Source organism: Phodopus roborovskii, unplaced genomic scaffold (assembly GCF_943737965.1).
Source record: "Phodopus roborovskii unplaced genomic scaffold, PHOROB, whole genome shotgun sequence".
In the NCBI taxonomy this organism is placed as follows: Eukaryota; Metazoa; Chordata; class Mammalia; order Rodentia; family Cricetidae; genus Phodopus; species Phodopus roborovskii.
The window spans coordinates 5,451,577-5,573,472 of NW_026126611.1; the positions used below are offsets into that span (position 1 = coordinate 5,451,577).

Sequence of the window (121,896 nt, forward strand, 5' to 3'; positions counted from 1 at the left end):
AGGTCACGTCCCAAGAGCGTGTGCACCCCCATAGCATCAACTGTTAGAAAACCCATCCTCTCCTGCATGCCCCGGGGCTTCCCAGCCAGAAGAGCAGGGAAAACACCCGGTGGTGTTGGTGTCTTGTCCTGTGAGGAAAAGCAGCAGGCCTAACCAAGCCCATGTCATAGGTTTTCGTTCGCGTCACCCAGCACTATTTTGTCTGCAGCATTGACCCTCCTACCGCCCCCTTCCACACCTGTGTGTTGTGCTGGGTTCACACGTCTGCCCTGTGCCAGACTCCCGGGAGCTCGGTGGTGGCTGTCCAAGCATGCTCCTCCTTTCTCTCTTTCTGGTGATGGCCTGTGCTCCCTTCAGAGTAGAGCAGCGACTCTTGAGTTAGCTTAAAGGGAAAACACCCACAGGGTGTGAACATGAGCCGTAGCCTGTGTGTTGTGTGAGTGTGAGCAGTGTGATAAAACGCGCATGTCAAAGACTGGCAGCCAAACCTTTGCAGAGCATGCTGTGAACATAAGTGTACCCATGGCGGTACCCAGATGCCCGTGGTGGTACCCAGACTGTCAATAAAAGAATCAAAAGAGCATTGGAACTTGTCCCTGGGGACGTATTTCTTTGTGGCCTCTCATACTGCTTGGAAGCATCACGTACTGGGAAAAGGTGGCCCCTTTTCTCTCCACGATTAACCCTGAGGGTTTTGCTCTCTTAATCCTCGAAATTTCAGAACGAGACCTCATTCTGAAACATGATGGTCACTTTCTTGCCTTTCTCACAGACTCGCCCAAGTTAAGTGTTTACAAGAGAAACCAGGGCTGCAGAGCCTGGAGAGATGGCTCAGAGGTCAAGAGCGCTTACTGCTTTTGCAGAGTTCAGCTCCCAGCACCCACGCGGTGGCTTGCAACTGTCTCTACTCCCATCGAATCCGACACCCTCTCCTGATCTCCACTGCCTCCTTCAGGCATGTGCTGCACACACATGCATTCAGGCAGGTGCACGCACACATGGGCACACGCACGGGTGCTTGCACACGCACAAATAAATACACCAACAAATAAGTAAATGTCTTGAAGAGAGACGAAGAAGCATGGGTCCGGGAAGGTGGACCGGTGAGTAAAGTAGCAACTATCAGAGCATGAGGACCGGAGTTCAATCCTCCAAAAACTCACGTAGAAAAGGCAGGTACAGCAACACACACCTGTAATGCTCAAACTGAGAGGCAGAGACAGGGGGATCCCTGGGTCTCAATGGCCAATCTCCCAGGATTAGGGAGCTACAGACCTTATCTCAATGTATATATTTAACAGAGCATTGAAGCCGGGCATTGGTGGTGCATGCCTTTAATCCCAGCACTCGGGAGGCAGCCACAAAGAAAAGAACAGGAAACTGAGCATTGACCTCTGGCCTCCCCATGCTCCCCAGAACGAAAATGCCGAGAAGGTGGTGGTGGTGGTGGTGGTGGTGGGTTTCATGTTACTGTCTGGGTGTCTAAGACGACAGACTTGGCAAAAACAACGTAAAGAAGGAAGTGTTTATTTTGACTCACAGTTTAAGGAATGTGATGGCCAGTGTTGACTGTGGGCTACATGGGGACTTAGAATCGCGTAGGCTCGGACCTTTAGAGGGGAAGGGTTGGCTTGGGTTACTTAAAGTGAGAAGACACACCTAACTCTGGATGGAATGTTCTGAGGCTGGAAAAAGTGAGGGGAAACATGAGCGTCATCTCTCTGACCCCTGACTGAAAACACAATGGGACCGGCTGCCTCTGCCTCAGCCCCCCCCCCCCATGCCCACGCCTTTTCCACTACGGTGGATGCATACCCAAACTGTGAGCCTGGACAAGTGTCCCCTTCTTTCCTTTAAGTCGCTTTTGTAGGATATTTCGTCATAACAGTAAGAAAGTAACCAACACTCAGCTAGGTCCCTCGAGTCTAAGCAGTTCAGGGTACACAGCAGGGGGTGTTGGTGTTCAACTGGCTTCCTCCTTTACGTCTAGTCTGAAACTCCAGTTCATGGGATGGCGTTCCCACATCCAGGGTGGGTCCTTTCCCTTAGGTACACATCTCTGGAAGCATCCTCACAGACATGCCCCAAGGTGTGCCTCCTGTGTGAGCCCATCACGTTGACAGTGAAGACGGTATCAGCGCTAAGAAGATGGTGGATGCTTCGTCTTCTTGGTAACATTACAGTGCCTGGCTTGTCTCAGTGTGTCTTTTGGCAGCAACCTGAAGAGACCATCTCTGGACAATCTCGTATCTCTTCCAGGCCAGCAGCATGCTGAGGATCCCATTGGGAGCCAGAAGCCTGAGAGATGCTGGGAGCAAACAAAAAGGTAAGACCCATTGCCCACCCAGGGAAAAAATGCAGAAGTGAGACCCATACACACACACACACACACACACACACACACACACACACACACACGGGTGAGCTCTGTAGACAAAAGCAACGTCTCCCCCTTTAGACTGCTGTCATCGTTCACTGAACCAATCCCCATCAAGCCATCCACAGCTGACCACTAGTATTAATACAAGAACAATTCAATAGAGGCCACAGAATAAGCCAAACCACAGAGTGGACAACTACCAGGTGTGTGCACACGTTACCGTCATAGATTCATGACTTCATGCGAGTGGCAGGCGGGGCATGTGTTGGACTTGAATGTGTTGGACTGCCTTCTTCATACTTCTAGAAGTTTCTCTGTAAGAGTAAGTTGCTAGTTGTTCTTCCTAGCTGTGTGTGTTGTGTGTGTGTGCGTGCGTGCGTGTGTGTGCGTGTGTGTGTGTGTGTGTGTGTGTGCAGGTGGTATCCAAGGTGTGGGCTGAGGAATTCAGATTAAGAATGGAACTAATTGAGTACAAGTAGTATACACATATGCAAAATATGGGGGAACCATCCGCCCTTTCCCAACCCCTGTACTCTGTGTCATTTCAGACAGCATGGGGATATGAATGGTTTGTGTTCTGAAGGTGCTCTTAACTCAGCATGTGTTAGTCAGGGTTCTCTAGAGGAGCAGAACATACAGCACACACACACGTGTAAAAGGGAATTTTTAGAATGGCTTACAAGCCGTGATCCAGCTAGTCCAACAAACGGAAGCATCCAGTAGTTGGTCAGTCTGGACGACAGCATGGCTCAGCTGGTCTTCGGCGCACACTGGAATGCCAGGGAAGGGATGGACTTGCTACCCAGGGCGAGAACAGGCAGGCAGAGAGAGCAAGCTTCATCCTTCCTTGTCCTTTATAGAGAGGCTGCCAGCAGGAGGTGAGGCCCAGATGGAAGGTGGATCTTCCCACCTCACAGACAGAGATTAGAAGAGGGTCTTCCCACTTGAAATAATTTAAAAAAAAAAAATCTCTCTCAGGTGTGCCCAGCCATTTGAGATTGTTAATTCCAGATGTTGTCAAGCTGACAAGACTACCAGGAACAGCCATCACACAGTGAACCTTCTTTGCGTGAACACTATGGACAAACTGTCCATCCACAGCATTGGGAAAGTGTTGCTGGGCTTGAATAACCATGCAGAGTTGACAGGGAGTGCTGTATGGATAGGAAGACTGCTAGGTAACAGGAACCCAGACGACCGACTCACATAAATCCAACTCATAAGAGAGTTAGCTGAGATGTCCATATCAGCAGCTTACCTCCTGGTCTCCATGCATGCTTTTCCCACCGCCCAGAAGCCATCTTTCCAAGAGCTCCAGGTCCCGCCTTGGCTGTCTGACCTTGAGTTCTCCCTCCGTAGGTCCCTCACACGAGTGTCGGCTAACACTCCGAGCCTGCATCGGCTTCCTATTCATGGCAGTGACTGACAAAGCTCTGTGTGTAATGTCAGGCTCTTAAGGGCAGGTAAGGAGAGCAGAGCTATGTGCACACCCTCGGACACCCAGCTCTATAGCTGTCAGATCCCACCTGCTGTAATTATGGATTTTCATCTTGGAAATCTGAACAACTCTATATCAAAATATCACGATACTGCAAAGGTAGCTTTGTGGAGGCTGCCTGATGCTATTGACTGTTGGCATCTGGCCAGAAGCATCCCACTGCAAAGGCAAGGCTGGTTCAGACTGGAAAGCTTGCTTCAGGTTTAGGCGAGTTTATTCTAGAGGGTTCCCAAGACATTTGGACAGTGATTTCTCCCCTCCACCCCACGCAGGCCAAAGGAACCATGTCACCTCCGCTTCACAGAGCAGGCACACACCGCTCTGCTATTTCTCCCAGCAGATGGTGTGTCCCCATAACTCCTGGTTCTGAATTTCAAACTCAAGAATGACTCAGACAGCATTTTTGGAGAGATGCTTTTTAGCATCGGATGACTTAGTATATTTCCATGAATGTTTTTACCCATGTTCGGGTTTTTTTTTTTTTTTTTTTTTTTTTTTTGTTATAAGAATGATTATTGTATTATTTGTTCTCATTATACAAACAAAAAGAAAATTATGGTTATTTTTCATCTTATTTTTACTTAGTGTCAGGCCAGTGAGATGGCCCAGTAAATAAAGGCTCTGGCCACCAACCCTGACGACCCAGATCCAGTCCCCAGAACCCACAGGGTAGAAGGAGACAACTGTTTCCAAAAAGTTGTCCTCTGACCCCCACACATGCACCATGGGACACATGCACAAAATTAATTTTAAAAACACATACATAGTGTCAATTTATGCAGCGACAATGTCCTCAGGCTTCATCATAGCCTGTGTCACATGTGCCAGTTTTAGAGCTAATGTAACCATCCAAACATAAGACAATTATTTGTAAGATTGGGTATAGAAAGTGTGTGTTACAAAGAAACTGGCTTACAATAGTGCTGGAGGTGTGGCTCAGTGTTAGAACACTCGCCCAGCGTGCACAGGACAGGACCCGAGGTTCCCTTCCCAGCACCAGACACCCACGAAAGCAAAGGAAAGGCCAAACATGTTCGCAATGTCACTTAACAGGAAAGGCATTTGCAAAGGCTGTGATGGCACACTACAATGGCTGTGATGGCCAAGCAGCAGAAGCCAGATGGAAAAACTCACACAGTCTGGTTAGTTGTCCCCTCGTACCCATCTCCGTATTGACAGGTGTGGATTAGGGTGGTGATTAGGATTACATCTGGGGGGAGGCCCTGATGATTGGTGTTATCTGAACCAAGCTCTGAGAGAGCCTATCATTCCACCATTCGGAACCACAAGAGAGTTGCACCAGACAAGGGGTCTGTGGCACCTTCATCTTAGACATCCAGCCTCCAAAACTGTAGCAAATAACTCTCTGTTGTACATAAGTAGCCCTCTGGATGGTATTTTGTTATAGCAGCCTGAATAAAGCAAGACAAGGTATACATTAAAATATAACAACTTACTATTAACATATAACCGCTAACTGCCAAGCCTGGTAACTGTTAACAGTTATATGATATTTTTAATTGGTTCTATTTTTGTTTTGGTTTTGTTTTGGTTTTTTGTTTGTTTGTTTTTGAGACACAGTTTCTCTGTGTAAGGTCAGGTCCTGCTGTTCTGGAACTCATTCTGTAAACTTTGCTGGCTTTGAACTCGGAGATCCACCTGCCTCTGCCTTCCAAGTGCTGAGATTAAAGGGCTGCAACACTTTTTTTTTTTTTTAAGAAACTGACTTAACAATGAAAAATAGTTGGTTCTTGTTTGTTTGGGTCTTTAAATTTTCTGGGCATTCCCTGTTTTGATGCGATATTCCCTAACACTCTAAGGTCCCTGTAGTGAGATATCCACCCCGCCCACACCTGTTGCACTGAGCATGCCCATTTGGGCATAGGGACAGGTCTGGGGTCCCAGACCCCAGCTTTCTCTATTACTTCCTGGTCAGGGACGGAGAGGATGCGGAGGCGTCCTTAGAATGGGAACCTGTGGCGATCATCTGTTTCTGGTGTAAGTGATTTCTCCCGGACTAAACATCCATCAGCCTATTGTTTCCCAGGTTCTTATTCTCCATGCAATAGGTTCTATATCGTATGCACTAAATAGCAAAGATTTTTCTAGTCACTCAGTCCAGTCTGGTAGCTTTCTGCAACCTCCAGAGGATTGTGCCAAAGACTTTGGATGACGTGGGGCAGGAGAAAACGAACAGAATTTCTGGGCTACTCCGTCAGACCCCCGGCTCTAGTGTAAACTTGACATTTCTGAAATGTCTCACCATAATCCCCTGTTCAGCCTACAGTGGGCCTACCAGCCTTCCTGATTTGGCCAGGATTGTTTGAAGCTAGGCAGGAAGAGTTAACTACCCGGAGAATATCCAGGTCCCAGCTAGGTATTTCCCACTTCCTTAACCCTTGACACGATTGCAACCTGACCCTGTGTATATGCCTCATCCCCTGACAGCCCAGCTGATCAAGAGGTCCAAGGCCCCAACACCCTGCAGGAGTTCACCCGGGTTTGGAAAACATCCGGAGCAGCCCTGGCAAGCCCTAAACCTTCCCTGGGGGCCGGCTGCCCACGTGGTATTTGATAATTCCTGAATCCCAGTATGCTTTTCTGCATTAGCACCCTGGCTTTTTCTCCAGGGCCGCATCTCACACAAGCATTACGCTGATCTGACGCCGCGGCCACTGAGGTCACAGTGATTTATTTCCATCCTGTCCTCATCTGCTCCAGCCTGTCTGCCCCAGGTTTGGGGCACTCACTGTCCCCAATCGCTGCCCTGCCTCCTCCCCTCCTGGAGGCCTAGACTCGGCCACTGCTTTCACTTAAGCAGCCTTCCCAGCTCTAGAAAGCTCAAAACATCCCCAGATCATGCAGTCCCTTCTCACTTGTAATTAATGTAAGCCAGGGTTTATTTACTGAGTGACCGGTCAATAACGTTGTTTAGACTTGGACTGAATGGATGTGCCCAATCTCCACCTCGAATACCAACTGATTTCAGGAAAGACAGCCAAGACTTCTGTTTCTCCTGAATGTATATATTATTATTAGGATGAGCTATCAGAAAACAATTTTATGAGTAAACATTTAAGTGGGAAAAAAAGGAAGCTTCTATGAACATGACAAAACCCACCCTATTTCTGTTTGACGAAGGCAAAAACTTTCATTTAGAAAGCTATGGTGGAAAGTGAATAAAATGCATAGATACATCTCCGTATATCCTGCAGAGAGGCTCCTTGTTTTGACTGGGAGTCTCTGTCGAGCTGGCTTGCTAGCTGGGCTGTTCACTGTTGACCTCTGCTGTCCTAGAGAATGGAAAGAAAGCCTGGGTCCCCAGTCCTTGGTTTTCACGTTCTGTCTCAGATATGGAGGCGGGTTAGTGCGCCACAGTCAGGTCTACACGGCTGCCTGACCCACCACTGCCTGGCGTGTGGGGCACAAGAGAGGTTTTATCCGAATCTCTTCTGTTCCAGGCCCCCTGAAGGCAGTGAGTTATTCAAGGCCATTATGTATACAGTGTGAATACAGTGTTCTGCCTGCTTTCCAGAAGAGGGCACTAGATCTCATTACAGATGGTTGTGAGCCCTCATGAGGCTACTGGGAACTGAACTCAGGACCTCTGGAAGAGCAGCCAGTGCTCTTAACCTCTGAGCCATCTCTCCAGACCAGTGACTACAAAAACTTAACAGATTCAGATAGGAAGCCACATGAAGGGGAGATGCTCATGACTTTTTTACTTACGCTATCTACAAGACAAACCATTGCTGGGCACCGAAGAAGGCGTGTGCTGGAGCTGTGAGAATGAAGGCGGGAAGTATCCAGGGACAAGAACTAGGAAGTGTGCCAAGAGGCCTGTATGACACCCTGCATGCCAGAGTGCCAGTGCAGCCTACAGATCTGAATCAGGTGTTCTAGAATGTTCTCTTCTTGAGGATTATGGGAAGACTCTGAGGATACAGCCAAAGAAGAGGGGGTGAGGTGTGTGTGTGTGTGTGTGTGTGTGTGTGTGTGTGTGCGTGTCATTGTAACAGCTTCCTCTAACGCTCTGGGAGAGAGGAACTCAGGCTGAGATGGGTTAATGACCCATCATCTCCGTAAGAGCCTCCCCCATTGGTGTACAATCAAGGGCGTAGGCAGGCCATCCACACACTCTGTGCTGACTGAGCCCAGCTGAACAGGCTGGGAACTCAGTCCTTCCATAGAACCTTCCTGAATCTGAAAACGGTGCCCACTCTGCTGTTAACATTATGCTACACTCAGAAGGTCGGGGGCAAACCTGTTCAAAGTCTCTCTCTGCAGCTTGAGCTCGATCAGCTACCACTCAAACTGTGCTGGCTGGGGGATAAAGGGAAGGGACACACATGTCACCTAGGACATTGGGTGAGAAGGGACTGCTTTGAGCTTTCTAGAGCTCATGTAGTTGATTGTTCCCTTTGGTCATGGTCACGCATATCTTTACAAATCAGTGAACTGCACAGTGTAAATGGCAGAAGGCTCTCCCCAAACTCAGAAGGAGCGGCACTCAGTATTTTAACATCTAGAAAACAAAACCCTAAAATCACCATTAATGCATTGCCCATTGTTTCCAGGGCTTGCTTCAACTCCCTGGATAAGAGCAGTGTTGGGAACCTGTGGCTAGAGTGGAGACTAGAAGGCGAGCGACAAAACAGGTAGGTGCAGATGCTGCCTGTGTGCAGGGAATGAGACGGAGAAGGGCGGGCATCTCTACACCGTTCCTGTGTGTGTGTGTGTGTGGTGTGTCTTTCACATTCAAATCATAACAAACGGTCTTGGAGTCGGTGTCATCCCTCTGAAATACTTCTTGTCTATACCATAGAATAACATATGTGATGTTTAGGGTTGCTGTAAGACTCACATGGGAAAACACACACACACACACACACACACACACACACACACACACACACGACTCATATAGATTGCTTGGTCCCCAAATGGCAGCACTATTTTGTGAACAATGGCTACTTAAGGTGACATGGTAAAGGAAATGGAACCCTGGGGCATATCTTTGCCTGTGTCCCCTCTCTCTCTCTCTCTCTCTCTCTCTCTCTCTCTCTCTCTCTCTCCCTCTCTCCCTCCCTCCCTCCCTCCATCCTTTCTTCCTTCCTTCATACTGTCCACTATGAAATGACTGGCTTCTTCTGGCCCATCAAGATGTTCAGTCTCGACTCAGACCCAAAGTAGTGGATCTGCCTGTAGCCGATAGGTCTACAGTGTGTCATAAAAAGGGACAAAGGAGTATGTTTTAGGACTGGAGAGGGAGTTTGAGGAGTGAAAAGCTTCTCTTTCAGGGGACCCAGATTTGATTACTAGCATTCGAATGGTGGCTCACGATCTTCTGTAACCCTGGGAACTATGACACCATACCCATAAAATAAGATCAATCTTTAAAAAAAAAGTTTATGTACAATATGTTTTTGTTAAAAGTAGAGGTTATGAAGTGTCCAAGACTTAGGCATTTATTCCCATGGAACTAAAAACTCATTACATTTATTGAACTTTCCTTACCACAAGCCTGGGGACAGTGTGCGGATATTCACAGGGACCTCAGTGGGTACAGGAAGATGATCTTGGGTGTGACAGTCTTTGGAAGCAATCCCCAGGTGATTCTGTTGGAGCCTGCCAGCTGCCCTGTTAGCATGGAGAATCTTGTGGCAAATAAAACGTATGTAAGTCCAGTCCGTACAATCTTGCCCCAACCCAAAGCCCCATCCCTGAGCCACCCCCGGGCTGTGCTTTACTAAACATGCTGCTGTGCTTTACTGGGGCTAAACATGCTGGACCAGAGACCCAGAACTCCGTTATCAGTAGTTATCAGTAGTTAAATGAGTGATTTCTTAGAAGAACCAAGGCTGGGGCCGGACTGTGGGGAGGGTGGGGGGGTGTTGGGGAGGGGAACTGCTTTCCTCGTCGAAGTTTTCCAATTCCTCAGTCAGCCAGACATTTCTAATCGTCACTATGATTTTCTGCAAATTAGAAAATGACCAAAAAGAAAAAAACGTTTCCCGTAGAACCCCAGGTGTACTGTGAGGTCTGTGGACATTCTGTGTATTAAATCTCTTTTCTCAGTACAAAGCGATGGCCTTGGTGCCCAGCGTCATGCCCAGGGCCTTCACTCATGTTAGTCTCATGATGCCAAGTGCACTGCTTTTTCTATTATTTATGAGTGCCTCTTACTCTGCATACTTGGCAGATATCCACAGTGTTTAATTTCCTGGTGTCACAGCCATGCTTAAGGACCCGGTGTCTTCCAATTCACTTTGAGTGCTGACACAAAACCTCCCTCTGCCGACGAGGGATTTTCTCCTCGGGATGTGAATCAGGCTTGCCATTTGTATTTGTAACTGATAGGATGGCAGTACTTGACACTCCACCGGGAAACAGAAGAGCGGACACCCACCCACCAGCAGAGGGCAGAAGCCACTTCCTGTCTGCCCCCAGTCTCCTCAGATCTGTGCACTGCCTGGCTTACTCCGTCCCCTTCCCTCCGAATGTGAGCCTACCCTGTCGCGTGGAGGCTGTACCCCTGTGTCAGCTTCCTGGTCACCTTGACAGAATGCCCTGTAAAAGCCTGCTCAGCCATGATTCCTGCCGCTCCCCTGAGATGAGACCCTGCTCAGGTCTGCTGTTTTCTGGTGCTGGGAATCAAACCCACAGCCTTGTGAATGCTGACTGCAGAGCCACTCTTAAGCCCCGTTCTGTTCCCCAAATCGTGAAAGAGGAAGATCGTGTAAGCTAATGTTGTGTTGTATCAAAGGAATATTGTAGCCAAATGCATATGGTAATTCTTGTCTCCCTCCTTTTCCTTCTCTTGTTACCCAACCCCTCTTCACTTCCCTCCCTCCCTTCCCTCCTCTGTCCCTCCTCCCCCTCCCCCTCCCTCTTCCCCTCCCTCCCTCCCTCTGTCTCTCCCCCATCCTTCTCTGTGATATTCAGGACTGAACCTCAGGCCTCCTACATTGTAGGCAAGTGCCCCGTCAATAAGCAGTATACTCAGCTCTCTGTTCACTTGGTTGCTTTGGTTTTTTGAGACAGGGTCCTACTGAGTTGCGGAGGCTGTCCTTGAACTTGAGGTCCTGCCACCTCATCCTCTGAGAACACTGGTGACTAAGAGTAGATTTTGGCAACCGCTTCGTACCCTGATTTTTGTCTGAAGTTCACATCCTCCCCTCACAGTGGGACTAATACAGGACTCTACCCACACTGGCAATTTTTCATTAAGGTTCGATTTACCAAAGACTGATTATTCACCGGGCGCGGTGGCACACACCTTTAATCCCAGCACTCCGGAGGCAGAGGCAGGAGGATCTCTGTGAGTTCCAGGCTAGCCTGGTGTACAGTTCCATCCAGGACATCTGGGCTGTTCTACAGAGAAACCCTGTCTCAAAAAAACAAACACAAAGCAACAACAGAAAAGACAGTGATTATTCAAATGATAGATCCTAACCATCCAGTTAGAAGAGAGTCTTGTCCTATAGGACATTATTCACAAGTGTGGTAAGATAGAGCCATTGAGGTTTATTACGCCCCCTTCATTTTAGAGAGTAATTGAAGGACTGTTGTGCAAGAAGAATTCTTACAAATTTAGAATTGTAAATTTACAAATGCAGAAATGAACTAAGACCAAGGAAACACGCTAGATCAAATAGGGAGTTTGGCAAGCAAAGATGAAATCTGTGGTTCTCAGCCCAGGGCTGTTAGGGCCACTGTCCCCAAATGAAGTGGCCGTTAGTCAATTCACATGAGGTACACCCTTAAAAAAATGGAAAAGAAATGAGCGCTGCCCGTGGACAGAACTCTGCCTGTGCCACGCTGGAGCCAAAGCTGTGGCTTCTGACTGGTGGCAGCATGCTGGGTAAGAAGTGGGGGCTGGTGTGCCACCCCGACAATGAATAGGAGCCTTCAGATCAGAGCGCTTAGTGTGATATTCTCCCCGATCAGTGCCTAGTGCTTGAAGGTGCTCAGCACCCAGGAAACACTCAGCCCGCATTGTTTGGGGACACAATCCTGTAAACAGCCACAGCTCACTGGGGCTCAGAGCCATCTTCCTGCCTCGGCCTCCCAAAGGCTAGGGTCACAAATGCCACACCCGGCCTGGCTTCAGCGGGTGTGTTTTAATGAATCCAAGTCTGTACGAGTGACTGAGAACGTGGCTTTGGTTTTTATTGAAGACAATGACTGCCTCATTCCCCTCCCACGGAGCCCATTCTGTCTTGTTATGTTCCATTCGGTATTGGATGACAAATCAGAGGGCTCGTCCACAGAGGAAGATTATCTCTGCTCTTTGCGACCCTTAGTTGCCTATGGCTCATTGTCTGTGGATGGGGTCACGTGAGATTTGCTCTTTCATGTTTGTATGTCTGTATGGTGTTGTGCCTGTTCAGGTCTTGTGTAGGTGAACTCACTGTTGAAATACCATAGGTGACGCCTCCCTGTTATTCCTAGGAGACACAAGCTCCCACAGACTTCCTGCTCCACTGGCTCTTGCAATACCCTGGCCCATCTCCTGTGCTGCTCTGTGATAAGAGGTTAGCATTCTCCATCCTTAGCTGTGCTGTGGGAATGTAGGCACCTCTAAGCTCCGGGATGCTGCCACACTCCTGTGATCATACCACAGGGGACTAAAATCCCCATCTCTTAATGACACACGAAGCCGCAGCCTCAAACTATTGTCGGGTCTAAGGTGTCTGTCTCAACCAATGAGAACAGCTTGAGGGTGGTTAGTTTGTTTCGTTTTAAGTCTGTGTATATGTGCACTTGGGTGTGTGTAAGTCTAAGTGTTTGGGGGCAGGGGCCGAAGCCAAGCTTTGGTGTCGTGCCTTCGGACACTGTCTACCGGTTTCGTTTGGTTTTGGTTTTGGTTTTTAAGATTTGTAGATTTTGACCGGATCTGTGAATGCTTCACAATATGTATGTGTCTGCGCTGCGTGTGTATTTGGTGCCTGTGGGTGTCAGAAGAGGGTATTGAATCCCCTCAAACTGGAGTTACAAATGGTTGAAAATCACCATGTGGATTCTGGGAGTCAAATCCAGGAGCTATGCAAGAGTAAAAACATATTTACAGAATGACATCTCCTATCATGTGCTCTTAACCCCTCCCCCCGAGTCTCTTTCAAGCCCAGGGGCTCTGAACTGTCCTAACACCGAGACCCTTTAATACAGTTCCTTGGTTGTGCTGATCCCCAACCATAAGATTATAACGTTGCTATACTAGATATCTCTAATTTTGTTACTGTGAGAGTCATACTATAAATATCTGGTAGATAGGCTATCTAATATGCACCCTCCAAAGGAGTCAAGACCCACAGGTTGAGAACCAGTTCTCTAGTCCCTGTCTATGTTTTTGTTGTTGTTATTGTTGTTGTTTTGTTTTGTTTTTTCGAGACAGGGTCTCTGGGTAGCTGGCCAGTAGCCCTGGAGATCCATCTGTCTCCACCTCTGCAGGGCTGATATTCTCAGTGTGTTCTACCTCCGCACTGGCTTTTCCCTGATTGTCCTCTGGGGGTTGAACTTGAACTCAGGTTCTCACGCTTGAGAGGCAAGCTTTGCCGAGCCACCGCCTCAGCCCAAGGCAGTCACTCATCTTTTCCAGGCTGAAGAGCCATCCTTCTATCCTTTGTTATTCAGATGACATTTACTTAGGGATGTGTGGCTGCATCATTTTGTATCAGTTGTTGATTCAGACGGAAGTAAGAGGGAAGGCTTGAAGTCACACACAAAGTGTGTTGTATTATCCTAATACTGAGGCAACAGTGAGCTCTGACAATGACTGTGTGTGTGGTATAGAAGGCCACTGTCCGTGAGCTACGGACATCTGAGGGCCAGACGTCATGACGTCTATAACCATCACATAGTTATTCAAAAAGTCTACATAGGTATGCATATATCAGTGTGCACTCATAAATATGCGTGTAGTATATACTCACAGGGATGTATATATGTAGAGTGTACTCATAGATATGCACATATAATATTCACAGGGATATTCCTCATCTTTATGAAATGCTACATCTGTAGTTTTGAATTTTTTCGTATCCCAAAAAACGTTGTCACCTCCATCCTCAAGAAACTCCTACATTGTTGATGAGACATGTGTTTCTAGTAACATGGAAAAGGAGGACTGAGCCCCAGGCCCTACAGTCTCGGGTGAAAGGGACCAAGGCCAAGGCTCTACTGTCTTGGGTGAGGAGGGTCTTGCCTGACATGTAGCCGCCATACCCACAAACTCCAGTATCGAGAAGGAAGCCCCTGAGTAGTATATCAGCAAGTCCTGCTGAACCCAGCATCTGTACAGAGGCCGTGCTTTCCAGAGACCCGAGCAACCCCTGGGCAGCTCTTTGTTGGGCAGAGGGATCCAAGAGGTCTTAGACCCAAACTGATGGAGAAGTCTGCCAATCGTATCGCATCTCAAAGCCATGCGGTTACGGTGGATAAGAAAAGAAGGGGCCGCTTGAGATGTGAGCTGAGATGGGTCCCTCCCCCAGGTCTTTATCGATGCAGCTGTGTCTCAGTATTCATCGTGTCGGACCCGAATGGCTCACAGAGCTCCTTCAGCTCCTCCGGCGGCCTGGCAACAGCTTCCCTGCTGGAGACCCCCAAGCTCCCTGTTTCCTTAGGTTCTGTACAGACTCTTCTTCCCTGTCCTTCATCTCCCTGTCTGCTCAGTCACCGTCACGCTCGTGCGTGGGGTAGCCCCAGCCTCCGCCTCTACCCGAGGGACAGGGTCTCTGTGCCACTGTATCAGAGCACCAGAGACTAGGTAATTTACGAAAAGCGAACATGTATTTCTAACAGTTCTGGAGGCTGGGCAGTAAGAGATGCAAGTGCCAGTGTATGACATCTAGTAGGGGCCATGCTGCTGAATCCTTGAGCGACGGAAGGTGGGAAGGGAGCAGGGACAGACCCCTTCCATTTAGTCCTTGGACGAGGACGCTGGTCCCATTTTTGAGTAGGGAACCCTGGTGGCCTTGTCACCTATTAAAAGATTGCCTTTTTAATATTAGCATCTAGCAGTGAGTCAGGTGAGGGACCCCAGGGAGAGCAGATGTTAAGCACTGTGAAAAAAAATCTGATGCTGGTCAGTCCTACAAGTCTGTGTCATGAGCGCTCCTTCTGAAGCTCATCTCTTCCCCCCCCCCCTCGTGTGCATAATGACACTGTCTGACCATGCAATTAGCAAGCAACCCGAGCCATAAGGACCAGTGCTGTTCATCCCTGGTCCAGAAAACCACCTGCTGTGTCCTGAGCAGCAACATGGGGAGTCAAGCTCCTGGCAACCATGGCCACTGTTACCGCAGGAACAATCTGGGGAATGCCCTCATGCCTGAGCGGGCTCAGGGAGATTAAGCGAGCCAGAGGTGTGTCTGAGAACAGATCCTGGGAGCCTGTCCAGGCCTGGTCCCTGGAATCCAGACTCGGCATCTCTCGGTACCATCTGCCTCGTGTGCATTCTGTTAGGAGCGGTCTCTTGAGCAGCGATGCCTTTGAAAACACACACCCACAAATGCACAACACAAAGGCATAGCTGGCTTGGCCGCCACAGAAGTCAGCGATTATTCTAAGTGATGGCAAAATTAATTTATTTTTCTTTTCTTTTTCTACTCTTTGCGCAGAGGAACTAAGGCAACCGAATCCTCTTTATGACTTAGGTGTGTGCCCCATGTAAACACAACAATGGTTTTCTCAAAATGATCACTCAAAGATATTGGATTATTTCAAAGATGAGTTTGGATTTTTTTTCCCCCAATCCTTCTCCCAGACTTGGGTGGGTTGCTGGCATCATGCGTGGGTGCTGTCACCTCAGTAAACAGATCCTTTATACAAGGCTAGATGTCCTTGGTTGAAGCATTTGGGCCCAAGGGGCATGAGGAAATAAAAGCCTTGCAGGGCAGGCTGGAAGAAAGCCATCCTGGAGTGACATTAGAAAGGAGAGAGAGACAGAGATCCAGGAATGTTGGGGGGGGGGGGATAAAGGACGTTAGGGTGAGGGCTCAGTCAGACTTAGAAGTTTAGGGAGATGGGTATGGAAGGGAAGACTGGAAGAGAGATGAGAGACAGTGACAGGAGCCGGGAAATTTCTCCTCTAGGTAGATGACAATGACAGCTTTAGACCCTGTCGATCTGTGCCATGTTTCTCCTGACTATGGCCAGAGGCGGGTGTAAAGACGAACCGGAGCCAGTTGTGTAAGTTACACGCGTGAGGTTAATAGGGGATATGTTTGTATTGCTGTAGGATTCCCAGGCCCCCTGAGAGATCCTACAGGGAGCAGTGTACTGGATATGAAAGAGTCGGTGTCCCTGGAAACAGCCAAAGTACAAGTCCAACACCCTGGTCCTCTTTCATGGCATTGGCTGGTGGGTTGACAGATCACCCTAGAATTCTAGAGGGTCCTTCTGACCCTCTGTGGAGAGTGACTTAGCCCGACCTCCACAGCCCAAGCGTTTAGATTCCAAAGTGTCTCTGCATCTCTTCTTAGTGTGATTTCTACAAAGGTGACCTGTGACACCCCACCTACCTTTTTTAAAAGCTGTGTCTTTTTAAAATGTCTTTAGTTGGAATTGAATCATGTCACGTCCCCTCCCCCTCCCTCTCCCCCTCCCCTCCCCCTCCCTCTCCCCCTCCCCTCCCCCTCCCTCTCCCCTCCCCCTCCCCTCCCCCTCCCTCCAGGCCGTCTCAGATATCCTCTCATGCCCCCACACTCTCAAGTAAAGAGCCCTTCCCCCCTCTGTATGTGTTAACTACACGTGTGTGAAGATACACACACTATAGAGCCCGCTCAGTCTGGCTTGGTTGTGTGCGTGTGGTTTCAAGGCTGACCACCCTGTACTGGACAGCCAAAAGGGGGTTCATCCCTGGGGGAAGCGATTCTCCTTCCAGAAGCCACTAGTTCTTTGTCTAGGGGCTGGGCCCCATGAGAGAGTCCCCTTCCCTGTTAATATGTCCCTTGGTAGCACCATTGTTCCAGCCGTTTCTAGGAGAGAATGTTTCACAGGAGACATCCAGGTGTTCTGGTTCTTACATTCTTTTCCTCCTTCCTTCCTTCCTTCCTTCCTTCTTTCTTTCTTTCTTTCTTCTTTCCTTCCTTCCTTCCTTTCTTTATTTTGTTCTTTCTTTCTGTTTTTGTTTTGTTTTATTTTTTTTTAGCAGTAATTGTGTAGCTGTACAGGACGCCAGGGAACCAGGAATCACGGAGTAGCATCTTTGGTTTCCCCAGACAATTCCCTAAAATTCAGGCAACATTGTTGCTCTGAGCTCATTTGGCCCCAGGTGATCTTGGTAAGATAAATAAGAAAGCAGGAGGGGGTGGATTTGGGGGGGGTGAGAAAGAGGAAAGGAGGGCCCGCCTACAGGATCGAGGGACAGGGGTACAGAGAGGTAGCTCTCCCTCCACCGCCAGGCCAGCGTGGGCAGGTAACCTGGGAAGTGGGTAGACGCCATCCCCCAAGTCAGGAAGGGCAAGAGAGGTAAGCGCCGCAGTTCTGGGCAAGGGCAAAGCTAAGCATCCAGGAAGCCTTACAGGGACACAGTCCCAGCTCAGTGGCCTCTGTTCCCTCAGGGGCTGTGTCCTCTTCAGGCACAGGGTGTGTGCCTTGCTCTACTGAACTTTAGTCACGTCTTAACACTCAGCTGACTGTCACATTGCTGCTGAAGAAGGAGAAAGGGCCTAGAGACAAGTTTGAGCATAGATAATCACTGTCAGCCCCGGAGTGGCCTTCTAACGCCCTCTGCTCCCTGCTCTATAGCCTGGGGACCCCCTACAGGGTTCTACTGGTTCTGCCCCCGTGGGCCTAGCAGGAGGAAGTCTCTGAAGCTCAGGGCGGAGCCCATCACTACCTTCCCTGCAGTGATGGTCTTGAGAAGTATTCAGAGATCCTGTGATAGCTTCATGAAAATGCACCATACATACATACATACATACACCCATACACGTACAATGAAGAGAAAAATCACATTATGAAATTTGCAGGGAAATGGATAGAACTGGAAAGTATTCTGTGGAGTGCCACGGAAAGATGGCAATCCCGTATTCTCTCGTGTATGCGGGCCCTAACTTTTAGCTCTGTGGATGTAATAAAGGGGATAAGTTGGTGAGTATAGACTATGGGACTAGCAAAGAGCCCTCCAGAGGGAGACAGGAGGTGCTGAAGAAGAGGTCACTTGGGATGAAAGCAGGAAGTTGCTAGGGAGAAAGAGGATGTGGCGAGAGGGGGAGAAATAAACGAAAATTTGTGTGGACAGTGCCTTAAGAGACCTAATATTTGCATGCTAGTAGGGAGGACATTGTAAAGAAGCCAGTTGTCTGCTTAAGGGTATTTACGCATTAAAAAATGAAATTAAAGGTCCTGGAAACATAACTCTGTCCTCCCTGCCTCACTGACCAGAACCTGAGGCATGAGAGGGATAATTATGGACTGGGTGGTGTCCCGAGCAACAGAAGTTGCTAGCATCACCGTGTGTGGGGAAACAGCCTTTGGAGAGGTAAATTGGCCAGGTGTTGGTGGCACACGCCTTTAATCCCAGCACCTGGGAGGCAGAGGCAGGCGGATCTCTGTGAGTTCAAGGCCAGCCTGGTCTACAGAGCGAGTTCCAGGACAGGCTCCAAAGCTACACAGAAACCCCGTCTCAAAAACAAAACAAAAAGTTTAGTGCGCTGGCAGGCACAAAAGAGGGACCACACGAGGACACGAGGAGGAGCCATTTGTAAGCCAGGGGACGTCCACCCTGCAGACATCTTGCTCTTGAACATCTTCCTTCAGGCCCGTGACAAATGCATGGCTATTTGGTTATTTCAGGCCCCAGCTTGGTGTCCAGTCCTAAGAGAAAGACATCGGGGTTCTCACGGAGAAGGATGCCATGGCTGCCCCAGAGACCAGACACAGTAGGCAGACACTAGCGCCGGGGTCCACACTGTTAGGCTCCTGTCAAGCCCACTCTAGCTGGGGGGGGGGGGCCCTGAGGAGGAGCGTTTTTGCTCCAGCCCTCCATGCACACCCAGAGCTGAGAGTGGCAGCCAGCTGCAGCGGTAAAGGCGCAGGGCACTGGGTGGTACCCACACTGCCGAGTGCTGCCTGGCCTGGCAGCATCCACAACACATGTGGGTGGCCAGGCTTCCTATGCGGGAATCCGAACCATGACCACAAGGTGAAGTGGGGGCCCCAGACCAGCCCCCTCCACATGCACAGCCCACCCTGCACTTTATCAGCGTCCCTACTCCTCCAGCCACGCTTCTGGGATACGGAAAGCCAGAGCTAACCGGTCTCTGGGGTGCCTTTTTTTTTTTGTACTAAAATTCTATGTTTCTGATTCGTAATGGTGACTCATGATGAGTCAAGAAGGAAAAGGTTAGAGTGTGTTCTGAAAACCGTGCGCAGGGAAACAGGAGATGGTGCACTCCATTGTACAAATGATTCCCAGAGCTAAAAAACCATTTTGCTGTTGAGCCGTAGAACACTCTGCCATGGGGACAGCTGACTTCTTCAGCGGAGCCGTTTACTGCGCAGTGCGCACGGGTTGGCCGTCTGCAGGCCAAGCTGCCTCTGCAGAGCCCTCTGCTCGTGCCGGGAGACTGTGTACTGTGGGCTTGGAAGTCAGAGAAGACAGTTGGTGTGGAAGAGCAGATGGTATTAGTGTGTGTGTGTGTGTGTGTGTGTGTGATAGCATTTAAGATTGGCATACGTGAAAACCATGCAGCTTCCCGAAGGAATGCTTTACTTCGGCTCACAGTCTAGGAGGCAGAGACAGAGGTAGACACTTCCTTTCTCATCCTCATTCAGTCTGGGCCCCGCCCCGGTGAGTGGAATAGAGCTGCCCACCTTCAAGGGTGTCCTCATAGTGGTTTGAAAGAAAGGGAATGGCCCCCAAAGGGAATGGTACTATTAGGAGATGCGGCCTTGATGGAGGAAGTGTGTCACTGTGGAGGTGGTCTTTGAGGGCTCGTACATGCTCAAGCCATGCCCAGTGTCTCAGTTCACTTCCTGTTCCTGCGGATGAAGATGCAGGACCCTCAGCTCCCACTCCAGCACCTTGCCAGCCTGCACGTCTCCATGTCCCATAGTGATGATAACGAACTGAACCTCTGAAACTGTAAGCTACCCCGCTGAGTGTTTTCCTTTATAAGAGTGGCTGCGGTCATGATACCTTTTCACAGTCAGAAACCCTAGTTAAGACATTTCAGGCAACCCAATCTAGAGGCATCCCTCCAGGCACTGGCGATTTGTCCCTGGGTGAGTCTAGCTCTTCTCAAGTCAACACAGTATTAACCGTCACCGTGCTCATGCATAATTACAACTTCCCTCCAGAAATGGGATTATCTGCAAAAACAAGTTGCGAATCTATAATGCCGCTGGCACTGTCTTTCTCGAGAACTTTGCGTTTTTCCAAATCATGTCCTAAATTTTTATTTCAAAATTTTAAGGCCAGTGTCACTGTTTCAATGTGAAGTACCCTGCATAGGATTCCTGTATTTGAATACTTGATCCCCAGATGATGGAAGTGTTTTTGGAAGGCTGTGGAACCATGGAGAATGTGACCTAGCTAGGAATAGTGAGTCTCTAGAGGGAAGCCTTGAACATGATACCTACCTGTGCTAGTACCCAAGCTTCCTGCTCTCTTATCTGCCATGATGTGAAAAGTAGCAGCCGGGAGAGACAATAGCATCCATGGAACATGTATTCCTCCCCCCATCCCTTCTCCACCATAATGTGCTATAATCCCCAGAACATAGCCAAAATAACCCTTCCTCTTTGGTTGCTTCTGCTGGAAATTAGTTAACTTGTATGTGTATGAGTGTTTTACCTGTATGTAAGTCGGTGTGCCAAATGTGTGCCTGGTTCCTCGGTAGACCAGAAGAGAACTTCCCTGTGACTAGAGTTACAGATGGTCGTAAACCACCAAGTAGGTTCTAGGAATCAAACCCAAGTCCCCTGGAAGAACATCTGGTGCTCATAACAGCTAAGCCATCCATCCTTCCATCTCCTTCTGTTAGGTACTTTGTCCCGAAAAGAGAAAAGTAACGAATGCAGGAAGTCTTTGAAAATTGCCTCTCTGCCTCTTTTCTCTTGGCTGAAAATAAATATTTATCCCCAAAACAAACCCGTCAAAGTAGAGAGAACAGTTTCATACCTCCCCACCCCTATCTGCAACATCCGTAGCTGTAGAACATGGCTCAGCCCCAGGAGGATCATTTTGCCTGTAGAAGTCCCAATTCTGACTGTCCTGTCTGGGTCCTTCTGTCAGCTTTTGGTACCCCACCCTTCCCTTGCCCTTGAGCCCTCAGATGAGCATCGTGACCTTTAGGGGACATGAGTCGTTATCTCTGTGTACATCATTGTGAACACCAGGAGTCCTTCTTGCCCTGAGATTAAGTAATGGAAAAGTCCTTCTCTGACTTGGTAGGGACAGAGGTAACAAGTGCCCACCCAATCCCACCCTGCCTCTTCTGTCGCTCTAGAGAGCCCTCCCTCAGCTCACTCTCGGGACAAACTTCACTCATTCAGATATCAACAGATATCAAGCCTATCTATCGCCTTCGGGTAGGTTCTGGAACGTTGCCGTTGCAAGACACCGAAACACTAAGGCTATCTACCACTTTCATTCTGCAGGGAGAAAACTAAAGCTCCCAGGGAAGTGTTGGTTACGAAAACTCAGTGGTGACAGGTCAGGACCGGAATCCAGTCGCCTAAGCCCCAGCCTGAGCTTGTTGGGGTTGGCATCATTTTCTGCAGACTGTAGCTTCAAGAAAGGTAAGGGAAAGTCCCAAGCCCGCGAAGACACTGTTTCCAGGCAAGAATGCACACCCTCTCTCTGCCCAGCACCCATGGAGAAGCTCCTCATGGAAGCATCTGTGGACTAATTGCAGGTGTCAGCAACACGCTGATGAGAGATGGGCGTTTCTGTGGTGTCTCACCATTCGCAGCAAAACACCCAAAGAAACATTGCATTTTCTCTCTGTCTGTCTGTGTGTGTGTGTATGTATGTATGTATGTATCTTCTATCATCTATCTATGTATCTATCATCTCTGTTTGTTATATGTATATGTGTCATGTGTATACATTGTTAAGAACACAGGAGAACATCTTGATGTATCGCTTTTCACTTTATTTCTCTGAGACAGGGCCTCTCCTTCAAGTAGAGTTTGTGTTTTTTACTAGGAGTCTGCAAGCTCCTGCAATCCTTCCTCTAATCCCCCACAGTGTTGGAGTTGCAGGCATGTGCATTGCCACATCCAGATTTTTTACATGGGTGATGGGGATTTGAACTCAGGCCCTCATGCTTGTTCAGAGAACACTGTTACTTATTACACCATCTCTCCTCCCTGCCTGCCTGCCTGCCCCACTAAACTGTGGTGAAACATAACACGTTCCATTTTCACTGTGAGTGGCATTCATTAGGCAAGATTATTCATTTCCAGAACTTTCCATCAGGAACTCTCAGTTTGGACATGGTTTGCAACATTGTGTCCACCCCAACCCTTCATGTTGAAACCCGATCGCCCAGGCCAAAGTGTCTTTATATTTGGAGACAGGGTCTTGAAGAAGGTAACTAGCTGGGGTTGGGTCATTCAGGTGGGTCCTAGTCACTGAGAATGTGTTCTTGTAAGAAGTGGAGGTCTGGACACAGACTCACACGGTCTCGTGTGAGAAGAGAGGCATCTGGCAACCCTGGAGGGAGGTCCAAGAAGAAACCCAGCCACTGACACACTGAACTCAGACTTCTGTCCCCCACAGCTGAGAGAAAATGGATTTATTTTGTTCAAACCTCCTGGTTGTTGGTACTTTGTTATGGAAGCTCTAACAAAATAATACACCATTAAATCTAAATTCCCCATCTCTCCCTATGCCCAGCCCCTGGCTGCCGCCTATTATAATATCACATATAAGTGAGATTATGCAATATTTGTCTTTTGTGTCCGGCTTTTTTTCCATTCAGCGGATGTCCATGGTTCATTTTATGTGTCCAAGTAATATTCCACTGTGTGTGTGTTCCTGCAAGGGTTTGAATCTAGACTGTCCTCCACAGGCCTGTGTGTTAAGTGCTTGGCCCCAAGCTTGCAGTGTGTTTAGGGGGTGGGGCCTGACCCATAAAAGTGGGCCCTCAGGGTAGGCCCACTGTCCCTGCTTCCCGATCAGACACTATGTCAGCAACGCCTTCCCTGACACCCTGGACCAGGTCAGTCGACTATGACAGTCTGCAGTTGTCATAGTTACTTCTCTGTTGCTTCGATGTTGCTTGTAGAAGAAGGAGTTCATTTGGGGGCTTATGGTTTTAGAGTGTCCATGGCCATCATGGAGGGGACCACAGCAGACCGCAGACAGGCGTGTTAGAGCAGGGTTAGAGCGGCAGACAGGCAGGCGTGGTGCCAGAGCAATAGCTGAGACACAGCCACAACCTGGGAACCTTCTAGAGAGATAAATTCTCGGGTTCCACCCACATACTCAATCATAGGCTCTGTGGGTGGGGCCCTGGGCTCTGTGAGCTGACAAGTCCCACAGGTGGGTCTAGTGTGCTAGAAAGTGTGAGAACTAGGTACTGGAGTTTGCATGGCAGTGGAATTCAGCCTCATCGCTTTACCTGTGGGCAGATGATAAAGTGTGAATGACACGTGTTCAAAACCTGTTACATGATGAAAAAAAAAAAAAACCTCCACATATAGCTGCTGTACCAGGCTGCACTGATTACGTTCTCACAAATAATTTATAAATATATATTCTCCTTTTTATTGTAATGCAATAAAATACATTATATATTCCTTTAGAAAAACCAGCAGCATGGTTGACCAGTTGTCCCCACTGATTGAATTATGTCATAAATAAGGTCTTGTGGAGATCCCAGAAATTGTTTTTTCAAGCCACACCATTGAAAATTTCAGAGGGGGGGGCGTCACTTGGAAGAACAGGGTGTGACTAAGAGGTAAGAGCCACAGGCCGTGAGAGAGAGCATTATTCTTATAATAAAGAATAATACCCCTCCCAACTCCCAGCCCCTCATGAGGGTAGAACTGGGAGCTCTCCAGCCATGATGTGCTCTGAGAGGACCAAAAGATAGTTCCATGTAATCAAGTATTAACGGGAATATTCTGAGTTGCAGCCTTCGTTCGTCCCCAAAGTGACAAAATGCCTTACTCTAGGCTGGCGTTATTCTGTGTGACGGTCGCCTCTTCCTTCACATTCGCTACTGTTTTCAACAGCTGAGGCCAGGATATGTATGTATGTATGTATGTATGTATGTATGTATATGTATATATGCCTACTTGCTGTGATAAAATGCTTTTTCAAGTGAACGTGGGATGCTGCTTTCCCTTCAGTTAAGGATCTTAATGCTGACAGCTACATTAAAAAATACGTAAAGGACTCAGGTGGCACCAGCGATTCCCCCTTTTCCAGAAAGGCACACTTGGATCCAGGTCTCAGCGTGCATTGCTGCAGGACTGCACAGCTCTTGAGCAGCCGGGTCCCCAGCCCGCCTTGCCCTCCGTGATCCTTGGAATGGCAGCCCCATCCCTTTCTTGCAGCCCTGTGGATGCTGCCCTTTGCCTCTGTGGCCTGATGGATGCTTTCAAGGTTGCTCGTTCTTGAGGAAGATTAGTAGTGAGCATGTAGAGAACTGTATTGTTGGTATTCTCCAGGGGCAGCTTCAAGGAGGCAGAAGGCAGGTGTGAACCACAAAATGAACCCCATCATCAGCCTTCCTTTTAAAAAATGCGTATTTGTTCACGTGTGTAAGTGTGCTTCTGTGTGTGAGCGATGGGGATGTGCGGGGGCGGGGGGGGGGTGATGACAGAGGACACTTGAAGAAGTCAGTTCTCTCCTTCTACCCTGTGGGTCATGGTGGGGGTCGAACTCAGGACATCAGGCTGGGCAGCAAGTGCTTTTATTTGCTGAACTGTTTTGCCCACCCCCTCTTCAACACTCTTCTCAGCTGGGTGTGAATGAGCAGTCAGGGCTTCCCCAAATGCTCCTGGTCCGCTAAGTCCCCAGTGGCTGCTCCCTTGGCAGGTTAACTGGCATCTCTGTCCCCCTGGAGACCTGAGGGTCACATGCTCTTCTCAGGTGACTTTTCTCCCCAGGCGTCCGTCCAGGCCACTGCACACAGGGCATTCCCTTCCGGTCTCATTCTTCTTCAGTTATGGCCTTCTCTCCTTCCTACACTCCTTTAAAATATTTTAAAATGTGTTTCTAAATGTATGGGTGTCCACAGAGGCAAAGAGAGGGCATTGGATGCCCTGGGACCGCAGTTACTTATATTGTGAGCCAAAGTATGTGCTCAGGGACCTGAGTCCATGTCCTCTGGAAGAGCAGTCATGTCTGTGTACCCCTGAGCCATCTCTCTAGCCTCCCATCTGAAATTCTTATTACTACAGTACCCAGATTTCAGCCTTAGCGCTCTCTCTCTCTCTCTCTCTCTCTCTCTCTCTCTCTCTCTCTCTCTCTCTCTCTGGCCCTGCATGGACCCCCGAGGCACCTTGAGCAAGCCTGAAGCTGTAGGCTGGAACATCTTGCCCTGGAGTTGTTATTGGTACTCTTCCCGTTTTGCTAACACACATCTGCTGGGGAGGAGCTGAGCCTGAAAACCCTGTTGTTTTCCACTGTGCTGTGAGTCAGTATAGCCCACTCCTTCCCGTCAATAAAGGGCAATTGGCATTCAGCATTCCGACATTGCTGCTGAACGAAAGACCCGCTGTCTAGTCTCTAAATTTCAATCTCTAGGCCTTCCCCCAATTAGTGGAGCAGATTGTAGCCCAGGTGCACTACATCTCACTCCTGGTGTTGCATGGCCACAGTTACTGAATAAAAGGGCACAACTCCAGGTTAAATTTAAATTTCAAATACATGACTCATTTTACAGTGCTAGCATGTCTCTCTCATGTGGCTCCAAACATTTACCTGTCAACGTGCACCTCACTGAGAAGTAAATATTGCATCAAACAGGCTGGCCATTGTTCCCTGTTTATCAGATGGAAATGTAATTAGGTGCTTCGCCTGCCTGTCAGGCCTTAGGTTTGCAGCTGCTAGTGCTCTGCTGACGCCACCAAGATGCCTATCTCCAGTTTAGATCGCTCTTGCATCTCAGACTCCTGCTGCCTGGGCCCTGACATCGCCCAGGTAATGAATAAGTGTTTAACTATATAAGCTCACCTCGTGACTGCTCCATGGTGTGGTTAAAGGGAAGGTTCTTACTGTGGATGGGGAGAGACAGAAATGAGCATCTGGAAGAGTCCAGAAGAGAGAAGGAAGTGGACCGAACATGGCTAACTATTTGTACACTGTGAAGACATATCTTTGCCCAGGCACCTTCTTACTGGCTTAATAAAAAGCTAGATGGCCACTAGGTAGGCAGTAGGTATGGGTGGGACAGCTGGACGCAAAGGACACTGGGAAGAAGAAAGGCAGAGGAGCCAGCCAGACAGGGAATGAGTCGGACTCACAAAAAAGGATAGAGATAAAAGCCACGTGGTAAAAACGTAAATTAATTAAAAAAAAATAATGGGTTAATTTAAGTTCTAAGAGCTAATTAGAAACGAGCCTAAGCTACTGGCCGAGCTTTGATAATTAATAAGATGTCTCTGCTATTTGGGAGCTGGCTGGTGGGATAGGAAAGGTCCTACTAGAGCCTGCAGACTGCATCAGGTCGACAGAGCAAGGGCAGAAGAGGGGGAGGGAGCCAGGGAGAGCAGGAAAGGAGGGGGAGACAGGTGTGTGGGGAGGGTGGGGGGGACCAAGAGAAGACCCAGGAGGCAGAAGAGAGTGGTCTCCAACAGCAGGTTACAGGGGTGCGGGGAGCGGGGGAGCCCAGGAGCTGGGAGTTCAGGGCAGGGAGGGAGTACTTGGGACCCTGGGGAAGCCAAGAGGCCAGCACGCACTTAATATGCTAATAGACACCACAGGTAGCCATTTGCAAGGGAGGTGACTCCTTTTGGTAGAAGGAAACTGGCTCCACAGGTTTCTGAAGAATTCTGTCTTTTGCCTAACCGCGAGCGTTTGGGAAAAACAGAGTTTCCGTTGGAACCAACAATAACCAGTATTAGCTTTCCGTGGTGTCTTAGTTTGGGTTCCCATTGCTGTGAAGAAACATAAGACCAAAGCAACTTGGGGAAGAAAGGGTTTATTTGTTATTAGAGTCCCAGCCCACGGAGGAATGCCAAGGCAGGAACTCAAGCAGGGCAGGAACCTGGAGGCAGGAGCTGATGCAGAGGCCATGGAGGGTGCTGCTCACTGGCGTGCTCATCACGGCTCGCTCAGCCTGAGTTCTTATAGAACCCAGGGCCACCAGCCAGGGGCGGCCCCACCCACAGTGTTCTGGGCTGCTCCCAGATTGACCAGTAACTAAGACAATGTCCTAGAGGCTTGCCAACACCCTGGTCTTCTAGAGGCATTTTCTCAATTGAGAGTCCGTGCTCTGCGATAACTACAACTTGTGTCAAGTTGACACAAACCAACCCAGCATGGGCCCCGTCTTTGCAGAGAGAGGATGCCCTCCGGCTGTGCCTCCCAAGACGTTGGACTCTTCTTTATTGCCTTGGTTTTTATCACTTTGCTTGTTTGTGTCAGCCAGTGCTTCCATCCTAACCTGAACCAGCAGGCTGCCTTCCCTGGCTGGATCATTTTGGTCAGCTCTTGGCATTATCCATCAAACCCATCTTTAATAGGCAACTGCTTAGTACAAGCTTGCCCGTACCACAAAAACAATAGTAATTAAAAATACTAAGCTATGGGATGTGTCCTCGTGTTACAGAAGGGAGTCAGAACAAATGGCTGTGGGATAAAATAAACCCACAGAATAACCGCAAAAAAAAAAAAAAAAAAAAAAAAAGGCTCTCTCGATAGATGCATTATAAGGTGTGCCAATCATATCCAGCCACACTTCCTAAAATAGGTCTCCTGAAACCCTTTTCATAAGTCATAGCTAAAATCAGTTCCACTCCAGCATACCCCAAACAAATAGAAATTGACTTTCAAATCCCTGTTGGGCTTTGGGAAACTAAAGCCTGCTGAGTTGGAGGGGTGGTTGAGAATCTTCCTTTGAATAGCAGAAGGAAAAGTTGGGTGTCTTAGTTAGGTTTTTTTTTTTTTAAGATAATATTTTATATTTAAATTTGAAACAAGCTTGTTTTACATGTCAATCCCAGTTCCCTCATCCTCCCCCTCCCTTAACCATCCCCCCCAACTCCCATCCCATCCCCTTTCTGCTCCCCAGGGAGCAGATCTTCAAAGTCTGTCAAGTCATTTGGAGCAGGGCCCAGGTCCTCCCCCATGTGTGTAGGCTGAGTGGGATGGGCTCCCAAAGTCCATTCCTACACTAGGGATAAATACTGATCGGCTACCAGAGGCCCCATAGACTGCCAGTCCTCCTAACTAACACCCACATTGAGGGGTTCAGGGATGGTCCTATGCTGGTTTCCCAGCTATCAGACTGGGGGTCCATGAGCTCCCCCTTGTTCAGGTCAGCTGATTCTGTGGGTTTCTGTAACCTGGTCTTGACCCCTTTTCTTATCACTCCTTCCTGTCTGCAACTGGATTCCAGGAGTTCAGCTCAGTGTTCAGCTACTAGATGAAGGCTCTAGGAAGGCGTATAAGGTAGTCATCAATCTCATTATCAGGGAAGGGCGTTTAAGGCAGCCTCTCCACTGTTGCTTAGATTGTTAGTTGGGTTCATCCTTGTAACTCTCTGGACATTTCCCTAAGTGCCATTTTTCTCTTTAAACCTGTAATAGCTCCCTCTATTATGACATCTCTTTTCTTGTTCTCTATTCTTCCCCTGACTCAATCTTCCTGCCCCCTCATGTCCTCCTCCCCCCTCCTCTTCTCCCCTTCTCTTTCTCCTAACTCCCTCTCCCCTCCATCCATGCTCCCAGTTTGCTTGGGAGATCTTGTCCCTTTCTTTCCCCTTCTCCGGGGGACCATGTGTGTCTCTCTTAGGGTCCTCCTTGTTTCCTAGCTTTTCTGGAGGTATGGATTGTAGGGTGGTGATCCTTTGCTCTGTGGGTTTCTATTGCTGTGAAGAGATACCAAGACCACAGCTATTCTTATAAAGGAAAAACATTTGATTGAGTTGGTGGCTTACAGTGTCATAGGTTTAGTCCACTGTCATCATGGTGGGGGCATGCAGGCAGACATGGTGCTGGAGAAGGAGCTGCTGCATGTTAAAATGCAGCAGCAGGAAGTAGACTGTCACACTGAATGTGGCTTGAGCATATATGAGCCCTCAAAGCCCACCTCTACAGTGACACACTTCCTCCAACAAGGTGCCACTCCCTTTGAGGGCCATTTTCTTTCAAACCACCACATTGGGGTATATAACGTTTCTCCTTAGCTATTTGTTTATTTGGTTTAGAATATGTTGCAGCAACTCTGGAGTCTCATACATGCTAAAGAAGCACTCTACCACCAAGTTGCAACCCTCTAACCCTCTTTTCAGAATTCTTTTTTCCTAAAACAACATGAATATGAAAAGCACAAATCTTAAAGGTACATAAATCAGCTTATTTTCCGAAAGGGAGTGAGTACATATAGTAGTTGCTTGAAATGAGTGGCAGAATGTTACGGCACCTCCTGAGCTTCCTGACCCCTCCCACTACGCCATCTTATGGATCTCCAAAGGCAGGGCACTTGCCTGTGTTCCAACAAGACAGTTTTGAGCTAATTGATGGAGCTGAAGAGTAGGCAATCTTTTATTTTATTTAAGGCAAGGCTTTCTATTCTCTCTCTCTCTCTCTCTCTCTCTCATATATATATATATATATATATATATATATATATTTTTTTTTTTTTTTTTTTTTTTTGTGTTGACCTCAAACTTACAGAGAGCCTCCTGCCTCTACTTCCCAGTGCTCAGACTAAAGGGATGCTCTACTAAAATCAGATGGAGTAGGCGATCTTTGGTGCCTAGCCTTTCTGGGTTAAAGATTACAGGTGTGATATTCCTTCCTGTTCATTACATATCGCTGAGTTCCACTCGTTTGCATGACTGGATAATATAGCACAGACATATTACAGTGTGTTTGTTCATTTCTTCTTCTATGCATGACCATCCAACTGTTTGCTGTCTCAGCTCACCGTTAGATTACTATGCATGTTGTGACTCTCCTGGGCATGGGTTTCCTCTGGGTAGATACCTGGATGATGCAAATGCTGGACCATAGGCTCGGCATGTCTTCAGTGTCACTGGAATGCATTCCAAGACTCTCCAGATTGATTGAAGCACTTCAAAGGGTATAAGACACCTTTGGTGGTCTCCATCTGTCTCTCTGCCCCTGTCTCTCCTGTTTTTATAACACTGGGCCTCTTTACTATGTAGCTATGGCTGTCCTGGAACTCACCATGTAGATCAGGCTGTCCTCGAACTTAGAGGGATCCATCTGCCTGACTCCTGAGTACCGAGATTAAAGGCGTGGACCCTCGTGCCCGGACTCTTTGCCTTTCCAGGCAAGTCTCTATCGACTGTTCTGTGGTCTTGGCAGGCATATCGCGTCTTTTGTTTGGCTGCCATTCTCATGGAAGTCGACCATCTTGAGTGTTAGTATTTCCTTCTGTAACATGCCTTTCCAAGCATGCCACGTTGCCTGTGGAGTTGGCTTTGTCTTGCTCGTTTGAAAGATATTTAACTGCGTTTTGGATACGGGATCTGTGTCAGTGCCGCGTGTGCCCAGTTTGTTGCTGGGCCATGCAGTTTGCACGTCTTTAAGGTAACTCAGTTTCTCCCCTTCACGCCAAAGGCGCTGTGAGCCCTGCTCTTCCTGAAGGGGTTGCAGACAATTTCCCACTTGGTATTCGAGATGTGTTATCCCTCACCTTTGAACTCTGACTCCCTGGGAAGGACTGGGAAGGACTGGGAAGGGGCAGTGTGAGCAAGGGGTTACTCTTCACTTTTCCTGAGTGGTGACCCAGCTCATTTCTTTTTATTTTTACTGAGTATTCTCAACGTCCCTGTAGTGCACCTGCATGATAAATAAGTCCTGGTAAATACTTGATTTGCATTCTTCAGTCCATGTACTAATAATATGTGTAACATAAAAATATAAAGCTGGGTTGGTGGTAGTGACACACGTTTTTAATCCCAGCACTCAGAAGACAGAGACAGGTGGATCCCTGTGAGTTCGAGGCCAGCCTAGTCTACAGAGTGAGCTCGAGGACAGGCTGCAAAGTAACAGAGCAACCCTGCCTTGAAAAACAAAACAAAAAGAATATGATATACTTTATTATGGTATCAAATACACTTAATTAATACTAATGTTTAATACAGTGTTACATATTATATAATCATAATTATTATGTTATAGGTCTAGATCGGTAGCCTGAACCAGCCTCATTCTGCAATCCAGGTTCTCTCAAACTCATGACTATCCTCCTCCCTCAGCCTTCTACATGCCAGCATCACTGCAGCTTTATAACACACACACACATGCACACATACACACACACTCAAACACACACATATACATGCATACACACACACATACATGCACACACACATGCACACATACACACACACTCAAACACACATATACATGCATACATATGCACATACACACATACACACATGCATACACACATGCACACACACTCAAACACATATATATGCATACATACATATGCACACACACATGCACACACACACTCAAACACACATATACATACATACATACATATGCACATACACACGTACACACATGCACACACATACACACACGCGCACACATATGCACACACATGTGCACACACATGCACACATACACACGCGCACGCACACACACCTCTCTTGGAGTCTGAAGTAGGTGGAGTACCCACCTAGTTCCTTCTTGTGCTTGCCCCTTTGCATTTCCATGTGTGAGCATCAGCCTTTGCACGTGATAAGTTTTGTAAGTGTAACAGTTGAAAACTGTGAACCAGTTTCATGAAGATTTGTGAATGCACGTAACTGTTGGATCGGTGTTATTCTGTAATGTCCCTCCACTCACGCATGCTGTCTGTAACTTCTCTGTGTGGTGTTTTCTCCCTCTTCACAACCAGGCACACTCCCAGGGGGTCTGTTGATGCTATTCTTCACTTCAAAACTCTGTAACAAACCATTCTAAACGCAAGGGTTTGAAGGCTCATGGAGTTCAGATGAACAGTTCAGATCACACACACATCTATATCAATATTCCCACCAGGAAGCCGGACACTGCCCATGTAGGGCTAATACCATGTTACACAAAGCATAGTTTGAAATGGCACCCAGTGCAGCAGTTAGACAGACAGTATGTGAGTTAACATTTTGCTTGAGTGATGGTCATTGTTGTAAATACTAAAGCCTAGTACAGAAACGTGTTTCTCACACACAGACCTTCCCTTGCACACAGGCTAGGAATGCACTTGCCCTGAGGCGTAAATCTGTAATCTGCTGAACCTTTGCTTCTGTCCTAACTTGCCCTAGAACACTTTTAGCGATCTTAGACCATTTAAAAAAAAAAAGATTCAATTTAATTTTTAAATTATGTATATGTTTGATGTGTGCATGTGTGAGTGCAGGTGCCCACAGAGTCCAGAAGAGGGCGTCATGGCCTCTGGAACTGAAATTACAGGCAGTAGTTGTGAGTACCCAACATGAGTACTGGGGATGAGTGAACTTGGGCCCTCTATAGGAGCATTATGTAACATCACCCTCTGAGTCGTTTATCTAGTGCCAGGATTGTTTTGTTAGCCACAATTTTCAAAGCCATATATGTATGTTGCAGAAAACACACATGAGACAACACATATAAAACAGCAAATGAAAAGCTGCCATTTCCTTCTCCAGGAGCGGTTACCCTGAGCAGCATGGCAACCTTTGCATGTTCCATGTTGGCTTTACTGGGTTTCCATAGCGAATGGCTGCATATCATGTGCCTTAAAACAAAAACAATACATGCTCTCAGTAGCCAAGAGCTGGGCCAGAGGAGTCAACAGGGCTGGTCCTCCTGGAGACCCCAGAGAAGGGTCTGTCCCCAGCTTTCCGTGTGTTCGCAGGACTTGGTGTCTCTTGACTGATGACCTCTCCATTAAAGCAGTCAGGATAACCTCCCCAAACAAAGCCATCTCTCAGGTGATTCTTGATTCTGTCAGGTGGGGAGTCACCCTAAATGCAGGCAGCACCATACTATGGGTTGAGATCTTGGGCTGTGTAAAAAAAACTGGGAAGCTAGCTGAGCACAGGAACTTAATAGTTGTCTTTTTTCTGACTGTGGATACAATGTAACCAACTGTCTCACACACCTGCCGCCTTCCTTGAGCTATGCACTGGGCTGTAGCTGAAACTTAGTGGAGATCAATTCCTCCTTTAAGTGGCCTTTGCTGGGTATTTTAACACAGCAACAGGAGAAATAACTAGTACAGAAGGTTATATTTTTACATAGCCTTGTTCCCTTCCCAATTATTTTCTATAGCATGAAAATCTCCCTGGTTTTCAAAAATAGGATTTTCAATTTTTTGTAAAGAGGCTCACCTGGTGGCCCAGGGAGCCATGGTTTATGGAACTGGCCTGCAGCTTCTGGTATGAATATACTCCCGGGCTGTCACTGAGCTGCTCCTAATGGGTGGGCATTGCCTAAGCCTTCAGGTGTCCCCTGCTCACTTTCTAGGTGTAGCTACAGTGAGCAGTATGACTATATTATAGAGTAAGATGCTGCCCGGCGTTGGTGGCACATGCCTTTGATCCAAGCACTCAGGAGACAGAGGCAGGCAGATCTCTGTGAGTTCGAGACCAGCCTGGTCTACAAGAGCTGGTTCCAGGACGCCTCCCAAAAGAGAAACCCTGTCTCGAAAACAAACAAACAAACAAACAAAACCACGAGTGTTTTACAGGCTCACAGAAAGCCTTGTTTAAATGAATTCCAGAGCTTGTCGGCTCTCAGAGGAGAAGTCCCTGGCACTCTGCTCCCTTCACACTAGTCTGTGGTGACTGCAGGGTGTGGGAAGCCCAGGGACAGCATGTCTCCCCTTGGACTCCTAGTTTGGTATCACTTCAGCTTTTATATCTCATTTATTAGCTATTTATATGGCCTTTTCTGAGTTACTACTTTTTGCCTTATATTCTAAACTTGTTCCTTCTTTCTCCATTGTATAGGTTGACTATTCCTTACCCAAAATGTTTTAGACTTACTTCCCCTCCCCCACCCCTTATTTGGGAATATTTGACTATACTTAGTGATTAGTGTGGCTTGGAGACGAGACCCAGATTTAAGCATGAAAGTTTACTTATTTATTTTCTTGTGGGTGTGGGTGTTGCCCTGGTGCTCTCAGAGGCCAGAGGAGGGCTTTAGATCCCCTGGAACTGGGGTTACAGGCAGTTTGAACTGTCTTATGGGTGCTGGGAATCGAACTCAGGTCCTCTTAAAGAGCAATTGGTGCTCTTAACTGCTGAGACAGAAATCTCTCTTGGTCCTAGGTGTGAATGAACGTTTTTTTTTTTGTTTTTTTTTTAAGTGTATTTTATATGTACTTTATAAAGTAGCCTAAAGTTAATTTTACACAATATTAAGTAATAAATTAGCATGTCTACACTCTGATTGGAACCCAGAGCAAGCGGTAGGTATCACACAAAAACTCTAGGAGGTCTGGATTTTGGAAGGTTTTGGACTTTTAGGTTAATAATTCTCAGCCTGACTTGACTTCTTCGCAATTACTGTCATGAGGGTGGAGGGTGCCCTTCCTTCCCCTTAGAGTTTGAATTACACAGGGAAACTGCTGACCACCCCTGGCCTGTTACTCAGGGTCCCTTGTGTACATCCGCATCATAACTGTGTACATTTCTCATTCAACTTTAAGGAACAAGCACCTGATGTCTTGTTTTTGTGGCACAGATCCCCAAGGGATAGTTGCTGAACTAGATAGACTGTTAGACTATGACAGAAATGCCCGTGACTCCTTGGGAACATGGGCACAGAAAGTGGATAGTGGACATTTCTGTCACAGCCCTTACTTCACTACCTTCTAGGAACCTGGGTTTACACCGAACTTTTTTTTTTTTTTTAAAAAAAATAACTTATTTCACCTTTATTTTATTTGCATTGGGGTGAAGATGTCAGATCCCTGGAATTAGTTACAGACAGTTGTGAGCTGCCATGTGGGGTCTGGGAATTGAACCCCGGTCCTCTGGAAGAACAATGCTCTTCAGTGCTGAGAGATCTCTCCAGCCCCTACAGAGAACTCTTAAAGATTGCCTTGGATGCAGAAAACAAAAATTTAGGCGAATTTATCAGATTTACGAGTATGTGTGTGTGCTCATGCACACACATTCATGCAGATGCCCCTGGAGGTCAGAAGTGGGTGTTGGATTCCCTGGAGTGAGTCCAGGTAGTTGGCTGTGAGCCATCAGATGTGGATGCTAAAACTGAACCCCATCCTTCTGCAAAACCACTGAGCTATCTCATCTCCATCACTTACAGGAAAGTTTTTAATTAACCGTTGCTAATAGCCCTTACTAGGCTATTTAAATAGCCCTTACTAGGCTTATTAAAAATAAGTTAATTTCTACACCCCACAAACGGGCTTTTGGACTAGAGTCTTCCTTAGGCCTTCCACCCTCACCCCATTCTGCTTTGCTCTTGTCAACATTCCAGATGGGCTCCCGGATGCCAAAGTCCAAACCCTGTGTCCTGATTCTTGAGTCCCTTCCCGGCCTTGGCCCCTGTCTGCACCGGGCTGTTTGCTCGGTGACTCCTACAGCACTTAGGAATTCCGCGATAGCGTGAGTGCATCCAGAGAGCAGAATGACTATCGGGCTTTCTTTCAGTAAATACACAAATGTCTGTGACAGTGGCTGGGACAGTGCGCATTTGATGGACACTAATGTAAGCACCCTGTGATTGAAATCCCCATTCCAGCAACCATCAACCATCCTCCCTCCTTTGAAGTTTCACGACTCTATTCGCTCAGACCCTTGCTAATTAATACCCTCGTGCAAATGCCACGTGCGTGTGCGTGTTGCTTGCGTGTAGTCGGCTCTAGTGCCTGGCTTTGGAAGAGAGCATCCATCCGACGGAGCTCCTGGCATCCGCACATCTTGGTCTCGGGGCGCTGGGTGTGATCTTGGAAGGGGCTTCGGGGCTCGAGGAGTTAAAGACACAGCCTCCTTCTAAGCCCGGCGGGCCAGCAGAGGTGAGGAGGGCGGGTGCCAGCTTCAGCCCTCATCCTGTCTTCTCGCTGAACGAAACAGGAGGGCGATTTCCAGGGCAGGAGGCCGAGGTTGCTCAGGCCTTTTCTGCGCGGGGACGCAACAGGGTTCGTGAGTTGGGCGCGCACCGTCAGGACCCCGGGGCTGGCTTTGTTGTCCACGCCGGCGACTTGCCCATCCCGATCCCATCTGAATCCAACAGGAGGCCGAGCCGGACTCTTCCTCACACTCATCGGAAGGGGAAGAGGGTGACTCACATTAAGCGGGTCCGAGCTTCCCTCCCCGTAGAGCTGCTAAGTCGTAGCTTTAAAAGGAAGTGACATGGGTGGGGAGAGACGTCAGCCGAGGACCACCCTTTTTTTTTTCTTCCTTCCCGAAGGGTCCACCCCTTTGGGTGGAGTCTCGCTTTTCTTTCCAGTGTTGGCTGACTTACAGCTTCTGTAAAGTAGAGGCAGTTTCTGAACCCCAGGCAGCTGCCTCGCAGTTGTGGCTAGTGAGCGCCAATGCACAGGGCCGCCAGGAACGAGGTAGGTGGTGTCGGTGCGGTTTCCAGGCACCCTCTCCTGGGGTGCGGTGTGCAATGGTCAGATGCCTTTCTCCAGCGGGGTTTCCTCTGCTCGGCTGGTTTTCCTAAGACTTTGGAAAGGATAGACTGGGGGCAGGCTGGGAGGCTGGTGGGGTGCTGGAGAATGATGCGCGGAGGTGGGGGGGGGTAACAGGGGATCCTCCGAAGACTGCTGCTTTGTGCCAGGCTGTGAGATGCTTTTGGGGGCTACGCGAGCACCCCTCCCAGGGTGGAAGAGGTTTTCTTGACCAGCAGTGAAGCTGTAGAGAAACCTCTCGTTACATATAGGGGCTCTCTTTTGTGTTCGTGCAACACGTTCTTCTGTCTCTGGTGTTTCTATGGCAACCACAAAAATATACTCCACAAAATACAGTCCGGGTCTAAATGGATTTATTTGTATTTCCTTCCTGGGCATGGCCTGGTTGGGCCTCGCTGGAGCGCGGCATGACTCTCTAGCTACCCCCTCCTCGTTTTCATTTTGGTTTTTCCCTATCTCAGAAGGGCTGGGGGGAGGGGAGTTGTCAAGGAAACAGGCATTTGTAATCACCGCCGTATTTACTTAATTTTAAGCTTCTGTGTTCTCCATCAGACGTCAGAATTTTTAAAGGGAGTGCTCTGATGTTTATGAAGCTCTCCAGCATTTTGGGTAGTTTTTAAAAACTTACATATTTCTTAAGACATGATACTGAACAAGCAAAGAGGAGAAGGAAGGTTTAATTAACTCTTTCTAGGATGAGAAGGCTTTGAAATAAAGTTCTGGAAAGTACCTGAGAATTCACAGTGGTAAATACGTTATCAGCAGCTCGGGCTTGCTCACAAGTCTAAACATGTGTGAGGCGAGTCTTGACTCCACTCTGAACTCCATTTAGCCACAAATCAAAGTTCGGTCAGTGTAAGGAAAGCTAACTACCTAGCAGGGTCCCTAGGGTGCTCTTTGTGCTCTTACTTGCCTTCCCCTGTGGTCATCCCTCAGTCTTCCCAAACGGGCAAGGATCCGCTCATCTGAAGAGTTCTCAGTCAACATCCTCAGCTAGTAAAAAGTTATTTCAAGAGAAGAGAAGCCATGCATGTGTGTCTGTGTGTATAGGAGGCAGGCTCGTGTGTGTGTGTGTGTGTGTGTGTGTGTGTGTGTGTAAGAGAGGCTCCTGTGCATGTGTCTCTGTGTATGGGGGTTGGAGTTGGCAGGGTTCCTGTTTGAGAAAAAAAAAAGTCAGGAGCCCCAAATTAAAAGTATGATATCCTCTTGATCAATATGGGAGGGGGGAGACAAACCTTCAGAAGAAAACTTGGATGTGGCAGGAAACTGCTACCTGCCTGGTGAGAAACAGGTAGATAGGACTAGTGCCAAGTAATGCATTGCACCCAGGTGCAATGAGCAGGTGCAGCTGTAGTTACTGTAGTTACTGCCTTCATTCAGCACGTCTGCAGGAGGCCTGATAGTGGACCTTCTTCTTGTAAATAGCACTGCCAATACCAGAATTACCTCCTCAATGGCACTGATAAGGGTCCTGAATTTCTGAGATTATCTGTGGTAAGTAACTGCAAAGGCCTCAGGATACCTTCAGGCTATTAAAGACCAAACCATGGCTTTGAACCCCAGTCCTCTGACTATGTAGAATTAAGAAGGACCAGTAGTTTCTGGAACATTCCTTACCTAACTGCTGTTATCTATGTCTTAAAAATTGACCATAGTGCCAGAGGTCTTAAGCATTTCTGATACAAAAGTTATCTGCAGATGGGAGCTGAGGGGCACTGTACAAAATTGGAGGGCTGGGTTTATTGCTCAGTGGTAGAAAGCTTGCCCAGCATCCCTAGAAACCCTCAAAACAAACACATCTAACTAGAGAAAAATAGGACTAAAGACAATGGAACATGTGTGACCCGTGGAAGACAGCTGGAGCTGAATGGAAGCTAGGTATCCCAGGGTGACTCCCAGAAGGCCAACCTGTGTCATGGCCTTGGCTGTTGTGACTTGGAAGCTGGGGGTGGGGGTGGGGGTGAGTCATCTTAATCATCCTGGCAGTTGCCTTAAATCATGGACGCTCACAAGAGGAATTGGCTAAGGCAACACTTTTTTGTAGACCTGCTGTCTTCTGAAGGGAGATTTGTGGGCAGGAAAGAAGTCCGTGCACGTTTCTGAGCGGCTCTTGGTTTAGAGATGGATGCATGGTTACGCCTAGTTTAGTAAACCTCTAACATTAGGAGAACCTGTGCTAAGCCCAGCTCAGCGGTTTTTAATCTATGAAGAGTCAGTTTGGAAAGCTAGCGATTGACTCTGAAATTCTGTTTCCAGTGAGTTCTGGGGATGGCGAGCCAGGGCCGTGGGAAAAGGGCTCCTGCTTGCTTGGCCCCCCTCCCCTTGGGACTTGTAACTATCTTGTAACTATTGTCTGTCTACTATGTGTCAGGTGCTATGGATACACCAAGTTAAGCAGTTACAGTCTTAAGCCTTGTGAGGGGGTTGTTAAGAGAGTTCAAAGACTGGCCAGTCTATTGTTTTATCTTCTAATGGCAAAATAAGAGAAAATGCCATACAATGAGTAATTTAATGTTGAAACTGCTCCCCACCCCCAAATACACTCTTGTATCACAAAACTTTCTTGTCTGTTTCCTTGTTTTTTTCTTTTCTTTTTCCTTTTTTCCCATTTGTTCTAGTGCTTTCCTAGACCCCAAGGGCTGTTAGTGTCTATTTACTCATTCCCTTTGTCCCTGCTTCCACGGGTCCCGATTGTCTAGTGACCCAGTCATCCATTCATAGAACAGCATCGAGGACCTGTGCATCGCTGTGTGTTAAAGATTCCTGCTTAGGAGCTAGCTCATGGAAAGCACCCTCACCCCTGAAATTTTGGTAGAAACATTCATATTGTTTTGACAATTTTCTTATGCGTATAGATTGCACTGGGCATCAGGGAGGAAGTGGTTAGCTGTTGACTCTTGTCCGGCTTAAGTTTCCTGTATTGGTTGAACATAAGGCCGAGAAACATGCCAATTAACCAAAAGGGGAGGGAATGGAACTCTTGAGTGCTGGATCCAAAGAATGTCCACTGTGCAGAGCGCGGTGGCGTTGGCTACCAGCTTTCCTGCACTTCCTGGGGACCGTGGCTCTTCCCAGCAGACACGATATAGTTTTCTGGTTTGTTTTGTTCTAGGTTTTTGTTTGTTTTTTAAGGCTACTTTCAAAAGGCTCCGTTGGCTCACTGAATCGTCTCATGTTCTCTAGAGCTTTCTTTCTATAATGCAATGTTAGTCCATGTGGTACCAATAGAAATAACAATAGACTAGTCATAACCTCAAGCAGTCTGTAGCAGCAACAGCTCACCTCTGGACCCCGTGCATCCAATAACCTATGCTCTACTTCAGTATTCCCTGGTGTCAAGTTTTCTCAGTGGACAGATCTTACCCTGCGGTTATCTCTGTCTTCAGCCGAGAAGTGACATGGCAGTGTGACAGCGTTCTCTAGGAGAAACACCCTCCTCATCCTGCCTGCCTGACCTTGGGAGGAAACATTTAGCAAGTTTTCTTTGGTATTTTAATCTCTGGTGAAGATTAGCCTCAAATGAATCTTCTTCCCATGCACTCGGTCCCCTGACCCCTGGCTTTTCTGTTCTGGGTCCGTTGGGACTTCATGGTAGTTTGGGGGTGATTGGTGACCCTCAGAGACACTGAGTAGCCATTGTATAGGATCCATGAGAATGCTAGGGCTTCCTGTGTGTCAGCTGATCAAACTTAACACACACCTTCCTGAGGCTGTGACCCTTTAATACAGTTCCTCAGGTTGTGGTGATCCGCAACCATAAAGTTATTTTCATAGCTACGTCATAACTGTAGTTTTGCTACTGTTATGAATGGTAATGTAAATATTTTTGGAGATAGAGGTTTGCCAAAGGGGTTAAAACTCACAGGTTGATAACCACTGGCCTAGAAGACAGTGGGCATGAGGGACTTTTTATTTATTTATTTATTTATTTTTCAGGGGGTGTAGAGTTGGGGGGAGGGGCTTGCAAGGGTGGAGAGGTTTTTTTTTTTGTGTGTGTGGGGGGTGCTTGGGAGAGACAGGATTCATATATCCCAGGCTGGCTTTAAAACTCTGTATTTAGCTGAGGATGACCTTGAACTTCTGATCCCCTGGGTTGACATTGCAAATGTTTCAAGTGGGCGCTATACTGATGCCCTTTTCATTCAGTGCTAGAGATGGACTCCCCACCGCCTCTGTTCTGTGGATCTGGGAAGTGCTCAACCTCCTGAAGTACATCCCCAGCCACAGGGGAGAAGAAACATGTTTGTTTTTCAGATGAGCAAACTCCTGTGCTGTGGATCTCCCCTCACATGCCTTTCATGCTTATTTTTAAGTCTGCCGAAATGCTGCGTGACAGAGAGGTGTTTTAGAAACTGGAGAAACAGTACAGTTAGTGAGACAGGCAGCTGTCGCTTGTGAAGAGTGTTGTAGTTTTCTGGGAGACGGCGGGGGCAGGGAAAGAGGCCCTTGATAAAAACAGCTGAAAGACATTGCGGTGCATACAGTAAAGCCAATATGAGCTGCTCTCAAGACCTGCCTTTATCCAAGGAGCAAGGCTCACTGAGTCATTTCTAATTAAGGACCCCGGCTGACTGCCACCCCAGTCCTGCAGGCCAGGATGGATGGAGCAGGCTTTCTTCCTTTTTGTTTACCTTCAAAGCCCAGTTTAAAGGGCAGATTATTATCTGTGAAGATGCTGCTGAGCTTTCTTTTTAGACTTTGAAAGACAGGAGATAGGAAGTGACCCAGGAGTGAAATCTGGTCTGGTTCACATCTCTCTGGGCTCCTTGTGAGCAATCAATTCCCCACTGGCTGGCTGGAGGCGAATCGGGGCTGATGAAATTTTAAAGAGCCAAGTACACCTTCTTCCCAGGACTACTGCTCAGCACACACTATCAAGGCAACTGTGAAAACCTTTGTCCTGCTCTGGGCTGGTGGGTGGTAGGGTTAAGGAAAAAGGCTATCATGTTTATCTCCTGCTATGAGGAGGGTTGGGTGGGAAGGGTTAAGGATAAAGTCTAGGCTGCTTATGTGTTAGTTACTTTTCCTGGTGCTGTAATAAAATGCCTGGGTAAAGCAACATAAAGATGGGAAGTTTTGTTCTGGCTCTCACTTCAAGGGGAAAGGTAGCAATAGGTGCAGGAGACATCTGTTGCATTTGCATACAGAAAGCAGAGAGAGACAGAGAGATGCTGCTCCGGGCCCTCACTTTCTCCCTTTTATTCAGATCAGGGCCTTATGCATGTGGCAATAATCTGGGGTCTTCACACCTCAGTTAACCCCAGGCACCACTGGGTCAGAGATTTGCCGAGAGATTTGTCTCCAGGGTAACTCTAGGCTGTTTTGCAAAGTTGACAGTCATTTCTCGGTGAGGCTGATGCCATCTCTCTCCTTTCCTGATGTTCTTCACCCATTGTCCTATAAAGAGGCTTATAGTTATGCCACACGGCAGTCATTTCTTTACGGCACCCCCTTAATTATCATACTGGGTTCTTAGAGACAGTGTGGACTGCCCGAGGAAACCACAGTTAGCACAGAAGCATGAAAAGGGCATCCTTGGCTGGAGGAAAGATGGGGACAGGCCTGTCCAGCTTGCATATGCATATCTGGGCTCCTCCCAGTCACTGTTGACTTTCTGGCCAAACGACTTGTTTGTGGGGTTGACCCATGCAAGGTAGGCTGATCCTTAGCCTTTGCCATGAGATGCCAGGAGTAAGCCCTCCCGCTCTGGTCATAACAACCTAGAATGTTCCATTGCTAGATACGTCCTTAATGGGTAAAATCTTCCCCCAAGGCTGAGAGCCATAACTGTGTAACAGAATTTTCACCTGTGACTCCCGGAATTCGTCTGTTTGTTTTGTTCCCTGATTCAAAGGAGATGATCTTTCAGGACTAATTTGCCCTAGCCCAGCCTACATAGATTTCCCCCTCTCCCCCCCCCCCCAGACCGGAAGTGGCAACTGCCTAATTTAAATTTCTGGATACTTTGCTTAAGAATTAAAAAAATACTGGGGTAAGTAAAAAGCAGACATGTAGTCAACAAGTCCATATTAAAACAATCCACACCGTCTGTCCTGGTAAACCTGCTTGTAGCATTAGGTGTCACCCACCCTAGATGAGGGGCTGGAGACTGGGTCATCAGACAAGGCTCTGCTAATGACCTAGAACTGTGCAGCTAGGATCCGCCCCTGCTGGAGTCAGGAACCACCTCCCTCTGGTGAAATAGAAGAACATGCATGTCACAGAATTTTGGGGAACCACTTTGCAAACTTGCCTCTGCCCCCTTCCGCTGAGTTGGTCTCATGCCTGTTTTAATGTACCAGTTAGCTGCCAAGTCCTGTTGCAATGCCCATTCCAACCACAAGCCTTCCCCTCCAGCTCTGATCTGGTGTTCCCCATGTAAGGGCTTCCCTGACTGCCTTCCAAGACCAGTTGTGGGGTACAGCCTCAGCTTCCAGTCACTGGGAGACACTGAGCTTCTCTGACCAGCTCTGGCAGATCCAGGGTTCATGACTTCTCCCCCCTTCCCCTCCCCATCCTTCATTCCAGCCTTGAAGATTTTATGTGGGTAGTGCTTTCTTCCATCTCATACAATTCAAACCTCTTACGACGGTTCTGGTCAAACCCTTGCACTAAGGCTGCCCTTTGCCTACCCACACAGGGTCCGAGAAGGGACCAGACGTTTCTAGTGCCCTGGAGCAGGGCAGTAGCTTACTGTGAGGTAAGAAGCTGGCCTCTCTGGGGGCCAGCAAAGAGGCCTGCCCATCTGTCCCTACCCAGTTTGTTGCCTAGGAAAGCTTCCTAGAGACCCTCACTCTTGGGTCATCTCATGCTCGCTTTTCCTAGACAAAAGTTGCTTTCCTTTCACTAGGATAAAATACTCTGACAAAAGCACCTCAGTGGAGAAGTGGTTTATGTTAGCTCACACTTGAAAGTGTAGCCCCTTCGTGGCCAGGAAGTCACGGCAGCAGGAGCTTGAAGTAAATGGTTACAATGCATCAGATAGACCAATGAATGCACAGGGATGCTCAGCTCTCCATTCCTACAGTCCTCCACTAGCCCAGCCAGACAAGGCCTCCAGGTACAGTTGGGCAGGTCTTTCCAACTCAGTGCAATCAAGATAAGCCCTCACAGGCATGCCCATGTCTGAGGTAACTCTAGATTGTGTCAGACTGGCAGCTAACATTCACCATCATAGAAGTGAATTCAGAAGTGACAGAGGAGAGGGTGTAGGGCAGGGGAGGGGACTGGACAACAGGCAAGCCAAGGGTGTTGTGGCCTGGGGAGAAACACATGGCCTGGCCAGAGGGAAGTGGAGACCTCAGTGAGTCTTCACCACACGTGTGGAGGAGGGGAAGACACCGGACAGAGACTGTAGGAATTGACTCTGAGGAAAGGGGAAGGTTTTCTACGCTGTTCTTTCCAGGAGCCACTTGGCACATTAGGCTGTGCACTACTGCAGGGTTCCTCTGTCAGCAGTCACTAGAGGTTGAACATTTTGCAGAGTGTATGTCAACTGTGAAGGTTATGGATTATTCTTCTCTGATCTGACCGGAAGCTGAAGCCCAGAAAGGTTACCGCACTCGAGTCTCACTGCTGCGAATAACAAGCACCCCAAGTTGGCTCTGTACAGAATTATAAAATGATTGCACACATATTGCACAGCCTCACCTTTCTCCAAATTGATGTAGATTGTCTTTCGCTGTGAAAAAGACTTCTCTTAGATTCAACATAAATTTACAGAGACTTGTTTTTTGTTTTTTTTTCCAATCTCACCCCAGTGACTCGGGAAAGATTGGGGGGGGAAGCCCACATAGACCAAATTATATAATAAACATTTTGTGACACATACACTCCATTGGTGAGAAGCAGTGCGCACACACACACACACATACATATGCACACGCGCGTACACACACACACACACACACACACACACACACACACGGAGCCTCTTAGGGGCCACGAGGGACAGCATGGCGCAGAGGGAGCAGGGTCAGGGCACTCAGTCTGGGTTTGGCCTGATGAAAGGCCTTCAACTTACTGGCTGTCCATGAACCCTTGAACACAGACCAAGAGCCGTTTCCTGGCACAAGCTGCCGCTGGCACAAGGGGTTGGTTCATCAGATGCCTCTGTGAGTGTTGCCTTTGTTTCCTTTGTGGTCAGCAAGGAGCCCAGGGCCAAAGTAAACTCTGTAACCAAGGCCCCAGCTCTGGGGTCATCTGTGGTGCACCCAAGGAGCTTGGTCCTCTCTCTAAGACCTCAGTGGTGCTGAAAGATCTGAGGGAAAGTCTTTGAAATGTGAAAAGCAGCCAGACGTGGCTGTGTTCCTACTACCCTGGAGGCAGAGACAAAAGAATCAGAAGTTCAAGGCCATCTTCAAGTGCATACAGCTTTTGAGGCCAAGCTTGGGCTTTGTGAGATTCTGATTCATAAAACCGAAAGCAGGCTGGTGGGATGGCTCAGCAGGTAGCTACTTACTGTCCCGCCCAGTGACCTGTGTTCCACATGGTTGGGGGAGAGGACCACCTCCGTAGGTGTTACTCTGACACCCACAGGCGTGCTGGAGCGTGCATGCCCCTGTCCCCCCCTCCCCCCAAATAGAAGCTGGGCAAAAGCGACAGGAACAAGAGCCAGCAGGAGCCTCTTGGTTCTTAGCTATGAGCTCCCCTGCTAGAGGACTAGTTCTGGAAAACATTTTGAGGAGAAAACCAAGTGGGATGGTCTCTTAGTGACTCCGGGAAGGAGGGAATGAACGCTGGCTCGCTGGCGCATAGTCCTCCCATGCCCGTCTATGGGCTATCTCCAGATGGGAGCCTGAGTCCTAAGAGGGGCAGGGAGGTTGTATGTGACTGTCCCCCGAGACTGTCCTTGGCATGGTTGCTTTTCATCCCCGGCTCTTTTCTGCCAGTGGCGCGTTCAGCAGAGGGTCCTTCTTTCTCATCTTGTCGCTGGTCACCTGCCTTCTCCGAGTTTCCTCATTTCTATTGGGATGGGCCCCTTCTGGGTTATTTTAGGACCCACCTTGTTTTTTCCTGACCTATGGTAACCCTGTCACCATGGACAGAGCTTGCTTAAGTCTTAATGGCAAGTTGCTTCTTGGCTCTACGATCCCTGCTCTGGGGTCAAGGTCAGTACCTTCATACTTCAGCCCCTTCGGGTACTGGGGGCACAGGGTTCCATGTTGTAAGAATTCAGAAACAGCTGAGGGTCCACTCAGAGAAAAGAAAAAAAAAAAGAGCCAGACCAGTTTCACCACAGTGACACCGCTCTTGGCCTGGTTTTGATTGCTTCCTGTTGTCCCTGGAGTCTTTTTAATGGGGCAGGGGGAGTTCCCAGTAGTCTAGCAGTGTTTCTCTGATCAACGTATATTCCCGGACAGAGATGGAGTAGAATTGCTGAGGTTTCCCGTGTGAAGTGCAGCTTCTCCACTTTTCCCGTGTTGGCCGGGTTGGTGGGAGGCTCCTCCTGAACCGGGGGTTTGTCACAAAACCCTCCCCCGTCAGGAGGGTGAGCACAGCTGCCTTGTTCTGCCATGACCAGAGAGCTGCTGCCAGACATTCCTCGGGAACAGTGGTAGAAGGGACGGACCATCTCCTAGTTCCTGTCTGGGTATTTCTGTCATCAGCCCTGGCCAGGCCTGCACAGGACACTGTGTGTACAGGGCTGGAAAACTGTCCCCTGTAGGGGACTCAGTCTTTGTGGGAAGGCAGAGAAATGTGAGGTGGGAAGTAATCTGAGTGTTCCTTTCGATGCTCTGCTTTGTAGTGAGATATCTCCCCCCCCCCCCCCCCCGCCCCGGGGCCCAAACCTGTTGCATCGACCACGCCCATCTGGTGGGCGTGCATGGGCGTGGTCACAGGTGCGGATGAGCCGCCAAAGGCTAGGTCTGGGCTTCCAGTGTTGCTTCCTGGTCAGTGGCGTCCACGGAGCAGGAGCCCACCCACGGTGGTCATCTGTTTCATGTGAAAGTGAATTGTCCCCAAGTAAACCTTCGCTTAACCCATACTGAGTCCAGCGAGTCCTGTTCCCCACGCGATACCGCTTGAGTTCTTCAGTACTGAATTTCACAGAATGAACTTGACCCTGAAAAGACAGGCAAAGAGGTCCTGCAGAGTGGGGGTGGGGGGATATGGGGGAGGGAACAGAGAACACAGTGGTCCAGAGAGCATGGGAGTGAAGGCCACTCAGGAATTATATAAGGAGGAAGAATCCCCTGGCTTCCCTGTCGCCCTGCCCTGGGCACTTTTTCAACACATGCTGCACCGTCCCCTCCAGGAGAGAGGCAGTTAGCCTTGACTTTGCTACTTGAATATCTTACAGTGTAGCAAGCTCCTTAGGAGGTCCAGTGTCCCACTCTCCTGCAAAGTGCTTCCAAAATCATTTGTTGGAGAAGCGAAGGGTGACCTCTGAGGATCCCCCATCCACTCATCTGAAGTCCACATTGCATCCCAGCCACCAGCTGCTGGACTAGGTGATGCTTTTGTTTGGAGTGAGGTGAGGGCTCCTGTGTTCTGCTGTGTGCATTTCAAAGCCCTATGAAAAGCAGTTCCAGTCTCCATCCCAGATCTTTGCAAGCGGACTCCTAGGTGGTCTGTGAGCGGAGGCAGATGCAACCAATCCAGTTGCATGATCAGTCCTGGGGTGGAGACCACACGCATTCAGTTGAGCTATGTTTTGACTTTTCAGATGACTGTATCTGGACTTTCTTATAGCTGTCGTCCTGGTTTTTCAGAGTGCGGGGATAATGGGCTAGTTAGGGTGGCTTCCTATTACTCGTCAGGCATTCTGTCACCATGTATGACCCAGCCCTTTGAGTAAAGCCCTACACCCACATTCCTCATGGTCCTTGGAAAAGAAGCCCCACCTCTTATGTGGCCAGGCCCAGAATCCTCAATGCTCATCTTGCACCGAGTCTGGAGTTTATTGGGTTCCCTGTGTGCCAGTTTGTGGAGGGTGCCCACAGGCCTCCTGGAATTCTGTGTGGCCTTGCAAGCTCATAACTCTGGGGCAGCTGGCACCTAGGAGGTGGCTGGTTTTGGAGACGAGGGCTCCCTGTGTGTCTAAGGCTAACTTTGAACCTGTTCTGCAGCCAGAGCATATTTTACGGAACAGAAACAGGTTGTTTTCATCTTGAACCACCATTCTCTCTCATGGAGATTTTTGTGGGTTGTTTAGCTTGGATATAAGTACAATTTCCTGGGCTCACACACTGGCAAAGTAATGGGTAGCACCTTTATTCCAGTATGTGGCGTAGACTCCAATCTGCCACTATTGACAGGTTGTGTGGTGTCCTCAGTATAGAAGGGTGACCTTGTGCTGTCAAACCACGAGTCACTCAGCTTCACCTGGAGGCACTGCTTCTCAGTCTCTGGAATGTCTTAGGGGGACTGGCAAAGTGCCACAAGCCCAGAGATGAATAAATTGCCTGATTTCCAAACCTCGGGAGAGGCCGGACAGTGATGGTGCACACCTTTAATTCCTGTACTTGGGAGGCAGAGGCAGGAGGATCTCTAAATTCAAGGCCAGCCTGATCTACATAGTGAGTTCCAGGAGAGCCAGCAGGGCTACACAGAGAAATCCTATCTCAAAACAAACAGTTTCAAAACCTCATGAGTGTAAAGGCCCAAAGCACTGCTCATGTGTGCTGGACCATTCTGGGCCAGCATTGCACACATTGGAATTAAATCCCACAGAGTACCATGGCAGCGAGTCATTTGAGAAGATGCCAGAGCAAAGGCATCTTTTGTGGCAGCATTTGACTGACAGCCTGTGTCGCCTCCTAATGTCCTTTGTGTGTGACGGAAAAGCAGAGGTTGGGAGGCCAGGTGCATTGAGAGCTAGGTCAGACGTTGTCTAGGTCTGTCTTCGTTCCCGTTCTGTCCTCATTCCTTTTACATCTATGTGAAGAAGGTTAATGGGACTTCTCTTAGTCAACAATTTCTTCTTGGTGTTGAAATTCCATTCATTTACAAATGTTTTTGGTTTTTCTTTCTTTGCACTGGTTCATTTATGGTATTTATTACATTTGTTCTCTCTCTCTCTCTCTCTCTGTGTGTGTGTGTGTGTGTGTGTGTACATGCCATGACACACATGCAACTTAAAAGAATTGACTCTCTCCTTCCACCGTAGGGGCTGCAGGGATCAAACTTGGGTTGTTACTTACCATGTAAGTCAGTGGTTCTCAACCTCCCTAATGCTACAGCCCTTTAATTCAGTTCCTAACGCTGTGATGATGCCAACCATAAAAGTCTTTCTATTGGTACTTCACAACTAATGTTGCTGCTGTTAATAAATCATAATGTAAATAGCTACATTTTCTGATGGTCCACGGCCATCTCCCTGTGAAAGGGTCATTTGACCCAAAGGGGTCATGCCCCACATGTTGAGAACCTCATTTAAAAGGTTTTATGTATGGCATTATTGGGGTAGAATTTTCATGGAGGTTGGGTGGGTGGGGCATAAAACACAGCCATTTAAAATGCAAAGTTTAGTGAGTTTGGACGAATCACGTACCAATCATGTAACCGTCACCAAAACCCAGCTTAGCACCTTCTGTTGGTCCCGAAATCCCTTGTACCCCATCCGTGGACCCTTCCTTAGAGTGCTGGTCCGAACCATCAGTGGTTCAGTCCCTAACTCTAGTTTTGCCGTGACTAGCTGTTGCATGTCTGTGAGCCAACTCTGTTTTATTCTGGTTCTGGTTTAGCCGGTGCAGCAGGCATCTTTGGGGTCTACTCTATATCACACGGAATGGCACTGGCTGCGTCACCACGGTAGAGGTGTGTCGTATCTCATTCACTCGTTCAGTAGGCAGTATATATATATCTGGAACTGTTTCAGTGTTCAGCTCACTGTAATTTTACTCTATCTGCCACTCAAAGTTGTATTAGAAGCAAGTCGCGTTCATCTTGCCGTTTTATCGTCGCCTCGGCACTCTGTGCAGAAGGCAAGCATCTCTGGTAATGAGGGCTGAGAGAGACAGCTAGAGTGGCTTCCTCTACAGAACCGTGGCAAAGGTCTTCATCACACGTGAGGAGATTCAAACATGCCGCTTGTGAGTAGGGGCCTCATGTCGTTCAGGCTGGCCTTGAACTTTTAATGTAGCTAAAGATGACTCTTTGAACTGTCGTTCCTCCTGCCTTTGCTTCCTAGGGCTGCGTTTACAGCAGTATGGCACCCTGTCCAAATATACAACAGTATGTGTTGGGTTTGACGCTGTAGGTAGACTTCGGGGGGGGGGGCGTGGAAAAGGGGACATCAGTGTTTGATTCCTGTGTGGGCGCTAACTTAGCCCTTAGCCAAGATGTCTGCACACATTTCTTCTCCATTGTTTACCTCCCCGTGCTTGTGCAGCTCCCCATGCCTCAGCTGTGGACAGTCTTGTTCTGTGTCCTCTGAACGTCACCATCAGTGGCTCCAGAGAGCTGGCTATCAGAAGTCCACGTGCTCCCTGTCTTTTCTCTCACATCTTTGAGTCATGAAGTTTCTTGGGAGTTGCAACGTGGTGAGTCCGGTACAATGGTCATCCATTGCACCCATTAGTGAGCACTGACTGCTCTTACCGTGGGTGACAGCAGAAAATTCAGTCTCGGGTCTTTGGAGTAGCCTTACATGAAGAGAAGCAGTCCTGTGACTGCTCGAGTTTTTCTTTGAGACTTCATGCCATGCCTGATTTTTCTCAATGGAAGCCATCTCCGCTTGGTGCGCACAGTGCTGCTTGGCATGCTCGTTGATAGACGGTCTGCAGATGTCCCCACAGCCCTTCCCACCTGCTGCCTGTGCTCAGGGTCTTGTGTGATTCTGGATCCGACTGGCATCTCTGCTCCGGATTCACAGATGTTGGGTTAGTGCAGGAAGGTCCATGGTACTTCCCAGAGATGCTGTGACAGTTCTGACAACTTCAGAGCCCTTGCCATGCCATGGCTGAGGTTGGACTGCCTTCTTCTGTAATTTCCTGCTCATTTCCTTTGTTAAAAACAACATACTATACTATATCTGCCCACTTTTCCATGTGCACCTAAGCTGCTTGTGTTTATGGCTTGCCTTCTATAGGGTCAATGGTGTGTGTGTGTGTGTGTGTGTGTGTTATAGTTATTTATGGGTGTGTACAGGTGTTGGGCTCATCTATGCATGTGCATGCATGCATGTGAGTGTGTGCATGTGTGTTATAGTTATATGTGTGTACATGTGAGACAGTGTGTGTGTGTGTGTGTGTGTGTGTGAGAGAGAGAGAGAGAGAGAGAGATCCAGAGGTTGACAGCCATTTCTTTGCTTTCATCTCAGCCTTAATTTTTGAGACAGGGAACCTGGTGCACATCATCACAGCAGGCTGGCTGGCTAGCAGGCTCTGGGTGCCCCCTACCTTCTCCTCACCAGCATAGGGATTGCAGGTACACACCGCTGTTTCTGCGTCTCCCATGAATGCTGGGGCTGTGAACTTGAGTTCTCACGCCTGTGCGGCTTGCTCTGTTCTCCCATCCCAGCCCTGGAGCATCTTGGAATGTGCTATCAGCTGTTTTAGTACTACTTAAAAGAAAGAACACTTGAAATCACTTACACGCAAGATTGTGACCAAGTTTTTAAAAACCAAGATTCCCCTGCAATGGGTTAACTAGTAAGAAAACAAAGCCTTCTATCGTATACTAAGAACTAGGAAAGGAGCCCAAACGAGGTTAGAGTGTTCCAGGAAGATTTGGGTTCTCCATCTCAGAGCTTTTTCCTAGAGTGCTTGAGTTATCCTCATAATAGGGATAATTTCAAAGTGTTCATACTGCATGACTTGGTACATGACTCATGCAGATAGTACAAGACCCTTTGTTCTTAGCAGATTGATTTGTGTGCTAACGGGAAACTCCTTTTTAAAAGGATGAGTACGTCGCCTGTGGGTTCCGCCATCTACTGTCTGGGGTGCAGGGAACTCACCTGCTTTCATGTGACATCTGAGTCTGCTTGATAGGTGGTTTTTGTACCCTTTGCAGTATTGCCAGGAAGAGGCTCTTTGTGGCACCTGTGTGGTGTGGCGGGTTGGATGGCAGTCCTGGAGGTCTGGAAGCAGGCACCGTGATGAGGCATGCCTCTGCCCTGTGCTCACTGCAGTAAGGAAGGATGGAGGGTCCATCTGTTCCTGCTGCTGCTTTCGGGTTCTTGGGGAAGGCAGAGCGGTCAGCACGGAAATTTAATTATGTTACGTCATCTAGAAATTGAGATCCAACCAACATTTATTGAGGATCTGGGTGTTCTGTGCGAGGGGGAAGGGACTGGAGTCTCCAGGGCCTGATTTATGACCTGTTAAGTGTTTTACAACGTTGGATGCAATATCTTACCTCTGTAAACCTAGAGAAGGGCCCGCTAGGGCCACAAGTCTAATGTAATATGTGTATAAAGCAACTGCCCAAATGCAAAACAATCAATTTTTAAAAAAATCTTAAATTACATTTAGTGTGTGTGTGTACATTACACAGAAGGATGCCATATGGCATTTGTAGAGGTCAGAGGACAACTTGCAGAAGTGGGTCCCCAGGACCTAACTCAGGCTGTCTGGCTTGGTGGCAAGATCCTTCACCAGCTGAGCCATCTTCGGGGCCTGGAGCGGTGGATTTTGTTTGATTTGGTTTTGCTGATTTTCAAGTTAGCATACAAAATGATGAGTTTCATCGGGATGTTTCATACATCTGTATCAATGAATTTTTCAACTTAATGAAGCTCCAAAGACAGACAACTTGGTGAATGAATACACTTGTCAGTGAGTGAGCGTGTGAGAAGAATCCCATCCTGGGCGCCACTTAGAACCTGGTACACCGCCACCACTTGGTGAAATGTCTGCATGGCTCCCAATCTGAGGCGGGGAACACAAGCCAAGGCCCTGCCTCATGCTGAATCATCACTGTTGATGTCCGTGAAGCTTTTCGAGGAACAGCCAGCCCACAGTGGCCTGAGAGCTTGGATGTGCCTGTGGCAGCGCTTCGGAGCGAGCTGTCTAGAAACAAGGGTACCGTAAGTCAGCTTATTTCGGGCACTCAAAACCAGCAGCTCCGTCTCCAATAAATGATTCATGTCAGAGAAACTCCTAAGTGCAGCCGTGTCCTAGAGCGACTCTTTGCGTCTGCTTGGGGAAACAGCCAGGGTTCATTTGACATCCCTGTATGGAAGTCAAAGCAAAAATAGATTTTTTTAAGGTAGTTAATTGATCTCGACGCTGTCCTTACCCAAAAAAAAAAAAAAAAAAAAAAGAAAAGAAAAGAAAAGAAAAGAAAGATTGGCACCTGTAGTCTCTCCAAGAATTCAGGAGTCAAGGGCACCTCACAAACAGGGACAAGGACAAACAAGGTAGCAGCTGCTGGTATCTGAGATGCAGAAGGGAAAGACGTGTGTATTCCCCCCCCAGTGGCCTTTTCTGGGGAGAACATCCCTGGGCCAGCTGCAGAGGGCAGGTTCCTGTGGTGCCATCACCATTCCCCACTCCTTCCTTGTGGCCCCAAGTTCAAATGCATGCTCGCTCCACAAACCCAAACACGAGGGTGCAGGGCGCATGGACAAATGGCCCCATACCTCTCCCCCATGTCCCCATCATTAAAAGAAAAGCAATCTTCCTGCCTCCGCCTTCCCTCGTGTTCTCCCATCTGTTTTTCTGAGTTTTTGTTTCCTTGGATCTACAGCTCTTTATATTTGGTGTTTTCTCCTGAAAGTCCTGCGTGTGTCTCGCAACTATTGAATATAAACAAAGGCGTTTATTTTCTGTGTCTCGGGTTTTACCACCCTGTAGTTAGATCCTGGAGAGGGAGGAAGGGAGGGCTGTTCATTAGAGGATGTAATGGAGTTCAGAAATGATTTATGGGCTCCGCGGTTCGACATTCTTTAATGGACATCGAGAACCATACAGAGGACTTGGACAGAGCCCTGTTCCATGAAATTTTAAAATAAGCTAATTTTATGTAGGCCTCTGCCAAACCATTAGACAATGATGATATTTTAATTGAGGAATATTTTGGTTCAGGATGGTCCTGTGGATGTCTAGAACACATTCTCTCTGTGTTGTTTTTGGGACTTAGGCCAACGTCGTTTGCAGAGATTCTGAAACCTAAACTTAGCCCGTTTGTCAGGACCAAGTGGCTTGCTTGGGGTGCACGGACTCCTTGCTGTCTTTGTGGAGAATGGCTAAACTCACCCAGCTAAAGTGTCCCCGGTAATCTGGATGACTCCACTCACTCTTCCCAGGATGCCACCACCCCATCCCCTTTGCCCCTGGCTGTTCTCCGCCCCACAGACCACAAATACTGGCACAGAAACTGAGTTTGACAGCTGTCCCCACTTCAGCCGCTACTGCCATTGCCAGCCACTGCCAACATTGCCCATGCATTTATCTGACCGCTAGAGCCTCCTTGAAGACCTTTTCTGCAGGTGTGTTGTGGAAAGGGTTTGGGAAGGTCCTGAGGCGGTTACCTGGGGCCAGGCTCCAGGCAGGCTGGCTTGCATGAGCATGGTGTGTGTGTGTGTGTGTGTGTGTGTGTGTGTGTGTGTGTGTGGTGAGTGTTTGCACATATGTGGGATGTGAGGTATATGTGGACAAGTTTGTATGTGCATGTGTGTTTGATGTGTATATTCCTGAAATATGTGAATGCATGTATGCATGGGATGTATCCTGTATGTATGTATGTATGTGTGTGTGTATGTATGTATAGATATCTGCTGTTAACATTCTGGCTAAGCCTTTGGTGTTCTTTCTACATTTGGTTTCGGAATTGCAGTTCTGTATAACTTTGCACCCCTTGTCTCTTACTATCATAGTGAAAAGGTAACCTTTTTTGGCATCCCCTATCACCACAAGTCCGTTGCGGGACAGTTAATTTTCTCCTTGAGATGGATTACCAGAGGTTGGCCTGATCGGTCAGGTAGTAGGATGTTTAGGGCCCTGTAAGTGCTTAATTGCAAAGAAGACGTGGAAGCCATGCATCTCACTGGGCCTCAGTTCCTTCAGAATGGAGCATTATAGTTAAAAACAAGCAAGCTTTGTTTGATGTGGCTTTCAGCTTCTTTGTTTTCTTTTTTTTTGTGTGTTTGGTGCAGTGCTCTGGGTTTGGAAACTAAGGTCCTCAGATGGTCGTGATGCTGGTGCTGAGTTGGTATGGAACTTTCAACTTTCAGCAACTCTTTTTTTTTTTTTTTGGAGACAGGATTTCTCTGTGTAGCCCAGCCTGTCCTGAAACTGGCTCTGTAGACCAGGCTTGCCTCAAACTCAGAGATCCTCCTGCCTTTGCTTTTCAAGTGCTGGGATTAAAGGCGTGCTCCACTATTGCCCAACCAAGTTCAACAATTCTCAGGTTGATTTACTTAGAACACAGGAAGATGTTTGGCCTCTCTACAAATCTGGCCTGGTTGGTTTCTATAAAATGAAAGATGGATGGATGGGTGGGTGGGTGGGTGGGTGGGTGGGTGGATGGATGGATGGATGGATGGCCCTGGTCGGTTTCTATAACATGAAAGACAGACAGACAGACGGGTGTGTGGGGGGAAGGATGGATGGATGATTTTAAAATGAACACACTGACTAATCCTAGTTTGAGCTCAGCCTCTGCTCCCAAATGTGATGTCCTCATGCTTTCTTCATAGCTGCAGACCCCGGATAAGGCAGAGGGCCTGGGTCTCCTGTTTGTGTAAACCGTGTTTCTGTCTAGACAAGAGTACAGTTAAAGCTCTCCTGGGTGGACTCTGCCTCTGTCTCCATCAGTACAGGCTGGGCAGCGAACGGACATACCTGCTTTAGCAGCCATAGCATGTGAGAAATTATGAAGGCCGTGTTTATGTGTGTGTGCTTGTGTGTCTCAGTAAGCGCCACGTTAGATGGCCGCCTAAGGGATCCAGTGATTTGCTGGTTTCCGCTTCTTTGCTCTTTATTGTGAGACTGTCAGCTCTTGAAGAAGATGACGTCACTTCAATTTTACAAGATTTTATTTCTTTTTATTTTACGTGGGTGTTTTGCCTCTCTCTCTCTCTCTTTGTCTCTGTCTCTCTGTCTCTGTCTCTCTCTCTGTGTGTATGTGTGTATACAGTATCTGCAGAGGCCACAAAAGGGCATCAGAATTTCCAGAATGGAGTGACAGATGCTTGAGAGCCACCATGTATGTGCTGGGACCCGAACCCAGGTCCTCTGTGGGACCAGCAAGTGCTCTTAACCATGGAGCTGTCTCACCTGCCCGGTCATTAGAGTTTTGAGGCGCATCATCTCCCATTCCATGTCCCTACCAGGAAGCAGAGATGAAATGAAAGCCTGGAGAATGAGCAGTGTTACCTGTGTCAGGATACACTGAGGAGATGCCAGCATCTAAGTAAGATGCATAGGGATCTAATAAGAGGAGCTGGAGTCCACCCACAGCCCACAGCGCCCCCCAGAGACGCCACACTACTCTATCCTAGCCACCTCCCCCTCGACTGCTCGCTTTATCGGAAGCGTGAGAGCTTCCTTGTAGGCATCACGCATGGGTTAGACGGAGCCACTCTGAGGGACTGACAGACGGTGAAGGGGCCGAGCGTGGCCTTGTGTCTGAGTTGCCAGGTTCAGGTAGTGGTTTATAGTGCCCTGTGCCTCACTGCCCAGTGCACTCTGTGGGGCTGGACCCCAGCTCCTTCACATCCCAGCATTTCCCTGGTTACTCCCTGGTGGGTGACCCCTGCTTGCTCTCCCCTCAGTAAGCAGCATGCTTACACCCGCCTCGCCTCACAGACACGAAGGTTTCCTCCCCTTCACCCTCAATGCTTGTCATTGGCAACACCAACCTCCAAGAGCTGGGACAGGGGTCAGTCAAGTTCTGTTCCTGCAGGACAGGCCACATCTCATGGCAGACAAAAACAGAAAATCATAGGACCAAGCCACCAGTTAAGTCACTATTAGTAGATGACTGTGGATGGCTCATAAGAGTAGAGGTGAGTTCTATCGCTGTCTGTGTGTCTATTGTCTATAATCTATCACTTATAATATATCATCTATGTCTATTGCCTATCATCTATATATCTATTTATGTATCTCTCTATTCACCATCTTATCACCTATCATTTATCTACTACCACCTATGTATTTATCATCTATTTGGATATCTATTATTGATCACTCACCTCTCTTCCACAATCTATCCACCTATCCTTGATCTACCATCTATAAATGATTGCTTTACTATGAATCTGTCATCTATCTACCATCTCTCTCCTTACAGTGCCTCATGCTGATGACTGAGGATGTTAAGCCACTGCCACTGTGTTGTTGATCACGTGCATCTTTATTTATAAAGTTATTACAACTTTGTAAATAAACTTTGTAGAAACAGATCATAGATAGGTGTTGATCTCTGAATCCCATACATTGTTGCTTGAATGGTCTCAGATGTAGTGTACAGTTCTGTCATACCCTTACCTCATGTGATAATAAAATTTGCTGGGATGATTTTCCACATACTTATTCTAAGGACTTCCAAGCTGGAATAAAAATAGGCAAAGATTCTTAACAATATTTGCTCATTAGCTATTTTTGTCTCTGTTTAGATATTTATGCCATCTTTTCTTGGCCTGATTTGAAATTGGCCAATTGCCAAATTAGGAGAGAAAGTTCCTTTTAGTTCAGAATGGCAGGTCCCCCAGCTTCTATTTGCAATTAACATCCTTACCACAATTGTTAATGATTTAGCTCGCTCTCTTCTGAGCTCTCTCTCTCTCTCTCCCCCCTTTCTCACCTCGTTCTTCATTTCACATATTATTTTGATAAACTCTGTATTAGGTTGTTTTCCATCTCTATGGCCAAATACTAGAACCTGGATAATGTATTAAGAAAAGAGAATTACCTAATCTCCAGTTCTGGGGATTCTATGGAATGCTGCTTGCATCTCCTTGGCTTTTGGCTATCGTAGTTAGCGTTTCTGTTGCTATTCTGTGATGAGACACCAGGACCCAAATGTAAGTTGAGGAGGGAAGGGTTTATTCGGCTTACATTTCCATATTGCTGTTCATCATCAAAGGAAGTCAGGACAGGGTCTTAAACAGGATAGGAACCCGGAGGCAGGAGCTGATGCAGGGGCCATACAGGGGAGCTGCTTACTAGTTTGTTTCCTGTATCTTCCTCAGCCTACTTTCTTATAGAACTCAGGACCACCAGCCCAGGGGTGGCACCACCCACCATGGGTTGGGTCCTCCCTTATCAATCAGTAATTAAGAAAATGCCTTAGAGCTGGATCTCATGGGAGCATTTTCTCTTTTGAGGTTCCCTCCCTTGAGATAATTCTAGTCGACATAAGACGTGTCAGCACCTGGTGCTGGCAGTATGACAGGTAACCTCAGGGTGGTAGGTACTCGTGCGAGTCAAAGTTCTCCTGTCAAGACAGGAGACCAGAGGGTGAGAACTCTCCAGAGAACTAACCTATTCCATGAAACTTCCGTTAATACCATCCAAGGGCAGTTGTTCCTCCGTGACCTAGCCACCTTCCCCAGGACCACATATATTAGAGTTTCCACCACCTGAGCATCGACACGCTGAGGACTGAGCATCTAGAACATGAATGTTTGGTGAGCAAACCTTACCCAGACCGTGGAAGTCAAATGAAGTTCCACAGAGCTAAGAAACATTATCTCCCCTAGAGTTATGATTACAATGGAGTAGCCATGGTGGTTCACGGCCTCAAATCCAACCCCTGGATCTGTACCTTTACCCTTTCACATGTGAGAACACATGAGGCTGTCAACAACCCAACCAAGAGAAGCCAAGGCCCCTCTGGTTCCGCTTATGACTTGTCTATTTTGTCCCTTAGCATCACTGACACCATGTTAGATGCCGGCTAGTGTACCAGTAGAGAAGGTTTACCAGAGAGCATACTAGTCCCTGGAATTTAACAGTGGGGAAAGAAAACTTAATTAATTTCTGGCATTGAGCAGGACGGTGAGGGAGGCAGGATTTAATCCCCACACATAACTTACCAGCCGGTTGCCCTTTCTGAGTGCCCAGTCCTCAAGGCAGAGGATTTGTCAAATACTTACAGTATTCCACTCCAGGAACACAGTGATGAATTAAACTTGTGCCCAGATTGTTTTGGAGCTATTCGTGGTTAATGCAGGCGCGGTGAATATATTCCCGGAGTGGTGTTCAACGTTAAATGTTAGTGTTGCCAGGCTGTACCCAGTGTAAGGTATCCCTGTGTTTGTGGCCACGGAGGTCGGGTTAGAGGAGAGCAAGCGGCTAGTCTCATGCTGTAGAGAAAGGGAGACTGGGTGTGTTGAAACTGTGGAGAGAGTTTCACGGGCTGGAAATGCCTGGGAGTAAAATGGGGAAAGACCGAGATGCGACAATTACAGATTGCAGCCTGGCAGCCAGGGTGGAGTGCCCGTGACACAGGGGATGGGCCGTGTCTGTTAGTCAGGCTGACTGCTAAGAAATCGGACCCGCTCAGTGAGTTTGAGGTCAGCCTGGGGTACACAAGACCCTGTCTGCAAACAGAAGCCTCCGCCCGTGGGATTTCTGGGGGTCTAGTATAAGCTAATAGATGCGAGTGTCCACAGATCGGCCATCTTTTGCATGATAACAAATTATGGATTGTAACTTCTGCCAACTGTGAGGAAGTTCTGCTAAAGCTTGGAGCTTTCCTGGGTAGTCTGCAGTCCTCTTGGCTCCTAGGAGAAGTGAGCCTGCCTACCCCCTATCTCCCAGAGCTCTTTCTACTGAATTGTGAGGTCATTTCTTTCTTTCTTTCTTTCTTTTTTTTTAATTCCAGATCTGGAGACTGGCTAATGGCACCACAAGTCTGCCCTTTCTGTGCAGGCTGAATTACTGATGAGCTCTTATGGGATGGGTGTGCACATATTTGTGCACACACACACACACACACACACACACACACTCACACACACACTCTGAGGAATGTGAGAGAAGATGAGCTGGACAGTCCCAGTTAGGACAGCAGGCAACTTAGTAGCAGATTGAGTTGTTCTCTGCAGTAAATGGGAACTGGTCTAGGGCTCTTGAGGGTAGAGCCAAGCCCAGCTGTGCCCTCCTCATGTTGTCCAGGGTAAGCTTGAGGTCAGGGAAATCCAGCCAGCAGGGAGTGAGGTCAGTAGAAAGCCAGCAGAGGGAGATGGGGGAGGGCTGGGTAGGGCTGTGTCAGCCTGAGGAAGAGAACACTCAGTGCGAGTCTGGGAATCTTTGTCAGCCACCATGGCTGCTGTTTGCATGGCAACTGGAATGATCTTGGTCTAGGTGCTTCACCTTCGCAGGCTTGGTTCCTGACCTGTTATTAAGGTACCGACCCCAGGGGCTGCTGGGAGGATTCAAGGGAAGATGGCCCTAATGGGGCCTAGACTGCCAAATAGGAGGCAAGACCGTACCGATGGCTACTAAATAAAAATTAGTCAACCTTTAACTTCAAGCATCTACTTTTCTGTCTCTAATAGAGTGGACCACGCTTTCGCTAATGTGTAACACCCGTGTGTTTCAGACACTTTCCTGAGCCCCGGATCTTCCTCCCACCACGCACATTTCTGTTTGAGAACCCCCCGAGTCATGGACCTCGTCGGGCTGCTGAAGTCACAGTTTCTCTGCCACCTGGTCTTCTGCTATGTGTTCATCGCCTCTGGGCTCATCGTCAACGCCATCCAGCTCTGCACACTGGTCCTCTGGCCCATCAACAAGCAGCTGTTCCGCAAGATCAACGGCAGACTGTGCTACTGCGTCTCCAGCCGTAAGATCCGCGCCCTTCATTCTTGCTCTTTCCCAGAGATGGGAGGCCCAGCTTGTGGCTCCTCACACGCCTTTGCTAGGCTGGCACGCTAGGCTGGGCTGCTGTGTCTTGCTCTTGGTTGCTTTTGATTTGAAATGCCCATTGTGTCCCCACCCGACAAAAATTAGCCTGCCTGTGAGAAATGCCAATAGCACAAGGCTGACCAGCCATGAAGGGCAAACCGGAAACAGTGCATAAACCTTCTATAAACACGCTTTCTTTCACAGAAGTGAGTGGCCCATTTTTGCTTAGTTACCTGATGGATGGAAATGACATTAACCTAGAGCTGGGCTCTCTCTGGGTCTGTGGGTAGATACACAGTTCACACTCAGCTTTGGTTTGGTTTGGGAGTCAAGTGTACCTGCGTCTTTAAAAACTAAATGGCAACATACCATGTTGCTCTCTTCCATCTTTTCCTTCTTATTTTGTGATCATCATAGACAGATGTGGAGTTGTAAGAGACAAAACAGTGAAGTCCCCAATTCCCTACAGGGTGACAATATAAGGGCAAAAGGGAGGAACTTGGCTCGATGTCCAAGCACCCTGTATTTGTTTCTATTAACTTCATGGTAGTCATGTTAGTCATGGTTCCTCAAAGAAGAAGAGAGAGAAAGAGAGAGAGAGGGAGAGAGAGACAGAGAGAGAGAATGTGTGTGTGTTCATTCTAATAAGTCTCATACCTTACTCACTCTAATAATTCCTCTAGAAGAACAGACAGTGCTCTTAACCACTGAGACATCTCTCCAGCCCCATATATTCTTAACTTTTAAACTTTATTATCTTCCTGTGTGTGTATGTCTGTGTATACGTATGTTCACGTGAGGCCAGAACAGTCCTTCGGATCCTCTGAAACTGGAGTTACAGGTGGTCATGTGCCTTCTGACATGGGTGAGTCCTCCGCAGGAGCTGGATAGACTCTCTTGACTACTGAGCCACCTGTCCGGCCCCGGGTGTTTTTCACTGACACGATGATCAAATGCATTTGTAAGGAATATGCAGTGTCTGGACACACATTTACAGAGCAGGCGAGCAGGTACATCCATCATCTCACACATTTTTTACTCCTTTGGGCTGGCATCATTTCAGGGTCCTCTCTACACAACACACAACCACAAAACACACAACTAGTCTTCATCACGCTTATCCAGTTGTGCCATACTCTGTAAGTACACCCAAGAGGAGACGCTGTTAAGCTCGCTGCAATGCCATTTGCAAATTCTGCTTTTGCTGTGTCTGGAGACCAACATCCCAAAACATTTCCTCTCCACTCTCTAATGTTAGAGTTTCTGGTCCCACAACTGAGGCTCCACTCTGAGTTCATTCCATACAAGGAGAGAGGTGTGCTGGCTTCGTTCCCCTGCATTTGGACACCCGGTTCTCCCAATTCCGAGTATCTAGGAGACGGTTTTCTCCGACGTGCGTCTTGGTTGCTAGTCAGTGCTGTAAATGTGTTTTTTGTCCTCGGTTCGCTATTCTGTCCCCTTGGTGTGTGGGGGGGGTCTATCCTGTCCCAGCATCCTGCTGCTTTGGTTCTGTGGCTTTGTGGAATTTAAACTCAGGTTTATGTCCCTTTTGCTGACAGTTGTCCCCTTGTCCCTTCGCTCACGATTGCCTTGGCTATGGAGAGTCTTTTGTGGTTTTATACAAATTTTAAAAGTGAGTATTTTTTGTTTGTTTTCTACTTCTGATAGGAATGCTTGCCAGTGGCATTTGTTAGGGATCATGTCGCATCTGTAGAGTCAGTTTGGGAATTGTTAGGGATCATGTCGCATCTGTAGAGTCAGTTTGGGAAGTAAGGACGTTTTAAGAGGATGAACTTTTTCATGAACATGGAATGTCTCTCTCTGCGTGTACACGCCGTATTCTGCGTGTCCCCTCTGAGTTTTCTTCCCTTTTTGGTGGTGTTGAACGAAGGCCTCAGACATGACACATAAGCACTGTGCTACTGAGCTGTACCCTCAGCCCCCCACCCCCCTTCAGTGTCTTTACTCAGGGTTTTGTGGTTTTTCATTCCTTGGTTAAGTTTTTTCCCTAAGTATTTTCTGAATTTTGGATCTTGTGAGTGAGGTTGCTTCCTGATTTCTCTCCCAGTTTCACTCCTGATGGGTTTGTGTGTGATTTTTGTATCTTACAACCTTACTGAGTTTATGCATCTAATGGTGTTTTGTTTCCGATGGAGCCTTTAGTTTTTCTCTGGATCTAAAATCATGTCATCTGTGAACAAGGATAATTAGCCCTTCCTTTTCCTTAGATGCCCTTTAGTCTTTATCTTACAGCCCTGGGTGAGACTTCCAATGCTAAGGTAGAGTGGTGAATGTAGATTGCTCATCCATTCTTGACCTAGAGGAGAGAATCATGTAAGTTGTTTGTTGGCTGTGAGTTATGTTTCACGGAGACACATTCCCTCAAATATAACTGGGGTGGGATCAGTTTAATCACGAAGCAATACCAGATTTTATCAAATGCTCTTTCTGTGTGTGCCTGTTTGAGATGACCATGCTTTTGGCCTTCATTCCATTGATGTGATGTCTTCTCGTGTTTATTGATTTGCATATGTTAAACCATTCCTGCATTCCTGAGGTAGATCTCACTTGATCATGGTATATAAGCTTTTGGCTCTTATATTATTTTGTTGTTGGCTTTTATTTTATCAAGAGTTTTTGTAGGTTTTCATAGGGGATAGTGGTTTGTAATTTCCTCTTTCTCTCCTTCCTTCCTTCTTTCTTTCTTGTTTTTTTTTTTTTTTTTTTTTCTCTTCGTTGTAGTTTTCATTGCCATTGCCTGATTTTTGTGTTGCAATAATGTTGACCTGATAGTATGAGAGGGTTTCTTCTATTCCTGTTCTGTTCTGTTTTTTTTTTTCTTTGTGGTTTGAGAAGAAATAGTGTCGGTTCTTTAAAAGCTTGGTAAGATTTCACAGTGAAGCATTGCGTCCCACTTTCCTCCTCAGGAGCACGTGCCTCTGGTTCTCTGTTGCAATTCATGGTTCGTTTCAGGTCACCTGTGTGTTTGTAGTTACCTTGGGCAGGTTGCATGTACCAGAAGTTTAGCATGTACCAGAAGTTTAGCATGTACCAGAAGTTTCTTTTAGGCCATCCCTGTAGGTGGCCTCTAGTTCTTAGTAACAGTCCTTGTGACCTGATCTTTTGTTTCTATGGCCTCCATGTTACTGTTTTCTTCCCTGCTTTTAACTATTTTGGTCTTCTGTTTTTCTCAGTTAGTGTAGCTAAACATTTCTTTTGTTTTGTAAAACTTTGTTTCACTCACCTTTCTTATTCTCTTCATTTTGTTTATTTCTTCTCTGATCTCTGTTACTTCTCTTTTGCTGAGTTCAGGTTTGTTTTGTTCTTGTTTTCCTAGCCTTGATCCTGTGGTTGTCATTGAATTTTTGTCTCTATATTTGGTACCCGTGCTTGCTCCTGCGAGCCTTCTCTCTCAGCTCAGCTTTGGATTTATCCCGGAGGGCTTAGTCTGCAGTATTTACATTTTTATTTGTTTCAAGCAATTTTGAATTTTCTCTTTGATTTTTTTTTTTTGGTTTGGTTTTTTTCTCTGTGTAGTTTTGGAGGCTGTCCTGGAACTCACTCTGTAGATCAGGCTGGCCTTGAACTCACAGAGATCCGCCTGCCTCTGCCTCCCCAGTGCTAGGATTAAAGGTGTGTGCCACCACCGATGCCCGGCCAAGCTCTTCTTTTTAAAACTGTGTTATTTATTATTCTCGGCTGTGCAGCTGTGCTCCAGATGTAGTGGGCGTGTGGGAGTCAGTTGAGTTCTTTTCCTCCTGGCTGGTGAAGCAGGGTCTGTCTTGCTGCTGCTCTGTGCCCTCCAGGCTAACAAGTTGAGAGCTTGTCCCTTGGCTGGAGTAAGCTAAGTTGGCACAGTAGTCCCCTGAATAGCTTCATCAGCTGTAATAGATGTTGGGGATGTCTGTGACTGATGAAGGCCTGGGCTATGGGGGTTGGGAGCAGGGGGTTTTCTGGGATCTCTGGGATGCAGCAGGTAAAGTACAAGCTTGCAGACTGTATGTAGCGTTGCTTGGGTTTGGAGTCAGTAAACACGGGTAGGTGGTGTGCAGCTGTCAAAGTAGAAGGGTGTGTACACTCGAGTGTTCGAGGACCACGCTGATGGTCACCATGGTTTCCTATCTCATGCCTGAGCTGGGAAGTTGTCTTTTCCGACGCTTTCAGTAGGTCCGGGGGTGTGGTGTGAGGGGATTGGCAGCCTGCTCAGGGAGGGCTTCCTATCTGCTTCCTGGTGACAGGGTCAGCCAAGAAACTCAAGGAAGGCTAGGTAACGTGGAGGCCATGGAATGGTGATTAAGCCAGCTCCACTACCTCCCCTGTAGACCAGGCTCTTCCGGGCAGACTGACTAGCTGTTGACAAGGTTCAAAGAGGGATGAATAGGATCACCACGTGTCTCTGTGGGCTGAGCTGCTTAGGAGGCTTCTCAGTTGCTTCCTGAAGGCAACGTGTGGGTAGACACAACCACCTGCCTGCTTCCCAAGGGGCCCCATGGACTGAGCTACTCAGCACGCCAGCTGCTTCCTGTGGTGGGGAGTGCAGCAGGGCCACCTGCCTGGTTTAGGGGCCAAGGTGAAGTAATTGTAGACCAGCTGCCTGGTTACTTCACAGAACCCCTGCTGGGTGCGTCTCAAGATGGCATTTTGCATGGGCAATCTGCTTCAGGCATGGTCTATGGCCGGCTAATCTGTAGAGCCCTGTAGCCACGTGGTACAGGGCACAGGGCCTGCAAAGGTTGCCTGCCCCACCAGCAACCAAGTTCTCAATGTCTGTGTCTCAAGGCCGCTTGGGTACTGAAAAAAGTCCCTCCTGCTTTTTTAGGGGTAATCTCTGGGATATTAAGTGTCATGCAACCCAGTCCCTGTACAAACCAATTGTGTGTCCCTGTTCTGAGCACCCCTGCATCCCCAGAGGACTCTGGGGGCTCGCCTGAAACAGTGAGAACTTGGTTTATAGAAAGACACTTCAGACACTAGTCAGCCATCTCCCTTCATCCCTTATGCAATCCCATCATCCCTTATGCACTTTTTTTTTTTTTTTTTTTTTTAAGTTTCAAAAATCCTTACCAGGAAAAATCATGACAGCCACATTCTTATTCAGGATTCCTATTACCAACCCGGAATTTCCAAATACATCTGATAACCATTTCTGATGCTTGATGTTTGTACTGAGGGTTTTGCATGTATGTCAAGAATGTTCACAGCATGGTAAGACTAGAAGCCTTGAATCCATTGTCTGTGGCTTATTGGATACAAACACCCATTCAGCCCAGTACCACGCAGTGTGCCTTCCTGTGTTATCTGTTTTACTCTCCTGTGGTTCTAGTATTTAGGCATCTACAGTGGTGTAGAAAAAGGGAATATTTGTCAGAGCCTACAGAAGTCGGTGAACTGTACCTGTGTGAAGAGCAAAAGGTTTGCATAGTTTAGGACGGGAAGCTAGCTGTCCGACGACATGAACAGTACCTTTTAAAAAGTATTTTCCACACTGCAGCAGGGGGAGGGCTAGCTATATGAAATCAGGTTTATCAAAGCAATGCTGTTTGTACTTTTACTTTTAATCACATTTAGAGGTCTTACATATATGTCAGGTGATTTCAAAATCTGCCAGTGTGAAACTTGAGAGACTGTATGTTTTCACTGTCATAAGGCCTCTCCAAGGTTCAAACAGATGGCTAAGAGTCAGGCTTTTCATTTGGAGTTAGAAGAAGCCAGGCTCACATCTAAAAGTGGGATTGCTCGTGGCGGTATTTGGAGGGTATTGTCACATACTTCCCCGTTTCTGGTGGGAATTTAAATGAGTGACAATTAGAAAGAAAAGTAAATTTTTAATCATTACAAACAAAATACCCAGAACGAATTCCAAACGAACCCCCAGAATTAACTATTCCAGACAATTGGCATTTCAAGGTTAAGGGAAATTAAGGGTAAACAGTCTAAATATACAGAAAGACTGCTGTCATGATAAAGCGTTTGGGGGCCTTGGCAGATTCCATGGCAGGCGAGGGTGACAGAGGCCAGGGGACAAACACGCCAGGCAGACAGAGCTTAAGTGAGAAGTTTTATTAGAAAGGGGAGGGAGGAGGAAGGAAAGAGAAGAGAGGTAAAGAGACACAGAGACAGAGAGAGGACAGCAGAGGAGACAGGAAAAGTCCTGTCTGCCCCAGGGGACAGTGGGAACGAGAGCTAGGAAGGGGGGAGGAGCCAGAGAGTGGGGGGGGCAGCCTTTCTTTTAAAGGGGTCCTTTGCACCTGTGTGTAAACTGTTACTCATGGAACCCTAGGCTGGCCAGGGCACTGCCTGAGTGCATTCTGCCAGGTGACAGGGGTAGGCCACCGTAATGCCTGAGTCGTTACAGCTGCTGTCTTGGTATGTCCTGCATACTACGCTGTCCATATTTCCCCAAGACACTGCTCTTGGGCTTTAGGTCATTTCTGCAGTGGTGTGAATGGGAAAGAGGTGTGTTCTCTGTGAGGAACCAGCATGGTTCTTTTGTTTTGTTTTGCTTTGTTTTTCAAGACGGCATTTCTCTGTATTGTTTTGGAGTTTGTTCTCGAACTAGCTCTGTAGACCAGGCTGGACTCGAACTCAAAAAGACCAGCCTGCCTCTGCCTCCCGAGTGCTGGAACTAAAGGCATGCACCCCCATCCCCCACCCCTCCCCGCCCTGCTCAGCGTGTTTCCTAAGGAAGGAGAATGCGGCTCATGGGTTCTATTTGATGCATCTGGCTAGGAACTGTGCCCTACTCCACAGCGCCTCTTATCTGGTATTCTAGAAAGTGTTAGGGAGTAGAGCCAGTTTTGTTTTCCTGGCTCTCTCTTGATTGCTAAAGACCAGACTGTGCGGGACATTCTCCTGGGCCTTGATTCCGCAGCCTACCCTACGGGCCACAGTCTGGGCAGCCGCTTGGCCGGCAGGGAGCGTGCCACGTTGATGGGTCCCACCTTGCCGTAGTCTCTCCAAATTACCGTGAAAACCTGTGCTTGCGTTTAATGGTTTCTTCTGGCTTGAGTCACTCGGAGCAGAAACTGTAGCCGGGTCACATTTCACTTGCGGACTGTTAGCTTCCTTTCCTGTTAAATATCCGAGCTCCTTGTTGTCACCAGTGAAGTCCAGGGCAGCATCCAGCTCTGAGCATGATGGCCTCAGTGACAGGTAAAAACCAGTATGGACAGTCCGGTCACCAGCGGGACACAGGGAGCAGAGAACCTACTGGACAGAGCTGAGCTAATCTGTGAGTGATTGGCCTGGAGGGTGGGGGAGGCGAGGGCTAGCTGGTGGGCAATGCTTTTTTGCCCTACCGGTCCTAGATTGCCTGGCTTTATAGACAGGAAGTCAGCCCCTGAGCCCTGCCCTGTGTGCTGAGTGGGAAGAGTCAACTGAGCAAGCTCCTAGAAGGTAAATCCAGGGAAGAGAGTTTGGAGATCAGATCTCACTGTCTTCGCTGTACTCAGATTAATCTCCAGGGAAGTGGTTCTCAACCTGTGGGTCACGACCCCCTCAAGGAGTGTGTGTGTGTGTGTGTGTGTAATATCTGATATCTTACATATCAGATATTTACATTATAATTTATAACAGGAGCAAAAATTACAGTTATGAAATAGCAACAAAAATAATTTTATGGTTTGGGGGTCACCACCACATGAGAAAGTGTATTAAAGGGATACAGCATTAGGAAGGTTGAGAATCGCTGGCCTAGACGACCTGTGTTTTCTGATCTCTAGGGAAAGGAGGCTGAGACAGGCTGGCCTGAGATTGTTTTCATTTTTTTAATTCCTGACACTGTAACTTCAAACTTAGTGATCTATCAATGTCGGGGGGGAGGGGGGCTGCTGAGGGGAGCTGAGATGGAGCTACCATTTTAGAAAAGACGGAGGAAATAAAGCAAAATGAAAACTCCTCCCCTTAGCCTGGACCCCAGCTCTGGGGCCTGGCTGCCAAGTTCACTGCTCCTGTCCGAATCCGTGCCTGCCCAGGAGACTCCACGCCGCTCCTGGTTTCAAAGGGTTGCAGGCTACCTAGCTCCACAGAGTCCCTCCCCTGTGCAAGGCCACACGAGTGGAGGCAAGAGACAGCGTGTAGTGTTAGGATGACAAAAATATTCTAAAGATTTGAGGCATCAGATTTCCCTGGGAATGGGGGGGTGGTTTACAGGTTGCTGTGAGCTGCCTGATGTGGGTGCTAGGGACCGAATGCAGGTCCTCTTGCAAGAGCAGTCCATGCTCTTAAGCACTGAACCATTTCTATAGCCTCCAAATAGAATATTCTGCTTACCTGCTTACAGGCCAACCACTGGCCAGCCTCAGAAACCCCCAGTCCAAATGATGAGACCCCCAGTTGCTGATGGGAGATGCAGAATGAGGTGCTTGTAACAAATGATTCCTAAATTGTTTGAAGTCAGACTGGAGATACAGCTCGTGGGTAGAGTGCTTGCCTAGCAAGCAGGAGACTCTGGGTTAGACACCGGCACTCGTGTAAATCCGGTCTGGTGATGTCTGAGTTCAACTTCATCTTCAGCTGCAGAGCTGGTTTGAAATTTGCCTAAGGTGTAGTGGAATATTCTTCTCACCAGGCAAGGCTGTTTACTTTTGTTTCAGCTGCGTTTGTTTAACTGTGCAAAGGTGTGCTACATTTGTTTATGTTGCATTTGTTTAATTATGTAAAGGTGTGTTACATTTGTTTCGCCTTGCCTGCCTAAGGCATCTGATTGGTCTAACAATGCTGAACGGCCAATAGGTAGACAGGAGAGAGATAGGCGGGGCTGGTGGGCAGAGAGAATTTGTAGGGGAAGAAATGTTGGCAGGAGAGACAGGAGGAGGGGAGAAAGAGAGGGAGATGCCTGAGGCCAGCCAGGCAGCCAACAGACATGGAGTAGAGCATACAGACAGAAAGGTTAAAAACAAACCGGAGGCAAATGTAGATAAAGAGAAACAGGTTAAAATGAGAGCTAAGCTAAGGCCGACATTCAGAACGAATAACAGGTCTCAGCTGTGTCATCATTTGGGAGCTGGTTGGCAGCCCCAAACAAAAAACCTGGTACGCAGGGTATGTGAGATCTTGCCTCCAAAATAAACCAGTAAGTAAATAAGTGAATTTCAAGATGAAGCTTAGACCTTGCTGGAAGGGGCAGGAGCTGGAGGAAGCTGGGTAAGCATGCCTGCCTTTTTCTTCCTGTGATGGCTTGTTACTTGGGCAACTTGGGAAACTCGGTATGTTTAATAGAAAGAGGGCGGGGTAGGATTGACCATGCTTCTGGTGTGGTGCTTTGATTTGTTGTTGGTGTGTTTGGTCACGGGAAGGCATCTATGTTCCCTCTCTGAACCCCAACCCAAGGTCCCCCTTGCATGGGTCCTTCTTGGGATAGGCCGATTCTACTGCCTCACGGGGCACGGGGAGGTGCAGCAGGCCTGGGAAACGCTGTCCTGTGTCTGTCCAGGCTTGGTGCCTTGTCAATTACAGCCTCGTAAGGGCTGTACAGGAGGGAAAAGACAGGCTCCTGTGGTGTCTAAAGACACTGGGTAACCCTCCATGTCCTGCCATGTTGGAAAGCATGTCCGGGCGTGGCTGCCGAGGTAGGCCTGAGTATGAACTTCCCCTTCCTCACTGACTAACAGCCCCTTGTGCGTTATATTGAATGCAGCGAATTGCAAAACAAAACTCCCCCCTCCCTTTTTTTTATGGTAAGGAGTTCACTTCCTGTTTCATCTAGGGAGCTCTTATGAGGAAGGGCAGATGGCAGGCGCATGGTCTGTGTACCAGGGCCATTGAGGTAGAGACAGGACCAGGATGATGCTGTGGGTCAAAGACCAGTTGCCGCCTAACCCCTGCACTTTGTCGTATCGCCTATGTGTGAATTCTGGGCGTGGCCAGTGCTTAGAGAACTATCATAGCTCCCCAGCATCTCCCACCTATCTGATCTGGGGAAGCAGGGATCAACTAAAGGTGGTTGCTTCCTCCAGCTTGTCAAAGGACACCAGAACAATAGCTCTGTGAGGCCAGGCCCGTGCCCATCCCTTGGGCAAGCAGACTTGAGTATTGCTGAGAGGAGGGAGGGAGATTCATAAGCCTGGGGTGTGTGGAGTTAATGACAAAGATCATTAGCCTGGTTAGAAACAAAGGAGCCCAGGGGAGCAAGCAATCCTGGCCAGTGTGGAGAGAAGGGAGGGGCTACATGGGGGAGGAGAGGAGGACCAGACGCTCTGAGCATCCACCCACACCCTGGATTCTAGGCTGGCTCTCCAGGTATGCAGCGAGAGCCCCAAGGCCTGTGGAGTCCCCAGCAGCCTCTACAGAGGGTGGAGATGGGCTCACCTGGGTCCCAGAGGGGACTGTCTGTCTGTGAGAGGGAGGCTGTGGGCAAGCCTGGGGGAACTGGAGAAGGGGGAGGCTGTCTGGAACTCCAGGAGAAGGACCCGGGGAGGAAGCACATTGGCAGACACACCTAGGAATGAGGACTGCACAATTCAGCCCGTCTTCATCAAGATTTGTTCAGGGCTTCAAGTCTGGACCACAGCCTGTAATCCACTTTTTACACACACACACACACACACACACACACACACACACACGCACACCATTGCTTCCCTTGCTGTAGTGAACCCAGACTAATGCAAGCGTCAAGGCAAAGCCCTTTCCTAAAGCATGCATTTGAGCTGCATCCACTCACTGCGATGGTCCCCAGAGCCCGGAGCAGAGAGTTGCAGGAGGCCTGGGGCAGGTGGGCATAAGCAGGGTTACACAAGAGCTGGGCAGGCACATACATGTGGCTCTTGCATGAGTGTGGATGTCCTCGAAGTGGAACTTTCGAGGTGGCGTTCCACAGGGCTTCGGAAAGAGAGAGGGGCCCCGGGCCAGCTAGTTGCTCTTCCCATCACTGCTTTGTCTATGGCTTTTGATTGTGGTCAGCCTTGGCTCTGAGCCTGCCTGCCTATCCATGGCTGGTTTAGTGACACAGCTAGCTGCTTTATTTTTTTTTTTTTTTTAACCCTTCATTTTGTGGGTCAGTTCTTAAGGTCTGGGAGCTAGAGTGGCTTTCACACAGTAAGTAAGAGAGCAGAGATTTCAAAGTAATTGTTGTCTACTTTGTGAGATGTGCAAATGCTTTGCTTAGCACCCGCAGGCTTTTAAATCGGAAGTCGGCCAGAACCAACTCAGGCAAGCTAATCCCTGCCTCAGGCGCCACAAGGTGCCTTGGTTTTTCTGTTTGTTTTGTTTGCTGTTGTTGTTACACGTATCCCAGGCTGCCTTTGTGTTTTCTGTTCTTCCCGTGTAGCTGAACACAAACTGCTGATCCTCTTGGCTCCGGCTCTCAAGTGATGGGATTTTAGGCCTGGGCCACCGCAACCAGTGCCTGCAAGACACACCCGCAGCCTCTCAGCGGCTGTTCACAGCCAGGCATCTGAGTGTAATTCAGAGGCACACCTGGAGGGCACTTACAACACAGAGATGGGGGCAGGGGTGGGATGTCCTGGAGACTTCTAGACCCAAACCATGGTAAACTGAGGTATAGATGGGTTATAGGTACACAAAGGATGGCGCAGAGCAAGCGACAGCCTAGACCCACTGTACAGGATGAGTCCCCATACAGTGCCCCTGTGTCTTTGCAGCAGTTAGAACCCACAAAGTCATCACAGCTATTGTCTAAGTGCATCTTCCCTTGCTACGACTGAATGCTGCAGGCTGGCATACTTATTTAAAGAGATGCACGTAGACCCACAGCCTTGGAGGTAGGACCACCGTGGGAACATTCCAGACCTCAGCCAATCCTAGCTATTTCCCAAATGCTCCGCCGCCAGGTACCTTAACGTGAATGTGGGGGTTGCTTTCTGGTGCGTGTATTTAGGCTATGTGCAGGGTATCCATGACATCCTCTTTGTGCCATGAGGCTGCAGCCCCAGAGGCCTGTAGGAAAGAGAGTAGGCATGTATACATTGGTGCTCAATAGTGCCTCTAAGCTGTTGGTATTCTGTTGTCACTTAAGTGCACTATGAAGTAAAGATGGCATAATGCAGAACTGTGGGCATCATCTAGCACCAATTTCATAAACGTATGCTGGAGATAATTCGTGCAAAGCACTCTTTTTAAGAGCTATAATTAGAGATCATATTTAAAACTTGGCTTCATAAATTTTCTGAATACTTTTTTTTTTCTTTTGGAATGATATATGTTATAAGCTTAGGGGAAAAGTCCCTAACACCAGATGAGAACTAAGTGGGAGACAGAGGAGTAAAGGGCATAGAAAAGGTCGATAGAGGAGATGCGGGAAAATGGGTGACTGGTCCATTGCTTAACTTGTCAACTGCATCGTCCATGCTGGACAACTGGCTGGGGCCCTGGGCTAGGAGGTGGTAGGGATGTTTCAAATCTTCACTCACAGAGCCTGAGTAGAATGTAGACAGTGAAAAGGAACTGGGAGAGAAAGGCCCCCAGTGTGGGAAGCTCGGATGGTGATGATGTTGGGATGGATTTATCTTACAACCTCACATCTTCAACTTCATGACTCCAGTGCTAGGAGGCAATAACGTTTTATTGTTAGTCCCCTAGCCCATGGCCCTCTGTAGAGCAGCCCCAGGGCAGCAAAGAGGTTCATGTTTGTGTGTAGCTGTGTGCAGGTGGAGGACAGAAGTCAACATGGAGGTCTTCCCTCAATCAGTCTTTTTTTTTTTACACATCTCGCTGAACCTGGAGCTTGCTGATTTGACTAGGTGGGTAGCTAGCCCGTCCTGGGATGCTTTAGTCTCTACCCATCCCATCCGATACCCCTCTTCCCATTGCTGGGAGTACAGGTGCTTGCTGCCCCGTCCAGATTTTCATACGTGGGTGTTAGGTATCTAACCCAGGTCCTCTGTTTGTACAACAAACACAGGGGCTTTTAAGTCCTTAAAAAGAGTAATATAATTATACTGCCCCATTTATTTTTAATAACAGTCCACTTGCTCCTGCTTAACCCCCAACCTGTGCCGTGTGTGTGTGTGTGTGTGTGTGTGTGTGTTTCTCATATGAATCACTTGGTAGAAGTGACTTTACGCCCTTTCAATGGAGGGATGTTTACAATATAACGTTTACAGTTAGGTCCACTTTGGGGATTCAGCTGCTACACTGAGCAGTGTGAGCTGGTGCCAGGTTGGCTTAGTTGTTGCCCTGGGTTAGAAATAGATTGTCCCGTGCTCATTTGTTTGGGGGCGGTGTAAGCCTCGCTGATGGCTTTATCCTTGCAGCTTTCACTCTGGCTCTGAGCCAGAGTGACTTTGGTGTCTCGGGCGTGGCTTGGGAGACTGACGATGACAGGAAAGAGATCGTGGGCTTTCTATTTCCATATCTTCTGAGTGGGAACAAATAGTTTAATATACTCTATAAATTATGTAAAGTACAGCTTACATTTATAAAATCTGCATATGCCAGTGATACATGTTTAACTTTTTTAAGGAACGAAAAATACTTGAAAGGCATTGTGGTTAGCCTGGAGCATTTTGTTTTAATATGCCAGAGATGGAAATGAAATGGCTTAATTGGAAACTAGAGTGGGGGGTAGAGCTCTCTTCAGACCCTTGATCACTCATAGATAAACACTGTTTCCTGTTTTCCTCCAGCTCACTTTGTCTTGGGTCCTGATTGGGATTGGGAGGCATCCCCAATCCTTTTGAGGCTCCCCTCTCTGGACAGATGCCAAGTTTCCAGGAAGGAGGGCTTGTGGGTGGGAAGCATTCCCACCTCCCTTAAATCCTAGGAATTCGAGTCATCCCACTGACTTACAATGTGCACACCACTCCCTGTCCCCAGATAGAGCTGGTGCTGTAGGAAACCCTGAACAGAGCAAGCATCCCCAGTGTGTTGAAGGTCCCTTTGGAGGCTGCTTGTGGCTGTTTAGGGGCGGACTAGATGGGGGTTCCCTAGGAGGAGGCATTCTTACTGTGGAATTAAGTGAGCCCTGTTCTAACGTTGTGACACAGTCACTTTACCAGGGGCTTTTATTGTTATGTATTTTCCTGTCTCACAATGAAAAACAAAACAAAACAATCAGCGTGCTCCAAACACAAAGAGGAAGGCGGGGGTGGTCTCAGGGCTTTCCCACTGGGTCAGATAAGCATATATTAGCCAGCACTGAGCACACATGCTTTGCAGGGAGCCTGCAGGGCTGTGTGCAGAGAGGCTTTTGGATGGGATGGGGGTGTTGGGGGCTGAGGGGTGGGGGAATGTGGAAGGAGGTAGATGTTAGGGATTCCTGGGTGGATGGGTCTGGGGGTAGTCAGAACTGTGTTCAGGGGCATTTTATGGGAGAAGTACTTCCTGGCAGCATTCTCCTAACCTCCGAAGGCTCCTGGAGAAGGCTCCCCAAGAAATAAAACACAGAGGCCTCCGCATAGGACCCACCAATCCACAGACTCAGGGAGTTCCCTCTGAGTGTTCTATGTAGCTTGGCATGAACACGAGGGGTTTCTTTAACCTTTATTGCTCCCTGTGCCCTCAAGGCATAGAGATCAGCCTGAGCGTGTTTAACCAGAAGTAGCAGATTATACCACTGCTACAAAGTTTCCGCTTGATTCCTTGAAGGCATTCTCCTGAGGTTAAATCCTTAGAGCTTAACAAAACAAGCAGGCTTAGTTCAGAAGTGTAGAGAGAAAGGAAGTTAGTGTAGGAGAGACTAAGCCCCGAGGACTCTGAGCCTGTGCAAGAGCGGATGGGCAGAGGGATGGACACAGCAAGCCATGATAATGAGGTTAAAACTGCGGGCAAGAACAGTTGTGTTTTGAACTGACCAGAAGTTCTACAAACACTGTGGGGAGACCCGTGGGGAGACCCGTGGGGAGACCTGTGGGGAGACCCGTGGCTGTGGCCACAGTGCTGCTTTTAGCCTTAGGGAATGGGCAAGTGGGGAGAGGCTGAGCAGCCCGATGCAGGTTTCTCCCCATGTGTGGTACGTTAGCCCTTCGGGTCTGTCTCACACTTTGCGTGTAGAACCTTCTTTTCTTTAAGAGGCCAATACCCAGTCCAAGCAGGAAAGGTTGGTCACCTTGACTTTGTTTAAAAAGTCCCTAGAGTTTAACCAGGCCAATAGTTGGGCCAAGTGTTCATCCTTTGTGGGTGACCTCAAGGCAAGGGCAGTCGAGAGTGTTTTTGGCAGAATTCTTGGGTGATGTGTTGGTGTGAACGCTCAGGGTAAATAGCACGGACAATCACCCTGTGTGTTTTATAAATATGACCTTGGTGCGTGTTGCATGAGCCAGCAGCTATGACTGGCAAGAAGAAACTAGTCACACAAATTCCACAGCAATTAATGAAAGCAAGGTTTGTGCTTCTAGCCTAATGTGGCTGGGCCCTCTCTTTGAAGGTCATTGTGCTGTGCAGGCTGGCCGTGTGTGGAGAATTAGTGGTGGGTCTGGGAAGGTGGAAAACCACTTCCATGTAATTTGCATGAGAATAAAGAGCGAGGTACGCTGGGGATTCTTTTCCTGGAATGAAAGGAATGTTTGGTTCATTCTGAGAATTCGGTAGCCTCCACCAAAGGCATTTCCTTCCACAGTGTGTAGCATGGTCTTCTGGTTACTGTCTCACTGAAGGGTCTGGTTCCTTATCTCCTGAGGTCTCTCTGATGTGTTAAGCCACTGCCTCTGCGACAGTTGCTGTCACTCAAAGCATTGGTGGGCAGTGCATTTCCCTGTCCTCTTCCTGTTCACTTCTCACAATGCTCATCTCCAGCTGCAAAGTACGCACTCCAGGACCAGTGGGTTAGGTTAGGGGTGAGAGCCGAGTTGGTAGCTACTGCTGTCCTGGCCCTGCATGGGGTCCCCTTTCCAGTGTGGTTGAATGAATGAGCAAGGTATCTACCACTCCAGGTTTCTCTGTAGCTTTGGAGCCCATCCTGGAACTTGCTCTGTAGACCATGCTGGCTTCGAACTCACAGGCATCTGCCTGTCTCTGCCTCCCTGTGCTGAGATTAAAGGCGTGTGCTAGCACCGCCCGACTAACATCCATCCAGGCTTCTTAAACAGAAGGCAAGTGTTATATTGTGTCTGGAAGGTGCAAAGGATGGGAAAACAGACCATGGAGGTTTGAAACAGAAGCAAACCTTACTTTCAGAAAAAGAAACCACCATGGGCCACAAAAAGCTTGTCAGCTCTGATAGCACAGCCACAGTTCTGATTTCTGAAACTGTGGCAACCTGGGTGGACTCCCAGCTCCCCGTTTATAGCAAGAAGTAAGCATTAGGCACGAACCAAAGAATTTTTATAACCTCAAGGCAAAATTTAAGTATAGATTTTTTTTTTTTTACAATTTCCATTAACAAGGTCTTTGGCTCAGTTAGTGTTTATATTCGCTTATTGTTTCTCCTCTGCACTTGTGGTGTTTACCAAAACTCTGTACTTCCCTGGCAATTGCTCGTTCTCCCAAGGCAGGGAAGGATATGGAATACCGCAACCAAAAGTCACAACTCGGTATTAAAACTTGCCTTAGTTCACAGCAGTTGCTGGTTGTAAGGAGCATGGTGCTATTGAAAGACCCGCAGAGCGCAGACCTTCACACTCCCACTCAGGAAAGGTGGCCCCCCAAATCACTCACGAGAAGAGGTCTTGATGTAAAAGCATGAAGTCTTTTATATTCCAAGTGCACTGGGGTCCAGAGTCATGCGCCACGCACGGGCAAGAGGACTAAGGACCATGAATGCGGAAGTAAGGTAGCTTTTACAGGATTACAACAAAGCCTGCGCATCTTAAACCAATCATCTCATAGCATCCAGAGCTGCGCGGTGCAGACCAATCAATTTAAACCAACCATGCCCGCGCTTTATAGACTATTAGTTTCTTATAGCCCTGGAGGTTTGCATTTGTGCGGGTTCCTGGGTGGGGCGACAAAGCTCACGTACTCACAGGTCCTGTGAGTAGAGCAAAGGATGTGACCTTTCGCCCATTTACTGGCTGAGGGCAGGGTCTGGAATTTAAGGTTTAAACTTCTAGCTTCCTGGGGTCATTGGAGAGTTAGGCTGTATTTTTCCATTCTTACACTATCTGATGGTTGAGCCTTGATGCAGGGAGCCGACACAGAAGAATGCTAACCTTTGATCACAGAAAGACAGAACTGCTGGCCGGTCACAAAGCAAGGGACGCCATTGTTAAAAGTTTATTTGTGACCGCTGGCGACAGTCAGCTCCCGCTTTTTAAGCTACAGATTTACATTCCGGTAGTTCTGTATTACTATTCTTGGGTCCTTTACTGCCGTATTCCTATTTCTGGACCCTTCAGTTATATACCGTGATGAGTGGGATCACCCACCAGGACAAGACCCACACCTTTATACTGGGTTATCCTTCAACAGAACCGGACCTCAGGGCACAGAGAAAGGCACATACGGTGCCCCAGTTGGCTTGAATGGTCCTGTGCCGAATGCTCCCCTGACGTCCAAGCATGCTCAAACAATGGAGTGACCTTCTAACCCTTTCAGGGAGCACCCACACACCAGCATCGTGTGTAAGTGATGACGGGGCCCGTTTTTCTGTCTTGAGGCTACAATTCCCAGCCTGAGCAATAGGCTCTGGCTTACAAGCAGGGTGACCATCTTGTCTTCCCACATCCCATACCTGTTCTTAGTCCGTATCTCCTGACAGCCTGCTCCCTGAGATGTCTCGTGGCACAGGCAGGCCAGAGTGAGGATGTGCCCTGAAAGAAATAACTCGAGGGGTGGAGACATCTGAGGCACGGAATGGGCAGAGCGTCAAAGTAAGATGAGAGGCAAAACCGCTCATGGAAGAGGGCAGGGATGGTGGTGTGTGTCCCAGCCTGCCTTCCGCTGATGAAACTCGGGTAGCGGTTACAGCAGCTGTCTGCCCTCCTGAACTCAGGAGAGCTTGCTACTAAGATGCTAGGGATGCTGCTGCCTCAGGAGCTCTGGGCCCTTGACCAGTTAGTCGTCTGTCTGTTTATTCTCACCCGGCCCACAGTGAATCCAGTGAACTCAGAACTCTGAAAAAGAGACATCGCCCGCTTGTATTTGTGTCCAAACATGTCACAACCTTCTTTGTTAGTCTCTGAAGGAGCTGCCTTGTCAAGCCTCTGGGGTTTGGCTCTCACTGAATGGCAATTTTTATTTGTTTTCTTTAATCCCTGTCAACTAGCTTCAGAGAGAGAGAGAGGCGAGAGGGTTCAGAAGCCAGGCAGCTTCCAGCTCCTGGACAGAGAATGGCTGATGGCCCTTCATAGGGGAGGGTGTGGGAAAGCATTGCTTCTGAGCGTGGACTGATAAGACCTGTGCCCACCACTCAGTGTGGCGTGGGCCTCCACAGTAACTGCTTGGGTAGGCAACTCTGCCTAGAAAGGAGAAATGATTGTGGCCTGGGGAGACAGACGATGCTGAGACGTTTGAATCTCAGCTGCCAACTTGAGTCACAGGTTTTGTCTCGTTTTGAATTTTTGCACCTAGACTTTTTAAATACATAACCTTACAATGATGGCCTCAAATGATGGCTGTTCTCCTATCTCAGTCCCCTGCTGCTGGAATTACAGGTGTGTGCTGTGCCCACCCCCCTCTTACTGTCTTTTTGAGTGCCTGGAGAGACCATGGCGAGAGATGAATCAAGCAAGCAGACCCTTAGCTGTCATAGGACTTCACCATCCCAGGACGCAACAGACTGGAATGCCTGCCAGTTTAAAACACACAGCCTCCGCTCATCACAGGATTTCAGAGACGCAGGCAGTGCTCACACTGAGCATCCAAACTGTCAGGTGTGATGATGGCAGAACTGGACCGTAACAAGCCACTGCTGTTCTGTTCTCACTAGTGTGAATATGTGCCGAGCCAGTTCGGGAGTGAAGGGGGCGGACGTGGCGTGGGGCTGAGGGTTCAGGGAGCTTGAGGTCCAGTGTCCCATTGCCGTCCGTCTCTCCCCGCCCGGGTTTGGCAGACTCTCCAACCTACGGAAGGGCAGAAGCTATTTGCCAGCTAATAACACATTTGAGACCTGGCAAGCAGTCATGTGTGGGAGGGGGGGTGGGTCATCGTTAAATAGAATAATTAGTGTCTCTTGCCAAATTGGGAAGACTTGTTGTGTAACGAGTGTTAGAATTGTGCTCCAGCCTGTAAAGATGACAAGTGGCCAGCTAGTCCTTTGGAGGCTTTACATGTCACAGGAGCAGACAGCACACAGTGTCAAGCTGGATGTGGACTTGTCTCCTAATTGGAAACTAGGGCCTCTATCTTAGTCTCAACCAAACACAGCTGCAGGACAGGTGTGGAGGCCTCTCTCGAAGCATTCCTTTTAGACACTCTGTGTGTGTGTGTGTGTGTGTGTGGGGTGATAGGGGGCTTGTGTGTGTGTGTCTGTGAGTGTGTCTGTGTGTTTGTGTATGTGTGGGGAGATGGAGTGGCTTCTGACAACTGAGCTTGGGACATCACATTCCTGCCGGCCTGATAATGAATTAAGTCTTCCATATCCTCTGTGGCTCATTACTGAGAAACCAGCAACTAAAAAAGGCATCCTCCGCGGCTTCTCTAGGCAGACATGTTGCAGGCGGGCAGCTCCCAATTGCCTAGGGAAGCATGTGAGACCCAAGTGTGGGGGTTTGAAGGAAAATGGCCCCCAAATGGCCGTTGGGAGATGCGGCTTTGTTGAAGTAGGTATGGCCTTGTTGGAGGGAGTATGTCACCGTGGAGACGGGATTTGAGGTCTCTTTTGCTTGCCTTTCACTCAGTGTCACAGTCAATGGCCTGTTGCTTGCAGGGCTCTCCTGCACGCCAGCATGCTCCCCACCATGATGGTGATGATGGACTAAATCTCTGAATTTGTAAGTGAGCCACTCCAGTTAAATGCTTGCCTTCATAAGAGTTGTCGTGGTCATGGTGTCTCTTCACAGCAATGAAGACTCTTGAGACACCAAGGGAGTGACTTTGGAGTTTGGCTTACTGCAGGTAGATGTAACCAGTGATCTGAAGGCCACAGGCCAGCCAGGCTGGGTCTGGTTCCCACTTCCACTGAGCCACACAGGAGCTGGGGCTCAGTCAGCTAGATGAGTGTCCATCAGTTCCTGCCTTACACAGGCTCCTGCCTGATTCTAGTCTCGGGTGCATCTTCATTTATTCATTGAGCAAACATTTGTCTCAATATCTGCTCATGCCACGCCCTGGTCTTGGAGTAGGGCAGAGAAATGAGGACATACTTTGGGCTTGTATCCCAGTTGGAGAAACCCCAAGACGTGACCTCCAGTGGCTCTCAACTTACCAGTGCTGCAACCCTATCATATAGTTCCTCATGTTTGGTGACCCCTCCCCCACCATAAAATTATCTTCGTTGTTACTTTATAGGTATAAGTTTGCTACTGTCATGAATTGTAATGAATGTGAATATCTGAATGCAGGTTATCTGATACGTGACCCTCAAGGGGTCATGATGACCCATGGGTTGAGAACCGCTGACCTGTAGCTGAGGGACTCCTTAGCTCTTTAGGCTCAGATAAGGAGTCCCGCTGATTTAAGCAGCCCAGATAAACTTGGCTGAGCTCCCTGGCTGTGGCCTGCCCTTCCTGGCTCTAACTCCTTCCAGCCCTGAGCTTCCAATCTTGCTTCTGTAGGTTTCAAGCCCTCCGTGTGCCCTAGCTGTGGGGCAGAGATGAAGCTTAATATGAAAGGAAACCAATAGCCTCAGCCCCCGCCCCTTTGTTAGAACTAGGGACGCATTTGTAGTTGCATTGGTGAAACCTTTCCATGGGGCTGGGGTAGTTCCTCTTTAATGAGTGGTACCTATACTCTGTTCTCTAGGGCTGCGGTCCACATGGTACCATGAGCCGTCAGAGACTGTGACATGTGATGCCCCACAAAAGGAAGCAGAGACCTTGGGGGCCGTCTTTGGGTTTTTTTTCCTCTCTGAGGGCCAGTACAACTCACAAATAGTGTGCCCAGGCCTGGCTAACTCTCTGAGCTTCTGTTTTCTTAGCTCTTCCTCAGAGGGTCCTGGCAGTCTCATCCAAGGACCAGGGAGGCATCTCTCTCTTACTCTGGATGGAAGTCCATCTTTCCCTGTTGGGTTACATTTCCATTTTCTGTTGGGTGTGAGTCATTTCCTCCTGATTCGCGGGAGACCATGTATGTTCTGGGGCTTCCCTCGAGGGTGGGTCCATCCTGTTCTCAGACGCCCCAGCGGCGTGATTCCTCCCTATCATGAACAATCCTTTCCTGTTGGCTGGCCACGCATTTCATCCTGTCTTCTGCTTCAACGGTTACAAATTGTGAATGAATGAAGCACACACTACGTTTTATTGTGCCTTATGGAAATATTTGGAAAAGTATCATTTAGAAGTATTGTTTACGTTTTTTATTTGGCTTTCCTGCTTTGACTGCATCTCCTTTTCCATTTCTTTTTCTTAATTTTACTTTTCTGCATCCATGGTAATGAACATCTGTGTCTAGACTGATAATTAGGCCTTGAAAACCAAGTGGTGAGTGTGATAGCTGTTTTTTTTTTTTTTATTTTTTTTTTCCCCCTAAGGAACTCATTGCAAACATCTTTTGTGTGTTGTTTTTAAGTGAATTCCTACTGGACCTAGGAAGATGGGCTAGTCATGTGACTCGTATTTTATCGCAAGTTTAAACCTGCAGATGTCTAGCAACTGTGTGTGTCCTAGTTAATAAAAAATGACTGACGGTAGAGAGTGGATTTGGAGTGCGTTGATGTTGGCACCTAGACTGGTATTATTATTGAGAGAGGGAGAGGGAGGGAGAGAGAGAGAGAGAGAGAGAGAGAGAGAGAGAGAGAGAGAGAGAGAGAGAGAGAGAGCAAGCGTTTCCTTGCTGTGGTATATACATACATAGAGGTCAGAAGGCAACCTGGAGTCCCTTCTCTGTCTGCTTTGTGGGTGCTAGGTAGGGCTGGAACTCGGGTCTCTAGACTTGGTGGCAAGCTCCTTTTTTCTGCAGAGCCATCCTGATAGCCTGCCATTTTCTTCAGCTCTTACAATGGCCTGTTCCCTTTAATCTGTTTCTTGAAATCAGTTTCACTTCACTTTGATGTTCCACCTGTTAGGATCTGTTGGTCGAACATTCTACGACCTCTCCTGGTTTGTATTTTTATTGTCCTTACAAGTTCCACCGCTTCTTAAAGGTGTGTTTTTCTTATTAGTGCTTTGGAGCAAATCCAGTCAGTACCTCCACAGGCTTGGCCACCAATCTAGTAAGCTACATCCCACGCCCTACAGTTAGGCATTTGTCTGGCTGTCTGTCCGATAGTTGGGTAGTTGGGCTGTTCTGAGAAGAGTCAAGTCCTTCATTTGAAACTGCACCTGGAGATGGACTTGGCATTGGCTGTGTACCCCAGGGGGCGGTTGCTTTACCTGCTTGTGACAGTTAATATTGGCTGTCAGCTTGACAGAATCTAAATTCACTCAGAAGACAACCCTCTGGTACACCTGTGAGGGACTACCTGGGTTAGGTTTGCTTCTGTGCACACCTATAAGGATTGTGCTGCTTAAGATGAGAAAACACACCCTAAATGTGGGCCAGGGTCCTGAACCGAATAATCAGGAAGCAGCAAGCTGAGCGTAAATAACCACCTCTCTAATTTCTGATGCCGTGAATCTCCCCGGCACTCGTAGATGATAGCCTAGAACCGTGAGTCAAAAGAAACCCCTCCTTGCTCAAGTTGTTTTGCTGGATCATTCATTCTTCACAACCATGATGGAAGTAATGACTTCCTTGGCTCCCTGAGCTACTGGCTGAGCTGTAGTACTGCTCAGGTCTGATGGTGGGAGAGAATATTCTAGGTTCATTGTCAACACAGGCATGGGTCGGAGCTTCGGTCTGGGCACATTCTCACTCTGGGCTCCACAGGGCGCATGCTCGGCAGGGCACACATCCTAGCGCCTGACATGGTAACCAGGAGAGCCGGGGAGGAGGCTCCAAGGCACAGAGCATGGGGTCGGAATCAGTTTTGCCCACTGGGTTGTGCGTCCTGAGATTGTAGCCAAGTCCACATTGCTGTGCCTGTCAAGCTTCCCTCGGGAGCAGCACAGAGGGACAGTCTCCTTTGCTCTGTCACTAGCAGAGACCTTGAGGCCCTGTTTGTGTGTGCTTTGAAAGCTGTTTCATCAATAGTGTCACCTTGCTTTTTTAAACCACAATAGGAATTACCCTAAAACTGACCTAGAAATAATTCCAAAGCAGTCCAAGGGACAAGAACTGTCCAAGCTTTGCTTTCTCTAACACTTGTTGTGCTAACTACTTTTCTTCTTGCTGTAAGAAAGTACCTGACAAATGCAACCCAAGGGGGTGGGGGAGAGTTCTGCTGGCTCTCAGTTCAGGGGTGCAATGCGTCATAGTGGATCCTTGCATTGCATCCACAGTCAGCAATGAGAGGGATGAATGCTGGAGCTCACTTGGCTCACTTCCTCTTGGCTGTTGAGTTGAGCATGCCAGCCCATGCAGTGGTGCTCAGCTCACCTCCTCTTGGCTGTTGAGTTGAGCATGCCAGCCCATGCAGTGGTGCTCAGCTCACCTCCTCTTGGCTGTTGAGTTGAGCATGCCAGCCCATGCAGTGGTGCTCAGCTCACCTCCTCTTGGCTGTTGAGTTGAGCATGCCAGCCCATGCAGTGGTGCTGAGCTCACTTCCTCTTGGCTGTTGAGTTGAGCATGCCAGCCCATGCAGTGGTGCTCAGCTCACCTCCTCTTGGCTGTTGAGTTGAGCATGCCAGCCCATGCAGTGGTGCTGAGCTCACTTCCTCTTGGCTGTTGAGTTGAGCATGCCAGCCCATGCAGTGGTGCTCAGCTCACCTCCTCTTGGCTGTTGAGTTGAGCATGCCAGCCCATGCAGTGGTGCTCAGCTCACCTCCTCTTGGCTGTTGAGTTGAGCATGCCAGCCCATGCAGTGGTGCTCAGCTCACCTCCTCTTGGCTGTTGAGTTGAGCATGCCAGCCCATGCAGTGGTGCTCAGCTCACCTCCTCTTGGCTGTTGAGTTGAGCATGCCAGCCCATGCAGTGGTGCTCAGCTCACCTCCTCTTGGCTGTTGAGTTGAGCATGCCAGCCCATGCAGTGGTGCTGAGCTCACTTCCTCTTGGCTGTTGAGTTGAGCATGCCAGCCCATGCAGTGGTGCTCAGCTCACTTCCTCTTGGCTGTTGAGTTGAGCATGCCAGCCCATGCAGTGGTGCTGAGCTCACCTCCTCTTGGCTGTTGAGTTGAGCATGCCAGCCCATGCAGTGGTGCTGAGCTCACCTCCTCTTGGCTGTTGAGTTGAGCATGCCAGCCCATGCAGTGGTGCTGAGCTCACCTCCTCTTGGCTGTTGAGTTGAGCATGCCAGCCCATGCAGTGGTGCTGAGCTCACTTCCTCTTGGCTGTTGAGTTGAGCATGCCAGCCCATGCAGTGGTGCTGAGCTCACCTCCTCTTGGCTGTTGAGTTGAGCATGCCAGCCCATGCAGTGGTGCTCAGCTCACCTCCTCTTGGCTGTTGAGTTGAGCATGCCAGCCCATGCAGTGGTGCTCAGCTCACCTCCTCTTGGCTGTTGAGTTGAGCATGCCAGCCCATGCAGTGGTGCTGAGCTCACTTCCTCTTGGCTGTTGAGTTGAGCATGCCAGCCCATGCAGTGGTGCTGAGCTCACCTCCTCTTGGCTGTTGAGTTGAGCATGCCAGCCCATGCAGTGGTGCTGAGCTCACCTCCTCTTGGCTGTTGAGTTGAGCATGCCAGCCCATGCAGTGGTGCTGAGCTCACCTCCTCTTGGCTGTTGAGTTGAGCATGCCAGCCCATGCAGTGGTGCTCAGCTCACCTCCTCTTGGCTGTTGAGTTGAGCATGCCAGCCCATGCAGTGGTGCTGAGCTCACCTCCTCTTGGCTGTTGAGTTGAGCATGCCAGCCCATGCAGTGGTGCTGAGCTCACCTCCTCTTGGCTGTTGAGTTGAGCATGCCAGCCCATGCAGTGGTGCTCAGCTCACCTCCTCTTGGCTGTTGAGTTGAGCATGCCAGCCCATGCAGTGGTGCTCAGCTCACCTCCTCTTGGCTGTTGAGTTGAGCATGCCAGCCCATGCAGTGGTGCTGAGCTCACTTCCTCTTGGCTGTTGAGTTGAGCATGCCAGCCCATGCAGTGGTGCTGAGCTCACTTCCTCTTGGCTGTTGAGTTGAGCATGCCAGCCCATGCAGTGGTGCTGAGCTCACTTCCTCTTGGCTGTTGAGTTGAGCATGCCAGCCCATGCAGTGGTGCTGAGCTCACTTCCTCTTGGCTGTTGAGTTGAGCATGCCAGCCCATGCAGTGGTGCTGAGCTCACTTCCTCTTGGCTGTTGAGTTGAGCATGCCAGCCCATGCAATGGTGCTGCCCTCATTTAGGTTGGGTCTTTTCCCTCTAGTTAACCTTACCCAGAAACTGACTCTTCTACACCGGGCAACCAGGGCATTTAAATTCTGTACTGCTTCTGATGGCAAACAACTGTAGATCAGTCTTGATTGACACTTTGTTTTTCCTTTGAAGATTTAATTAGCATCTGTAAAGTTTCAGGGAGTTAAACTTAATCATGAGATAATGGGGTAATGAGAAAGAGAGCTTTTTTTAGTTAATTGTCTTCAGCTGAAGGACAGATGTCAGGCTTCATGTAGGGGTTAAGTAGGAACTGAATTATTTATTTACCTTCAAAGGAGAAACTGGTTATACACTGAGTGGTATGAATATTAATTGGAATATTATTAAACCCAACAAAGTAACGAGAGGCTGAGTCAATCGGGAAGCATTTTGAAAGCTCACTGATGGAGAGAAAAGGCATCTTGAAAATTAACTGAGGAATTTTTATTCAGGCCCACTCCTGGACCATGCCTTTAAAACAGACATGTTGGGCATATACACTAAGTCTATATGGAAAGATAAGCCGAAGTGATAACGTGGACACATAAGAGCGTGTTAACGTGAAGATTCAATGTATTCCACTCATTTGAATGCAAGTTAAGGTTTTTAAACACATCCCTGCCTGTGTATTTAAACTTCAGAAGGTCAAGTCCACTCTAGAGGCCACTGTTGTAACAATCTAGAATCGGCATTAATCACAGGTGTCTTTGGCTGGAGGTCACAGCCACCATCCTGATCCCTGTGACTATTTGTTTATGCTAATGCTATGCAAGTACTTCTGTAGCAGTGGCAAACCTGGCGAAGGTTTTCCTTTTGAATTTAGACAGTCTAAAGAGGGTCAGGGTGAAATACATCAGCTCGTCCAAGGGTGGGGAGGTGGATGCTCCCCATGGTCTCCCTGCAGTCAGGGCTGCAAACTAGGGGACCTCAGGAACATCAGCCAGAGGAAACTCACCCAGCCAGATCCCACCAACCCTGATGCATTTATTATTCATTCAATATACACGTTGAGCGCATGTCACATGCAAGGCCCTGTACTATCTATCCACTGGCTTTCATACATTGAGCCAAGCACCGAAGAGTGTCCCAAAGACTCATTATTAATAGCCTAAAATGTGTGTTGTGGTCAGAGCAGGCAAGGTCATGAACAGACAACGGAGAATATGTTCCGGTTACTAACAAATTACCCCTGCAACTGGGCAGCTGAAAGCAAGCATTCATCCTGCCCTTGGATTCTCTGAGCCTGGAATGACTGGGGTCTGCCCAGGGTTGCCTGGTTTTCGCGGGGGGGATTCTTGAGCTGTGGAGCAGGATGCAAGAGTGATGTCTTTATTCACTGGCCTGGCAGTTGATGTTGGCAGCCTTCCGGGGCCTCACCCATGCTCTGAAAAGAGCTATTTATCCATGAGGCATTCGTTATCAGTGTAGTGAGGCTCTTAATCTGGTTGTACCAGGCTCTGAAAGTGGGTGTCTGCCCTCAGAGGACAGAGACTGCCACCTTTTATGGCCTGTCCTTGAAAGTCGACCGTCAGGGGTTAGGGGCATAACTCAGCATGTCAAGTGCTGGGTGCCTGAGGAGCTGAGTCCCGGTACCCAAGCACCCATGGTAAATGGCACATCCCAGGGACTCACGGTCTCCTTGTCTAAGTGCATGGACAGACACTGTCCAAAAAGTAAGTAATAGCTGAAGATCCCAGATGCCCACGTTAATTGTGCTCCCAGCTCAGATGGGGGAGTGGCTGTGTTCTAGAAGAGTTCAGGGAATCCACAATACTGTAGCCATCGCTTTTAGAAGTATAATCTATTGAGGATGGTATTTCAGAAATGTATCTTTGATGGTTTTTCTTGTAACAAATAAAACGTAACTCCTTGATTGGATGTAGGAAGGACTTAGACTCTTCTATTAAATTAAGTGGCCTGGATGTTGGTGAGTTCTAAGGGGAGGGGGAGCCATTAAAGCATAGCTTCTCCCTCCCTCCCTCTCTCTCTCTCCCCCTCCCTCTTTCCCTCCCCCCCTCCTACTTTGTGACTGTCTGCATGTATATATGTGTACCATGTGTATGCCTATTGCCCACAGGGCAGGAGGGGACATTATGTCCCCTGGAACTGGAGTTGTAGACATTGTTGACCCACCGTGTGGGAGCTGGAACCTGAACCTGGGTCCTCTGGAAGAAGTAACAAGTGTTCCTAACCCCTGAGCCATCTTTCCAGCCCCTTTCTCTCTCCCTCTCCCTCCCTCCCTCCCTCCCTCCCTCCGTCCCTCTCTCTCTCTCTCTCTCTCATTCTTGAGGGAGCCAGCTACCAAGACCCTTCACATTCAAGCGGCCTCTCTGAGGCCGTGAGAGGAGACATTAACATCTACAGCTAGTTGTTGGGCATTGCTTGCTGGCCTCAGTCAATCCTAGCTGATGTCTTTGACCACACCCTTGGCGGGAGGCCAGTGCTGAGCCGTGCTAGTCTGAACTCTTGACCGTCAGAGATAATCCATGCTCACTGTTGCTCTGAGCCGTTCTGCTTCGTAGCAGGCAGCCAGTGTGTCCAGCTGGGCATCTTGGCATAGAGGAGCGTGTCCATTCAAGGTGTGCACGTAAGAGCATTGGAACATGAGAACATCAGGAATAAGAAGGGAATTGTGGGGGCTAATGGCCCAAACCTAGATCATTGTCCATTCAGTGGGGCCTCCTGGTCAGGTTGGAGAGTGACTGGGGTCATTAAAAAGATGAGGCCTCATTCTGGCCTTTGGGACACAGTGCCCCCCAATTCGCTCTGTGTGTCTCTCTGTCTCTCTGTCTCTGTCTCTTTCTCTCTGTCTCCTGCCCTTAAGTCAGCCTGGGCATCACCTTAAGTCAGCCTGGTCAACTGCTCAGACCTAAGTTTGATCCCTGGGACAAAGCTGGCTGTTGTCACATGATTGAAATGCATCACTGGGGAGGCAGAGGACAGGTGGGTCCCCGAGGCTTTCCGGGCAGCTAGAAAAACTTTCACAGCAAACCCCAGGTTCCAGTGAGAGACCCTGTCTCAAAAGAATGAGGAGGATGGTGTGAAAGACACCTGTGGTTGACCTCTGACCCAAACATGCACACACATGCACCTGCATACACACGTACACATACGTCTGTGTACACACACATGCAAAATGCAAGGTCTCGGTCCATGGCTACAGGGCATGTTCTGGTTTGAGAAGCCCCTCTCAGAGGGCAGAGTTTTAGGTACCTTCCAGGAAGTTCCTGCCAAGAGAATCTAGGTGACAGCCTTGAAGCCAGAAATGCCTAACAAGAGAGGCAGAAAACCCAACATTTCTCCTGGTTTTTATAAATGACTTTTCTTTCTTCTGCATTCTATTTTTAACCCGAAGTGCTCTTTGAATAAAAAATAAGAAAAAAAAAAAAAAAAAAAAAGTCAGTCGGCCCCTGTAATTTCCTTTTCTTCAGATACTCCAACATCTCCCTGGGGACCAACAGCGCTCATTAATCCAGTCCCAGGGAAAATTGTCATTTGTCATCAATGACTTCTTAACCTTCGCCTTATCTGATTAGGTACAGAATTCAGTCTGCCTGGGCAAGCCTCAGTGCCCACCTGCTCTCCCACCCCTCAGCACATTTTCTCTGAGCAGATCGATGGGACGAGATTGCCTTGTCACACGGCTCGATTGTGACGACGTCTTGCCTAGCTGCTGTCTGGGTGGCCGGAAGCTTGGCGCTTCCAGCAGCTGCTGATGGAGAAATCTCCCAGCTTAGCGTGGGCTCACCGTTACAGCCTGTGCACTTACTCACCAGCCTCCCGGGCATAGGCATGTTGTTCTGGTGCCCTTTGCGACCTATACGGTGATGGGGACCAGGTCCCCTGTGCTTGTGAGTTTGGGCAGTCAGGGATGATGGGATCTGGCACAGTGGGGTATGGCACAATGGTAGAGCACTCGCCTAGTACACACAAAGCCATGGGTTCAATTCCTTAGCAGGTAAAAATAACCTGGGAGGCCGGTGGTGCCTGATGGTCACGTGCCAATGGGTCACGTGCCAGATTGCTTCAGGAACACCTGGATCCTCACTGGGTCTAAACATAGAATCTGTACCTGGCCCATTGCCTGGAGCAGGTGAAGGGCCTATCTATCCCTGTGGTCCACACCTTCCAAACCATCCACACGCTTGTCTTCTCCTGGGTCCGGGCCAGATCTCTTAGACACAGGGCCAAACTTCTCACTGATAATTAGGGTCTTAGCACAGAGATGTGAAGATAAAACAGTATATTAAGAGAGAGCTCAGACTCCAGACAGCCTACTCCATTATATTTTGGCTAGTAAGCCCCTTCCTGTAGAGTTGTCTGGCACCCAGAGCGCACCTTAAACTATTAATACTGTTCATTCCACGCATTGCCAGTGTTGGCGCTCTGCCCTTCCACGCATGCTTCCCCTCGAAGGAGCGCGTGGCTTCACTCGCCTGCCTGAGGGACTGGAGCAGACCTTGAGTTTCCCATTCGCCCTCTGTCCTTCCATCCCCACCCTCATGCCCAGACTTCAAGAGTGCACGCTAGCGTTGTTCTAGGAGTCCAAAGAACGTAAGTTCTCTGCACAGAGTTAGCACGCTGCTGGGAGGGGTAGGGATGCCATGGGGACGATTTCCCTAGCTGGCAGGATGGGCTGGGCCTCCTTCCTGCTTCCGAGGCTGCTGCCAGTGTGGGCTGAGCCAGGCTGCTGGAGGGTCGCCTTTGTGCGTTTATTGGTGCATCTGTGAGGATGTAGCCACAAACCGACACCTTTGTAGTGTCACTCATGTTAGCGCTACAGCCCTGCCGTCATAGCAGCCACGGCAGGGTGCCCACTTGTGGTTTTTACCCCGACTGTTGGCCACACTGGCCAGGGAGAAGGAACTCTGGTTCACACAGAGGAGGAGGAGGGTGTGGCTCAGAGGGATGCTAGCAAGGTAAGGGCACTTGCTTGCGGAACACGCTCATGGTCCCATGAGATAGATGACTCTTCTATGTTTCTAGATGCGGTGTTGTGTCGTGTCATTTGTATAGGAAAGACCAAGAGGCCGGTCATTTCTCTGTAGTTAGCAAACTGGAATTTTTTGAAAATTTGTGTCGCTAGGCAAGCCTGTTTCATGGAGATGTTTTTTTAACAGGCCAGTGACAAATGCTTATGATTGATGGAGGTGATCTTTCTCAAAGGCACATGTGACATGGGTTTCTCTTAGGGTGTCAGAGGAGGGAGTCTATATTAGTGGCAATTCTGGTATGTTACTTTAAGGTTTTTTTTTACAGAGTGTTGAAATATGGAATCCCAGATAATATATAAGCAAGTTGCTTCTCCTTCTAAGCTATCCCCTTGTATTCTTTTTGAAAAAAGAATACACAAGGCCAATCCCCAGCTTAACATTTGCACACTTGGCTTTAAAAAGGCCGTAAAGCGGAAAATGTCTTGGGCACTTCTCCTGTGACAGACAGGGAAACTGAGGCAGCATGAGATTAAGTAACTCTTTAGAGGTATCGTAAGTAGTAAATTGTGGTACCAGTACACAGGCAGACTGAGTAGTTTGCAGCTGACTGAACCCTAGCGGGAAGATTGTGCCTGTGTCTTTTCCTCGTGACGTTCAGTGGCCGTAAAGCAGATTTACTGTGGCGCCATGTCAGACATCTGATGCTGTGTAATTGCCATACCGCCACTGTAGGACACTTAGCTGCATTCCTGACCTCCGTCCGCCAGTGCCAGCCACGCCCCTCCCCAGGTATGAGAGCCTAAAGTATCTCCAGACATGGCCAGAATGTCCCCAGGGAGGGGGTATCATCAGCCATGGGATGGCTGAGAGCTGTTTCCCAGACTTGGAGAAGCCATTTGCTTATTAGAACAGGAAGCTGACATGATTTAGAGTGGCTTCTTATATTTAGGAAGCAACATTTAAATCGTTTTTCTTTTCTACCTTTAAGACGGAGAACAAGAAGCAGAGAACTCTGACAGAAAAGCCCATTCCACTTCTTCGATTTTTAAATAGAGTGAAGAGAAACATTTTAAAATACAAAGCAAGAGAAGCAAGCTAAATTGTGATTGACAAATGTCCCCTGCAGGCTCCAGTACCACTGGGGGTCAATACTGTGGCATTATGGGTGGGGGGGGTTGTTTGCGAAAGCAGGTCGTTGGAGGGAGTTATTTTGTCTCCCACCCCTTGACTTCTGTTCCTTCTTCCTCTGCTTCCTGTCTGTGCTGAGGTGAGCAGCCTCCTCCTCTCCGTGTAAGCCCCTTCCCTGAGACGCGCTCTTGGGGATTCTCACAGCCCACCTCCCTGGGATGTCTTCTTTTTCCTGTGATTTCCCCCCCCCCACACACACACACCATCCAGGCATTTGCCACCTCTCACCCTACAGTCTCACGTCTTTCCTGAGACTCAGGGCTCTGAGAACTTGGGCTTTGTCCGGGGCGGTTCTCGCACACCCTCAAGCTTCTAGAAGGATAGATCCATATGAGCAGGACATCGGGCTTGCTGCTGGTTCCCCAGGGTGGCCTCCACGCGCTTCCTCACAGTGAACTGAACATGACTTTTAATCCTAGCTTTCACCCCATGTTGCTTCTGACCTCTTTGGAACCGTAGGTCCCCCACCCCCCACCCCGCCCCCAACCCTTCTCTGGTTTAAGTGCCTCACCCAAATCCCTGTTTCATCGTTAACATTACTCCTCTGTGCCATTTGTTACTCATTTCCTCCTCCTGCTCCTCGGTGTCTTCGACAGTTCCTTTGACATTCTTTCTGATCCCCTCACCCATCCCCCACCCACCCCCCATCCCCCGCCCTGGAACTTACTATGTAGTTAGTCCAAGGCTGGGATCAAACTCACAACCCTTCTGTGCTGGGGCGACAGGTGGTGGCACCACACCCAGCTTTGCTGCTTTGTTCTTGGGAACCTGACGCTGGCTGGCCACTGCCCCTCTTCCGGGGTGGTCCCCCACCTCTGTCCCGGCTAGAATTCTGGCCAAACCATTCAAGGGAGGTGACAAAGTCAGCCTTCCGTTTTCAACCGTGTTATCAGGCCCATTAAATGATGCTGGTTCTCAAAGCCAACCCTTTGTAGGTTCTTGAATGCCAAGAGCGGCAGCCGTAGCAGCTCGGCAGCTTTGTGAGAAGCAAGGTGACCACAGAAGGGTCATTACACTCAGGAAAGAGATAAGGCTTAAAGCCATAGTCTTGCTTGACCCCTCCTGGAATTTCTCCTCCCAGGGCGGCTGAGGCTGCCAACGCCTTGCCCAGTCTGTTCAATCCACGCCCTCAGGCTTCTCCCCCCTGGGCCACTTGAGTTGTGTGTCTGCTTTCCCTGCACTCATCACAAACATGCGTGGTCAAGGGTCTCCTCAGGTAAATGCACTTCAGGAGATCCTTTTAGCCCTTACGCTGGCCCTTTGCCCTACAGGATTCTCCAAATCACAGGGCCGCTGTGTTTCCAAATAGTTTGAATGACCTAAATTCGTCACATAGCTTAGCACCATCGAATGTTTGCTTAGGTGTTTGTAGAGTCCAGCGTGCGTTCCTGTCCAGTTGTTTGTGTGTTGGCTCTTTCAGGGTACTTGCTTCTGTTTTGCAAAGGGGAAGTTACACTTGCTGTGAAGACGGAAGCAACTTTCCTACCCTAAAAGCTTTCCATAGGGTTAAACTAAGTTATATAATGTCCTTTTAGAGAAACATGATCCGTGTTGACCGAGGCGATGGTGAAGGCTTCTAGAAGTTCCCAGAAGCAGCTCCCTTTGTTAGGGAATTGGAAGAAGTGAGCAAAGGTGCATGTCCCCTTTGCTGCTTGGTGTGAAAGCCGAGTGCCCTGTTGGCCAGACCCCAGGCAGGGTAGGCAGGTGGCCCAGGGTAGCCTTCAGAGGTCAAGGAGGGAAGGTCATGGATGCACATGTGAACAATGACGTAACCAAATCCAGAGTGTCCGTTTTGCCTCCCCAGGGGGACCAGTCACTCCGAGAAGGGTTTACTAGAGAAAGGTCCTGCCATGAGAAGCCATGGCTAAGGAAAGGCATTTCTCTAAAGGTCTTGCGTACTGATCTAAAGAAATGTAGCCTCCACTCACATCATAAATGTCTAGGTTCAAGTCTGGAGACAGATATGAGTAAAGCAAGTTTCTTTCCTCAAGTAGCTGTTCTATGGATGAAGCATGAACGTGAACATACAAGAGTACCGTAGGGGTGCATGCATGTGAACATACAAGAGTACCGCAGGGGAGCATGCATGTAAACATACAAGAGTACTGCAGGGGTGCATGCATGTGAACATACAAGAGTACCACAGGGGAGCATGCACGTGAACATACAAGAGTACCACAGGGGTGCGTGCATGTGAACATACAAGAGTACTGCAGGGGTGCATGCATGTGAACATACAAGAGTACCGCAGGGGTGCATGCATGTGAACATACAAGAGTACTGCAGGGGTGCGTGCATGTGAACACACAAGAGTACCACAGGGGAGCGTGCATGTGAACATACAAGAGTACCGCAGGGGTGCATGCATGTGAACACACAAGAGTACTGCAGGGGTGCATGCATGTAAACATACAAGAGTACCGCGGGGGTGCATGCATATGAACATACAAGAGTACTGCAGGGGAGCGTGCATGTGAACATACAAGAGTACCGCGGGAGTGCATGCATGTGAACACACAAGAGTACCACAGGGGTGCATGCATATGAACACACAAGAGTACTGCAGGGGAGCATGCATGTGAACATACAAGAGTACTGCAGGGGAGCATGCATGTAAACATACAAGAGTACTGCAGGGGAGCGTGCATGTGAACATACAAGAGTACTGCAGGGGACCGTGCATGTGAACATACAAGAGTACTGCAGGGGAGCATGCACGTACACTTACACTCAGGAGGGGGAGAAAGGGCAGGGGAGAGAGAGGAATGGCAAAACCAGGCTGACGAACGGGCCAGCAACAGCTCTCGAAGTCTCTGTGAACTTTATAGCTGTGTCTTTTTAGTACTTGTTTATCATGTTCATACGTGTGAGCACTTTGCCCATGTGCATGTATCTGTACCACATGTGAAGCGGTCAGAAGTTCAGGTTCCAGGAGGTCGGGTCTCCTGGAGCTGGAGTTAGAGATGGTTGTGCATCTCCATGTGAGCGCTGGGAACCAAACCCAGGTCCTCTGGGAGAGCAGAACCGTCTCTCCAGAACCCATTTTTGTATCTCATCTGTTTGGACTGGTCACATTTCAAATGCTTGGCAGCCACATGGCTGCAGCTGCCATACTGGGACAGCTGTGGACAGTGGCAGCAAATCCTTTTGCGCGGGGGAGTCAAGGCCCTGAAGCCTTACCTACCTTAAAATGGGGCAGACTGATTCCCAGAAGTGTGACACCTTAGGGTCTTTTGTTCTTCGTCTATAAACAACTTGAAGCACTGGATAACATACATTTAAAATTCTTTTTAAAAGAAGCAGAGTTGACAAGATAGAAAGGACGTGCTGGTAACATCCAGGGACTTGGGAACCTGGAGACTTACCATACTACATTTTAAAAAGTGTAATTGAGGATGTCCTGTGGTAGTCTGGGCGTCTGGGTTTCCAGTGCCATCCATTCAGCACAGATATGGGAGCTAGAGCCTGCCAGTGGTCAAATGGAAGATATTTGCTACACAGAACAAGATCATCTGTAGCTATAATGTCTCATGAGTGTGTGTGTGTGTGCATGCGCATGCACACGTGCGTGTGTGCATGTGCGCATGTGCACACGGGGGGGGGGGGTATGCTCAAGCATACATGCATAGAGGTCAATGGACAACTTTTGGAAGTCGATCATCCCTTTCCTCCTATTGAGGGCAGGGGTTCTCATCTTCTTCCTATGCTTTGTATTCTAGGCTGGTTGGCCTGTGAGTGTTTAGGCAATTCTGCAGGCTCTGCCTGCCATCTCTCTACAGGAGTGCGGGGGTTTCAGATCACGATACTGCATTTGCCTTTTTTTTTTTTTTTTTTTTTTTTTTTTAAAGCATGAAAAGTTGTCAGGCTTGTTCAAGCACTATTGCCTTCTGAGTCATTTCACTGGCTCCTAGGAAGGTAGGTGTGTGTGTGTGTGTGTGTGTGTGTGTCTAATTATTCTCTGCATTCTGAATGTTTATTTGTTTTAATGAGCCAAAAACTGTAGAAATAAAAAAGTACTACATTAAAGAAATTCAGTGTATAGGTTTACTGTTAGTTTACACACACGTGAAACCCAACATTGGTGGTGTATAGGTTTACTATGAAGCCAACACTGGTGGACCAGAAGATGAATCAAAGAAATGTGCAGAATTTGGCAAAAGCAGAGAGATTAAAAAAAAAAAAAACAAACCATCAGAAAGTATGAGGAAGGCGTTGGTTCTATCTGGGGGCGGGAGAAAAAGAAGAGACAACCGTTGATAACTTTTTAGAGCTGATGAATGTATGAATCCAAACGTTCAAGGACTCAACGGGGGAGTGGCGGACGGTGCAACCGCGCCTCTGATGTGTGAGGAAAAATGAGGACGTGCACTCTGACCTGATAATGCTAAGCCAGTCAGTCAACCTCCCCAACTGCACACCAGCCCTGACCCTAACCGGTGAATGACTGTTAAAGGAACCACTAAAAAATAACGGTTTCTAGAGTGTAGCTCAGTGGGTAGCGTGTTCAAGGGCCTGGGTTCAGTCCATAGTTCCACATAACCTAGGCATTCCAGAGCTAAGAGCACCGGCATCAAAGTCTGAAGTAATCCGTAGCTGTGTAGGGAGTTCAGAGCCGGGGCTACATGAGACCCTGTCAAGGAAGGGAGGGAGGAAACGGAGGAATAGAGAACAGTTCATTTGTTCACGATGATCTGGAAAAGCAGCCCCTTGAATACAGAGCCCATACAGGCAGCAGAGACCTCGGGTTCGTTCTGCATCCCTGAGAGGCCTCTCCTGTAGTTACAGTATTTACCGATCGGCGCCATGGGGGGCGGTCTTCTGGCACACGCAGTGGACATCTGGCGAAATCTTTGTTACTGGCACTTTTAAGTGTTAGCCTACAAAAGTCACACAGCTGTAACTTAATCTTGACTGTATTGGTCACCTAATTATTCACCCGTGTCTCCAGGGCCGTGACAAGGAGGGACAAGTGTGTGCATCTCACCTCCCATCTGGTTCTCCTGTTTTCTACCTCAGAACTTCAGGGGGCAGCCAATATTTTGGATCCTTTCCTTGATGCCAGTATAAAGGAGGCCGGAGGTCGGCCTGCTGGGCCTAACCCGGCATTCAGAGTGGCAGTGTCTGTATCACAATTAAACTGTTTTAATTTTAGCACTGTTGCAAAGGGGGGGGGGGTAAAAGGACTTAGAGAAACGAGGCTTTATAAGAAGGTCCTTAAAGGGTGCGGAGGAGCTGGTCCTTTCGACTTGGTTCGCACCATGACCCAGAGTCCAAGCCCTGGGTAGGAGGAAGAGGGGTGGGTTGATGAAGGCACAGAGGGTGGGCGTACCACCGTAAATGTGCCCCCCCCCAGATCCGCTCTGTGAGATGGGCACGAAGTCTTGGCTTTCTGTAGCCTGTGTCAAGCAAGCCTCTCGCTGCGAGCCGGTTTCTTCATCCGTTAGAGGAACACCAACTCTGACAAGCAGAAGTGTGTTCCCATGTGACCCAAGCCTTGTCTGCTGTCTGCGGTGTGGGACCGGTAAACCTTGCCTCTACGGTCTGTGAGTCCCCTTGACTCCTCCTCGCCCTCCTTGTGCCTTGCACCCATCAGTGTCCCTTCCCTGGGTCTGGCTGTCACCCTGCTGTATGGTCCCCTCCCTCCCACAGAGTCACCGCTGTGCTAGCCCTGCATGTCCAAGTTTCTGCAGCCTCAGATCCAACATTTTGCTTGTTCCCCACACCGAAGGCCAGATGGGATGGCCTGAGAGGTCCACACCCTGACTCCCGCTGTCCCCAGGCTGCCAGGCCATAAGGGTTTGGACTCAGAACTTCACTGGCCAGCTCAGACTAAACATCCGGGGCGTTCTCTCTCAGGGGCCTCTGAAAAGGCGGGGTGTAACTCAAGTGCACAGTTACTGTTCAGACTTACAAATGTTCTGTAAACATGTACCCTGCCTTCACACGAGGCCACAAGAGTTGGAGGCCTGGATCCTCCGTGGGTGGGGTTCTGGGGTCTCAGCAGCTCGGGACAGCCCGTATGTTTCCCCTGGACCTGTGTGAGTTTGGGAAAGCCCCACCTGTAGTTTGGGGTGTGGACGTGCATCTGGCCAGGTGTTGTTGGCCACTGAAGGTCCTCCCCCTTTGGGTGCCGTTCACCCCTGAGAGGTTACTTCCTCATCCTCCCAAGCTGTATCTATATGAGTTGCATCAGGGCTTGTTGCCATGGATACTGCTGGGCAGATGAGGGCTCAGATCATCAGACTTAACACGTAGAAACTCGGGCACCAGTCAGATTTGAGTTTCAGGCAAGCAATGGATAACGTTTTAGTGTTTGGTTCCAGCGATGCGTGGCTCATAATTTATAGCAAACACGTCTTCTGTTTGATGGTGCATGGTCCATATTTATGTGAGCAAATGATGTGCAGTTTATGAGGAATTAAAAATTAGTTGTATGCCTTGTGTTTTACCACCTGGTGACCTTAGTAAGGGCAGAAGATCACATCTATTTATTTATTTATTTTTGCCAGAGTTGGATTTTACTGGCAGCAACTGGTATTAGGGGAGGACCCCAGCCGTGTGCGGGAGGATCTAGAGCTGTGTGAGGGCAGGATGTCAGGACTATGTGGAACTTCACTGGTCCCCAGTCTGACAAGAGAACATAAAATTTATAACCTTTTCTCTATAGTTAAAATGTTTATCCTATTTACTGAATTGCACGTGTATTTCATTTATATGTGTGTCTATTTGCATGTGTGCTTGGTGGTGTCACACATGTGTGTGAAGGTCAGAGGACAATTTGTGGAAGTTCATTCCTTCTACCCTGTGAGTCCCAGGGATGGAATTCATGTCAGGCTGGTGATAAGCACCTCCTAAGCCATGTTGCTGGTCCTTTCTATGTAATCAAGTGGCTTTATTAAAAATCCCGTGTTCCAATATTAGACAAAATTAGATATTGCAAGGTCCCCGCCTAAGGAAAGTTGTGTCTTGGGAAGAAATGTTTTTTAAGGGACCGATTCAGTACAATTTCAGAACTATGTAAGGAGGCCATACACACTCTAATCAGTTTGGTAGTTGTGTACACTTTAGCATCTTTTTATTCCTTTCAAAATTCTGATAAAGCTGGCGTGTGTGTGTGTGTGTGTGTGTGTGTGTGTGAGAGAGAGAGAGAGAGAGTGTATGTAAGTGTGTGTGTGTGTGTGAGAGAGAGAGAGAGTGTATGTAAGTGTGTGTGTGTGAGAGAGTGTATGTAAGTGTGTGTGTGTGCATGTGTGTGTGAGAGAGAGTGTGTAAGTGTGTGTGTGTGTGAGAGAGAGTGTATGTAAGTGTGTGTGTGTGCGTGTGTGTGTGCGCGTGTGTGTGAGAGAGAGTATGTAAGTGTGTGTGTGTGTGAGAGTGTATGTAAGTGTGTGTGTGTGCGTGTGCATGTGTGTGTGTGTGAGAGAGAGAGTGTATGTAAGTGTGTGTGTATGTGTGTGTGTGTGAGAGAGAGAGAGAGTGTATGTAAGTGTGTGTGTGTGTGTGTGAGAGAGAGAGAGTGTATGTAAGTGTGTGTGTATGTGAGTGTGTATGTGTACATTCCTATGTCTTAGTGAGTAATGAGTTTGTATTTTGAATACAAGTCTTATTCTATCCCAGCGTGAACAAAGAAGAAAAAAATTAAAATTTAAAGCAGATACTTCTTGTGTAGATTGAAATTTCAGTTTTAACTTCCCTTAAATGATTCTTACGAAGTGAGAGAGATGGCTCAGAGGTTAGGCACATTTCCTGCCCTTCCAGAGGGTCTGGGTTTGATTCCCAGCACCCACATGGTGGCTACAGCCCTCTGGAACCGCAGTTGTCCCCCTCTTCTGGTCCCCACGGGTTCCAGGCATGTACACGGGGTACAAACAGACCGGCACACCAAACACTCATACACGTATTTTTAATTGAAGGTGACTGATTTATTTTTGTTGTTTTAGAACAGTTTCTGTAGCCCAGGCTGATTTCGAATTCATGGCAATCCTGCCTCAGCCTTCTGGGTACTGGGATTACCGTGTGTGAGCCGCCATACTCAGGAAAACTGGCAATTTCTGATGCTGTCTTTAGGATATTTTTTAAAAGACCTTAGGACTGAACTATTTTTCGGTCCTGTTACTGTTTTAGCCACTACAAGATCCTGCTCTTTAGCCTAAGCTGTCTTCAGACATGCTGTCCACATGCCTGAGTCCTGGGGTTACAGGTTCCTTAGTTGGCTTTAAAACACATTTGAGGACAACACGTAGTCTGGGCTAACCCTGAACTTGCTACAGCCAGGGGTGACTGAGCTTTTTATCCTCTGCCTCCATCTCCCGGTTTCTGACAGAGCACGGTGTATGGCTTCTTAGTTGACGTCTCTTTCCAATTGCTTTAGCTATAGCCAGGTTGTTGGTTTTCAGGGCCAAGGAATTCAGTGTGCTCCCAGGAAGTCTTAGCCGAGGACACACACTGACTGAGGAGTTTGTTCCGTGTCTAGCCTGTGGTAAAGAGCCAGTGGAAGGGTGTGGCAGCATTCACATAGCTGCAGGTTGTGGGAATCCAGTGAGTGACCTTAGAGAAGAGAGACTACAGGGAACGCTATCAAAGACAGTGGCAGCCACAAAGATGGGCAGTGTCTTAGTCAGGGTTTCTGTTGCTGGGAAGAGCCACCATGACCACAGCAATTCTTACAGAGGAAACATTTAATTGGGGCGGCTTACAGTTTCTGAGGCTTCGCCATTATCATGACAGGACTGCGGCAGAGCATCAGTAGACACAGGCCAGACTCAAGAGATAATGGTGTTTTAATAATTCCTTTCAGCTAGTTTTAATTACGTAGGTAATTATGTGTCATCGGGGACACAATAAGTACATGTAATTATATTTGATCAGGCCTTTTGTGATCTAACTTTTAACTGATGATGATTTAGACATGAAACCTCTCCCACTCAGAAGCCTCTGCTAAACAGAGCATTATCTGGAGAGATGCTGGTACAGGGTTGAGACGTCGTCTCCCAGTGCTAAAGGCTCAGGTGTCCCCTGCATCTCCCCACGGTCAAGGAGAGTCAAACGGTAGCTCTACTGTGCGCAGAGCCACACCACTACCCCAGGGCCGATGCACAGATTCCACACTGGCTCCAAGCCCTGCCCCCAGACCTGAAATCAGAACAAAAACTGTGTTAGTGGAATCTGAGCAAACAGAAAGGCTTAGCTGAGGCCCGGCTGTGCAGCAGGAATGGCTGTCCCCGGTGGGGCCCAATAGTGGGGCAGGAGTGAGCACACTGCCTCTGAGTGTCTCAGGACTGCAATGGAGAGTCTGGGCTCTCCCATCCATGATGGGGCGCCACCTGCAGGCGCTATGTGTAATCACAGGTCGCCTCAATTTGCAGGCCCCAGACAACTCCAGAGGACTGAAGTGGGGGCTCGCCATGTCTGTCACGCCCTGGTACCCTGCCCCTCATCAATTTCTCACTTTCCCCTTCTCAGCCAAGCCTGAAGCCCCTCACGCAGGATCCCCATACGCCCATATTTCTAAGGAAGTTCATTTGAATTGCGGCCCTCAGGGACACCGGGCCCTCCTGACACCGAGTGCTCTATTACTGGGCACCTCCTCTTCCTGTGTTTTTACAAATTTAAGTTAATTCAGCAATACATATTTTTTCCTCACGACTACATTTCTGTGTCACGAAACTGGAAGCAGAGTCGTATCTGTGACATTTCCAGCCCCATCCTGGGATCTCTGTGGGAATCTATCTACATTTCCTCTGACGCCTGGACCATCAGGTGAAACTGAGGCAAGATGCCGGTGACTGAAAGGTGTCCATGGGGAAGAAGCCCGCTGAGACAGCTGGGCCCTTGCTCTGTGTGTGATGGGTTTCCCACTCTCAAATCCCCCACTCTGACTTCTCTATTGAGTCGTTTTCCACGTTTCTGAACATCCCAAGACTTGGGGGTGGGTGCCTTGACATATCAAGTATTTATGATGGGGTGATGTTGTCCTCAAAGGGGCAGACAATGGTAAATACATAACTCTATCTCATATATATGTATTTATCATAGCCTGGGAACCCAGGTTACTTCATGCAGTATGTGCCAATGCAGTAATGGTTTCATGAAAAAAAATTAAAGGTAGATTTATTATATATGTAATATATAGAAACGTGTGTGTGTGTGTGTGTGTGTGTGTGTGTAGGGGTATAGAAACGTGTGTGTGTGTGTGTGTGTGTAGGGGTGTTTTGCCTGCATGTATGGATGTGTTCTGTGTGCGTGCCTGGAGCCTGCAGAGGCCAAAAGAGGGCATCAGATCCCCAGGAACTGGAGGCGCAAATGGTTGTGAGCTGCCATGTGGGTGGCTGGGAACTGAATCCTGTTCCTCAGCAAGAGCAGCCGGTGCTGTTAATCGCTGAGCGACCTCTCCAACCCTTTTGTGAAACTTTTATAATAGCAGAACAAAGAAAGTCACGGAGCAAGACACTTTAAAATGTGTTGGTGGAAGCATCAGGTGGGTGGGACACTACAGGCTTCTGATGCTGTGTAATGACGCCCTGCGCCTAGGGCGCTAGTGAAGGCCAGGGCTCTGTTCTTACAGTCCCCAGGGACACACTGAGGAGGGTCAGTGCATGGTTATCAAAAGGACAGCCGGCCAGCCTCATAGAATACTTAAATAGACATAGCTGCCTGGGATGACACTGGACCCACGTGCTTCCCTACTGCTTGCTTCCTGTGTTCACTATGATAGTGTTGTGGAGGAAGGCCCGCGTGGCAGGCAGAAAGCTGCCTAATGCTCTGAGGTCTGTCAGCAGACGACAAGCTTTTGGGCTGACCATTTTCATCTTTCTGTGGTAGGTAAGCTGAGCACGGGTTTGGGCCAAGGTCATGTTGTGTCCCCTCCCTCTGGTCCTCCTCCTCTCTTACCCCACCCACCTCCCCTTGACTCCTCCCTTACATGGTTGTATCTTTTAGGTGTTCTGCACCTCAGGTTACCCCCGGGGCTCTGGGGGGAACGGCCCTTCCTGGCTCCGCGTTGGTATACACACCCACATCTTCTAGTCCATCATCTTCCCCGTGACTCCATTCTAGGATGTCACGCGCGCCGCCTCTCCCTCCTCCCTGCCCATAATTTCTTTAAGCCGAACGGCACAAGAGCAAACATGAAACCAAATCTGTAGGGCGGGCCAGACATCCGCAGCCAGGGTTTAAAGGTTTCATTTTCAACACCCCCACACACACACGCGCGCGCGCGCGCACACACACACACACACACACACACACACACACAAAGCAGTAGTTTGTGATTTTTGTTCTCAATGAAGTCACTTCCTGTAAACACGCCCCTTCCTGGCGTCAAGTACCTAAGGACCATTCCAGGAGGCCAGGTGCAGCTGTTCTGAGAAGGGACAGCTGTCACTCCTCTGTTCCAGGGACAAAATTGACAATTGCTACTGGCTGCCAAGAGGCCCCGAATGCTTTCCCATCCCTCTCTCTGCAGATAACGTGCCTTGCAGAGAGAGGTAGGGGCCGCAAACCAAGGCCTGTGCTTTGCTTCTAGTCATGTGTGAGAGCAGCTGAGGATGGAGGTTCTGTTAGAGGTGGCTGGCTGGGCTAAACGTGTGTCCGGATGCTTCAGCCCCCTTCAAAGCCTGTGCTTGTGGCCGGTGGTGCTCAGGCTGCCTGGGGGCTCTCGATAGCCACCGCCAGGCTGCAGCTTTGGTGACATCATCCATGGGGCTGCTGCAGAGCATAGAGCAGTGATGCTGTGATGGGGTGATTCAGGCCACAGAATCCAGACGGTTGTTAGACAGGGAAAGACAGTATCCAAGAGGAGGAATGAAGGACGTGGAACCCAGGTTCCTTCGTGGACAACAGAAGAGCCCCACCATCTCAAGTTTAGTGTTGTCTCAGAGAAAGAAACATGAAATGGTGTTGAAGGGTGACAAAGGCTTGTCACCATCATTTCAGCCCATCTTGGGTACCGGCATGAGCTGTAGGGATTAAATAGGAAGAGGGAGGACTGGGAGCCTGAGGTCTGCATGATTAAGGACCCTCCATCAAGCTGTGGTCTTGGCTCAGCATCGCAGGTGGTTCTGCAAGGTGGACCTGAAGAGGGAGACCCCATTGCATGGGACAGTCTCACTCCCATTAAACGGGGGCTCCTGCTTGGGGTCAGGGGGTCATCTATAAGGCTCTATGCTCCTGGACTCCAAAGTGGCTGCAGGGTTAGACTCTGGCTACAGATGGCTTTCAGGCCCTCTGGGAGTGGGTGCTGGGCAGGACGTGGTGGACGCTGATAGTGACATGGCAGTCTTATCTATCCCTTAAAGCTGACGTCCTAGTGCATTTACACAGATACCCTTCAGTGATGGGCGGGCCTACCTGCACAGTTAGGCAGCTCTGTCCCCATGGTTTAGGACTAGGCAGACAGATACAGAATGGAGGCACTGGTGCCAGGCTTTTATCCTGCTCTTAGTTGCCTCACGAGACAGTGTGTTCCAGCAAAGGCAGTTTCTAAGTGCTGGAAGTATCAAGAAATTCTCTCCTCAAATGGGACTTATTGGCAGGACAGTGGATGACTCACACAAAGTGTCTAGCCAGTAGGCCTCATAAGAGTCGGTCCTGAGGGTCTGAAGATGAGCTAGGATGGCCTCTTACCTGTGTGTGACCCACCTGACATTGTCCCATGCCTGACTCCTATTTCCAGGACAGACTAACTGGCTATGATGGAACCGTAAGCCTCACCCACAATGTAGGACTCTGTCCTACCCACAAGCTCATGACTTGTGTCAGATGGCTCCCAGGTCTAGTTAGAGTCAGGCTTTTGCCCTGCCTTTAAATAGGACAAAGGCCCAGGGAGACTGACTATCAATAGTCAAGGGGACTTGGTAGCTGTTGGTGTCATTTGAAATGCTAGCCTCACAAACTGAGCAGGGGAGAAATGTCTTGGACATTTTAGTAGTTTGCCCACGGGGATGACCTATGGTGACAACAGATGCTTGTATAGTTTCTGTTTACTGGACTTGAGGACAGCAGGTCCCCACCCAGTGACTTGGCCTCAGGGCACAGGAGCATGCCTTTGGCAATGATCAAAGGTTCAGCATGGCAGTGAGCAGGATCGGTGACATTCTCTTTACCTGGCAGCCTCTGACACTTCCCGGGTGGCCTCGCCACAGTGGTCCTGACTACCAGCAATTTTTACAGGACGCCCTGAGGCACCCACTCCCCAAAGACAAAGACATAAAGAAACGACCAAACCATGGGGTTATTTATGGAAAGCCCACAGGGTCATTGCTTAGAAACCAAACTGTGTGGCCTTCTAGATGGTTCTAGTGCTCTTTATTCAGCCTCCAGTCTGGAAGAGAAAGGTGTCTCCAAGGCAGTCAAGGTCAGATCCACTTGTCTTTGTGAACGTGTAGAGTGTGGGAGCCCTCTACACAATGTGTTCCCCACTAAGCAGTATAAAGAAGGATGCAGCCTCCATGGAGGACTCACACAGCACACACACAGATGCCAAAACCGTCCACTCTGAAGGTCCACTTCATCCCCATTGTCCATTCCCACCACACGGTCTTTTCCTGAGACCACCGGCCTCAGAAAACTGGCCGCCTAGAAACGAGTCTTAATTCTCACAAGCCCCTGCAAAGAATATGGTAAAACTTCAGTTGAAGCCTACAGCACAGCGACTCTGGGTCACTGAAATGGAGACTTGTTCTTTCCTCTCCCGTGGTTGCTGGGCATTCTTGATGCCATCAGGTGCCACGAGGGGGAGAGGAGGAGCTGGGTCCACAGTGTCCTTTGACAGTGTTTAGAAGCATATCATCTAGTCGTTTTCTAGAATATACTTCGTCTCATGCTGTCAGTACAAGGACATGGATGTGGGTGGATCCAGACCTGATACTATTTCTAAGTTCCTCCCTCCGCTAAGAGATATAAAGGCTACCCAGAGGTTTCCTCTCCTTCCCTGAAGACTGTTGTAAGGCCTTGCTTATTTATAACCCTTCTGCTTTGAAACCCTTTCAACATCTGGAGTCCTGGCTAAAAAGCTCTGCAACTTTAGCCTTAGAAGCAGCTTTATGTTATAGCACGCCGAGGAAAGCGGACCCCAGGACGGTGAAGTAAATGTGTGTGTCTTTGTGGTTTGTTGCAGAATTGGTGATGCTTCTGGAGTGGTGGTCAGGTACGGAGTGCACCGTCTACACTGACCCAAGGTCCTCCCTCCACTACGGGAAGGAAAATGCCATCGTCGTTCTCAACCATAAGTTTGAGATTGACTTTCTCTGTGGCTGGAGCCTGGCTGAGCGCCTCGGGATCCTGGGGGTAAGTAGGCTGTGCCTTCATGCTGTTCTCTGAGTCAGATTTGTTGCTGCTTTTATGGAGGGGGCAGATGCCACATAGGACCTTGCTATGGAGCCCAGGCTGTTCTAGAATCTGTCCTCAGCCTCTCAGAGACAAGGGATTAGAGGTATGAGCTACCAAGGCTCGCTTTGACAAGGTGTTTTTCTCGTTTGTTTTATTGTGATTGTGATAGGTTTTTATAGTATAAACTGCTCTCAAAAGCTGCTTGATTACTTTTCTCCCTGCTCTGACAAAATGCCAGACAGGAGCAACCTGAGAAGGTAAAGGTCCAGTGTAAAGGCGTCAGCCATTGTGGTGGAGAGGGCAGCTGGTCAGTTGCATTTCCTCTGCAGTCAGGAAGCAGAAAGGTGAAGGCTTTTCCCTCTAATCCATCCCCCCCCCCCCCCCCGCCCCCGGCCCGTGGAACAGTGCTACCCACAGATCCACTTGTCTGATCTCATTCCACCTCAGTTCATCTAACGTAGGCAGTGACACACAGGTGTGCCTGGAAGCGAGTCTCACGGTGGTGAGTCTAGAACCCGCCAGCTCGACAGTATTGACCATCATGATGCTGCTGATTCTTCCTTAGACTCAGGGTGCATGAGCAATAGCAGACCCGACCCAAATGCACCACACGCCAAATAAGTTGTACTGTGAATTAATTTATTTTTTAATCCTTACACCTCACTGAGAAAGAGCTTCTGTCGGCTGCTCGGGGCCACCCAGCTGTAATTGGATTTGGACTGGAGCATGTCTAGTTCGGCTCCTATTCCTATTCTTAGTTGCTCAGCTCACAGGCGGAATTCACCCTATTTTAAATCGCTCCAGGCTTAAGAATGTTGAGTCTCTAAGTGGCAAAGTTCCGATGGCAGAATTTGGATTTCCTCCTAAATTCTGTTTCCCTCAAATTAGTTTGATGTCTTGTGTGCAGCTAGCTTCTTTGCTCTTACCGGGTGTCTCGGGTTGGCTCTTGTCATCTTTCCCACGCAGTGGCATGTCATGCTTGAGCCTGTACCACATCAATGACTCAAAGTCACCAACGGCCTTCAGAGATTGCAATGGAAACAAACGTGCTTTGTCCCCAGGGTGGGAAGGGCCCCAGAAGTTTCCATGAGGTCTCAGACGTGAAGTTTTGCATTTGTAATGGTGGCCCGCAGATAGGCAGGTGGCCTGCTTAGGGCACGCGAGCATGAGTATGTGTGTGTGTGTGTATGCATGTGTGTGCATGTACATGCACGCACATGCGTGCAGTGTAATATCATGTTCTGCAATCTGGGAGGCACTTGTACCCTGCAGTGCCCCCAGTTCTAGCGTCCCCAAAGAACTGAGCAAAGGTGAATCACTTGCTAGTTTTCTTCAGTCACCAGAGAAGCAGCCAGTGCTGTTGCTGTATGGACTGCAAGGCTTTGGGGGAAGAGGAGGAAGAAGATTGGGGGGGGGGGAGGAAGAGGAAAGATGGGGGTGGCTACTTTCACAGGTAGCTGCTGAGGGACCGTGTCCTGCTGTGAGCTGAGGTGACTGTGCTGTCCCTCGGAGGTCCTGTAGCCTCTGAAATGCTGGCTGAGGTGCCTGTCCTCGCCCCAGAGCGACCGGTGATTCCCACTGCTTTGAAAGGGCAGGGGGAAAGCATCTGGGTAAACGGATTGACCCTCCAGACCCTTTGTCTTCAATGACCTTTAAACACCACCACCATATCCATCTTTCTGCTTCTCTTTGTAGAACATGGTATGGAGAATCTTTGAGGAGGGTGCTTACTTTAAGAGGGAGGTGATAGATTGATACAGGCACATAACATCAAGCCCAACTGGCATCTTAAAAATCCATCCGGAATAGCCTAAGAGGGATGAGTTTAAAATAAATGGAATTTCCAGGAATGTTGACAGTGGATATGAAGGCAAGTGATAGGATTTTCTTTAGAAACAGGTTTGACTTCTGAGAACACTGAGCTCCCATCTGGCTGGCCAAGGCCAGGCCAGCGCCGAGCCCACCCTGGAAGCTCAGGTTCCCCTAAGGCTGGGCTGTCATTGCTGGATGGGGTCAGGCCTCAAAGGCCATGCATGATGAGGTCTCTCAGACACACACTGACCTTCTCCTCTTGGGACCAGGTGTGACCTGGGGATAGCTAGGGAGTGTGCCACCATTCGGCGAACCTAAGGCTTCTTCCATCCCATTTGCTGTCTCTCTGCCTCGGGGAAGAACGAACATGTCAAGGTCACGATTGTACAGGCCCTGGACAGTGCCAGACTTAGAACTACATTAATGACACACACCCCTGCTGGTGTCAGCAGAGCTCATCTGCCCCGCCCCCCCCCCCCAGGCGGTGGCATGCTGGCTAACTCTGAGGCCAGCTGGGAGAGCTCGCTTCACATCTCTAATGAAGCTATGTGTCTTAGTCATCTGTGGCAGCGTGTGGTCTCCAAAGTGAGCAAGGTAAAGCGCAGGCCCGCAGACTAGAGACTGCCAGCATTGTTGGGAAGTCAGGCACCAGGCAGCTGGGCTTCCGGGAGAGAGCCAACGGGGCTGTGGTCGCGTGATTGCAAGAGTGATGGTCTCATCTGAAAGTCTGTCATGTACTGGCTATCCTCCAAGCTTGGTCACGGGCTTATTGTCCATGCCTCAACCCTACACACGGGCCTGTTGGAGGGTTCCCCTGGACTGGGTAGCCCCTTTTCCAAGGGCATGCAATGCCACAGAGAGCAGAAGCAAGTGCCCAGGGCAGAAACTTGGAGCCCAGCCCCCACCCAGGGAAACCTCTCGGGGGTGGGACCATCCCAGAGGACACCTACCACAGCCTGACGTGTTGTCTGAGACCCTCTCTGTAAGTATCTGTCAGGTGGTGCAGGGCAGCGTGGCCTGGAAAGAGGTTAGAATCTGTTAGTTTCTCTGCGCAGAGAAGAAGAATCCTTCCTCCCTCCCTCCCTCCCTCCCTAGGTTTCTCTGTGTAGACCATCCTAGAACCCCACCTGCAGTCCAGGCTTGGCCATAAACGCACAGAGATCTTGCCTGCCTTCAAAAGTGCTGGGATTAGAGAGACAGGAGCTACCACAGCCCAGCTTGTTACTTCTTTACTTTCTTAAAAAAATGTATTGAATTTTTTTCATATAATGTATTTTGATGTTTTCCCCTCTCCAAACTCCTCCCCACCTATCCATCCAACTTTATACTCTCTCTCTCTCTCTCTCTCTCTCTCTCTCTCTCACACACACACACACACACACACACACACACACACACACACACACACGAAGAATCAAAGAACCAGCAAGACAAACAACAAAATGAAACGAAAAGTCCACCAAAGCCAACCAACCTAAAGTCCATTTTGTGTTGGTCAGCTACTCTGGGGCACAGGGCCTGCCCTGGAGTGTGGGTGCCTGATACCCCCTTTTCAGCAGGGATCAGCTGCTTCTGGGTAGGGGTGGGGCCTCCGAGCCACTTCCTCCCTTAGTTCTGGGCTGTGGCCGTTAACCCTTTGTGTGATGGCTAGAGTGGCAGCTCCTTCACACACCTGTGGGGATAAACTAACCTGTTTTACGCAGCCTAGAATTTGGGAACTTTCAGAGGGAAGGCGATTATGACTCTAGGAGGGGACAAGAGGTCGAGGTGAAGGAAGACACGAGGGACCCCAAGAGAGTGGGTGCTGGAGGAGAAATTGCAGATAGTATGCACGTGTCAGGGTGTCCAGGGACCGCGGCAGCCTGGCTGTGACGCCTGTGGTTTCTTTCCCCACTATAGCAGAGCTCAGTGTGTATTAGGTCCCTCCCCCACCCCACCGCCAGCACTCAAGTCATCCTGGGATGACCTGGGTCTGGATGTTAGTGACGCTGTGTTGAGTCTACTAGAGAGATGGTGTGGAGTGAGCGTCCAAACCAGCCTCTGTCCCACAGGCTGGAGCTCCTGAGACAGATCTATGCCCTACTGTATCGGTTCAGGAAATGACCATCCCGGGGCTCGAGACTGTCTCCTCCTCTGATGGAAGCAGCCTGCAACTTCCCAGCTCCCAGACTGCCCACCAGCTACCGGATAGGGGAGAGGGACGGAGAGGGACCTAGCACCTTCTGCTTAATCTCTGGCTCTCTCAAGGGCTCTGAGAGCACCTGGTATTGAAAATGGGTCCTAGTAATTAATTTCCTCCCTCTCAGCCAATGTTAATTGGCACGCCAACTGCAGATTTTGGCAGGCAGAGTGGACAGATGTGCCACTTTAGGCGCTGACCGTTTGTTCATTCACTGAGCCAGGAGTCGTGGGGTGGGGTGAAGCCTGGTGTTACACAGATACGGAATCCAAGTAAATGGTACCTACAAGGTGCCCAAGTGATTCTGGGTGGAGAGAGGTCCCAGGCGGCTCACAGAGGCTCTGCCTGCTTGAAAGCACTCCTGAGCCAGCCCTCAGGTGCAGTCCTGAGCTAGCTCTGCCAGGGCCGCTCTGTCCGGCAAGCCTGTTAAGTTTGCCTGTTGCCAGTAATGAAGCGAGCAGAGACTAGCCTGCCTGACAGGGCTGGCCACAGCCCCTCCCTCTTCTGCAGACAGCTCTAATCACCCCCACACCCATCTGTTCCTGCACACCTGCCACAACAAGGCCCATTATCTCCTGCCTGTGTATGTCTGCCCCTGCTCTGCACTCCACCCTACCCCGCTCTACATAACCCCTCCTGCTTATTATCTTCCCAGATGCTCTGGAAGCATCCTGCCTTTCAAAAGCAGTTAAGAGGGTGGGGTGATTAGGGCAGTGGGAGTGGGAAGTTGGGAAGTGCAGGAAGTCCTTTCATCTTCTCAGAAGAGAGCCTGGCAGAAGAGGGAGGGAGAGAGAGAGAGGGAAGGAGGGGGAGAGAGAGAGAGAGAGAGAGAGAGAGAGAGAGAGAGAGAGGGGGGGGGGGAGGGGGAGGGAAGAGAGAGGAGAGAAAGAGAAAGAAAGAATCCTTAGAGTGCTTCCGTTTCGACTCTGGCCTGTGCATTTCCCCTGTGGCTGTGACTAACCGTGTAACAGGGTGGTTTTGTTTGGAGACTCTCTGGGGACTTTCTGGTAGGAAAGTCTCCCGTGCAGAGCCAGAGCAGGGCTAGCACAGTAAACGAGACGTACTGTAATAGTATTGCACTGTGGTACCCACTATACTCTCACCCAGGTCAGCATCCTGGACACTGCTGTCGTCTCCGACTCATCAGAGCTTGCATGTGCACGGCTCTCACAGGAGGGCAGCCCCTCTGCACACAGGGGACAGTGCTAACCTGCGGGCCAGGCAGTCCGGCTGCATCTTCCACTGGGTAGGCCGTTGTCTTGGACCTAGAAAGGGATCTCGTTTGAAGTCTTGGGAGTTAAAAGCCACCAAATCCGAGTCCCTGTGCTCCTTAAAACAGCTTTGTCTACGGCCATCTAGGCATATGCTGTGCCGCCTTAGTTGGGAGATGCTAACTTCTGGCTCTGAGAGATCCTGGGTGTCCTCCCTGGCTGGGTGGGACACCCATGGTAGTGATAATGCCCGTCCCTTATGAGGCAGTAACACCCTTAACTTTCACTTACCCCTCTCCTTCCGCCACCAGAAAAATCTCTGGAAACTTTTGGTTGTACGATGGGGTGTGGCCTAATAATTGGCCAAGGTAGACACTTCAGCACCTAGCACCTGGTGGTTGTGGGTTACCCTACGTAGACATGTCTACATAATTGTTCCCAGTCATAAATGACTTAGCTTGTGAAAGAGGTACCATATCACACCCCCAAATCTCATCTATCCACTTCCTAACGGGAGAATTTTATATGGTTTGCTGTACATTAAGGGTTGACCCATCTGATTTTAATTGGCCAGCCAGAATGAGCATTTTTAGCTCTGTGGACTGCATCGTCTCTATGGTAGCAGCTGTGCTCGGGTGAATGCTAGCTCTTGTGGCAATAACCCTGCGCTGACACCAGGGGGCAGCAGAGAAGAGGCTCTCAGCTTGCTGACACTTCTACACCATTGTCTGATGTGTAGACTATAGTCAGTGCTTTTTGCTGTGGGACCGTAAGGTGGCTCTTGGTGATGTAAGACAGTGATGGGAATACAGACCCTTGAGTCACCTCCTCTAGCTGAACCCCTAGATCCCACAACCCACCAGGGCAGCCTTCTCCATCATTTACCAAAGGCTAGCCCACACTTGAGTCTCTTAGGGGAACCAGGAGTAGCAAGTGCACCTGGGGGGAGCAGCCATGACTGGCTGAGTGACACTGACCACGCAGGCAGCCCGGCAGCTGCGGCGATAGAGCCAGTAGCAGCTCTGTGGGTAGGTGGCACTGCGGGTCGTCCTGTAATTGCTGAGTGCTGCCACATGTAAGTTTCGTAAGGTACAGTACACAGGATCTTAAAACTATTTTTAACTTCCAGCAAGATCAGTGGAACATTAGTTTGGCTCTGTCAGCTTTCATTACAGAAATCTTAAGTTGAGAGGTGACAGAAACAATGGCAATGTCCCTCCCGGTCACAGACAGGAGCTAGAACTCCGTGGTCTGAAGTCTAGTGTGGACACAGGACAATGGGCTCCCAGGGGGACAGGCACGGGAGTAGGATCACGTCAGCTGTTTGTTGCCCTTCTGAGACTCTTAAGGTCGCTCTGTGCTAAGAACAGCTGGCTGAAGAAGAACAGCTGGCTGTAGATGGAGCCTAAGGGTCACAAAGTAGCGTAGAGATGCTGACGAGAAGAGGGGACCGGGTGGGAAGCATCTACTCTCTTCCAGGCAGCCAAGGCTTGGGACCGGGGTAGACAGCTGCTTCAGCTGTCCACGATGCCAACTGGGGCATCACCTCAGAAGGCAGGGAACTCCTCAGTCAGTTCCAAACTGAAGGAAGGTGTGTGGGGGGGGGCTGAGTGGGTGAAGTGCTTGCCAGGCAAGCATGAGGACCTGAGTTTGGATACCCCACGCTTCCCCAAAAGTCAGCAAGGCTTTGCGTTGCAGCCTCTGGTGTAACTGGTCCCTCCTCACCCCTAAGGTCCCCAACAGCCACCAAGTAACCTGTCTCCTCCACAGACAACCCTGACGTCCTTCCTCTGTTTCAGAACTCTAAAGTCCTGGCCAAGAAAGAGCTGGCTTATGTCCCAATCATTGGCTGGATGTGGTACTTTGTGGAAATGATCTTCTGCACGCGCAAGTGGGAGCAGGATCGGCAGACGGTCGCCAAGAGCCTGCTGCACCTCCGGGACTACCCAGAGAACTATCTGGTACGTAGTAGGCACAGGAGCAGTGTGTCCCTGGGACCGCGTAACGTGAAGCGTAAGACTTCAGAACTGACCTGGGTTCAAGGTTCCAGCTCTGTGGGTTCCAGCTCTGTGGAATGGTGGCCTCCGGTTGACCTAGGGTTTGTATGACCGTATCCTTTGCTTTCCAGTTCCTGATTCACTGTGAGGGCACGCGGTTCACAGAGAAGAAACACCAAATCAGCATGCAGGTGGCCCAGGCCAAGGGGCTGCCCAGCCTCAAGCACCACCTGCTGCCTCGCACCAAGGGCTTTGCTATCACCGTTAAGTGCTTGCGAGATGTAGGTAAGGATCGTGGCAAGGCGCGGGTCTCTGAGGTTAGGTGGGACCTAGGAGAAAGGGCGGGTGCAAGTCTGGCTGGACCCCTTTTACTTCTGCATCCCAGTGAGTGCCTCCCCCTGCTGGCCAGTGGCATCACTGCATGCAGGGAGTGCTGGGTCCCAGGACCCCTGCAGGGTCTTTGAGACTTTCTCTGCTTGTCTATTGCTACCCACCACCTGCAGATGATCTGACCCGTGAGTCTTGAGATTAAAAACAGAAGGAAACAGTGGTAACTTGCCCCTGGCATCCGGCTATGACTCTTCCGGTTCCCTTTTAAACCCTCACCTTCAATGTAAAACCCGTTTTCTTGTTCTCCCACCTAACGGCCTTCTCTCGCATCTCTACTCGCTGGCCCTTGGGCTCGGGAAGAGGCATGATGCCATACTTGGGCTGGGCAGGACTTGCTTGACACCATGGAGGTGGGTGGGCCTTCCTAGAACTTTATGTTCCGGGATGGAGACGTCATATCCTGGCTTTGTGGCTGCTTCATTGGGGGGCGAGGATGCACATAAGGGTTGTTTATGTATGTTCATAAAAAGGGTTACACGGGGACTGGAGAGATGGCTCAGCAGAGCACTTACTGTGCTTGCAGTAACTGGAACTCGGTTCCCATCGCTGCCCTCTAGTGGCTCACAACTGCCTATAACTCCACCAACAAGGGGTCTGACGCCCTCTTCTGGCCTGATGGGCAGACTTCTCTAACAAACATGTACTTAGATGAGTCGAATTCATCTTCTGCCCATACTTGTCCAAATATCCACACTGGCTAGCCACAGTAGGCTCTGCCTACTAGAAAGTCGCTTACTAATGTCACAGCCGACCTGGCTCTGGTAGGCACCACTGCCTGAGAGCCCACTTGACCACAGGAGTTACTGTGATGGCTAGCTTACAGTGGGCAGCTGGGTTACGGTGTGCGCGTGTCTTCCAGCGTGTGTGACTGCCAAGCAGAACCGGCCTCACCTGCTCTATGCTGCCTTGTGTTTGTCTTGTCTTGTAGTCCCAGCTGTATATGACTGTACACTCAATTTCAGAAACAATGAAAACCCAACGCTGCTGGGAGTCTTAAATGGAAAGAAATACCATGCTGATTGCTACGTTAGGTAAGTTGGCCCTGCTCCCTTCTGGGACGAGGGAGAGCTTTCCCCTAAGTACTAAGTCACTAAATGCTGCCCTTAGACCTCACCGAGAGTGACAAGTGATGAGTTTTCAGAGGAGCTTGTAGGGATTTCAACAACAGGGTGAATTTGCCCATGGAGAACACTGCCCCACCACAGAGCCTATGGTGGCCAGCCTAACAGTGGCAGCCGGCCATAGAGAAGATGAAATCGCAGTTTCTCCTCTGAAGCTGGGTTAATCTTTGACACCTCTCCTCCCTGTGATATTTCTGGGCACACTGGGTTATGAAGTTTCCCCGTGGAACATTGTGACAACTACACTTTCCCACGGAACACGCGCACGCGCACACACACACCCACACACACACCCACACACACACACCCCCTTGAACTTTCAAGGGCCAGTACTCTCAGAGCACGGACAGCAGGAAACCCGAAAGTTACTTCTCGATGTTAATTGTTAACAGATAAGCCACTCCTCCACCCTTGCTAGTCCCGGCCTGAGAACTACCCAGGAAATGAGGAGCCGCTCGGGGGCAGAGTAACTTACCCAGATGCCCTACCTTCTCACATGCCAGGGACGCCTGAGCCTCCAGCATCTGCCTTAGTGTGGCTGGACCTCAGTGGGGACCAAAGGAGCCACTGTGTGATGCTCCATTGCCCTTCCTGTCGGTCCTTGGCCGTCTGCCTGGGTTCTGCACCTGTTGGGTTGTATCACAGAGCAAATGAGGCAGTGCATCAGTCAGGTTTGGGGAGGTCAAAGATGGACAGGGCAGGTCCCCCACTCCCAACACCATCTCTGTGTCATTGGCTTGACCCTTGCTTGACTGTTTGGCCATGGCTGCAATTTTGGGATTTCCACCTGTCTTAGTTAGGAGTTCTGTTGCTGTGAGGACACCATGGCATAGGAGACCTCAGAGCCTACCCCCACAGTGACATACTTCCTCCCAATAGTCACCAATTAATTCTCACCACCCTCTTCTCCCTGCACGGCCAGAACTGTCATCGGGAATGTGGGCTGGGTGCTCAGTGTGGCTCTCCTTGCTAGCTGTTCTCTGCTTTGACAGGAGGATCCCTATGGAGGATATCCCAGAGGATGAGGACAAGTGCTCGGCCTGGCTACACAAGCTCTACCAGGAGAAGGTGGGTGCAGCCGGGGGGCTTCGGGTGGGAAGCGCCGCTTTGATGGGTGGCCACTTGTTGGCTCCCCTAACGATCCGCATGTTAAGCAATAAAAGAACGTAGCAGAATACACTGTCAGGTGGCCTCACGGAAAGTGAAAGTACGGTGTGGGTGTAGTGGACCAGGGAATAAGCGACAATAGCGGAGCTTTGGAGGGGACAAACAGCAAGCGGTAGATGGACAGACAGCAGACATCCCCGTCAGTCAGGGACTTAGAGCATCCAGGAGAAACCACACGGACAACAGTCACGCTCGAGTTCCCAGCTGAGCTCTGTCCGTGGATGAACCCTGACTCCCTGTTCCATGCAGGCATTTAAACCAGGGCAAACGACTGGAACCTCTACGGGAAACGGTCGGTACACCTTTCGACTGTTCGCGAGGGCTCAGCGCTTTAAACCCTCTTAGCTGTTTTCCATTTTCCCTGATACGGCTTTACGGAAGGCACTTGAGATGAATGAGCTTAGTGAGAGCTCAGGGTCCCCTTTCAGCAAGCTTTAACGGCACACGGCAGTTGACAAGGTGACGTGCATCACAGCGGTCCAGCGTCCCTGGCTTACTTTTCATGCCTGTCGCCCGGGCCCACTTCCTTACGGAAGAGTTCACTTTAGTGACAGATGTGGTCTTGGCTGCTCCTGAGCGGTCTCTGGTCCAGCTTGTGCTTCCTGTGAGGAGGGCCTTGGCGTTCACAGGCTCCTCCTGTGAGCAGCACCTTTGGGAGCGCCAGCCTTTGCCACCCAGGCTCTGCAGAGAGGCTGCTGGGATGGGAAGGTGGGCGATGGGGCCAGCTGGGGAGTAGATCCGTGGGGGTGGGGGTGGCGCTCGAGGACCTTCAATTCTGTTCTCGTCAACCTGTCACCACTGTCCTGCTGGGTTTCCTCAGTGCCTTGGATATGGTGAGCCTGACTGAGACTCCTCCCTCCCACACAGGACAGCCTGTAGCTGTGACAGTAGAGGGGGGCTCTAGGCCACGTTGAAACTCCCCAGCGGCTGACCACAGAAGTTTTCGTTTCACCTGGAACCCAACATGGTGTGTGAGGCTGTTTCTCTGTCCCACAGGATGCCTTTCAGGAGGAGTACTACAGGACAGGGGTCTTCCCGGAGACACCCTGGGTTCCCCCACGGCGGCCCTGGGCTCTGCTGAACTGGTTGTTCTGGGCGTCGCTGCTGCTCTATCCTCTCTTCCAGTTCCTCATTAGCATGGTGAGCAGCGGCTCATCAGTGACCCTGGCGAGCTTGGTCCTCATCTTCTGTATGGGTGAGTACAGAGCCCCCGGGCTGGCAGCCATCTGTCAAGCATGAAGGCATCTTCTGAACACTCCAGGGTGCGCGGAGGGGAAGGGAGGCTGGCCAGGGCTTGTGGGCAAAGGAGAAAGTCAGTTCCACCCGTGCCCCGAGCACTCAGGCCTGGGTGCTGTGAGGAATGTGCCCTGCGTGACACCATAGTTCACATCTCTTACCATTTCCTCGATGTCGTCACTTCACCAGAATTGGGACAGGGCTTCTGCCCCAGTCTGAGCCCAAACAGTGGTGGTTTGAGGTATGCAGGGCTCCTCCCAAAGCTGCTGCCTGCCCAATTCAGTTTACCTGCACTGTGCAAGGATGGCACCCCACCTGCCCCAGAGCGGCCCTGCCGATGTCCTTCCGGTGCGCAGAGGAATGCCCAGCAGCTGGGGTCAGAGGGGACCCCAGGTTTGCTTGCAGTTTTCAGCCAATGGCCTACTGTTGGCAAGGCGCCCCTGGAGGGCGTTCCGAGGCGTAACTGCTTTTTCCTGTCTCTGCAGCCTCCATGGGAGTTCGATGGATGATTGGTGTGACAGAAATTGACAAGGGCTCTGCCTACGGGAATACGGACAGCAAACAGAAACACACAGACTGACCTGGGAATGTCCCCCTCCAAAGGGAACCTTGGGGAACTGCTGGCCTCTGCCTAGTCTTCTTAGGGTTCAGTGACGGAGACTGGGGAGCTTTTCTGGAATGAGCAGAAACCACAGCCTCTCCATTCACAGAGTTTGTCTCAGCGCTGGACGGGAAAGGAAGGCATTCTTAACCCTTTTCCCCTGTGTGAATTATTGCGTTTGGTTATCGTTCTTTTCAATTGCACACATGTTTTTGTGTGTACGTGGTGGGAGAGGAGAATGGTTGGTTGCGTGTACACTTGTGGCCCTGTGACAATGGGGTCTGTGTGGCTGCAGGGAAGGGAAGATGTCCCTGTCATCCTGTGGTGCTGTGTCTTCTCTAACCCTCAATTGCCAGAGACAGAGTGAACAGTGCTTTCGAGGGATGACTAAGTTACACCTCCAAATAAGAAAAAAATTAAAGTGTCTGCCTGGGTTGTCCGTGGCTTGTGTTTACACAAATGTGTGCCCCCCCCCAACCCGGCCCTCAATCTGGATGTTCTAGAAGGCAGCCATTCACCAGCTGTGTTCCACTAGGGCCTCGAGACCCTCCCACCCCTCCCCCAAATGACCTGTCCGGCTACCAGCATACTGAGCATCATCAATGCCAGGAAGGGTCATTTTGACTCACAGTCCAAGGGTGCAGTCTGTCACGGCTGGAAGTCATCGTCCAAGTGGAAGAGATGAACGCTGGCGTGGCGTTCACTCACTATCTTGTTCAGTTCGGGACCCCCGACCCACGCAGTAGTGAAGCCCATGGTAGGGTGGGCCTGCCCAGCTCGGTTGTTTTACTCGAGGTTACCTGCACAGGCACGACCGGAGGCTCGTCTCCTAGGCGATTCTAGATCCTGTCAGGTTGGCAAGCCGCATTGATCACCATGGTATGCCAGTGCAGGATGTTACCGTGAGAGATGTGGGTACCGTGTAAACCCCCATCCAGTGTGAAGACGAAGGTGTTGGGCTTCTTTGAGTCACAGAAAGGGTCGGTGGAGGACAGCTTTGGTTTCCCAGTCTTGCTGAAATGGCACCCAATAGACTTGAAGGACTTAAGCCGATTTTGAAAGTGAAAAGTTACGAAAATACTAAAAACAGTCACAGGAGTTGGGAAGCCCTAGAGACAAGGGCAGGGTTGTTTACAAAATGATACCATACCCCTTTTCAGCTTGGGTGGTTGGGTACCTACTAAGGAGTCACATCCCACAGGGGAGTTCAACCTGAGGGCTCGGCTTACCCCGCTGGGCTTTGGTCGGCCCTCCTGTATCCCCCATCCAGCTGTCTTTGGAGAAGGGTGCGCAGACTGAGGGCAGTCAACAGAGGACAGATGGGTGATGCTCCCTCCAGAAGGGATCGGTTGTAACACTATATACACAGTGTCCTCTTAGAGCAGTGGATTGCAACCTGTGGGTCTCGACCCCTTCAGGGGTCACCTAAAACCAATGGTCCTTACAATTATGAAGGCGCGACCAAAATAATTTTATGATTGGTGTCATCACAACATGAGGAACTGTTTTCAAGGGGCAGTTCCTTAGGAAGGTTGAGAACCACTGCCTTAGATGGAGGGGTCAGTGACACTTGGGCTGACACCCTTATCCCTGTGTGGGGGGTACAAACCCCCACTAGAGAAGCTGCCCTTACCGTCCACCAAAGGCATATCTTCTCCAAAGTTACTGGAGATGGACATTTGTGCACCGAGTGTCTAAATCCAACCCACATGACTGACCTTGAAGAGCCAAGGAGTGACCAGCGTTCTAGAGCCCTTTCTGCCTACAGCCAGCAATGTATTGTCGATACAAATGCGTCTGAGTTTCCAGAAACCAGACCACTGCATTCTGGCTTTTGTGGGGAGCAGAGAGTCTGGAGGTGGAGTTCCCTAAGTGCATATCTGCCTGGGCCCGAGGCCCAGAGATGCACAGAGGAGACTGGACGCTACTCTACAAGGGACCCCGGGTTGCTGAGGCTGTTTGTGAATAACCCTGCAGGACCCTAAGACCTCTCTGGCTGGGACCTGAGCTAGGTAGGAGCTCTGGTGCTTGCACAGCTAGGCCAAGCCAAGTATTCAATCCAGGCCACCCAGCCCACCGCCCTCCCTGAACCCGTGACCACTGGTGAAATGGGAATGATGTTCTTACGCTGCTGTAAGGGATCATTGGGCCAATTGGGTGAAGGAACGGAAGGAAGGCTGCCTGCCTCTACTTCTCCGAGTACTGGGAAAGAGGTGGACAGTGGTACAACTCACCTCTGTTACCTGGCCTTGGGTGCCAGGCCAGACATCTCAGGGACGCTGAATGGGCGATGGTGTTCTAGGATGAACACAAAAGGGAGCAGCCTGAGCCTTAGCTACTTGACCTCCGTGAAGGCGCTCCGGGCCCTGTTCCCCTGAGGTGAGGGGGATGGCGGTGCTCTGTGAGTCTCTGCACAGTGGCGGCAGGAGAGCCGAGGCTCACCTCGAGTCCATGCCATTTTCAGAGAGCCGGCTTCTTCCATGCGCTGACGGACCTGGAGTAATCTGGACTGCTTAGTTTCTAAGTGAAAACCTTGCAACAGTACAACATCCCCATCCATCTTGATGCTCACTGGGGTCTGAAAGAGTGGTACAGTCCAGCCCAAACTGGTCCCAGGCAGCCAACAGCAGTGTGGCCGGTCCCAGGTAGAGCAGAGCAGAGCAGAGCGGTTTCCAAGCTTGTCCATAAAGATGACAGGCGTGGACAGAGGTGGCGGCTGGGTTCTTTGGGATGGTCCCTTCGTCACCAAAGCACTGGGCATGTTACACATACCTGCCTGAACAAGGGTTAGACGTGGGGCTGCAGCTGCTGCCTCCTGGTGTCCGAGGCTGCCTGAAGATGCCCGGGTTCTCTCTGCCCTGAGCATCGAGGAACTCACTCTGCAAGTTCATGATCTCAAGTAATGTGGAGTGCGGCTTCTGGGGAGCAAAGTCAGGCAGATGGAGAACACGTGGAGCTTACTGAGGAGCTGGCGCTGGCTCACTCTCTTCACACCTCAGGCCCAGGCCTGGCTCGGTGCACAGAGAAGACACTGAGCGGTGTGAGAGAGCTGTTACCAGGTGCGACTTCAGGACCCACAGTCTTCCATCAAAAACGTCCCGGGGCCCACTGCCAAGGGAACCCAGTGCCACCGCAAGGTCCTTCCAGGGTACCTGCTGTGAGCGCAGGGGTGTTCAGCAGTGACAACCTGTGGCCGCTCAGGCCGGAGCTTTCTTTCCGCCTCGTCCAAGCACTCGTGTGTGAACCGGAGACGGCCAATGGCTTGCAGTTTTTGTCTGGCTTCTTCCTCACATACATAAACAAGGGGGTGTCTGAGGATGTCAGACAGGGAGCATCTAAAAGTGCTTTCCCAGACTTCATTGCGGACAGTTTCCTGTCTATTATAATGACCGAGGTTCCAAAGTGAGTCTCAGAGTGCATGCTGGGCGGGCAGAAGGGTCATGCTAGCTTTGTAGAAACAGTCCCTCTGGCTCTCCACGGTCAGACCGACCAGGTGGGTAAGGGTTCCATCAGCATACACCCAGGCCAGCCCTGCCTAAATCACATCTTCAGCACCATGCACACGCATATGCACACACACACCCACACCACACTCATAACACACTCCCACCCCCTCACACCTCCCACCCCACACATTCACAATCCTACACACACATGCATACACACACGGCTCTGGCTCAGGTGGTTCCTAATTTAAAATGTAAAGGAAAGCCAAACCATGCTTTGGGGCTGTGATCTATCATCGGACATCTCATAACAAGAGCCTTAAGGCCCAAGGGCATCAATACCGCTCATGGCATCAGTCACCAACTGGCAGAGTACCTGTTTCGTGATAACCAACTGTTCAAAATTATTGTGGTCAAGAGCCAAGCAAACACAGACATGTCACCGAAACAGTACAGTCTCTTTAGGAGACCGTCTGTCTGAGGCAGGGTTAGCTTCAAGGGCCCACAGCCTCGTCAGGCGGTCCTCTGAACACTAGCTAGGAAGAGAGGGCCACAGGCTTAGAAACTTAACCACAGAATTCCCGTCAACTCAGCATTCTCCTTCCTGAAGTGTGAAGGCAAG

General features: G+C 49.2%; 1 protein-coding gene across 1 annotated transcript; it reads left to right on the forward strand.

The window, feature by feature from the left end:
- Positions 1 to 60,075: 60,075 nt before the first annotated feature.
- On the forward strand, positions 60,076 to 118,264 carry Agpat4 (1-acylglycerol-3-phosphate O-acyltransferase 4). Its single transcript, XM_051206034.1, has 8 exons — positions 60,076 to 60,306; positions 105,903 to 106,072; positions 113,116 to 113,277; positions 113,445 to 113,598; positions 114,632 to 114,734; positions 115,817 to 115,892; positions 116,988 to 117,186; positions 117,713 to 118,264. Exons 1-8 carry the CDS (start codon positions 60,129 to 60,131, stop codon positions 117,805 to 117,807), a joined length of 1,137 nt encoding a protein of 378 aa, XP_051061991.1. The 5' UTR covers positions 60,076 to 60,128; the 3' UTR covers positions 117,808 to 118,264.
- The last annotated feature ends 3,632 nt before the right edge of the window (positions 118,265 to 121,896 follow it).

Excerpts from the sequence above, each read along its gene's own strand:
- Agpat4 (XM_051206034.1), top strand. The coding sequence starts at position 60,129 with ATGGACCTCGTCGGGCTGCTGAAGTCACAGTTTCTCTGCCACCTGGTC. Across the intron at positions 106,073-113,115 it reads AGCGCCTCGGGATCCTGGGG|AACTCTAAAGTCCTGGCCAA; the intron begins GTAAGTAGGCTG and ends CCTCTGTTTCAG. Across the intron at positions 115,893-116,987 it reads ACAAGCTCTACCAGGAGAAG|GATGCCTTTCAGGAGGAGTA; the intron begins GTGGGTGCAGCC and ends TCTGTCCCACAG.